Source organism: Capricornis sumatraensis, chromosome 4 (assembly GCF_032405125.1).
Source record: "Capricornis sumatraensis isolate serow.1 chromosome 4, serow.2, whole genome shotgun sequence".
NCBI classification, from domain to species: Eukaryota; Metazoa; Chordata; class Mammalia; order Artiodactyla; family Bovidae; genus Capricornis; species Capricornis sumatraensis.
In genome coordinates this window covers 42,825,579-42,947,474 of record NC_091072.1, presented here as the reverse complement: position 1 = coordinate 42,947,474, position 121,896 = coordinate 42,825,579, and the positions used below count along the sequence as shown (strand labels likewise).

General features: G+C 49.4%; 1 protein-coding gene across 1 annotated transcript; it reads left to right on the top strand.

The window, feature by feature from the left end:
• The first annotated feature begins 690 nt into the window (after nucleotides 1–690).
• MYOM2 (myomesin 2) lies at nucleotides 691–59,395 on the top strand. The gene is made up of 36 exons (XM_068971025.1): nucleotides 691–800; nucleotides 1,773–1,991; nucleotides 4,800–4,962; nucleotides 5,056–5,213; nucleotides 6,460–6,552; nucleotides 12,126–12,214; nucleotides 12,300–12,350; nucleotides 13,054–13,218; nucleotides 15,671–15,832; nucleotides 18,495–18,636; nucleotides 20,797–20,996; nucleotides 21,586–21,639; nucleotides 26,704–26,831; nucleotides 29,003–29,186; nucleotides 29,907–30,081; nucleotides 30,448–30,569; nucleotides 32,222–32,409; nucleotides 33,491–33,617; nucleotides 34,729–34,907; nucleotides 35,670–35,784; nucleotides 36,798–36,954; nucleotides 37,037–37,143; nucleotides 39,909–39,953; nucleotides 40,463–40,599; nucleotides 44,615–44,759; nucleotides 44,887–44,946; nucleotides 49,743–49,810; nucleotides 50,215–50,328; nucleotides 50,632–50,719; nucleotides 51,228–51,266; nucleotides 53,145–53,250; nucleotides 55,998–56,161; nucleotides 56,397–56,433; nucleotides 57,577–57,599; nucleotides 58,659–58,714; nucleotides 59,078–59,395. Exons 1-36 carry the CDS (start codon nucleotides 691–693, stop codon nucleotides 59,393–59,395), a joined length of 4,488 nt encoding a protein of 1,495 aa, XP_068827126.1.
• The last annotated feature ends 62,501 nt before the right edge of the window (nucleotides 59,396–121,896 follow it).

The following is a 121,896-nucleotide window of genomic DNA, read 5'->3' as shown; positions in this document are numbered from 1 at the left end:
CAGGCCCCTTCAGTCAGGAGTGGCTTCAGCTCCTGCACAGATGCTGAATGCGCCGCACGTGGCTGTGGTCTTTACAGAATGAAAGCTCTCTTGTTGGGACCCTACGACCCTGTGTCCTGCCTCGCCTTGCTCCAGGGGTGCCCTCACCTGCCCTCCGGCCACCGGCACCTCCCCACCCAGAGAGGCTCCTCTCAAATGGCGCCTTCTTGGTGGCCGCTGGCTGCCGCGCTCCAGGGCCACGTGCCCCACTCCTGCGACCACCCCACTTCCCCGAGGGTTTTGTGCTTCTCTCTGCTTTGTCTCCTCCTCGCATGGGTTCTAAGTGTCTGTGTACTTCTTTGACCTGTGCTTCAGTTATTTTTATCCTTATCACTCGCATTGCTTTCCATGTTGCCCGAACAAACTAGGTTGTCTGTAGACACTGGGTGAGTTTATTAATTAAGTGGAAAGTGTAGCTCAGTCTTCTGATTTTTTATGGACTCAAACAAGAAAGGCAGTCAGGTGCCAGGGGACCTAATAGGTGTCCAACACTGTTTCCTCTTATAGAATCTTCCTTTTGTTCCCTTCTTTCCTTTTAGGAAGGGTTTAGTTAGCTGGAGTTGACTTTCGTGTAGGAATTGCAGCAGCCTGATCAGTGGAAATGCAGGGCCTCAGCTCTGCCTGTTGCTCTTTCCTGCAGGAGTCGCCAAGATGTCTCTCGTTGCTGTGCCCTTCTACCAAAAGAGACACAAGCACTTTGACCAGTCGTACCGCAACATCCAAACAAGGTACCTTCTGGATGAATACGCGGCGAAAAAGAAGTAAGTCGAAAGTCACTGATGAGGCGGCCGATCTCGAGTATGAGCTGTGTCTGACCTTGGAGGCTTCCTAAAGCCCAGAGATGAACTGGTTTGGGGGTTCAGGGACGGCTGTGATCCCCGATGCTCATGCCCAGGGCAGAGAGGGAACGTGGCTGACCCAGCTGCACAGAAAGGTTTGGGGCTACTGCATGACATCCTGGCAGGTCCCAGCAGGTCCTCTTAGATTGGCTCTGAGCCCCGGGTTTAGCTCATGAGGCAGGGATCTTCCTTCACACGCCTTCCAGAACTAGAATCTAAAAGCTCACCCAGAAGCAAGGACCATGAGAAGGAAATCCATGGAAGGGAATGCCTGTGGGACCGAGGTGTGTAGGGGCGAAGTGATGATTGGATGGAAGCTGATCTCAGAGAGAATATAGCTACGTCAGTGACAAAGGTAGCAGAAGGTAGATTGCTCTCTGTCTGATGGGCTGGTGTCAGGCTGCAGCTTCATCAGTGAGCTCCTGCAGCGATAATTTAGGAGACGGACGCTGCCACTGGCTCTGGCCTCAGCTCTGCGGCCCCTATATTTAGAGCTGCCCGTGGCCCTTGTGGTCGGCTGCCATCCCAGGGACAAACAGAGCCAAACATTCGCTGCCCCTCCCCTCAGCCTTGGGGAGCTTCAGATCTCTTAAGATAGACATCACTGTGGCCTCAGGCCAGAAGGGCCTGGCGGGCACCTGCTGGCCCCAGAGGGCAGGCGGGGGTGGCAGGGAGCTGAGTCTGGGGAGAGGGGGCACCTCTGGGGGTGGGCACAGGCAGATGGGGCCAAGGTCACACACCGGGTTGTGTGTGTTTGCGAGCGCGAGCAGGTAGGTGTGTACACACATGCGTGCCCACAGGCGTGGATGCCTGTACATTCCGAGGAGAGGCTGGGGGTATGGAAAGAGTGACCCTGTTGGTAACTACACGTTTGTGCTTCTCCCGTGCATCAAGGCGCGCTTCTGCCCAGTCGTCTTTGCAGAGATCGGTCACTGGGAAGTCGTCCTCGCAGAGGGAGTCCAGCCAGGCGGTGTTGGGAGAGACCACCCTGGGGGAGACCACACTGGGGAAGACGACCTTGGGGGAGACCCCCCTGGGGAGGACCACCTGCCCGCTGTGCGCCAAGAGGATGAGCAGTGCGCTGGAAGAGGAGGCCCAGGAGAGGAAGCGCAGGTAACCCCCAGTCGCCACCACCACACTCGGCGCCGTGGCCCGGGACCGGGGGCTATGTGGTCGGAGAGCGGCGGCAGAGCTGGGGGGGCTCCTGCTGCAGCAAATGCCACGAGCGGCTGTTTTCGGCCTGTCTTGCTCTGTAACCCCGTCGTCTCCACTGGTCCCTGCAAGGAAGCGACCGAGGTGGCTTTTCTGCACCCTCGGGCAGAGGGGAGCGCTGTGGCCCAGGGGACCCACATCCACTTCCCTGTGACAGAGCTGGGCTGGCCTCAGGCCTCTGTCCCCTCCCTGCTAAACGCACTTCCCCACCCAGGGAACATGACTGCCACACTTGGAAACATAGAGATCTGAAGGTGTGAATTGGAGTTTTCAAATTTCCATCAACAGCCTCTCGGGCTACTAACCAGCTGTGAGGCCTGCGCTCAAGCAGGGGACCTTTCAGAGAGGAGCCAGGATGCCAGCCGGCTGTCCGTGTGGACACGGAGCTGCAGGGAGGGGTCTGTGGACCCTCATGCTTCACATTCCTACTGGCTCAGCTCACGGGGAGAAGTTGCCGGAATGGGGCCGGTGACTGAGAATGCCGGGCTTAAAATTATCCCAGATCACAAGAAGCCGGTGGTCAGCTTACTCGAATCTTCTAAGAACAGAGTGCTTACGCATCTTGAGAATGCTTTGTATCTGCTCTATTTTTCCTCCTCACCTTCTACTTATTTCTAGAAATTTCTCCCTATATCTCTAAAACACTCTAAACCAGAAGGAAAAATGAGATTTAGGTCAACGTGTTTCAGTCTGAAAGTTGCACTATGGCTAAGGAGTCTGTTTAATGAAAATACTGTATAGCTGAAAAGATTAGCCTTTATTTTTGAAAATTTGAATTATCTTTAACTGCCTTATGGGAATGTTGTCCTGTAAATAAATTTTATTGTCAAGTGAAGACTTATTTTGTCAAAGAATTAATTCAAAATGTGTACATTAAGAAATTGGGTTTTTATGTGTTGGATTATTGCAGAAAGAGTTCTACTCTACTCAAAGTTTTGGCACAGCAAGTGACGAGACCAGAGCCTTATCACTTTATTTGAACCATCAGTTATATTAATAACTTGGCGTGATCTTCTCCCATAAGCTCCCATTCCTCAGTTTCCTAAGGTGAAATGGATGAGGAAAGCAAACTGGTATTGATCTGAACAGTTAGGGAGTCGGTTACTGTGACCCATGTGGTTTCAGCAAAAAATGACTTTTGTGACAGTTCTGGCTGTTGGAAGTTTTCCTAAAACATTTGAAGCTGTTCTCTTGCAGTAGCAAATTTGACTCAAGATTTTGATTTTGATTTTGTATTTTGATTCTCAGTGTCTGGTTATAATCTTACTGTGTCCCTGGAGCTCAGGGTGAAAGTCAGTCCGTCTGAGCGGGTGCAGTGTGGACAGGGCACTCCACGGAGCCCGGCACCCAGGCTTTGGGCGCTGCTTTTAGGACCTTCACAGGGTTTTACTCTCACAACCCGTGTGCACATTTCGTGTGCACATCTACCGCATGAAAGATCCTACAAGGTCTTTCCTCCCTTCAAAGTGAGCCTGAGTACAGCTGGAGGTCTTGGTGAGCGGAGCCAGGTTCATGGAAATTTTGTAGCTATTCCCGCTCTGTCCTGGCCACAGAGGGGAGCGGGTGTAGGGGGTTTGAGGAGTTAGATGAATTCCAGTCCTGGTGATGATTTACTACTCTTGCTGGCCTCAAGCGTTTCTGAAAGCACATATTTATTCCTTACGTCCTGTGGCAGACAGGAGTTTAATCTACAGGACAAATCAGTCTTTGGTGAAAGATGAAACTGTGGCTCCATCAGTGTGAGTTAAGCTGTGAGATCTTCATGTGAGATAAAAGCCCGCTTGGCACCAGTGTGCTCTGAAGGGTCTGGGTGTGTCCTCCCGAAAGATACAGCCGATTAGCAGTGTCCCTTTGATGCCTGTCTGTCTGTCCTGGGCAAAGTGGGCCTCCCAGTCTCGCACAGCTGTCCAAGGGGTGTGTCGTTAGGGCAGAAGCTTGGACACTGACATTACTCGGCACAGGAGGGTGGGGTCCTGGCTTCCTGGACAGGGACCAGCAGGGACACTTTGTCAGTGTCCTGAGTGAGGGTGTTAGGGGCGAGGGGCAATTCCAGTTCAATTATAAATCACTAGGGGCTGGTGGTGCCATCAACAAGCCCCATACTCATAGTTTGTACACAGGTCAAGGTGGGACTTCGATCCTTCAGTCTTGTCAGGACAGTCTGGGGCATGCGCAGAGATCCATCACTGCTGTGACTGTCACTTCGTGGGATCCCTGCAGACAAGAAGGCTCCATTTCTGGGAGCCCGCTTAGCAGGCCTCGGCTGTCTCCAGCACAGACCCACAGAGCCACTTGAGCGGGCGAGTCTCTGGGAGTGAAGGGGAGCCGGGCAGCCAGGATCAGGGTGTGCGGAGCTGGCCTGCAGCCTGGACACCCGCTGGGCAGGGATGTTGGGAGTCATCTGTGGGCTCATGGGAGGCAGCCCTCTGCAGAAGTAGTGGGCCCCTCACTTCTCCGCCCCTACAGACCAAGAAGCTGCCGACTGTGTGCTCTGGAATACAGACTATTTCACTCTGAATTTGCTAGTTCAGAAGGCTTTACCTGGGTCTGAAATTCCCTCAGACATGGCAGCCTCGGGTGGAGACGAGTGGATTTTGTGTAACCCCGGGCTCGCAGAACGAGCGTGCGGAGGGGAACAAGCTCTCCTCCGAGAGGCGGGGTCTGGCCCTGCCCGTGGTAAGCGCTCCCCCTTCTTCGCTGCTCGAGCAGGTACCAGTCGATGGTGGCTGCCTACGGGGAGGCCAAGCGGGAGCGCTACCTGAGCGAGCTGGCCCAGCTGGAGGAGGATGTGCACGTGGCCCGCACCCATGCCCGGGACCAGCTGGACAGGCTGGCCCTGCAGCACGCGGGCAGACACGGCCTGCACCACGCGGTAGGCGCGCGCACCGGGGGCGTCCGGGGGCGGTGGGGTGCTCGGGAGCCCGGGGCGCCCCCCAGCGCCCTGACCATGCCGGGCCCCGGACAGGTGGACGACAGGCTGGCCTGGGAGCGGCACTCGTTCGAGGAGCGAATAAGCCGGGCGCCCGAGATCCTGGTGCGGCTGCGCTCGCACACTGTCTGGGAGCGGATGTCAGTCAAGCTGTGCTTCACGGTGCAGGGGTTCCCCACCCCCGTGGTGCAGTGGTGAGTGCGTGCCCTCCGCGGGGGCCCGGCTGCTTCCCTCTGAAGGCTCTGCAGCCTGCTGCTTACCTGGGTGGATGGAGAAGGTCCGCGTGCAGGGAACCCGGCACCCGCTCCAGGGAACACACACCAGATCCACCGGGAAAGGCAGCCGTGAACGCGCCCGGGGGCCTGGGTGAGCGGTGTCATTTCACTGCAGTTGAGCCAACTGATTGTCCAGAGGACTGTTATGTAAAACCCGGGTATTCCCTGGAGGTCCCCTGGTCAGGACTCTGAGCTCTTGCTGTGGCAGCCTGGGGTTCCAGTCCGAGTCGAGGAACTAAAGATCCTGCAAGCAGCACAATGCAGCCGGGAAAATACAATAAAGTAAAATAAAACCAGGTTCCCTGAAATGACCCGCGTTGACACCCACGGTTCTGCTTTTACTCCTGTGAGTGGAGACGCTAAACTCCAAGGCCCTGGAACCACAGGGCAGGATTTCTGGAGCCTTGAGATACTGGCAGATGAAGTCTCTAAGCCCATCGACACTTGGTTTTGATGTACATTGCTAAGCTGACATATCTGTCCATTTCCTTCCCACTTGCTCATGCCGGGTCCCTGGGGCCTGTCTGGCCACAGAAGACGTTTTGCTCGTGTCCTGGGTTGGGTCTCTTGGCAGCAGAGGAGACAAGTGTCACCTGGCACCTCTGGCTTCTTGATAGGCGGGCTAGGCAGACTGGGAGTTGCCTGCCCTTGGTCTTGGGGAGCCGCGATCCTGCGGTCCTGGGGGACCGCTTGTCCAGCCTCCTCCCAGTGAGACCAGAGTGGCTGGGTCTCTCCACGTGAGTCCCGGTGACCCTGTGGCTTCCAGAGGCTGTACCAGGGCCTGACCAACCTAGGCTACATTTTTTCTTGGAATGATGTATCCTGAGTTTCTAGCGAGTTCCAGGGGACCTTGGCCCATGCTCTGTTGCAGGTTGAAGGTTGCCCAGGTCGTCCGAGTCTAGTGAGAGCCTCCTCCTCTTAAACAGTTGAGGGGGGGTGCTGGACCTTTCTTGAAGATGCTCCCCTTGCCCATCCACCTGAGATGTGAGCGGTGACTCAGGCAGAAGCAGGGATATGATGCCTGTATGTGTGTGCACGCATGTGCACGCATGCACATGTGTGTGTGAGTGTGGGGCCAGGCGGGGGCAGGGATGGAAAACAAGCAAGGTTGGGACACGGGCCAAACTTCCACCTGCCTTCACACTCAGGTGCTTCCCTTGTTCAGGTATAAAGACGGCAGCTTGATCTGCCAGGCCGGGGAGCCGGGCAAGTACAGAATTGACAGCAAGTATGGCGTGCACACACTGGAGATCAACAGGTAAGCGCCCAGATGCCTGCCCAGGTGGTCAGGCCCCAAACACGGGAGCAGAGGCCAGCTCACTCCACGTTCCGCATGGCGCTCCTGGAGCTTCTGAGTTAACTATTGGCGGGAGACACAAGTGTCCCTCCGTCTCCCTGGTGGCAGCTGAGGGGTGTGGACCCGAGCTCTGCCCAGGCTTCTGCTTTGGACACAAAGGGATTAGGTGGTTTAGACGGTTTATCGAAGGACGACGGCAGCCAATCCAGGTGTGAGGCCACGGGGAAAGCTGAGATGCCCTCATGCCCGCCCACCAGCCGGGCTGAATCTTCTCCCAGGTTTGGGCCACAATCCCTAAGCTCCACTCTTCAAGGAAACGCGACTTTTTTTTCTCACAACAAATTGGAAACATGTAATAAATACAGGTGGGCTTCCCAGGTGGTGCTGGTGGTAAAGAATCCACCTGCCAGTGCAGGAGACCTAACAGGCTCAGGTTCGGTCCCTGAGTTGGGAAGATCCCCTGGAGGAGCACAGGGCGGCCCGCCCCAGAGCTCTTGCTGGCGAATCTGTGGGCAGAGGAGCCCAGCGGGCTACGGTCCGTGGGGTCGCAAAGTCAGACACGACTGAAGCGACTAAGCATGTGCACATACGCAAAAAACAGAGACGTAAAAGATAATGACGTTCACCCCTGTTTCCAGTGACGCTCACCCTCCATGCATACTTCAATTTTTTTTTTTAACAAAAAGTGAAATTCTGCTGTTCATTTTCTTTCTGCTTTTCTGAATACATAGCTTTACAAAAAGATCATAACATTATGCAGGTTAATGAGGACAGAGGATAACAGGCTGCAGTTAAGGTTAAACTCTGTGTTGAGTCATGACTTTGTTTCTCTGAAGTAAAGCTGAGGCTGCTTAGAACAGCTGGAGGCCCCACTGGCACTGCTGACTGAGAACCTACTGTGTGCCCCACACTGGGAGCTTGGGATAAAGCAACCAGAAGCTGGCTTCCTGACTTGGAGGTCTAGCACACGGAGGTGAGCCGTGCACGTCAGGAAAGGAGAATCAGGTCAGGGTGACCTGGGCACCCAGATCCACACATGCAGCCCGGCCCTGGGGCGGGTGTGAGCTGAAGGGGCACGTCTTTGGGGAGAAGCCATCTAAGGGCCAGGCCTGCAGGTGATGGAAGAGGGACGGGGGCTCCCAGGAGGGGCACTGCCCTGGAGCTGCAGCAGGTGGCGGGCATTTGCAGAGCAGGAGGGCAGAGACGACCGCCCCTACCTGAAGCCATCCTGCTGGGACCGTGGCTGCTGTTGGGCACGGGGGGGAGGGCAGGTCTGACGGGTCCCCGAGAGTCACTGCTGCAAGTGGCAGGAGGGTGGGTGGGCAGTTTGGCCAGAACATAGGGAAGATGGCAGCACGTGGGCAGGTGGACGGGGGTTGAGGAAAGGTTTCGAGAGTGGAGAAGGAGGGTTTGTGATGGAGTGGCCAGGCAGTCCCATGTCCGCTGGGGTGTGGGTGGCTGAGGGATGGTGGAAGCCAGGCATCCATGCTCCTTCGAGTCCTAGAATTTCTGAAAGTGTCCACAGGCAGTGAGCCATATAGTTTATGAACAGGGAGAGGGGCCAACTGCTGTTTAGAAGAGTGCTTTAATTTGAGGTGACTTTTCTCACCTGGGGTGCCCTGGGACTGCTCGGGGTGAGCTTGAGGGAGCAACTGCTTCATTTCAAAGCTGTATTTTAATCATTATTTTGAAAAGAGAAACAAATTCCCTTTCTCAAGTATGTGTATGTTAGTTAATCAGTCGTGTCCGACTGTGTGTGACCCCCTGGACTGTAGCCCACCAGGCTCCTCTGTCCATGGGATTCTCCAGCAAGAATGCTGGAGTGGGTGGCCTTTCCCTCCTCCAGGGGATCTTCCCGACCCAGGGATGACACCTGGGTCTCCTGCATTGCAGGTGGATTCTTTATCATCTGAGCCCCTGGGGAAGCTCTTCTTAAGTATGAAAAGGTCCCACTCAGCCTCATGCGGCAACTTTTCATAGTGATTCGGGAATAAGAGAAGCTTTGAACCAGGGGAGCTAAATCAGTGAGGCCCCAGTATACCTGGGGATCCTCAGATAGACTTGGTGTTGGCGTCCTCTTGCAAGTAGCCAAGGAACTGGGGACAAGGACATTCCCGAGACTAACGTTTTTCGCAGTATTCTTACCCGTGTGGGGACATTCTTAGCAGCTGAAATGAGCATATTCTCCAGAAGAAGGGCCGGGAGGTCCCACACACGACAGCTGCGCTCAGCTGTTCATTCCAAAGTGCTGAGCTGCCACCATCTGATCCGCACCCTGTAGGTGTGGGAGAATGTGCCCGCTCCTCGCGCCCCGCCGGGAGCCAGCCCCGCCTCCTCTTACTCAGTGACATTTGCTCCTATGAATATTTTTTGGCTGCTGCTGCCAGATTCTTGAAGTGCCGAAAAGGAAGCTTCATCCCCTTCGGTACTGTTCGAATTGAAGCTGTAATTGACACGGTTTTACATGCTCATAAGACTTTCTCTTGGGACTCACAGGGTGAGTTCTGTTTCTTCAAAGAATTTTCATGCTGCTGCCGTCTTGGTTAAGGCTCTCAGAACATCACGTATTGTGTTTCAATCTGACCCCAACGCGCCCCACCCCTTGTAGGGCGACTCCAGGGCTGGCCTCTTCTCGCGCTTTATTTTTAGACTTTGATATTCAAATTCTACTTTGAGTGAAAATTTAAATCCCATGTCAACACCGCTTAGAGTTTGAGGACATGGGCCCCGATGACCCAGAAGAAATTCATGTCCTGCTTAAACGCTCATCTGCCCCTCTTTTAAAATAGACAAGGGGCTTCCCTGGTGGTCCCGTGGCTGAGACCCCACACTCCCAGTGCTGCGAGCCTGGGCTCAATCCGTGGTCAGGAAAATAGATTCCAGGTGCCGCAACTAGGAGTTTGAATGCCACAACCAAAGATCCCACGTGCCACAGCTGAGACCTGGCGCAGCCAAGCGAATAAGTAAATATTCAAGTAAAACCAAATGGACCACGTCGGACTTCCTGGTGATCCGGTGGTTAAGACTCTGGCCTTCCACTGCAGGGGGCACGGCTTTGGTCTCTGGCTGCGCAAGTTCCACGTGCCACTTGGAGTGACCCCCCTCAAAAAAAATTAAAATAGATAAGGTTTCTCGCCTGGGGTGGCTTTGGGAACACTTCAGATCGAGGCTTTGGGATGCAAAAGTGCCCCATGGACATTTGAAACAACTGAGATGGAAGGAACCACTCCCCTCTGTGTGCCCTGGGATGTTGTCCAGATAGAAAGGAAGCTTCTCTCCCCGTTCATCACTTGTGTGTGGCTTCTGACAGTCTCGAATTAAGTCTCTGGGCTTCCCCTGGTACGGCCTCGGGAAGGAGAGAGAGACTGGAGGCCCCTGGCTGTGGTCAGCCATGCGGGTCTCCAGGTGACCTGTGAACGAAATTTCCACTGGGGCGTGGTCCGCTCTGAACACTCCGTCCTGCACGCCCTGGCCCTTCACGTGGTGCTGCCGTGTACGAGGCTTCCTGCGGCCCACCCCTGCACCAGAGCCAACAAATACATATGGGCACCCCCGCATGCCCGTGTGCTTATTTATCATCTGTATACATTCCACTGTGTTTCATGGAGGTGAAACGTTTACAGAGACAAGTCTAAGAAGAAAGAGATGAAAGTAACCAGAGTTCCGCCCTGCCCCGTGTGCTCCCTCAGCGGGCCTGCCTGCCCAGGGCCCTCTGCACTGAGTCAGCAGGTCTGGGCACTTGCAGGGGGCGTGGGCTTCTGTCCACATCACATGGTCCGTGGAGCCTCTGTACTGGATAGGTGTGTACGAGTGGGTGCACAGGCCTTCTGCGCACCAGGACCCTGGGTCCCAGGCGCCCTCCCCCTGGCCCGGTCCCTCATGCTAAGCGTCAAGTGCTGGCGGGTTACTTGACCTGTGTTGCCACTAATGCAATGGGGAGCTCTGCCCCGCGTCCTAATTCTGTGAATCAACCGAGGAAGAGCTCAGACTCCGGCAGGAGACGCTGTTGTCCAGGTAGGCTTGGCACCTGGGGCTGGACTGGAACCTCGTGGGGGTGGGCCAGGGTTCCTCTGAGTGTTCTGAAATACGCTTTCCTTTTGTCGGTAAAGAATCTGCCTGCAGTGCAGGAGACCCAGGTTCAATCCCTGGGTCGGGAAGATCCCCTGGAGAAGGAAATGGCAACCCACGCCAGTATCCTGGCTTGGTAAATCTCATGGACAGAGGAGCCTGGTGGGCTGCAGTCCATGGGGGTCGCAAAGAGTCGGGCTCGACTGGCCGACTAACACTTACTTACTGTTGGAGCCACTGTGTACTTTTTGGTCAAAGAAACTATTTTCAGCCCCAGGTGGAATAGAACATGAATAAAGCTAAAGGACTTCTGAGGGACCGGTTTGTCTCTGGGTCACTGCGTGCTTGAAGCGTGTAAACGTGACACTGGAGTAAATGTTCTCCATGCTTCTGTCACTGTGCGTGCGACGCCCATGCTTGGAGAGGCAGCAGAAGGCAGAAAACTGCAGATTTCAGGATTTTGTGTGTGTTTACCTGGCTTCTTAGAGACTCTGCTTTCTCTTCATATTAATAGGGTAACAGGACTCTCTTGCCTGGCACTTGAGACTTTCATGCAAGATAGCTGATGAAAAATGACCAGCAGAGTGTATATGCTAAGTTGCTTCAGTCGTGTCCAACTCCTTGTGACTGCGTGGACTGTAGCTACCAGGTTGCTCTGCCCATGGGATTCTTTAGGCAAGAATGCTGGAGTGGGCTGCCATGCCCTCCTCTAGGGCATCTTCCCGACCCAGAGATCGAACCTGTATCTCTGGTGTCTCCTGCGTTGGCAGGTGGGTTCTTTACCACTGGCGCCACCTGGGAATCCCAACCAGCAGAGTCTGCGTTTAGTTTAAGTGCTCGCCTCCTCTCGACTCTGACGTTTCTGGGGGAAGCTGGTGGGAAGACAGTGCAAATCCAGAAAATAAGCTTCAACGTGTGTGAGATGGACTTGGGGTGAGGAGCCCCTCCCCGATGAACTGGGGTCTGTGGTGCCCAGGTCACTGTCCTTCGCTGAGCACACGTCCCCGTGATTCTTCAGACCCCAAGGCCTCGGGCAGGTTCAGTTCAGGCACCCTGGTTACACCCGCCAGTGGGTGCTTTGGGGTCTACACAGGGGCCCCCTGGTGGGGAGGGAGTGGGGGTGATTCTCCCCGAGGCTGAGGCCCTTGGAGCTGCCCCATAACAAGACAAAACCACAGATGCAGCAGGTAGGGAAACAGAACCAGAGGGAACACAGGCTCCTCCTCGAGGCTGAAACTCGGGGTTTTAGGAAGGGCCGCCACATATTTTTCCCTGCAAAGCCAAGGCACAGTGTGTGTAATGAATACCTCATTCCGAGGACAAGCTGGCATTGTTCTTAAACAAATCGCTCATGGACGAGGGATCCAGGTCACCCGAGCCGCTCTCGAGGAAGGCTGTGCTTGCGTCCGGGGCCGAGCAGGGCGGTCCCAGGGCACTGTCAGGACCGCATCTGGCTCTTCCCCCAGGGCCGACTTTGACGACACCGCGACCTACTCGGCGGTGGCCACGAACGTGCACGGACAGGTGTCCACCAATGCGGCAGTGGTGGTGAGAAGTGAGTGTGCCCTCGGGGTGCGTGGGGGCTGCTCCCGCCTTCTCTCCCCTTTCTCGCCCGCCGTAACAGCCCGGCTGTCTTGCAGGGTTCCGGGGTGACGAGGAGCCGTTCCATTCGGTGGGGCTCCCGATTGGATGTAAGTTGATTATTTTCCTGTTTGTGCAGAAAAATGTGTCCAAATATTTTCTAAGCATCAGATGTTTTCTAAAATCGTGTTCCAAATGGCCCTTTCTCCCGGTTGGGGTCCATGGGCTGACAGTTGCTGCAGGGACCCAGGGCTCAGGATGCTACGACTTGATGGGCTGCACACGTCTTGGGGCTGGTGCAGGATTTAGACCCCTTATTCTTACACGGTGCTCAGAGCACTCACGCCCTGCACACTCTGATTCTCCCTCCTCCTTTGGCACAAATGTCCAGATGTGACTCCACGCTGGTTTTCTGGTTCTTCAGAGGTGGCTGAGTCCATGCAGACATTGTAATGAACATCACACATGGGCTTTCACATCAGACTCTTCCTTCCCCCAGTGCTGGAGGCTGGAGGTCCCAGGTCGAGGTGCCCACTGAGTGGGTGAGGCATGCTGTATCCTCCCTGAGAGGAGACAGAGGGCTCTGGTCTCATCCTCTTCTTAAGAGGGCACGGATCCCGTCCAGGGTCCCACCCTCATGACCTCATCACCCACAGACCCCCAGTATCATCACACAGGAGCTCTCCCACACGAGACCTGGGGGACACAGGCGTTCTGTCCACTGCTGTCTGTTAGAGGCAGAGGGCACAGGGGTGGTGGGGGACCCACTCTGCCTGCTGGCCTGGCCGTGACTGTGCCCGCTGCTCTGTGCAGTGCCCTTGTCGTCCGTGATCCCGTACACGCACTTTGACGTTCAGTTCATTGAGAAATTCGGAGTCACCTTCCGGCGGGAGGGCGAGACCCTGACTCTCAAGTGCACACTGCTGGTGACGCCAGACCTGAAGCGCGTGCAGCCCAGGGCCGAGTGGTACCGAGATGGTGAGTGGTCGTGGGCTCCTCCTGGGCCTTGCGGGTGGACGTGAGCTCTGAACCTGGCACTGACGTGGTGCTGTCTCTGCCGCCGTGACGGGGGCAGAGCAGGCGAGCCTGGGCAGAGCCTGGGCCTGCTATGACCTTGATCTTCCCCAGGATGCGGTTCATGGGCCTGGAAGAGATGAGGCATCAGGGCTGTTCTCGGTCCACAGAGAGGGTCTCCTGTGATTAGGGGGAGAGAGTAAGGGGTCTGTTTCCGTATGTTTTTCCTTGGCTACAGCAGTTGTGAACAGTCACTAGGGCTGACTGTGTGTCTGACTCTTCTGAGGCTGATGACCCATTTCATTTCATCAGGACTTTTGGAGGGACTCTGGTCAACCCCTTATGGGTGGGTAGCTGAGGCAAGGAACTGCTGACCTCCCCTCCCTGCCTCTGGGAGCCGGCAGGACGGGGAGTGGGACCCAGGCAGCCTGGCCCCGGTCTCCAAGGCCCCAGGACCCTGCCCCATGCTGCCGCCAGCACGGGCGGCCCTGTGCAGCTGTGTGTGTGCGTATGCAAGTTTGCATATATGTATGTGCAAGCTTGTGTGTGTGTGTATGTATGTGACTATGTCTGAGCTCCTGTGTATGTGTGTATGTGCAAGCTCACCCATGTGTATGTGTGTGACTATATGTGAGCTCTTACATGTGTGTGAGCTCCCGTGTGTGTATGTCTGTGTGAGTGAGCTCCTGTGTGTGTATGTGTGAGAGCTCCTGTGTGCGTGTGTGTATATGAGCAGAGTGTGTGACTATGTGTGAGCTCTTATGTGTGTGAGTGAGCTCCCGTGTGTGTCTGTGTGTGAGAGAGCTCCTGTGTGCATGTGTGTGTATGAGCAGAGTGTGTAACTATGTGAGAGTTCTTACGTGTGTGAGTGAGCTCCCGTGTGTGTATGTGTGTGAGAGAGCTCCTGTGTGCATGTGTGTGTATGAGCAGACTGCAGGGGGAACCTTCGTCACCTCTGGCGGCTGCTCGTTTCCTATGGATTCGGTCACAGAACCTCCTGCTTTTATTGGCCAGGACCTGACCCAATGCGAAATACCACAAAGGATCCTATGCCATTCCTGTCCATAAGGTAGTTTATAACCTAGCTGGGAAAATACACAAGATGGTAAATCGAGGTGTCTGTGAAATATAAGGAGTATCCCAGAAAAGCCTGTGACAATTTGCCAAATGCCTGGTGCTGTCAAATGTAGCCAGGAAACCAGGCTCGTGGTGATGACGGAGAGCTTGATGGAAAAAAGCTGCTGACAGACGAGGCGGCCCTGGGGGGGCGTGGGCAGAGGACCTGCAGCTGACCTTGAGGCCACTGCAAGGGTGCTTTAGGTTTGAGGGTGTTGACAGCGGTGATCTTGGTTGGAAAAGGACGGTGTGTCTTATCTTCACAGCCCAGGAGGGCGAGGGGAGGGGAGAGACATGCTTTGTGGTGGCAGAGGAGATTAATCTATGCTTTGTAGTTCTGAGTTAGGATTTCAGGTCTCAGGTAAATCCTAAGGTTCTAATTTACCCTTTCTGGAGAGAAGTAACAGGGACGTGAGGAAGGGTCTCCTGATATTTCCAGAGGATGTTGGCCTGGATGCTAGAAAGTGTTCCTGTGCCTAGGTTGTAAGTTCCGGGATCCCCAGGCCACGTGGTGTCACAGTCTTGGCTGATTAGGGCGGAGCAGGCAGGCCTGCCCTGCACTTTCTGGTTGTGGATCGTTAAGGAGTCAGCAGGTGAAAAGTAATAGATAATTTCTCATTATTTTATCCTGGGTCTCCTTGATGCCCAGTGTCGATTATTTTTTAATCATTTACATTTCTTCTCCTGAAATTTGCCTTTTTAGTTCTGTACCCTTTAGGCTGTGGTTTGTTGGCACGTTATTATTACTGTCTAAGGAATACTGTGGGGGCCTCGTGGTACGTTTCCAAGGCTCAGGAGGGCCGTGTGGGACCGTCCTACTTTCCACACGCCGCCAGCCGCGCTCTACTCCACCCTGGGCCGGGCCCCGCGCACCGCTCATCCTGACGTGCGCACTGTCTTCTGCTCGCCCTGTGTGAACATTGTCCTCCCCTCGCCCTGCCGTGCGCACTGTCCCCTCTCACCCTGCCATGAACGCTGTCCTCCCCTCACCCTGCCATGGGCACTGTCCTCCCCTCGCCCTGCCATGGGCACTGTCCTCCCCTCACCCTGCCATGAGCACTGTCCTCCCCTCACCCTGCCATGAGCACTGTCCTCCCCTCGCCCTACCATGCGCGCTGTCCTCCCCTCGCCCTGCCGTGCGTCCTGTCCTCCGCTCGCCCTGTGTGAACGTTGTCCTCCCCTCGCCCTGCCATGCATGCTGTCGTGCGCTGTCCTCCACACGTCCTGGTATGCACACTGTCCTCCGGATGCGCCTGGGCCCTGCGTGTCCCTGAGGCCCGTCTCCTTGCCCGTCTTGCAGACGTGCTGCTGAAGGAGTCCAAGTGGACCAAGATGTTCTTCGGAGAAGGCCAGGCCTCGCTCTCCTTCAGCCACCTCAACAAGGATGACGAGGGGCTCTACACCCTGAGGATCGTGTCCAGGGGGGGAATCACCGACCACAGCGCCTTCCTGTTTGTCCGAGGTGCGCAGGCTCCCGGGGGCGGGGAGCAGCGTGATACTCGGTATGAGTGGCACTGGGGCAGAGGCAGGGCTCGCTGCCTGGGCGCTGATGAGCTGCTGGAATCCAGGGGATGAATCCTGGGGTGAGCACCTGCGGTTCAGGGCCACTCCGGGCCGGGGTCTGGGGGGCGGAGGCCAGTTCCAGGCACCTCCCCACTTCCCCTCTGCCACCCCTGAGGCTCGTGACAGTTGAGGATGTTCGCAGGAGGAACCAGCCTCAGTACAGGGCAGCCGCATCCTGGAGCGTTCACACAGGACACACTGTATTGTCTCGTTTCATCCTCACAGCAGCTTGCAGGAGGGCCTCGCCCACCCAGGTGTGGAAGGCGGGACAGAGCTCAGGACACCGCATGCAGTGGGTGAGGCTGTGTATAAAAGAGCCTTTACCTTTAGACACAAGCGTAATGTGTGCATTTATATATCATGTACACGTGCCTATCCTAGAGGCTTATAGGTATACATTCATGTGTGCATGAAGTATAGGTCATATATACATATTTTACATACATTTACATGTAAAATGGATAAAGGGGTATACAAAATGGATAAAATTGTATATATAATGTGCATTATATGTATACATACATATATATGTACTGTGTATATATGTATACACACACGTATGTTCATATACCATATGTAATCTAAACTTCGTAACAGTTTTGTAAGGAATAGTTTTCCATTTTGTATGGCAGGCAGAGGCCTGGGCCCTTCTCCAGGGAGGGGGCCCTGGGTGTCTAAGCTGGGGAGGGTCCCCCGTGCTGTGTTAGGGGCCTTGCTCCCCTCACTGAGCCCTCACCCTGCATGGCCTCTGGGTGCACAGGGACCTCAGGCACAGAGCCCCACCTGTCCAAGGCACAACTGACCACCCTCACCCAGGACACCCGCACGCTCTATTCTGGGTGGCCAGCGGCCACTCTCCTAACTGGGTCCCCCTGCTCCGTGGCCCTGGAGGCTCAGCCCCCCCCCCCCCCCCATCCTGAGCTCCTGTCTCCTGCACCTTTATGCTCACTCGGGCTCCAGGTTCTGTGTGCCTGGAGTAACCCTCTCCTTACATTATGTTTCCAAACCAGATCAGTTAGATCCACGCATGAAGGAAGGGCTGTACCATCAGAGAATATTTTAGCTTAAAAAAAATGCAAAACAAGTACAGACACCCACCCTCCTCACCCCTCAGGACAGTGAGGCTTGGGTTTCAGACACTTCCAGAGCTTTGCCATTTTTACGAGGATGCCATTAAAATGTCCCTTGCATTCTCTGGGCAGACCTTCCAGCAAGATGCTTCACCTCATCAAGTGTGATACGTACAGTGGAGCTGCGATTTCTAGCTTGTGCAGCAGTGCCAGCAGAAAGAAGAGTGTGCATCCCGCGGGGGCAGGGCTGGGGGGCTGACTGTTCTGATGACTCTCGGAGGAGTTTGAATGTGAGAGAGAATATTTGGCTGAGTGTCAAGAAATCCTTAGATTTCAATATTCTGAGGAGACAGAGCAAGAAACTGTATACACCTGACACTGTTAGGAGGTCCAGTGGCCACAGGTCCCAAGTAAATATGCACGCCGCACCAGGAGATTAAATGCTCAGGATATTAATACTGCTAAACAGCTCTGTTGGCCTTCTGAGCCGCTGTAATTAACATTTGGACACAAACGCAATTGCACTGTGGTCCTAACCGGCCGAGGAAGGGACACAGGAGTACAGACTCAGATGTGGTCACAGCTCGCAGGAAAAAATGTAAATCTTCAGATCTTGTGAGGACTCTGAAACTCACTTAGACTCTGTCTAAGGTCCTGTGTCCCCAGTGTTCAAAATGCCTCCTGATAATAGTAATATTTCATCGGTCAGTTTTTGACGACCTGACATTGTGTGACAACAGGCCATCAGGAGAAGGGGAACTTCAACTTTGGAGTCAGTTATGGTAAATCATAGACTGAATGTGTGATGGAGGACAGAACATTTTGAGTTTAAAAATCACACATACGGGCACCTCTCTGGTTACCAGCGGTCACAGTCAAGTCATCTGGGTGTCAGGGTTAAGCTAGGGAGTGGAGTGAGCGGGGGGACTCTGGGTTTAGGGGCTGTCAGAGCCTCGGCTGCCCCCAGGCCCCGGCCACCTTTCTCTCCCCGTCCCCCCAGAAGCCGACCTTCTGTCCACTGTCCCCTCCCCCCAGACACTGACCCCTGGTCCCTGTCCCCTCCCCCCCGAGACGCTGACCCCTGGTCCCTGTCCCTTCCCCCCAGACACTGACCCCTGGTCCTTGTCCCCTCCTGCCCAGACTCTGACCCCTGGTCCCTGTCCCCTCCCCCCCAGACACTGACCCCTGGTCCCTGTCCCCTCCCCTCCCCCCAGATGCTGACCCCTGGTCACTGTCCCCTCCCCGCCCAGACACTGACCCCTGGTCCCTGTCCCCTCCCCTCCCCACCAGATGCTGACCCCTGGTCACTGTCCCCTCCCCTCCCCCCCGACACTGACCCCTGTTCCCTGTCCTCTCCCCTCCCCCCATAGATGCTGACCCCCTGGTCCCTGTCCCCTCCCCTCCCCCTCCAGACGCTGACCCCTGGTCCCTGTCCCCTCCCCTTCCCCCCCAGATGCTGACCCCTGCTCCTTGTCCTCTTCCCCCCTCCAGACGCTGACCCCCTGGTCACCGGGGCCCCAGGCGCGCCCATGGACGTGCATTGCCATGACGTGAACCGGGACTATGTCATCGTGACCTGGAAGCCCCCCAACACGACCAAGGAGAGCCCTGTTATTGGCTACTTCATCGACCGGTGAGTGTCCTGCTCCTCCGGGGCTGGAACGTGCCTGAGGCGAGTCTCCTCCTGGACAGCGGGCATGGGCATCTTTCTCATCTGAAGCACGTGATGCCCTCTGTGGGTGTAGGTGCTTCACGATGCGGTTGCTTACGGCTCCTGGCTGGGTGGTTGGAAAGCATCACCTCCTTGGCAGGGCCTGGTGAGCCCTTGATTCCTCTGTGTGCTGACGGGGCTCCGTGTGCCTGACCAACACTAATCCCAGCCTGTCCCAGGCTGCTTGCAGCCTCCTCAGGCTCTGCTCAGGTCCAGCTGGGGATGCCGCGGGTCCAGCCAGAGGTCCTTGCTCAGCTCTGTCCCTCCCTCTGGGGCTAGAGCCCCGCATAGTGATGTGTAGATGAGGACGCCAACTCGTTCACACCCAAAGGCCCATCTTCTTGGTTAAATAGTATTTTCTTCTTGTTTCCGAGTAGAACATATTGATGTTCTAATGCACAAAATATTGGGATTTGTCTTTGAGTAATAACGTGATGGTAGGTCATCTCTGATCCAAAAGGAGTTTTACCTTTCTTATTCCTTTACCTGGAACGGACCTCTGATCTTGGGAGGAAGACCAAGGGAAGCTGCGAATTTACTGGAAATGCAATTTATCATCCATTTGCATCAGTGGATGAAATTACAGTCAAAGATCATGAATTCAGAAGTAAGAGAGAAGGGTATAAGCTATTTGGTTATAAGAGGATGGTTCTGGGTAGGAATTTAAGGTTTTGTGTGTATAAAATGCATTAGCATAAGGGGGTTATTTCAGAAAAGAACACGCAGCTCTTTTTTTTTTTTTGCTTAATATTGGTTAAATTCTCTTCCTCATCCAACATGTATGTCTTGGTCCTTATGTATTGGTTCCATCCTTTGACTTGTTTTCTACATGAAAGCAAAATGAATACAGGCATTCCAGGTCTTTTATCCATATAATATACACCCTATAGCAAAAGAGATTTTCACTAGTTAGTCTAGCCATGGGGTTTCGAAGAGTTGGACTCGGCTGAGTGACTTCAGTTTCACTTTTCACTTTCCTGCATTGGAGAAGGCAATGGCACCCCACTCCAGTACTCTTGCCTGGAAAATCCCATGGATGGAGGAGCCTGGTAGGCTGCAGTCCATGGGGTTGCCAAGAGTTGGACATGACTGAGCAACTTCACTTTCACTTTTCACTTTCACACATTGGAGAAGGAAATGGCAACCCACTCCAGTGTTCTTGCCTGGAGAATCCCAGGGATGGGGGAGCCTGGTGGGCTGCCATCTATGGGGTTGCACAGAGTCGGACACGACTGAAGTGACTTAGCAGCAGCAGCAGCATCCAACAAAGCTATGTGTTTATGTAAAACATGCACCATCAGGGCGAAAATTTTATATGCTAGGGTCAGACTAACATTGTTCAGGGTTTAGGTTGAATTAATAACAGAAACCAAAACAAATCGGAGACGCTCTCCTGTTGTAATTGTATATGTGTGTATAATGTATGCTGTTGTTGTTATTCAGTCGCCAAGTCATGTCTGACTCTCTGCGCCCCCATCCAGCACACCAGCCTTCCCTGTCCCTCACTATCTCCCTGCTGCTGCTGCTAAGTCGCTTCAGTTGTGTCCTGTGCGGCCCTATAGATGGCAGCCTATCAGGCTCCCCCATCCCTGGGATTCTCCAGGCAAGAACACTGGAGTGGGTTGCCATTTCCTTCTCCAATGCATGAAAGTGAAAAGTGAAAGGGAAGTCGCTCAGTTGTGTCCGACTCTTCGCGACCCCATGGACTGCAGCCCACCAGGCTCCTCCATCCATGGGATTTTCCAGGCAAGAGTACTGGAGTGGGGTGCCATCGCCTTCTCTGCACTATCTCCCTAAGCTTGCTCAAACTAATGTCCATTGACTCAGTGATGCCATCCAACTGTCTCATCCTCTGTCGTTCCCTTTTCCTCCTGTCCTCAATGTTTCCCAGCATCAAGGTCTTTTCCAGTGAATCGGCTCTTCACATCAGGTGGCCAAAGTACTGGAGCTTCAGCTTCATCATCTGTCCTTCCCATGAATATTCAGGGTTGATTTCTTTTAGGATTGACTGGTTTGATCTCCTTGCATACACATATTAGACTGATGCAGTTGTTACTCTCTGTTCTCTTTTGTAATCTGAAGATGCGAGGTGGGAACTGACAACTGGGTACAGTGCAATGATGCCCCCGTGAAGATCTGTAAATACCCCGTGACTGGACTCTTTGAGGGAAGGTCTTACATATTCCGTGTGCGGGCTGTCAACAGCGCAGGGATCAGCCGGCCTTCCAGAGTCTCCGAGGCTGTGGCTGCCCTCGACCCTGTTGACCTCAGAAGGTTACAAGGTAGGTCCTTTGGAGTTCAAGGTCTGGCAGGTTTGTGTGGCTTATTCTTTCTCTTTCCCCCAACTTGGCTCTGAGCCTTAAGAGAATCCTCAGGGCTGAACATGGCACAACCGTGGCCCATGGGCTCCGGGAAACCTTCGAGGTCACATTAGGAGTGTGGACACCAGACTGACGTTTACACCTTGAAAGGAAGGTTCTTCATTGTCCTAAGGCTCTTCACTGAAATCAGTTAAACTGGTTCAGAATTAGACTTTTCTTTGTCCTCTGCTTCTGTCAGTTCAGTGGATAATGAGAGTTGGAAGGTGCTGAAGCCAAGCCCCTCTCTCTCTGAATTTTAATTTCATGTGGCTCAGATTCCTCAGCAAGATTGTGTCCTTAATGATGCTCCTTAATGACGTTTGAAGTGGTCACTGCATTGTCCTGAGCTGCATGGGGTCTTGAATCCGGTACAGAGAGCTGAGAAACACTGGCTCTCCTTAAGCCCACTTCCAAAACACCAACTCAGACCACCTCAGCCTAGTGCAGATGCTGTCATTGTAATGCAGAGGCTTTCTGGATTTATATTCAGCACCGACCTTTCTCTCTGCAGCCATCCACTTGGAGGGAGAGAAAGACATCATGATCCACCAGGAGGACCTTGAAGGTGAGGCGCTTGGCACCACTTCCTTTTGGCTGTTTTTGGCTGAGGGGTTTAGGGCTGTGATTAGAGAGTGGAGGGTATGCTCTTCACATGTAAAAATAAAGCCTTTGGGCCCAGCTTAAGGTCATTGAATCAGGAAGATGAGCAGGCAGAGGGTAGGGCTGAGAGAGGAGGCCAGCAGAGTCCTGGCTTCATGCGGGTCATTCCAGCGTCTGCAGGGGCCACGGAGCGGCCTGAGCCCTGAGTCCTGGCCAAAGAGGCAGTCCTTTACCCAGGACTACATGCCTGAACAGTATTCTTTTTTTTTTTTTTTTCTTTTAAAGCACAAATTTTATTTCTAGCATTGTAACTAGGAGGGACTAGTTTTCCCATCACACAATGTCCTCATGATTTGAAAGTTTGCATTTCCTTTTGAGTACTGGTTTTTCTGAACACTTCTCCTAGCTATTCCTCCCTGCTGTAGGAAGATCGATTTGCTGAGGAAGAGAATCCTGCATCGTTAACCTGGGATCCAAAGATTTTGACTGGAATTATGATTACCGTCCACAGAGGACAATGAATGAAAGTTTAAACATGAAAACACTAGCTTAATTTGGAGCTTCCATCCAGGGAGGTGTACTTCTGAGCTCTTTTTAAAAACAGCCCAGGTTCTTTCCCTGGAGAGCTGCAGAGTCAGAAAGTCAGAGGTTGATTTTCCTATTTGCTCCTCAATCTGCCCCCCAAACACTGTATCTTCTACCCCATAAAAATTTTCCTTTAGTGTCTCAAAATGAACATGTGTCTCTCAGAGGAACTCCTTGACAAATTTTGGTTAATCCCATGGTAACATTAACATCTCCATTAAAACCTCTTCTTCCAGAAAAATGGAGAAACTGAGAAGGAAGCTCAATAAATAAATAACAAAAGAAAATAACTTAGGAGAGGCTGACAAAATGACCCCCTGTACAACCGAGAGGGATTTCCATGGTGGCTCACTGGTAAAGAATCTGCCTGCCAATGGGGTCGCAGAGTCGGGCCCGACTTAACAATAAAGCACCACCACCAAACAACTGATGAAAACATATGTCTTTGAATGAATGAAAATGACCCTGACGATATTAGAACAGATGTTTCTTAGGACACCAGCCTGTACAAAATATGCGTTTTTGACCTGAGAGAGGAAAAAGAAGCTCTTTTTCTTCTAAAGGTATCAGTGAGGGGAGGACTGATCTTAGTTACCCTGAGTGGACACATGGGAGTTCAAATAAGGTAAAATAACCTAAAATGAAGGGGTGTAAGTTGGCTGGATGGCATCACTGACTCGATGGACGTGAGTCTGAGTGAACTCTGGGAGTTGGTGATTGACAGGGAGGCCTGGCGTGCTGCAATTCATGGGGTCGCAGAGTCAGACACGATTGAGCGACTGAACTGAACTGAACTGAAGTTGTTATATAAAGTGAAAGTGAAAGTCGCTCAGTCGTGTCCAACTCTGTGATTCCATGGACCATACAGTGCATGGGATTCTCCAGGCTAGAATACTAGAGTGGTAGCCTTTCCCTTCTCCAGGGGATCTTCCCAATCCAAGGATCCAACCCAGGTCTCCTGCATTGCAGGCGGTTTCTTTACCAGCTGAGGCACCAGGGAATCCCCATATAAGTTGCTACATAGATGCTGAATATCCAGGATGAAATCTGCACTGTGTAAAGGTTACTGTGAAAATCGGGTGTGTGTGTGGGGGAAGTAATATTTCCTGACACACTTTCAAAAGCAGGACTGCGCCCCTCTGGGCAGAACAGCTACCTCTTGAAACATAGATATGCATGTTCTGGGGTTGAAACAGCCAGTGATTCACTAACCACCAAATGAAGAGATAACCCATTTCCAAAGACTTGCTTTTCCAGCTGATTCCATGGGAGTGTGTCTTACAGACACAGTAGGTCTTCTTTCTAAGTCTTCTAAAGCTACAGAAAACACCTTTTGTGTTTTGACTCCTGTTTCCTCGTAAGAAGGCAGGGTTTCATACCAGCTGGTTATGAAGGGCTGAGGCTCAGACACTCAGAGAATCGTTGGAGTCGGTACATTGATACAGCCTGGAGTTCAGCCTCACGGGCCTCAGTTGTTATGTGAGGCTTTGCATGTGGGCACAGGCAGTGTCCATGGTCTGGAACAAACCAGGTGTGAAACAAAGACACTTACACAGGGATCGGAGAGTTCATTTGCTTGCCTTTCTCATTTTAAACAATGAATACCTCTTCCAATCTATAAAAGTCTTTAGTGAGAGAAAGAAATGCCATGATGTTTTCAAGGAAACCATTTCTGGGTTCAAAATGGGCTATGAGGAACTTCTTCCTTTTCTACCCATATCTCTTTTCTTCATCTAAGCTGAACTTTCTTGGCATTGCTTTAACTAGAAAAGTGCTGGCAAATGCCATTTGTTTTAATGAAAAAAAAAGTTATTTTTCTTGGCTAACAAAGTGCTCTTCTGTTAGTTCAGTGTATTTTTAATGTTTATTGTTTAGCTAATTTTTATCGAATCATTTTAATGTTGGTTACTGTCTTCCTGCAAACATTTAAATTAATATCTATGCTCTTCTCTTAATATCATTTAGCTTTTGCAACCTTTCTTGAGTGGTTCCCTGGAAGAACAGATACTTCATTCTTAGAAAGATGAGAAGAGGCTCTTGCAGAAATAATGAGATTGTTTCCATCCTGCTAATTATACGTCCAGGCATTCACTGCCCTGTCCTGAGCCAGGTCATCTGTAGCCAGCAAGCTGAGCTCATCCTTTGCTCTGAATGCCACAGACTCATTTACAGTCGTTCATTCCTGAATCCTGTCTTCTTGGGTGTTCTAAAACTTCCCAGTAAACTTTATGTTTCACTGACTTAGCTGAGAGTCTCCTGGGCAGGCTGTGGAGGCTGGGGCTTCGCTGGGTCTACAGAACAGAAAGCCAGAGTTGGAGTCAGGAGACCCGGGCTGGGCTGCTGGTGGGCTATGTGATCCCAGGGAGGCGCTGGGTTTTCCCGCGTCCCTTCCTGGGCTGCCTTTGCATGTCGCGTGTCTGCGTTCACCGGTGCTCACGTGGCTCCTCAGAACAGCCCAAGAGCAGGCTGTGATGCTCAGGTGCGGCTGCGGGCTGATGGCTGCCGCCATCACCACTGCGAGCACACCCCCTCTTCTGTTTCGCCTCCATCCGCTTCTCTCTCTCTGAGGTGCCTCTCTGTGGTCGGAGGGTCAGTAACAGACCTCAGCTTCTGTCCATGGTGCCCCCTTGGCTCCTGGGGCCATGTAGAGACCCCTCCTCCTCTGCCGGTCTCAGGGGCTCAGGCTGGTGCCAGGGGTCTGGATGACAAAGTGTGCTGCCCCAATCGGGGATTCCCTGCTGACAGGGAGGGTTCTTCCTTCTTGCCTGGGCTCAGATCAGGTGCTTCTCACTGAACTTTCCTCTGGGCCCTCAGGTCTGACCGTGCGGGAGAGGCCAGTCTGCACTGTCTTCCGTGCTCCCGCTGCGGCGTCATCTGCGTGGCTTCCATCCGTCCTGCGGTTTGTCCCTGTGTTGTCCAGTGCCTCTGAGACGAGCCAGGACTCAGTTTGGAAGAAAGGCTGTGTTGCCGGGTTCAGGGTCTCTCTGGGCGAGGATGCGGCAGGTGGGCCCGGGGGCCCCGCTCTGCCTGCATACTTGGCATCTTCTGGACAAACTCTGGCTCCTTGTCTGAAACCCAGCCCAGTTGCCAGACGCTGCCGGGTAAGACCAGGTTGTGCCTCGGCGTCCTGTAAAATGTGATGAGCTTGGTCTCAGGGCTCTTGATGAAACAAACCCAGGCTTGTGTGTGCTGTCTCTTGTATGCTGTTTCTATGCAGCCGGGCAGCTCCTTGCCGGCAGCAGAGTCTGGAAAGAGCAACTGGATACTGAGCAGGGCTCTGAGATGTCCCCGGGGATGTCTGAACCTTTTTAATCATGTGCTAATCTAATCAGAAGCTCGTAATATTTTGTATCGCAGTGACTGGGACTGTGGGTCTGGAGAGCCTCCACTCCTTACGAGAGGTTCTCATGTCCAGACATAACACCACTGACACCTAACATTTTATTAGAGAGAGACATGTGGCAGAACAGAGGTAGTGGGCTGCTCTGATGCAATGTTCTATTATGGCTGCTTGCTAATGGATATCCCGTGGGACTGTCAAGTATAGAGACCTGGAAGGCAGTGCCTGTGGTGTGGACCAGACCTACCCGGGAAGGTGGGGGGAAACCACATGCTTTGCTAGTTGATGTATAGTCTCAGTGCTTTGAGGGCGTCATGCAAGGAAACCAGCAGAGAGGCCCCCACTCCCTGCTGCAGAGCACGGTTGCTCATACCTTTTCTGCATAGACTCCCCTCCCAGTTAGAGCTGCATGTCTGGTTAAATGCCCTATTTCTTGGGCTTCTCAGGTGGTGCTGGTGGTAAAGAACCTGCCTGCCAATGCAGGAGACAGACACAGGTTCAATTCCTGGGTCGGGAAGATCCCCTGGAGGAGGGCATGGCAACCCACTCCAGTATTCTTGCCTGGAGAATCCCATGGACGGAGGAGCCTGGTGGGCTACAGTCCGTGGGTTCCAAAGAGCTGGACTTGACTGAGCGTCTGAGCACACACGCACGCCCTGTTTCTTCTGGGTGAACCCTCCCCTCCCACGTCCAGTTGAAATTCTGGATGAGCTTTGGATTAGATTCTGTTCTTACACACTGGCTTATACTGGGAACAGAAGTACTTGGATGATCTTCACCCGTTCATTACACTTTGGCTCTGGAGAAACAGTTCTTGCCATTTACTGACTTTCCCAAAATAGAAATGGAGCAAAAGCTGACACTGACACTTGAGTCCTTCAGGGCCTGTGAAGCAGCTGAGGGGCCTGCTCCAGGATGGGCTGGGGGAGCGGGGGTCCTGCTCCTGGATGGGCTGGAGGAGCGGGGGTCCTGCTCCGGGATGGGCTGGGGGAGAGGGGGTCCTGCTCTGGGATGGGCTGGGGGAGAGGGGCGCCTGCTCCAGGATGGGCTGGGGGAGTGGGGATGGGCTTCGGCCAGTGCTCATGGTGTGGACTCCTCCTCCAGGTGAAGTCCAGATCCCAGGACCTCCCACCAACGTGCATGCCTCGGAAACCAGCAGGACATACGTGGTTCTCAGCTGGGACCCCCCCGAGCCCCGGGGCAAGGAGCCGCTGATGTACTTCATTGAGAAGGTATGCACCGGCCGGGTTTCCAGGAGCAGCTAGTCTGTCGGGTCTGCCCAGGTGCTGAGCTGTGGGTTCTCAGGATGGGCGGCTCTTGGATCAGTCATCTCAGAGACTCCACGCGGTTTTCCATTGAGAAGCTGCAGGCAGCGGCTGAGCCAGCAGTGCCTGCACAGTGCTGTGGTGGACGTGGCTTTGGGAATGTGGCGGGCTCGGGCCCTGCGGTCTTCGTGCGGGCCAGTCGGCCCCCCAGGTCCCCGCTGCACATGAGGGCCTTCTGCTGGGGGAGCCTGTAGTGTGCTTCCTGCTGGAACATTCTAGGCCCCAGGTTCTGAGGATTTGGGACATGGGGGACAGTGGCCTCTGCTCTCAATTTGCTTATAAGCTGAGTAACTACTCAGTGGTGGCGCTCGCATTGAGCAATTCACACTTCAGATGGTGGACGATTACACAGAGTTGTTGCTTTTAGGTCTGGACGCACACAAAGAAAGAGTGTGTACACAGTAAATGCACACCCCCACCTAAATCCCAAACACGTGTCTTTACTACACACCACGTGCCCTCCCTCCTGCTTCGCTCGGCCGATCGCACTAAAATGCAGCTTGTGACCCACTCATGCAAATCGCTGACCTGTGACTGGGTCGTGGGCTGTTGAAAAACCCCGTGTAGCCACGTGAATCCTGTAACTGTGGTTTCATGATACTGACTTTATATTACAATATAACATACAATCCAGTACACATAACATACATGTAGAGTCTATAACACGTGAGCAAATGTCTCACCCCATAATGACGTAAAATACCACAAGGTGAAGCGAAGCAGAGCGAATATGAACAGTTTTCAGGCTCCAGCAGATATAACGACCCTCAGCTTTCCCCGCTTATCTGGAAGACTTTCTTGTGTTGCAGAGTCATGGTAACCTCTTTGTTCTGAGTCTAACTTATAGGTCTTGCCTCATGAAAATCCCAGATGAAGGGCTGGCAGAGGAGGAAAGGTGTTTTCTCTCCCCCTCTTCAGGGATATTTCCTTATCTACTTACTCAGAGCTGGAAAGATCAAGTTTCAGCAAACATATTTAAAAATCTTAAAAAATTTTTAGATATATTAAACCGAAATATAGTTTATGTATCATATCATGTTCTTTTTGGAAAGGAAGGCACATCTCCAGAGGGGGAAAAATTACATTAGGCATGCAGTCCTGGTTTTTAAAGTAATTATCAGTGATAAAAATTAAATACACTATAAAAAATTTGGAAAATGCATAGATGTTATATAGGACAAAATGAAAATCACCAACAATTTGATCATGTAAAATAGTCATTATTAACATGGCACATGTTTAGTCCTTTCCTCTGCAGGTATTTGTATCTTGGTATATCGAGCCCGTAGATATGGGCTTCTCAGGTGGCGCTAGTGGTAAAGAATTTGCCCGCCAGTGCAGGAGACACAAGAGACTCGGGTTCAGTCCTTGGGTCAGGAAGATCCCCTGGAGGATGGCATGGCAACCCACTGCAATATTCTTGCCTGGAGAATCCCATGGGCAGAGAAGCCTGGCGGGCTACAGTCCATGGCGTGGCAGAGAGACGTGACTGGAGCAACTTAGCACCTACATGCACACATATTGTAGATACGGTTAGCATGCTGTATTACATTTAACAAAATGATACACTTTCTCTCACCCCAGTGAAGGCCTTTATACAATGACTGAAGTGGCTACATTTAATACATATGTGTCATTTTGAATCATAATGTATCTACGATACTGTGTTATTTAGGGAAGTGTCACTCTGTGACTACTATAGTAGCTGGGAAACTGAAAATTTTAAACTGAGTGTGAGAAGTTATGATGCAATTTTCTGCATCTACTCAGTTAGCTCTGTTTACAGTTCATTTCACCTTTACTAGAACTACAACCTATGTATTGATTCCCTAAAATTTTCCATCATTTATTGGCTTTCACATAAAAATTTTCATTGTTAACATATCCAGCTTTGGGTAATTTCTCAGCCCTTTCTCCAAATTGGCTTCCTTTTCCTAATATTCAGAACAGGGGTGTTGATGGACTCAGAGGAGCTGTTGGCTGTGGTCTCCCGCCCTGTAATCTGGGAGCCAGAGCCGAGCTCCCCCTGGGATGCGGGTTCAGGGACCATGGCTCCCATCGGGCCCTTGTCTTCTCAGTCCATGGTGGGGAGCGGCAGCTGGCAGCGGGTGAATGCCCAGACGGCCGTGAGGTCCCCCAGATACGCTGTCTTCGACCTTGCCGAGGGGAAGCCGTACGTGTTCCGAGTGTTGTCGGCAAACAAGCACGGCCTGAGTGACCCGTCGGAAATCACTGCCCCCATCCAGGCCCAGGACACCATTGGTGAGCAGTCCCTGCACGTGACCCATGTGCCAGATGGGCCCAGGGCAACCTCATGCAGGACAGCGAATGTTGACAAAGACAGTAATGTCACCTGTGGGTTAAAATTCAAGTTGCCTTAAAGTTTCGTTGTACTAGAGTTGATGATCTCTCTGCCTTGTTTTGGTCAACATTTCTCCCAAGTCCCATCTTCTTTTTATGAAGCCAATAAATGGGTTAGAAATATTTTAAAACAACAATACAACCCTACATGCACTAGGGTTCTGGTCTGAGCTGCTTGAGGTTCTGTCTCTGAAGATGTCTAGTATGGATCAGAGGGATGCTGACTTGCACCAGGGGAGAGCTCCAGGGTTGCAACATAGTTTGATTTGAGGCCCCTGCTGAGTCTCTCCAATCTGCTGGAAATGTGTCCTGTTTCTTAAATGGCTAGCTTTACACCCCAGTTAAGACAGCACGTGTGTCACTGGAGGAGCACGCTAGAGGGTCTGGACCAGGGCTGGCGGGGGTGGGAGACTCTGTGATGGGGATTCTTTCTTGGGGAGCCAGGCTGGCATTTCGGGACAGAGCGCGAGGACTGACCGGCACCTCCTGGGCCCCCTTCTCTACTCTGTCCTCGTTGTCCAAACCTCACCGAAGCCCCCAGCCCTGTAGATGAGGGGGCTGCGGGCCTCTGGTGTGGCCCCTGGCCCTGATGCCGCTGGGCCTGTGCGCCTGTCTCTGCAGTGGTGCCCTCAGCGCCTGGCCGTGTCCTCGCGTCCCGGAACACTAGGACCTCGGTGGTCGTGCAGTGGGATCGGCCGAAGCACGAGGAGGACTTGCTGGGCTATTATGTGGACTGCTGCGTGGCCGGCTCCAACGTCTGGGAGCCCTGCAACCACAAGCCCATTGGCTACAACAGGTGCGGCCACCTGGCTCCCCCTGCCCCTGCCCCCGCGTGAGCAGGAGAGGCCCAGCCCAGGACCGGGGCCCTTGGCTCGGGCCGGGGGGACCCTGCAGGCATCCACGCTGCGGGCATCCACTCTGGGCCCCCGTCAGAGTGCAGCTGCCTCCAGCCCTCAATCTGGGGCCCACCAATGGTGACGGGAGGTAATAAGCTACAACTGCAGATGAGATGGATGGATGTTAGGTGCTCGTGAGACACTCCAAAGAGTAAACGTCCTTCCAGTCCCAGTGGCTGTTTCTGTTGTGTTCAAGGCAATTTCTGTGTCTGTTGCAGGATGAAGGGCTGGCCCTGGCCATCACACCCCTGGTTCATGTTTTCCAGGTTCGTGGTGCATGGCCTCACCACCGGCGAGCAGTACATCTTCCGAGTTAAGGCCGTGAATGCTGTCGGCACTAGCGAGAACTCGCAGGAGTCGGACGTCATCAAAGTCCAGGCCGCCCTCAGTAAGTCCTTCTCGGGCGGCTCTGCGCCAGCTCCTGGCTCTCCACTGCGTCTTCATTTCTGCAGGAGTCAACTGTGATGATGCCGTTTGGAGCATTACATGAGGGGAAGCGTGCTGTGAATTGTTGAGCAGAGAACATGCGATTGCATGGAGCCCTCTCATCAGTTGCCTACTTGGCTTGCAAATGCCAGGGTGACAGGGGAAAATGATGACTTGCATTAAAAATAGGAAATCGTGTTAGAGATCACATTGATTTCCAGGCACATGTGCCCACATTAAAATGCATGCTGTGGGGTGTGACTGTTTACTGTCAAAATAAGATGCTAAAATAGAACATCAGTGGCCTTTTCAGCTATTCTTAGTTCAAGGAACTTAGTCATTCCAGAAAATTTCAAATGTTTATGTAACTTTGTGGCTTTGTTCATAAATGGTGATCTTTAGAAATTAGTATATTGATCACACTGAACAATTTGAGTGTTAGCTTGTAGTATTGTGCACTAGGAAACTTGATCTGTGCAGCTCTGCGTTTTATAATTGTTTATAATTATTTCATACAAAGTGGAACACAAGGCTTAAAAGTACCTATGAACATTTTGAAACAAGATCATCTCTTATACACATTTTGAATCAGAGTATTGATATTATTTTTACTTCAGAGAGACATATTTTGCTCTTTATTTCTGTCTCCATCTAAATCTAAAAGCATCTTCAGAAATTATGATCTCCCGTCTAACAGTAAATAATGTTACTGGAATTTCCAAGGAGTCAAATCTGATAATACTTAGGTGGGCAATATCGTGAAACATTAACGCTGCTTTTATTTTATGGTCCTTGTCTTAATCTGTCAGTTTTTCTCAGGAGGGACTTTCAAACATTACCACTTGCCTCTTCAAGTCATTCCTACTAAAGGAAAAAGGAACTAAACTACAAGTCATTCCTACCAAAAGGAAACTAAACTACGTTTTAGTCCCATAATAGGGGCAGCTCATTCCCGGGCAGCTGTGTTTGGGTATCAGTGGGGGGGTGTGCCGTGGGGTCTTCAGAGTCAAGCAGAGGCAGCGACATCCTTGCCAACCTGATGGGAAAAGATGGTCCGTTTCCAAACACGGCAGTCAACGGGAAATGAACTCGTGCTCATGTGAACTAGTCTGAAGCTTCTGTGACCGTGTAGGAAGTTAAGGCTCACTGGTCTAAGGGTACTGGTCATCGCTGGCCATGGGAGGCTTGGCTGTCCTTCACCGGCACAATGAGAAAGCTGCTCTCCCAAGCTTTTCCTTAGAGGAGTGGGGAGAGTCTGTTACTTCACACGTCCAGGCCAGACTGAAATAATTCTTGGCTCTTGTATTATTGAAATATTGGAAGATCTGTGTATGTATTGGAAGGTGTGTTTAGAGATTGCATGAACACGTATGAGAGGCTCTTACTCATATTTCTTAAGCCTCCTGTGTGGACGGTGGGTTCTTTACCACATGTTTCCCTTGGGAAGCCCTTTATAAAACCATTCTCTTTAAAGGAAGCAGCAGAGACGAGGCAGGGAGGCAGGGGGGGAGGAGGGTGCAGGGCCGGGGTGCCGCCTGGTGGGGAGAGGTGGCCGTGGGGGGCTTGGGCTGAGGTGCTGGGATGCGGGTGACTTTCCCGCCGTGTTTCCTGCAGCCGTCCCTTCCCACCCGTATGGGATCACCCTCCTGAACTGTGATGGCCACTCTATGATCCTGGGTTGGAAGGTGCCCAAGTTCAGCGGCGGCTCCCCCATCCTCGGCTACTACATCGACAAGCGGGAGGCTCACCACAAAAACTGGCACGAGGTCAACTCCTCGCCGCTCAAAGAGAGGATTCTGACGGTGCGTGCTCGCGGGCTCAGTCCCTCTTGCCAGGCGAATTCTCCCCGGGCGCGGAGTCCCCCATCTAGTGTCTCAGAGTTCAGTGACGTTAGAGAATTTGACACAGAAGCAAAGATGAATGAAAACAATTCAGTGTGAGACCTGAGGCCCTTAGGAAGCATCTTCTTCTGAGAAGCAAGGAGGAGAGCGAGGCGGTGGGCTGCTTCCCGGGGCTGGTGGGCTGGTAGCGGCGCTGGAGGCAGGAGGCTCCGTCCTCGGGGCAGGAAGGGCGGAGGCAGTGAACATCGCTGCTGGGCCTGTGTGTGCCCGTTTCCCAGGCCTGCGTGTGTCCAGGCCCCTCAGCGAGTCACTTGCTCTGGTGTACATCGTGTCTGGGTGCAGGGAATTGGGGCCACGAGGACTTAGGGCGAGAAAAACCGAGAGTCAAGTCCCAGGCGAACCCTCGGCCACTGCTCTTGCGTCCGGAGCCCCTACTCGTGAACCACCGCTCAAGGTTTCTCGGAGAGAAATAAGCGAGGCGCTTTTTGCCCACCAGGGTACCAGGGCGACACGGCCATGTGCCCCGCCCCGACCCTGCTCTGCCCCTGGCCCCTCGTGGCTCCCGTCTCTGAGTCCTGACTTCCCTACTGGGTACGTCCCTGAGGGAGGGCGTATGGAATGCACAAGGCAACCATGTGAGAGGGAGAGTGGGGATGGCCCCGTGGCAGGTGGGCTGCACTCCCTGACCAGCCCCTCGATCGCCCGAAACTGCTCGCTTCCCCTGATGGACGGTGGGTGGTAACGCAGCTTCGTTTCGCTGAATAATTAGAAGTTGAGTAGAGTGGATTTACACTGCTGTGTACAGCGCAGTGATCCAGTCACACACACACATAGGCGTGTGTCTGCCCCTTTCCCTCGGAGGTTATTACAAGATGCTGAGTAGAGTCCCTGTGGTCGCCGCTCACCTGTTTTACGCACAGGCGTGTGTATGTCAGATGTTGATGCCAGTCTCCTGACTTACTCTTCCCTTTCCCCTTTGGTGACAGTAAGTTTGTCTTCTGTGTCTGTGGGCTCAGTGTTAATGTAGGCATCCTCTGAATAGGTGGAGGGCTTGACTGAAGGCTCGCTCTATGAATTCAAAATTGCCGCTGCCAACATGGCAGGGATTGGGCAGCCATCGGACCCCAGCGAGCTGTTCAAGTGTGAGGCCTGGACGATGCCAGAACCAGGTAAGTTGGCGGGGGGCTGGTCTCCTGGACACACAGGGCTGCCCAGAGGAGGAGCCTTTTGTGGTGCAGCCTCCCCAGCCAGCAGATGCTCAGTCCCCCTCACAGGTTCTGACACCACCGCCCCCATGGGCCAGGGCTGGGCATCAGGTGACCTGCCCTGTGTCCAGGCAGTGGACACATAAGCCAGGCAGTGACAAGGGGGCATGTGAGGTGGGGGGCCATCCATCTCCACTGCAGAATGAGCCCGGCTCCCCTGAGTCAGAGACGCTTCGGCCAGAGGCTGGTCCAGGGTGGACCTGCTCCAGGGTTGGGGGGAGCCCAGCTCCTGTGAGGAGGCGGAAGCCGGGACCGGCCTGGGGCAGCTGGATGCCCCTGGCTGTGCGTTTGTTCCGGAAATCCTCCGAGAGCACCCAGGAGCCCGGGGTCTCTGGTTCTGAAGGGTCTTGTTGTCAAAGATCTGCATTTACTCAGGGCTCTATACGCACAGATGTGTTTTCACAAATTCGCAAGGACTGGGCGTATCCAGAGAAACTGATCCAGCCCATCAGGGCCCGTCAGGGTGTCTAGCCCATCTGCGTCCCTAATGCAGTGGTTAATATGCTCACGTTTTGAACAAAACCAAACAACATAAAACAATAAACCCAAAGTCGAAGCCTAAAATATCAGAAATTCTGAGGCTCAAAATTTTCAATTTTGGGGCCAAATTATATTGTTTTTTCCCTTCTCTTTTGGGCAGGTAGGGAGGGGAGTTGTTTTAGTGATATTAATTTTTGCCCCTTAGAAAAGTCAGTGGAAGAGAAAGCTGTGGAAGTTCCCTGAGGCTGTGGGGGTTTAAAGTGATTAGTCAGGGTGGGGCTGTGGCCCCTCCCGCTTTCACTGCTCAGGGCTCCTCTGGACCTGAGTTGGGGGTGGTCAGCCCCACCCCAGCAGTGCTGTGCAGTGGGAGGGGTCCCCTGGTAGTGGAGCAGGTGCCGGGTCCCCGGGTGAGTGCTGTGATGCTCGGGTGTCCAAGCAGACATGGGCGGGTACCGTCCTGCACGCCTTTCTCTCTGCGAGATGGGCCTTCGGGCCCTGGGCGAGCGTGGGGACTTGGGCGTCCATGCGTTTTCAGGCCCTGCCTACGACCTGACCTTCTGTGAGGTCCGGGACACGTCCCTGGTGCTGCTCTGGAAACCCCCGGTGTATTCGGGCAGCAGCCCCGTCTCTGGCTACTTCGTGGACTATAAAGAAGAGGACTCCGGAGAATGGCTCACTGTCAATGAGGTCACCACGCCGCATCGCTACTTGAAGGTGACGCAGGCCCCTCAGGCCTTGTCTTCTGGGGAGTGGCTTCGTCAGGGTCTAGCTCGAGGCCCCCAGGGGCTGGCACATGTGACCGGGTACCCCTCCTGCTTGCCGGGGGTTCAGGACTGCCTGCCCTCTCCGGACCTGTGCAGCAACTACGTGTGGGGACCGTCTGCACAGGGCCAGCTTCCTCTCCCTGCCGCCGCACGACCACCCCTGATGGTGCTGAGACCTCACGGTCCTGGCTGCCTGGATGCACCTTCCACAGTGATGACTAGAATTACGTCTTTTCACACCGACTCTGTGTTTTATTTACTCGATTCATGTGATTGCTGACGGACGTCTATCAGATAAACACACACACATACACAGTGTGAACACATCTGAAGAGTTTATTCTCCAAATGCTTCTATTTCTAGCTCCTGCAGTAGTCACTGGGGTCAGGCCAGTGGTGACGGGTTAGCAGTGACAGGTCAGGTCAGTGGTGATGAGTCAGTGGTGACAGCTCAGCAGTGACGAGTCAGGTCGGTGGTGCCTGCTCAGCGGTGACGGGTCTGGTTATTGATGAGGGTTGGGTCAGTGGCTCAGACCCGAGACCCCGCCCCTGGATCTCGTCTCCCCTGCTGATCTCCTGACTTCTGCATGGCTGGTTGACCTGGAAGAACATGATATTTATAAAAAGAAAGCATGTTCGTAATAAAAATGTGACGAAGGATGAAGTCATTTTCGTTTATCGGTTTGCGTGTGACCTTTCTTGCATCTCTCAAGGTGTGTGACCTTCACCAAGGAAAGACCTATGTGTTCCGCGTGCGGGCAGTGAACGGCAGTGGGGTGGGGAGGCCCTCGGACACCTCGGAGCCAGTGCTGGTGGAGGCCAGGCCAGGTGAGACTCGCCCACTCAGCTGGCAACAGGCAAGACCTCTGGGTGGGGTGACCTGGGTTGGGGGACAAGCGGGCGTGTGGAGGGTGGGCGGGAGGATGGCGGGACTGTTGTGAAAGGAGGTGGTTGACGCACGTGGTAAAGGATGTCTTCAGAGACACACCACACGCTCCGACACCCCAGGTGGAGAGGGGCATGTGAGGTCATCCCAAGGGGGTGGGGGTCTTCACTGGCAGCGGCAGAACAGCAGGCAAGCCTTGACGACGGTGTCTTAGGTTACGGCTGAGTTTTGATCAGAAATTATAAAGCCTCTGGTAATTGTCTTGGTTACAAGTAGTGAGAGCCTAGTGGAGGGGTCCTTGGTGGGGAAGTGGTTCCGAGGGTGGGAGGTGAGCTCCCAGAACAGGAGACATGCCGGGAGGGGGCCCCTGCCTCCCAGAAAGGGTGGAACTGGGAACTGGAAGCCATGGCATCCCCGGGGGTCTCCCCTCCCTGAGACCAGCGAGGGTGGGTGTTCCACCTCCGGCTCCATAGTCTTGGTGAGGAGGGTGTCTGTGAGCTCCCAGCTCAGCCGGCCTGTCTCCTCCGGCTCTGACCACTAAGGGACAGCTGTGAGCTGCCTGTGTGGGGCCAGGTGTCCAGCCATGTCCAGCACACCCTCCCTAACCCAGAGGAAAAGTGGGGACAGGAGAGCGGGGTGTGGGGAGACCGCTGTGACTGTGCTGCCCGGGCCCAGAGGTGGAAGTGACCAGACCCCAGGGGGAAGGACCGAGTGTCTGGATCTCAGCCCTAAGGGTTTCTTCAGGAGTGCCGGGTGCAGAAGGTGATGACGGGAGAGCAAGCCTGCCCTCCTCTGCCCTCCGTCACTGCCGAGGGTGCACTGGCCGATATCCTGGGCGGATGGTCAGTGGAAACCGCTGATTCGATGTGCCACGCACTCTCTGCCGGGCCACCCCTTCTCCAGAGAGAGCCTGGGGTGGACGCCACATCCCTAAGTGCTCCCGGCTCCTCCGCAGGCACCAAGGAGGTCAGCGCGGGCGTGGACGAGGAGGGCAACATCTACCTGAGCTTCGACTGCCCGGAGGTGACAGACGCCTCCCACTTCACATGGTGCAAGTCCTACGAGGACATCGCGGATGACGACAGGTTCAAGGTCGAGACCGCGGGGGACCAGTAAGTTCCTCCCCAGGCCGGCCGGCATGGCCCGCTAGGAGCACCTTCCAGCACTCATGCCCCGGGCTCTCTCCCCTTCCAGCTCCAAGCTGTACTTCAAGAACCTGGACAAAGAGGACCTGGGCACGTACTCTGTGTCAGTCAGCGACACGGACGGCGTGTCTTCCAGCTTTGTCTTGGATGATGAAGGTAACGCCTGCGGGACACTGGCTTGCCTTTGGGGTCTTCATAACACTTTGAAAGATTGATGCTCACAGAGAAAAGACTTACTTGTTCAGAAAAGGGGTGTGTCTTTGCATGAGGCTATGAGTGGGAATCTTTTTAAATCCAAAAATTATTTTGGGAATTACACAAACTCTTGAGTTTCTACTCTAGCCACTAAGTAAATCACTGGTCCGGGAGTATTTTATTTATTGCTCTCTATATTGCATTTATTGCCTCCCACTTGTATTTTAGAGATGAGTTTTATTTACATTTCATTAGTTTGGCAAGTAGCGACTAGCATACTATAAATAAGTCCATAAAACTAATGAGAGGCATGTAAAGAAGCTTCCTTTCCTCCCAGCACTGACTAATTGGATAATCAGCTAATAGAAGAAAACACACACATATGGATGGATGTATTTGTGTGCATGTGCATGAGATAACATTTAATTGTCATAGTTAAGATCCCTCGCTGTCTTACAAATAGACGGAGGAAAGGAGTGAAGGAAGTCAGCTCATCATGACCCGATGAAGAGCAGCCCTTCTCTTAGGCGGGTCCCAAGGTCTGAGTCCCCAGGCACTGAGCCAGCCTTGGGAGGAAGCTTCCCCCTGCCTGGGTTGATGTTTCTTGTGTCTGTGATCTAGAGGGGACTGCATAACTCTGGGTGGAAGCCTCAGATCTTCGTGTTGGGTCTTTAAAGGCTTCTGAGTGCCTGAGAGTCCTCAGTCAAAAATGCCATAGCTTGCTCATCTAATCCTTTTCTTATCAGTGGGCAGTTTGCTTGCCACAGCCAAGGGGGTGGTCTCAGAAGAGGGATACAGTGGTCAGTGGGGGAGGCTAGGATGGGAGGGGGTGCTAGGATGGTGGTGGGGAGGGGACAGGGTTTGATGATGGCAGGCGTCTGGGGGTCCCATGCAGACATTGGGTAAGTTGAGGGGAGCCCCTGTAATCTGACGGGACCAGCAGGAGAACGGCAGAGGGGTGCACTGTCTCTGCTTCCTGGGGTCCCCAGCAAGCAGGAACAGGCTGGAATCTGCTCACAGGCCTTTTAAGCTGCCCTTTCTGACCCCTATGGGGTGGTCTTCAAACAGCCTTTTATTTGCAAAAGATCCTTATTCTGATAAGTGGTGTACTCCTCTGCTCCATTTGAGAGTTTGAAGACGTTTCACCTAAATTTTAAATCATTACAAAGGACAAATGTTTCTAGTACCTTTTATATTGTGTATGGACATCAAGTACAGTCAGGCAAAACCTTAATGCTGAAGCTTTAGGTCATCTGATGTATGGGAGTTCCTGCTGTGAGACCCGCTGGGACACCTTCAAATCAGCTGTCCAGGTTGAGCTACTTCTGGTTACAAGAAGTCTGCTTCCTTGTTCAAGTCAAATGCTGCGCTGTGCTCAGTCATGTCTGACTCTTTGTGACACCGTGGACTGCAGCCCACTAGGCTCCTCTGTCCATGGGATTCTCCAGGCAAGAATACTGGAGGGGGTTGCCATTTCCTCCTCCAGGGGATCTTCCCCACTCAGGGATCGATCCAACCTGAATCTCCTGTACTGCAGGCAGATTGTTTACCCCTGAGCCACTGCTGCTGCTGCTAAGTCGCTTCAGTCGTGTCCGACTCTGTGCGACCCCAGAGACGGCAGCCCACCAGGCTCCCCCGTCCTTGGGATTCTCCAGGCAAGAACACTGGAGTGGGTTTGCCATTTCCTTCTCCAATGCACGAAAATGACAAGTGCTGAGCCTTTGGGGAAGCCCAAAGGCTGGAGTGGATTTGCATACAGACCTTTGTAACCATGATCTCATTTCTAAATTCTAATTTTAAGTAGGAAGGTGAAATAAATTATTTAGAACCTTTGGTTTTTTGTAACTTATTCTTGAGACTCTTAGGAGCAATGTATTCTGTTTATTTATTTATTTCCTTAGGGTTTTTTTCTTTTTTTTTTTTTTACTTTACAATATCGTATTGGTTTTGCCATACATCCCAGTTTTTTTTAAAAAATTATTATTGTTTAGTTTATTATAATTTTTTTAAACTCATGAAAATACACCACAGTGAAATTCTGGGTAGGTGAGAGAGATATTGAAGCAGGACAGTTTGAAAGCAGAAGGAAAATCACAGACCAGCATGTTCTCGGCGAGCCAGATCGATTTCATGAAAGAGTTCGTATGGAATGAGAGGATGTGGAAGTGCAGCCCTCTGTGTTACCCTGCGCCCGTTGGCCTCTATCCGGTACACAGCTGCCCTTCCAGCCCTGCACTCAGGACCGCCACCCTAACCAGTCCTAAAGCACCCCTTTAGGAAGTGGGTTGTCTCAGTGTGAGGCACCACTGACTTCCTGCGGGGCTTGCCAGGTGGTGCTACTGGTAAAGAACCTGCCTGCCAACGCAGGAGATGTAAGAGATGGGGGTTCAGTCCCTGATTCAGGAGGATCCCTGGAGGAGGGCATGGCAACCCACTCCAGTATTTTCGCCGGGAGAATCCCATGGACGGAGGAGCCCGGTGGGCTGCAGTCCATGGGGTGGCAGAGAGTCGGACATGACTGAAGCAGCTGAGCACATGTGCACTGATTCCCGGAGGGAGTGTTCACACCTCACGTTACCCCGTCTCCTTCTCACTTCAGTTCTCAGTTCTTTCACAGCCTCAAATGAAATCCTGGTGACGTCGAATCTCTGTTTTGTCTAACTTTGCTCTGGCTTAAAACTGAATATACAGGTCAAAACCACTGATGCTGTTTGTCTTAATTTCAGAGCTGGAACGTCTGAAGGCCCTGAGCAATGAGATCAAGAACCCCAGTAAGTGGGCCTGGATCGGAGCAGGGCCGTGTCTGTGACCCTGTGCAGCCCTGGGGGGCCTTGCTTTGTGTGGCAACTCGCATGCTTGTCACCGTGTGGCTCAGAACAAGTAGTGGCTGATACTGTAACCAGCAGTGATTTTCATTGCATACCATGTTTTGGACTTTGGGTTGAGTGTGTCTGCTTGATCCAAGTGAGAATTGCACCAGGTGGGATCTTCAGCTGTGGATTACGCTGAATTCAGATGGAATATGTCTGTGGTCCCTGGGCCCTCAGGGAACGAGACCATGCCTGCTGAGGACCCACGGGTGTGAGGCTTTGATTGCAGTGCCGGGCTAACTAGAGTTGTGTTTCTTAGTTTTGGTTTTCGTAATCAAGTCAATGCTCAGGGGTTTTTTACATTTTCAAAAAATGTAATAGTGAGGATTGACATTTTCCTACAACACGCAACTCTTCTTTCTCACCAGGATTCACGCACTATTGACTTGTGATTTCTTTTCTTCTGCTAGCGATTCCTCTGAAGTCAGAATTAGCTTATGAGATTTTCGACAAGGGCCAGGTCCGCTTCTGGCTCCAGGCTGAGCACTTATCCCCAGACTCCAGCTACCGCTTTATCATCAACGACAGAGAAGTTGCCGACAGCGAGGTTAGTGTGTGTGAGTGTGGCTTTGGAGGCTTCCGGGTGTGAGTGAAAGTCAGTTCCTGAAAGTCAGCATTCTGGGTTTGTTTTCATCCCTTTGGGGCTGTAGAAGGCTGACAAGGTGGGTGAGAGAAGGCTGAGGCTGGCACTGTTCAGAGCTTTGGTCTGGGTTACATGAGAGATGGGGAGGTCTTTAAATTCAAGCCTATTACAATTAAAAAGCAACAATCTACATTTTAGAGACATTAGCTTGGTGTTACGGAACGGTTCTGGTTACACAGGGTGAGCGATATGCTCCACAGGTCCACTTATTTCCTCTTCATAGGGGTTTTGAAGGCGGATATTTTTGCCCTGATGGGAGCAAGGCCTCCCTTACCCTGCCCCAGCCCCCAGAGCTCCTGTGGAAGGTGACACCAGGGAAATTAGTGTCTTGAGCTTGAGCTTTAGGCTGCCTCTGGGCGAATCTGGGCCAAGAAAATGCATAGGATGCTGTGATGCAATACTTTGTCCTTCTGCTGCTTTTATTTGTATAGAATGAAGCTTACGAATGTTAGAAGGTTCCTGGTTTGCTTGTGGAATATTGTGTTCCATATAAGTCCTTCTGTATAACTACTACAGCACAACCAGGAACGTAGTTAAAAGCTGACCACTTGACTGGAGCCCTTCCTTACTGTTCAGTGGTGCCCTGGGGGTCTCCTGAGTCCCAGCGTCCTTACCTCCTCTGTCCTCCTTGTGCTTGATACCCACTGCTTTGTATCTATTTAGCAATCACGCTGAGCCTCACTCAGGTGCCTCAACCATTTGCTGCACGAGTATGAACAGGACTGGCTGGGAGGCAGGGTCGCTCACTCTCCTGAGCTGGGCTCCTTATCCCTGGTCTGACGCCTATGTCTGACAGGTTTTAGTAAACTTGGTTAGATGGATGTCCCTCAGGGAGAGGTCATGTGTAGACAAAGATCCTGTGAGTTTCTTTCCCAGTCCATCTTCCCCTTGAGAATAATGATGTCCGTGAAGGACTGTGCAAGCTGGGGGTTAGCTAGTAAGCAGAAAGCACGCAGCTTCCTCTTGGCTGCAGAAGAGCCCACAGTATGGACACTGCATAGAAGAGTGTCGTGATCGAGGAGACTGGAGACATTTTTTATGAGCAGAGATCATGTAGGCGTACAATGGAATTTAGTGTAATTGTGCTTTATCTGTAGAGTATATTTTGATTAACATTTCCTACCTGCTGTGGGTAGCTGGCTTTAAGAACGACATCTTCGCTACACAGCTCATCTTTTGCAATAGGGCTGTACTATTTCACTGCCTTAATTAGCAATCCACAGGTGACTTTTCCGTGTGGAGATTGATGCTGTTTTGTGAAAGTCACATAGAAACCTGTATTTATGGCCCCCATAAAACCATTGAACTTCATCTCACTGCATAACGGCAGTTGCCAGAAGGCTAATTTTTTCTCAAACCTGCCCAGACCCTGTGGTGAAGAAGCTAAGAGAACGTAGAAGGCTCTGGGTTGCTGAGGATCTGGTTGGTGAGAGAGGTTCCTTTTCACCTCTCAGGCCCAATTAGAGCAGGTTCCTGCAGGCTGCTCCTCACAGATGCTTGAAGGGAGTGAAAGTCTGACAGAATCAGAGCGGCTCCTTGAAATTTGCTCCTGGTTTGCAAAAGCAAATACTCAGAACTACAAAGACACTCACGGGCCCCACAAGGTACTCTGTTCGGCCCTCAGCCCGCTGCCTCTTCCTTGTCCAGCCCCCGAGAACCACCTGAGTCTCCGGGAAGGAGACAGGTCCCATGTGATCAGCACCATTTCCCAAAATGACCTCCCTCAAAAGTAATCTGAGCTCATGTGTCTCATTCATGTGTCTCTTACTTTATACACACCAGTTTCCCATCGAGAAAAATACCTAAGCCATCCTGTACAAGAACACAGTGTATGCTTCACCTGTTAGAAATGGTATTGGAATTTCCAACTGTCAAGGTGATTTTTTTATGTTTACTGGAAGTTAAGGCCCATGGGCATGGGCTGGCTTGATTCAGTTAAAGCCCGAAAGTCATCTTTGGTCAAAGAGAACCTGAGGCGTCACGTTAACCCCTGGGACCTCAGACACTCATTCTCTTTTCTCTGTGGTTGGCAGCTTATATTCTGCAAATTGCATTTGAGTTACCTCTGTAGCCTAGAAAAATGACATATAACCTTGCCCTCCTGGAGGTTATCCCAGAGTGGAAGAAACACAGCTTGAGTCAGAGGATGATACAGAAAAAGTACAGAGCGTGTTAAAACAGTTAGGTGTGAGCTAAGTCATTTAAGAGAGAAAGAAAGTAAAGTTGCTCAATTGTGTCCAACTCTTTGCGACCCTACGGACTGTAGCCTACCAGGCTCCTCCGTCCATGGGATTTTCTAGGTAAGAGCATGGAGTGGGTCACCATTCCCTTCTCCAGTGGATCTTCCTGATGCAGGGATTGGACACTCAAGTTTTCTGCATTGGCAGGTGGGTTCTTTACCATGAGCGCCACTTACAGTGAGTGCTGATGCTGTTAGAGCCTGGAGAATATAAAGGAGATTCCAAGAGTAGTGGGTTCCTGGGTTCTCCTCAGGAGGAATAGTTTGGGGAACAGGCATGCCCTGCAGCCTGCCCGAGGGAGAGTGGCAAGATGTGGACTGGAAACGAGGTGGGATGGGCTGACTGAGCGGAGTGGCCATGGACGGGGCATCTTGGAAATGCACTTGGATAAAACGGAAGGAGGGAGAAGGCAGAGGGCCTCCTCCAACACCAAGGAGGGTATTTGGAGCCAACCCTTGATGCTGAGGGGGCTGAGCTTAGGGAAGCTGAACAAAGGCACTCTTTCACTAACATTTATCTCGGCACTCTTGGGATGCTGGCATTTGGAACCCACAATATGAATGTCAGCTGAGAGAGGAACCTGAGCACCCTGAAAATAGATGCGCAGAATCTGTCAGGCTGTGTTTGATCTTACACAGTTTCTAGTCACCTACAGATAGAAGTATGTCCTGGTAGTATCATCAAGGTGAGGGTCATGGGAGGAGGGTATGTCTAACAAACGGAGTAGCCTCCCCTGGTCCTGAGCAGTGACCCTGCTCACCTCACTCCAGGCTGCGCTCACCTGGGACAGGTCAGGTCCAGGCAGGGAAGCCTTTGCTTAAGTCCCAGCTGCCTGCCTCTGGAGGGGGCAGGAACGCCTGCAGGAAGCATTACCGGTAGAGGTGGCTGTGCGTTTGTTCACTCTGGGCGTGGAGCAGGGTGAGGTCCAGGCTGAGGGATGCCCCGGGGAGCCCATCCTGGCTCCTTGGCCCCCGTTCCCTGCCTGGCGGCTGTGCTGGAGACGGTCGTCAATGTGCTTGTGCCCCTCCTGCCTCTGACGTGCTCGATGGCGACCTCTGACCCAGGGTGGAATAACACATGGCCCATTAGCAACCACATGGGATCGGAGCACCTGCAGCTCATCACAGGCAATGAGGGTGGAGTCTGCAGGAGACTGAGCCCTGGGTGGGCTGTGCCAGGACGGGTCTCCCCAAGTCTGCCCAGATGGGGTTGCAGAGCCTGGAGACCCTCAGCCCTGGTGCCAGCGTGCTGATGGGGCATAGGCGACCATTGGGGATGGGCCCCGAGCCCCCGAGACTGAAGCCCTCGTGGTGTGGAGGCGCTTGTGTTGCCGTCTCTGGTTCTGTGGTCACACGAGTCCCAGTGCATCCCGCTCTGCTCCCCATGTGCTGAGTTATCTCATGGCGGGTACACGTTCCCAGGGAGTGTGCAGAGTTTCTGCTGGATTTCTGTGTAGGTTGCTCCCCACGTAGACCCAGGCGTCATTACCAAAAGTCCCTTATTTGATCTTTACTTCACCAAGAGGTTCAGTGGGTGGAATTTCACTTTCTGGTTTTTTGGGCAGCATACTCCCTTAAGATACAATAGTTGAGTGACTGTCAGATCCCAGAGGGGAAGCTTCAGGAAGGCATTTTCCCTTTTGGGAAGGTGGGATTCTCACCTCCCCTGTGTGCTCCCAGACACACAGAATCAAGTGTGACAAGTCCACTGGCGTCATCGAGATGGTGATGGATCGTTTCACCATCGATAACGAAGGCACCTACACTGTGCAGATTCAAGACGGAAAAGCCAAAAGCCAGTCTTCTCTGGTTCTTATTGGAGATGGTACGCTATGTGGAAGGTCCTTGTATGTTCATAAAAGAAAATTCAAAACAAATTTTTCTGATTTGAGAGAAGCACGTTTATGTCATTTCTGGTTTTTTTTTTTTTTTTCCTTAAATATTGGATTTAGCATTCAAGGCTGTCCTGGAAGAGGCTGAATTTCAAAGAAAGGAGTTCCTCAGGAAACAAGGTAGGTGGTTGGCTGGCTCCCCCACCACTGGCATGGATGAAGGTGTAAGATTTGAGTATTTGTTTGGAGCAGATCCTGTCAGGCCAGATGGCTAACTGCAATTTTAAAATGAAGTCAGATCTCTTCTATTCTGTAGAAGTTTGGACCCTTTCTGTTCCTTTATTTCATCTGTGCTTTTTTCTTGCTTCTCCTTGAAAAGCCCTGGAATTTGTTGTTTAGTGTTCATGTTTCCCTGCAGTGACAAGGAAAGGGTGCCCCCATTACAGGTCCATACAAGTCCAGTGATTGAAACAAAAAGAGGAAAGAATGGAGGGAGGCAGTGAGGTGGGGGCTTTATTAGGAGAGATGGAGAGAGGGCCACAGACCCAACTCCAATTCCCAGGAACTTATTATTTTACTTAAAATTGTGTGAACTTGAACTTTTAGATGTCATTGTTTAGTTACAAATCATATGTTTTAAATACATTGTTTTTAAAATGCATATTATCAATAACTAGATATAAAGGAAAATAGGCAGGGGTTTATTTGAAAAACATTTATTTATTTTAAAAAAATTTTTATTGGAGTTGATTTACAAGGAATTTCTATTGTTTTTTTAAAAGTTAGAATACAGATTTTAAAATATAAAAACATTATTTTTATTGTTTTTATGTTATTTTTATTTTTAATAGACAAAAATATTTATTTTACACATTTCTACCATATGATTCTTTAACATTGTAGAATGTATTTATATGGAAGAAATTAAAAAATACTTTCTAAATCTGCTTTGTATTTTTTTAAAATAAATTTATTTATTTTAATTGGAGGTTAATTACTTTACAATATTGTATTGGTTTTGCCACACATCAACATGAATCTGCCACAGGTATACACGTGTTCCCCATCCTGAACCCCTCCTTCCTCCCTCCCTGTACCATCCCTCTGGGTCGTCTCAGTGCACCAGCCCCAAGCATCCAGTATATGCATCAAACCTGGACTGGCGATTCGTTTCATATATGATATTATACATGTTTCAATGCCATTCTCCCAAATCATCCCACCCTCGCCCTCTCCCACAGAGTCCAAAAGACTGTTCTACACATCTGTGTCTCTTTTGTTGTCTGGCATGCAAGGTTATTGTTACCATTTTTCTAAATTTCATATATATGTGTTAGTATACTGTATTGGTGTTTTTTTCTGGCTTACTTCACTCTGTATAATCGGCTCCAGTTTCATCCACCTCATTAGAACTGATTCAAATGTATTCCTTTTAATGGCTGAGTAATGCTCCATTGTGTATATGTACCACAGCTTTCTTATCCATTCATCTGCTGATGGACATCTAGGTTGCTTCCATGTCTTGGCTATTATAAACAGTGCTGCAATGAACATTAGGGTACACGTGTCTCTTTCAATTCTGGTTTCCTTGGTGTGTATGCCCAGCAGTGGGATTGCTGGGTCATACGGCAGTTCTGTTTCCAGTTTTTTAAGGCATCTCCACACTGTTCTCCATAGTGGCTGTACTAGTTTGCATTCCCACCAACAGTGTAAGAAGGTTCCCTTTTCTCCACACCCTCTCCAGCATTTATTGCTTGTAGACTTTTGGATCGCAGCCATTCTGACATGTGTGAAATGGTACCTCATTGTGGTTTTGGTTTGCATTTCTCTGATAATGAGTGATGTTGAGCATCTTTTCATGTGTTTGTTAGCCATCTGTATGTCTTCTTTGGAGAAATGTCTATTTAGTTCTTTGGCCCATTTTTTGATTGGGTCATTTATTTTTCTGGAATTGAGCTGCTTAAGTTGCTTGTATATTTTTGAGATTAGTTGTTTGTCAGTTGCTTCATTTGCTATTATTTTCTCCCATTCAGAAGGCTGTCTTTTCACCTTGCTTATAGTTTCCTTTGTTGTACAGAAGCTTTTAAGTTTAATTAGATCCCATTTGTTTATTTTTGCTTTTATTTCCAATATTCTGGGAGGTGGGTCATAGAGGATCCTGCTGTGATATATGTCAGAGAGTGTTTTGCCTATGTTCTCCTCTAGGAGTTTTATAGTTTCTGGTCTTATGTTTAGATCGTTAACCCATTTTGAGTTTATTTTTGTGTAGGGTATTAGAAAGTATTCTAGTTTCATTCTTTTACAAGTGGTTGACCAGTTTTTCCAGCACCACTTATTAAAGAGATTGTCTTTAATCCATTGTATATTCTTGCCTTCTTCATTGAAGATAAGGTGTCCATAGGTGTATGGATTTATCTCTGAGCTTTCTATTTTGTTCCATTGATCTATATTTCTGTCTTTGTGCCAGTACCATACTGTCTTGTGGCTTTGTAGTAGAGCCTGAAGTCAGGCAAGTTGATTCCTCCAGTTCCATTCTTCTTTCTCAAGGTTGCTTTGGCTATTCAAGGTTTTTTGTATTTCCATACAAATTGTGAAATTATTTGTTCTAGCTCTGTGAAAAATACTGCTGGTAGCTTGATAAGGATTACATTAAATCTGTAGATTGCTTTGGGTAGTATACTCATTTTCACTACATTGATTCTTCCAATCCATGAACATGGTATATTTCTCCATCTATTAGTGTCCTCTTTGATTTCTTTCACCAGTGTTTTATAGTTTTCTATATATAGGTCTTTAGTTTCTTTAGGTAGATATATTCCTAAGTATTCTATTCTTTCATTGCAATGGTGAATGGAATTGTTTCCTTAATTTCTCTTTCTATTTTCTCATTATTAGTGTATAGGAATGCAAGGGATTTCTGTGTGTTGATTTTATATCCTGCAACTTCACTATATTCATTGAATAGTTCTCGTACTTTTCTGGTGGAGTCTTTAGGGTTTTCTATGTAGAGGATCATGTCATCTGCAAACAGTGAGAGTTTTACTTCTTCTTTTCCAATTTGGATTCCTTTTATTTCTTTTTCTGCTCTGATTGCTGTGGCCAAAACTTCCAAAACTATGTTGAATAGTAGTGGTGAAAGTGGGCACCCTTGTCTTGTTCCTGACTTTAGGGGAAATGCTTTCAATTTTTCACCATTGAGGATAATGTTTGCTGTGGGTTTGTCATATATAGCTTTTATTATGTTGAGGTATGTTCCTTCTATTCCTGCTTTCTGGAGAGTACTTTTTATTATTATTATTATAAATGTATGTTGAATTTTGTCAAAGGCTTTCTCTGCATCTATTGAGATAATCATATGGTTTTTATTTTTCAATTTGTTAATGTGGTGAATTACATTGATTGATTTGCGGATATTGAAGAATCCTTGCATCCCTGGGATAAAGCCCACTTGGTCATGGTGTATGATCTTTTTAATGTGTTGTTGGATTCTGATTGCTAGAATTTTGTTGAGGATTTTTACATCTATGTTCATCAGTGATATTGGCCTTTAGTTTTCTTTTTTTATAGCATCTTTGTCAGGTTTTGGTATTAGGGTGATGGTGGCCTCATAGAATGAATTTGGAAGTTTATCTTCCTCTGCAATTTTCTGGAAGAGTTTGAGTAGGATAGGTGTTAGCTCTTCTCTAAATTTTTGGTAGAATTCAGCTGTGAAGCCGTATTGACCTGGGCTTTTGTTTGCTGGAAGATTTCTGATTACAGTTTCAATCTCCATGCTTGTGATGGGTCTGTTAAGATTTTCTGTTTCTTCCTGGTTCTGTTTTGGGAAATTGTACTTTTCTAAGAATTTGTCCATTTCTTCCACGTTGTCCATTTTATTGGCATATAATTGCTGATTGTAGTCTCTTATGATCCTTTGTATTTCTGTGTTGTCTGTTGTGATCTCTCCATTTTCATTTCTAATTTTATTGATTTGATTTTTCTCTCTTTGTTTCTTGATGAGTCTGGCTAGTGGTTTGTCAATTTTATTTATCCTTTCAAAGAACCAGCTTTTAGCTGTTGATTTTTGCTATGGTCTCTTTTGTTTCTTTTGCATTTATTTCTGCCCTAATTTTTAAGATTTCATTCCTTCTACTAACCCTGGGGTTCTTCATTTCTTCCTTTTCTAGGTACTTTAGGTATAAAGTTAGGTTATTTATTTGACTTTTTTCTTGAGGTATGCCTGTATTGCTGTGAACTTTCCCCTTAGCACTGCTTTTACAGTGTCCCACAGGTTTTGGGTTGTTGTGTTTTCATTTTCATTCATTTCTATGCATATTTTGATTTCTTCTGTGATTTGTTGGTTATTCAGCAGCATGTTGTTCAGCCTTCATATGTTGGAATTTTTAATAGTTTTTCTCCTGTAATTGAGATCTAATCTTACTGCATTGTGGTCAGAAAAGATGCTTGGAGTGATTGCTTTGTATTTTTGTGTTGAATGTGTTATTAGCATATGACTTTTACATTTATATTAAGCAAAATGGTATTTTCTACAGATATATAAATTCACCTTTGATTTCAGATGCTATGTAAATAAAATGTCACATGTTGATATGATTGCTAGGTCAAACTGCTTTTTCTTCATCATACTTAGATTAGTTCTCCTATTTCAAGGTTTTTATAGGCTATGCTGGTGGATGTTCAGTCAGACATGTGCCTTGAGAAAAAATATAGTATGTCATTATTCTTCTTTCTAAAGGGCAGTAGCTGTCAGATGTCAGTAAGCAGGAGAGACTGGGCAGCATCGTCCTGTTGGAAATAGAGATTTTTGTACCAGGATTGCACATGCTGAGGTCAAAGCCCTGAAGATTAGTTTTATTAAGTTATCTTGGTTTCAGACTGAACAACTACTTTCTTCTGCCCTGAATGCATTTATATGTACGTGTCTGTGTATACATTTTTCTCCTTTTTAAAAACTTTTTCCCCCTTCTGCCCCTCAGGCCCACATTTTGCTGAGTATCTGCACTGGGATGTTACAGAAGAGTGTGAGGTGCGGCTGGTGTGTAAGGTGAGAGATCGGTTCCACCCAGAAGCAGTGACCATCAGGGAGATAGTCAGATCACACTTGCATTGTTTTATATTATTTATAAATTTAAAATGCACTGTTCACAACTTGTCTTTATTATTGAAATCTTCTATGAACCAAAAGAAACTTAAACCATCTAATTTCTTGGATTAGAAGAAAGAGGAGTCATTCATTCTTCCTGTCAGGACTTAATTATTTCAGAAGCTGGAATTTAGAAATGTATTTACCATTGATAGAACAGATAGCTTTCCTGTGAGCTTCTGTCTGACACTGTCTATAATAAAAGTTTATTTACTTTTTTTAGGTCTGTGGTTTGAAATCAGAAAAGACTTTTTTCTCATGAGCTCCAGCAATTCACATACTCAACATAAGACCCTGTCTTGTAGGTTGCAAACACCAAGAAGGAAACGGTTTTCAAGTGGCTAAAGGATGATGTTCTGTATGAAACGGAGAAGATGCCTGACCTGGAGAAGGGTGTCTGTGAGCTGCTCATACCAAAGGTGTGTGTGTGTGTGTGTGTGTGTGCACATGTATGGGTGCTCTGTCATTTCAATCATGTGTGATTCTTTGTGACCTTCTGGTTCCTCTGTCCATGGGATTCTCCAGGCAGGAATACTGGAGTGGGCTAAAGAAAACAGAGAGAAACAAGGAAGAAGAGTCTTTCAGATCTCTTGCGAATTCTGCCTTATCTCCCAATTTGCATGCTGAATTTCCATGGTTTGCAAAGGACATGTATTAGTTTGTATTAGGTTTTATATCGTGACATCAGTTTTACATACATATGGGATGTGTTTCATTTGCAGTTGTCGAAGAAGGATCACGGTGAATACAAGGCGACCTTGAAAGATGACAGGGGTCAGGATGTGTCTACCCTTGAGATAGCTGGCAAAGGTATATGAGAGCCTTCTCCCTGCTCCCAGGGAAGTCTACCTGGCCAGCAGGATGGGTGTGAGATGCGGGCAAGGCCTCCTGTGCTCTTGGGCATATTGTGTCTTTGGTGGCAGCACAGTAGAGGGCAGGCTTCTACTCCCGCTATCTTCAGAGGTGTTTGAGTGAGTTGAGAAGGATGTTACTCTGGGCTTCTCTGAAACGCCCTCTTCATCCACCAACAGGAGCCAAATCCTGTCCCATGATGAATGTGCTAAAATGATTGAACCCAGGATGAGGTGGTTCAATTAAATGCAAGGTCAGATGAATGTTGAGCAAAATGTCCTTGCTCCAGGTTTAAAAAATGGAGAAATTAGGATTTATCGCCACATGAGCCTTTCGTGGATACACATTGCCATTTTAATGTTTCATTTTCAACTGAACATCCTGCTTTCCAATATCAGTGTAATTAAACATGAAAGCGCTGCTGATAAATGAGGCCTGTAACTGTGCATTTCCTCCTTCCTTTCAGTGTACGAGGATATGATTTTGGCGATGAGTAGAGTCTGTGGTAAGTAAATGCCTTTTAATTTTCAAATCATTTTGGGGCTAGACTCTATTTCCCGAGAAGGGCATTTTCCGCAGCTGATGGAACCACAGCACATCTGTGAACAGGCCCAGATTCAGTGGCAGGACAGCGGCTTGTGGATGACAGAGGCATACAGAAGGGGCTTTCCTGCGGGGTCAGGCTAACGGCCCACAGAACAAGAGTCTGTTCTTAGTGTCCCCAGGGCTGAAGGCGATGTGTGGCTGCAAAGCAAATCTGTTGTGATAGAGTTAGGGTCCCTCGACCTCCTTACCCTTGTGATAAGGAATCTGGAGGGGTGACTTTCAAGTTCTCATTCAGAGGTAAAATTCTGTAACTGTGGATACAAACAAACCTGTTATAAGAATCGATGCCAAAGTGATAGCTCTCTGTGTGGAGGACACTGTGTGTGTGAACACACACCTGAGAACATGCGGTTGACACTTCTCTAAGTTTCCACCTGACTTCTGAGGCGGGAAGGCAGAACCGGAGCCTCAGGCTCCTCAGTGAAGTCTCAGCATCTCATTACTGCCCACAAGGTGTGTTAAGGGACCCTGCATACTTCCACAGCATCTTGGGAGAGACCACAGTATTGAGACGAGAACTCTGGTCCCGGGGGACTTGTGTGACCTGCTGTCACCAGCAGAGTCCTGGGGAGCATCAGAGTCATCTCATGTCCCTAGTTCAGGAGCCCAGGCTTCCTTCTCATGTCCTTCAGCATTCGCTCCTCTCACGAGACATGTACTCTAGGATGCGACCCATCCAATTCTTTCACATTGGTAATCCTCCAATTTCACAAAAATGTCTGAGGTGTATGTTCTCTAAAGGGGGCCAAACTTATAGTGTATCCCTTGATTTTTAATACTTACAGAACTCTAAAATGTCTAATCAAATACGAATCAATTGTGAAACAGAAACCCCAACGGCAGAACTTACTTTTCAGTGTGGCGACTGCAAAGATTAAATATGTATCTGGTTAAATTTTGTCTGATAAGACATAGATGCTCCTTAAAGCTTCAAAGTCAAGGCTTAGTCAGGACGCAGTTGAGATAAAGTGGAGAATAAGCAACCGACTTCCTCGGCTTGTTGCCCCGGTCAGCGTCAGCCCTGGAAGCCAGGCTCTTGTTGTCCGATTACCTGGGACTTGCATCCCGCCGTCCTTTCTCCCCGTGGTGCGCGCAGTTACTTATCTGTAGGTTCCGGCTGAAGTGAGACCCGGCTGGTGGTGTGGGACAGAGTGTAACCCCGTGCAGGCTCAATGAGGGGCACAGGGACATACCGGCACCTGGATCTGAGCTGAGATATTTCCCAGGGCCGCTCTCCTGACCGGCTGTCCCAGCAGAGACAGGACTCCAGAGGCCATGGGGCGGGGCATTCAGGTAGCCAGCTCTGAGCTCAGAGCCCCGTGGAGGGACTCCCAGTGGGGCACTGTTGATGCATTTCCACAAAACGTGTAGGTGACGGAATGCCCAGGGGTTCTTCCCTTCAGGGGGAAGGAAGAGGGAGGGGAGGGGTGTGAGAAGCTGGGTGTGGTCTTGCCCACCGGGCAGGCCCGTTGGCATGGGGCCCTGTTTGCACTGGAGGCTTGCCTGTGGTCTAGTTGTAAGTGGACGCTGTAGTAGTGGCTGCATGGACGTGGTCAGGGACATGAGGAGCCCCTCGGGAACATTTTCTTGGGGCCATTTGAGTCCCTTCATGCCTCTGTTGAAGAGATTTTCAGGTACTTTTGGGGTGGATGTTAGAACACACCTGGGTGAGGATGTTTTTATGGGGATGTGGCCGGGCTTCCTAGTCCAGGGCCGGCCTGCTCTCAACCAGCACAGACCGCTTTCCTCAGGTCTGCGTCTGCTCTGTCTTCTGCAGGAGCCTCTGCGTCTCCACTGAAGATTCTCTGCACCCCAGAAGGAATAAGGCTTCAGTGCTTCATGAAATACTTCACTGAGGAAATGAAGGTGAACTGGTACCACAAGTAAGTGTCCACGTTCCGTGGGCTGCGGCCCTGTGTGTCCACAGGGTGGTTTCCGGGGCCCATCACTGGGACACGGGGCTCCTGGCCAAGTCCTCTTGAGACTTTGCAGTTTTGAGAAGTGATGACAGCCGTGGGCTCAGGGTGGGGCCATCTCCGAAATGGGGGGAGAGGGACAAAGAGAGAGAAGTGCTGAAGGGGCCGGAGATCAAGTTCTCTGCTGTCTCGGTTTAGACAAGGGTGGCTTTGCCAGTGACAGACGTTTTGTCAGAATCTGGCAGAGCTAATGGAAAAAGAATATTCAGAAACCACACTCCAGATTTCCAGTCTGTTGCTTTCCCATTAGATCAATTAAAAAGAAAGGACCAAACACACTTAATAGTACTTAAGAGAAGAAAGCAAGTGAACTCGAGCCCTGCACAAAGAGGCTTCTCTGTTTTCACATCTGCTGCGGTTGCCCGTCCAGGTGGCCATGCTCACAATAGACCCTCACGACACTCACGGCAGTGGAGCAGGGCCTGCCCCCAACCCCGTGGGGGTCTGCCCTTCTGACCCTCCTCCCCAGGCTTATCTCCAGCACACTCGTCAAAGCTTCAAGTCTGTCAGGAACAGGACCAAGTTCAGGGTTACCGTCCCCCGAGCCTGGCCTCTGTCGGGCAGTAAGTGGGGACTGTGGTTAGTCTGTCTCTAACCTGAGGACACGGGCAACCTTTCCAGACCATGTTTTCAGTGACGTCCACAAACCCAGACCTTCTGTTCCTCAGCCGACAGGACCCCAGCGTGTTCACATGGGCCTTACAGAACCTCGGCTATATGTCACTGTTTGACGATCAAGTTCTTATTAGACAATAATTGGAAACACAGAGAGCAACAAGCATTTGTTGAAATACAGCCTGCCATTGGAAGCTACAGCGCCCACTTGACAGAGTCAGGGTGCCCGAGGGAAACTCGTCCTGGGGACCTGGGTATTCTGCGCCAGTGGGTGATGAGAAATCAATAGAGAATGATGAGGATTTGGTGAAACTTGCGCGTCAGCAAGGCCGATTGTTCTGTGAGGAAAATCCTGAGTAAGACATCAAGGGCCACTTAGAGGAAGGCGGAAACCTGCTCCTGAGGACTTAGAAACCCACAAAGTGGAGTTAGCAGAAACGTCCTCTGGTAGGGGATATTTTTCTCTTGCTGGAAGGTGAAATGACTGTGATGCGGGAGGGCTAGACCTCAAAGTGTGAAGTACTGGCTGCTGAAGGCATGGAAGCAGCAGGGCTGCTGAAGACTCCAGCAGCCTCTTTACAGAAGGAAACAGTTAACACTGTTTTAATCCCAGAGTGTGGACTTTAACTCAACTTTGGAGCTTTGCTCAGAGGCCCCTGAAGTCTCAGTGAAGCCTGGGGCTCCTGGGGGAGGGGAGGTTTGTGACGACCCTGCTGCCAGCCCACCCCTGCAGGGACCAGCCTCCTGGTTGCTTTCACACAAATGGGCAGCCACGTGTAGGCTTTCGTTCATCTGCCTCTTTCTCCCTTTGATGTAAGCTGTTTTAAGATTACTTGGGAATAAAGGGATTCAGTCAGGTTTTGTGATCAACTAATAAAACCAAGGAGGCGGTTTTATCCAATTTAGCCCATTTAAGTCCCCAAGCAGTAAGGAGCAGACAGTCCTTTGAGCCAAGGTCGCGGTCAGTGGGGTGATGGTTACAGTGAGCTCTGCTGCAGCTGTGGTGCTCCAGCAGGATTGGTTTGCCTTCTTCTAAGCTGACAGGTTCCTGGAACTGCTGTGGCAGGTGTGGGCTGAGCGTGGGGCTGCTGGCCAGGGAAGGTTCTGGAGGCAAGGGTTCATCTGGGAATGGAGCCAGGCCGGGGGTGGTGGAGGGGTGGGTCTGCTGCAGACGGGGGGCTTCCTGTGTGTCTAGAGGACAGAATGTGTTCCTGGTCCAAGAAGTCAGCAGGGCTGTGACCATGGGGTAGGGGCAGAGGTCAAGTCTGGGCTTGGAATTGGAGACTGGAACTGGTCTCAGGGTCACGCTGGGCTGGGGACATGCTGGCCCAGGGGCTGGGGGTTCCTGCAGGAGACCCGGTGGGCGGCAGGGCTCCAGACATGTGCAGGCAGGCTGCGTGTGGTCTGGTGTTTGGTGGACGCCCCCTCCTTCAATGCCATGTTCAGCCTTCGTCATGGCTGAGTCGATGCTGGGTGTAGTTCTCCCTTCGTGATCAGGTTGTTTTACGCGGCATGATGTCCTTGAGGCCCATCCGTGCGGTAGTGGGTGTCAGAATTTCCTCCCATTCCATCGTGTGGCTGGGCCACCGTTTGCTTATCCATCGTCTGTCCGTGGACACTTGTTTCCACCTTTGGCTACTGAGCCGTGCCTTGTGAACCTTTGCTCCAGTCCCTGCTGCCCATCCCTCTGGTTACATATCCACTGGATCATACAGTGGATCACACGGCGATTCTGTTTTTAATTTTTAAGTAGAAAAATAAGTCATGGCCTAGAGGATTTGATAGTCTATGTGTGGCCAGCAAGCAGATGGTAAACTGCAATGTTTCTCTATGAAATAAGTATCAGATTTAATTTCGGAAGGTTTTCAGAGCTCAGCTGCTCATGTGGTTCGTAAATGTACAATATCCAGAGACGTCTATGATGACATCGACTCTACAGCTTGGAGGAGGCTCCCTCCAAAAGACGCCCAACATGCCCCAGAGGTGTCTCACATGCAGTGTAAGACTGTAAATCGAATGTGTCCTGTGACTTTTCAAAGGGACGCTAAGATTGGGTCGAGCGAGCACATGAGGATCGGCGGCAGTGAGGAGATGGCCTGGCTGCAGATCTGTGAGCCCACGGAGAAGGACAAGGGGAAGTACACCTTTGAGATTCTCGACGGCAAGAAGAACCACCAGCGCTCGCTTGACCTGTCTGGTCAGGGTAAGATCATAGTTCTCTGGCCCCTGGTAGTTTTGTACTAGGTGATCAGGGTAAGCTGGATGCTGAAAAGGAAACCACCAATTTTACGATTTTCATTCAGAGAGGAATACTCCTCAATCAGTGCTTTATTCATTCGGCTATTTGTCAGTGTTCACTAAGCAAACTCAGGAGCAGAGAGAGTGAGTGAGTCAAAGCACATTCAAATGCTCACTAACGTGCGAAATACTCCTTGCAGCTTTTGATGAAGCGTTTGCCGAGTTCCAGCAGCTCAAGTAAGATTTGCATGCTTTTCTATTATTCTGGGGTCCAGGGGACCAGGTGTCATTTTGGTTGACGTGAAGCTCTAGGAAGTGGGGTAAATTGGCAATTTAAGCCATTCCACATCCAGAAGAAGGCATCCTTATAAACTATAAATGCATCTAACAATTAATTTTTTAGAGTTATAATGACCCTGGGTTACTTTAAATGAACTTAAATACTAAATTTCTGAAATAGGCATAATTATAGCCACACATCATACAGAGCAATTTTTAAAATGTTGGATGTTTAGTTTCCTTTTAGAGACTTCATATTTTTAGGGCAGTTTTAGGTTCACAGCAAATTGAGAGGAAGGGACAGAAAATACCTGCCCCCTTGCTGATGCGGGGCCTCCTCACTCAGCACCCACACTGCACCGTCCACAAGTTACAGCTGGTGAGCCTGTGTGGACAGGTCACCGTCACCCCGAGTCTGTGGGTCATGTTAGGGCTTATTCTTGGTGTTGGACAGTCTCTGGGTTGGGACACATGTATAATGACAGGTATGACAGGTATACTCACAAGAATTTCCCTACCCCTGTGCTTGTTGAGGGTCCCTTCTACTGGGAATCCTACGGTCTGCAGCCTCCTCAGACTGGCTTCTTTCACTCGGTCATAAGCACCTAATATTCTTCCATGTATTTTCATGGCTTGAGAGCTCATTTCTTTTTAGCAGATTAATATTCCATTGCTCAGAGCAACTTTTTAAAGAATGACTTGGGATTTCTAATCTGTGTCTCAATTTTAGAGCATCTTTAAAACTGAGAACAGTCTTTGTCCCACACTAAGTTATTCAGTAAATATTTGTTGATGGATGTATGCATAACTGAGGTAAATCAGAAATCAATATTTTAAAAAAATACCTAAAAATCTCCAATGCAATCTGGTGAAAAAAGAAATCTCTTCACCCTGCGAGTGTGGATGGCAGGCCTTTCTGTGGGTTTCAGCAGCTGGAAGGCAGGGCGGTGGGAGGCATCAGAACTCTGTTTGACCCTGTGACCTGGATTATTCTTGGAGAAGCTCTGTCTCTAGCAGACCTCTCGAATGAGTGATGCTTTAGTTGACAGCATTTGCTCATGACTCTTTTATTCTCTCTCCTCTGCCCTCTTTAATTTTTAGGGCTGCTGCTTTTGCAGAGAAAAGTGAGTACATGCTTGATTATAAGCACAGTACACTCTTGGGGGGTAGAGGGTCCGTATTTTAGAGCATTCACGGTGTGCACAGAGTGAGCACAGCAGACCCGCCTTGCCTGACAAAGCTCCAGGACTGCCCACGCCCCCTCTTGCCCCCAGCCGCCCACCCCCACTCCCTGCAGCCCGATGCCAGCCCCCTTCCTCCTTGCCCTCCTTCCTGCCCACCCCCCACCACCCGTTCTGTGTCCTTTTATTCACTGCTCACTCAGGAGTGGCCACCTGAGGAGATGCAGGACAGGCTTCCAGTCCTGGAGGCAGGGGTGTGCCAGGCATGTGGGGGTCGGGGTCAGGGGCAGAGGGCAGGACAGAGGGGGATGGAGGCCATGGCCTGTCCTGGGGTTTGCAGGGAAAGGCAGGCAGGGAGGGGTGAACATGAGACTGGCCTGTTCTAGTGATTTCTTTGGGCTTGGGCAACAGGTGTGTTCTGAGCTGTCAGGCACCCAGTCAGGGTGATCCAGGCAGAGGCGTGTCCTCTCCAGGGGCAGGGCAGGTGGCGGAGGCCGGCCTGGCTTGGGGTTGGCACAGGTTGTAGGCGACTCCTGGTGGGCCCATGGTGGGTGGGGGGTATCTGCCTGCCAGGTGGGATTTCAGATGTCAGAACATCACAGGAGGCAGAAAATTATACTCTCTCTCTCTCTCTCATATATATACACAAAACATTGCCCTTGCAAAATCTTCTCTCCAGAAGCCAGGCCCCTCCAGCTCCCAAAAGAATTCAGGAGGACACGGTTTGCCTGGTGCTGTGGCCAGGGTGAACTTCATCCTCAAAGCCCTGCTCAGTCTGAATTTCTAGAGTGTTTCACAACCCCCCTTTTCTGCCCACTGCCCTGCCAGCCCCTCCCAACATGGAATCACACCCCTCCATGCAGACCTCGGCCAGGGGGCCCCCAGCCATTAGCCTTGTCAGGCAGCACCCCACACCTGAGCCCCTCCTGGCCCCTGGGTGCCCTGACCCCCAGGAACATCCCCGCGGATGGTGTTCTCAGCCAAGTTGCTTTCCTGTTGCAGATCGTGGCAAGGTGATCGGTGGCCTGCCTGACGTGGTGACCATCATGGAGGGGAAGGTGAGGGCGGGGGGTGCCCGGGAGGGCGGGGGGTCCTCACACAGGCCCAGGGTGTGGAGCCAGTGTGGGGGGTCCCTGCGTCCTGCCTGACCTGGGCTGTGTCTGCAGACCTTGTCTCCTCAAGGGACAGATGGTTGATTCTTCTGAATACACAGGGCACCCCTCCCACCATGGGACACCTTCCGTGCTGTGTCTGAGGCTCCTGCTGTCTCCAGTGGTGCCTCCATATACAAAGAGCATGTTGACCAAATAAATGATGAGTGGGGCAGATCAATGCCTGGGTGGGGCCGCAGGTCCAGCCACACAGAGGCCACCTGACTCTTCTTTCTTCATCTCCTCCTCTCTGCCTGCTCTTCCCCCAAGACCTTGAACCTGACCTGCACAGTGTTTGGGAACCCTGACCCAGAGGTAGTGTGGTTCAAGAACGACAAGGACATCGAGCTGAGTGACCACTTCTCAGTGAAGGTGGAGCAGGCCAAGTATGTCAGCATGACCATCAAGGGCGTGACCTCCGAGGACTCAGGCAAGTACAGCATGCACGTGAAGAACAAGTACGGCGGTGAGAAGATCGACGTGACGGTCAGCGTGTACAAGCACGGGGAGGAGATCCCCGACGTGGTGCTGCCCCAGCAGGCCAAGCCCAAGCTGCTCCCCGCGGCTGCCCCCTCACCCGCCCACTGAGGGGCCAGGGGTCCGTGCCATCACTGCGGGTGGCGTCCCGCGTGGCCTGACAGCCCCTCGCATGTTGTGGTTTTATCTTGGTGTTCTGTTGTTATAGTTTTGGTCCTTCTGAGCAGAAGAGCGAGTGTTTCCCGTACAACTGTGTCTGCAGGCACTGGACAGGGTGGGCTAGGGGTGAGCTGATCCCTCGCTGGGGTGTTCGGTCCATGATGCCTGCAGGCCTGGGGGCTCTGAGATACTGGGGCGGTCAGCATATGTGCCTCTTGCTCTCTGGTTTCTCTCGCTTCAGACAATAAAACTTCAAAAGGCAACTTTTGGTGTCTCTTCTGTACCAAGCGGTTCCCAGCTCGTCAGCCTGCTTGTGTCCCCGATCTGGTCTGGTTAATTGCAGGACCTGGGGCAGCTTCACAGCAGGAGCCCTGAGGAGCCGGGTGTCCAGGGCAGAGGGGGGTGGTCCAGACTCCCGCGTGGGTCCTGTTCCTGCAACTTCCTGCGGGCAGGACAGCCCGGCCAGTGAGAGGCCTCTGGTTTCCTAGGATTCCACCTGAATCCTTTCCTGAAAACCCCTGCTGCTTTCCCCAGTCAATAAACACGGAGTGAAGCCCATTCCTGTGCTGACCCCACCTGCGTATCCATTCTCAAAACAGGAGGAGCCCTGGCGGGGTGTTTATGTCCGCGGCAGGCAGACTGTGAACGATGGCTGTACCGTCACTCAGGCTTGAGCGTGACTCTTCTGCCTCCTTCCGAGGGAGACAAATGTGCTGCTGTCCGGAAAACATGTGGTTTTTTTCCCATGAAAGGTTTTTCACCCAGGAGAGTGGTGAGAATCCACATGTGAATGTTAATGACATAGAAAATTAAAAGCCATAAAGATTGAGAAATTAAACTTCATAAAAGTGCATTCACGGTAATGATGGCATGAAACAAATGAGGAGACACACATTTGTGACCCGTCTGAAAGCGTCTCATTAGTGGGGGGGGGGTGGGTATTTATGAAAGTGTCTTTTAAAAAACTGATTCAAACAATTGTTTAAGTAAATAAAGGTAGGTTTGTGTGTCTGTCGATGGGGAAAGCATCTGTAACTGGGGAGCCAGGGCTTTGCTTCTGCATCACAGGGAGTCATTTCCCATATCTGGGGTCCTGGGCTGGTGCCTCACAGGGCTGGGTTCTGTGAACACGGTGTCCAGCAGGCGTAAGAGCTGCGTTAGGGCCGTGACTGTGACGTGACCAAGAAGGGGAGCTGGACCACCTCTCCATCCTCACGGGAGGCAGGAGGCCACAGAGGTCAGCCCAGCAGGCTCTCCTGTTCTTCTCCAGGGCCAGCTTCTCAGCAGCACCGGGTCTCGCAGCTTCCAAGGGCTTTCCTGGCCTCAGAGCAAGCCTGCCCCCAGATCCGGTTCAGCCACATCCCTGTGACCCCCTCTCCACTGGGAAGGTTCCCACAGTTCCGGCTCAGAGTGAAGGGATGAGATACGCGAGCTCTTAGACATGTCCACTCTCAGCCTCAAGGGTACACGCTCCAGGATAAGTTAATGAAAGTGCAGAAAGCCGTGCCAACCAGTGCCTGCGCTGGGGCTCACCACCTCTAGATGGCACTCGGAGAGAGGGTACCGAACCACTGCACACCCGTCGGCATGGCCAGACCAGACCCGTCTTTCTGATGCAAACATGTTGCTCAGTGAATGGAAGATTATTGAGGGCGTTATGGTCGCCCCAGGGGCAAGGACAGGTCTGGCAAATTACTGTTTCCAGGAAATAGCAGGTCATTTTGAAGGCGATAATATAGCCTCTTAATCTTCATGTGATACACATTACAAGGAATAAAACATACCTTGTGAAAGGTTACGAGGCTCTTCTTACACCAGTGAAGCCATAAAAAGATATGATCTATCTATGCATTAAGTTTGGGGTATGGCTTTTAAATATTCCGTGTTTCAAAGAAGCATGTCAAACGCAGCAGGCTCCCTCATTTTTCAAAGCAGTAAATTATAGCTTTGGAACTTTTCCCATTAAAGCCACTGGTGCTGCAGGGCTGCGGGGCAGGAGTGGGACTGGAGGACACGGAGGAGCTTCGGGGTCTTCAGGCAGCCGTGCGCACCCAGCTGCCCTTGTCTGTCCTTGAGCATTTCTCAGTGGTTGTTCTGCCTCTTGATTTTTTAAAGGACTTTCTTACAATGGATGTTTGGGAGAGGAAGCTGCTGGTCAGCATGAACAGCCCCTATCGTCTTCAGTTTTATAGTGAATGACGTGGTTCTTTGGGAGGGGGCATCTTTTTTTTTATTGCAGTTGTCCCCTTGGATGTACAGTTAAAGAAATGGAACAAAAGTGTACATATAACCATCTCTTTTTTTGGCTTAAAGTAGTTGAAAATCCATTTAAACATCATTTACGCATAGGATTATACTGGCATTTTACCACAGCTTATGATGGTATTTTTAAACAAAGGGGGCACACAAATGAGATACATTTAAGGGGGGTGTAAAAATGACGGGAAGATGCAGTGCCCACTTGGGGCAGCTCCTGGACGCGAAGCACACATCGCAGCCGCTCTCCTCTGTCCTGTTCATCACTAAGCCTCGACTCAGCCTCGCCCACCAGCCACACTCGCTGACAGGCTTTTGTTTCATTCAAGATGACTGCTTCTCCGGTAACCAGACGTTGCTTCTTTAACTGCTTTTAATGCATTGCCCTAGAAAAGCACAGGGTGGGGAACACAGCTGAGGGGGCACAGGCATTAGCCCCAGCTCTCTCAGAACCAGCCGCCCAGGACCCCTGCATCTGCGTATGCCCAGTGCCGATCTACAGGGACAACGACAAGCCTCCATCTGCGTGTGCCCCATGCCCTCACTCTACAGGGACCCTGGCAAGCCTCCATCCGCATGTGCCCAGTGCCCCCACTCTACAGGGACCCCAACAAGCCTCCATCCGCATGTGCCCAGTGCCTCACTCTACAGGGACCCCGACAAACCTCCATCTGTGTGTGACCAGGGCCCTCACTCTATAGGGACCCCGACAAGCCTCCATTCACGTGTGCCCCATGCCCCCACTCTACAGGGACCCCAACAAGCCTCCATCCGCATGTGCCCAGTGCCTCACTCTACAGGGACCCCGACAAGCCTCCATCTACGTGAGCCCCGTGCCCTCACTCTATAGGGACCCCGACAAGCCTCCATTCACGTGTGCCCCATGCCCCCACTCTACAGGGACCATCTACGTGTGCCCAGGGCCCACGATCTACAGGGACCCCGACATGCCTCCATCCATGTGTGCCCTGTGCCCTCACTCTACAGGGACCTCGACAAACCTCCGTCCACATGTGCCCCGTGCCCTTACTCTACAGGGACCCTGACAAGCCTCCATCCGCGTGTGCCCAGTGTCCTCACTGTACAGGGACCCCGACAAGCCTCCATCTGCGTGTGCTGAGCGCCCTCACTCTACAGGGGGACCCCAACAAGCCTCCATCCAAGGGTACCCAGTGCCCTCACTCTACAGGGACCCCGCAAGCTTCCATCCATGTGTGCCCAGTGCCCTCACTGTACAGGGTCCCCAACAAGACTCCATCTGCCTGTGCCCAGTGCCCTCACTCTACAGGGATCCAACAAGCCTCCATCCACGTGTGTCCCGTGCCCTCACTGTACAGGCGACCCCGACAAGCCCCCATCCACGTGTACCCAGTGCCCTTACTCTACAGGAGTCCCCGACAAGCCTTCATCCACGTGTGCCCTATGACCTTGCTCTACAGGGATCCTGACAAGCCTCCATCCGTGTCTGCCCCATGCCCTCACTCTACAGGGACCCCGACAAGCCTCCATCCGTGTGTACCCACTTCCCTCGCTCTTCAAGGACCCCGATAAGGCTCCATCTGCATGTGCCCAGTATCCTCACTCTTCAGGGACCCCGACAAGCCTCCATCCAAGGGTATCCAGTGCCCTTACTCTACAGGGGACCCCGACAAGCCTCCATCTGTGTCTGCCCCATGCCCTCATTCTACAGGGACCCTGACAAGCCTCCAGCCACGTGTGCCCCATGCCCTCTCTGTAGAGGGGACCCCAAAAAGCCTCCATCCGTGTGTGCCCACTGCCCTCACTCTACAGGGGCACCCCCTGTTCTCTATCTGAGTGCCATCCAGGTGCCCTAGGAATGCCCTGAGTGGCCAGCTCCTTGGCAGCCTCAGGCCCCGCCGTGGTAGCATCAGCTTCTGTCTCCTTCGTGAGATGTTCTGAAAGGCTCAGGTCTTTCAGTAGTTCCAAGGTTTCCTCCTTGGATCAGAGGTTTAGGGTATCGGCGTTTGTGCCTGTGGTTCTGATGGGTATCCAGTTGGAGCTCTCCACTGCTGCCCGCTGGGGCACTGGGGCCAGAACATGTGGGGGCCTGACTCCGGTGGGTCTGGGGACTCTGGGGAGCGGTCCCGCCCAGGAGGTCCACGCTTCGGGCTGTCTCCTCAGGTCCTAACTAAACCACCAAGAGCATTTAAAGAAAGAGGTCAGCGCCTGGGGATGGATGGCGGCCAGGAGCCCAAAGGGTGAGAAACAGGGGAGCAGGGTCCCTGCCCTCGTCCGCAGCACCTGGAGGGTCAGCAGACGCTTATTAACCGCTGGAGCGTCAGGACCCTGGGGGCAGCAGGGTGAGAGGGACCCAGCGCTGGGTGAGGAAGGGGCATGGCGTCTGGAGGGCCAGTCCCCACGGGTGGGCACTGCAGCAGGGCCGGTCCCCGTGGGCACACTCCAGGAGGACCATGCTCGCTGCTCTGGGCGGCCTGGAGCGCGCAGATGGCTGCGCCCCGTCGGGACTCCAGTCAAGGCCGCCGTCTGGTCTGGTGCTTTTCTAGATGCCTCAGCTCTTTCCTGCAAGGTACGAACATGCACAGGCACAGCAGTCCATGTGTTCTCTCCTAAAGACCAACAGAAGGAAAAAAATGACGCTCAGCTAGTTCCCCGGCTATGCCACTGCCACCCGCCTCCACCTCACAGAAAGGACCCGTCCCGCCTGCACCCCGGGTCTCGCACACTCCTTGCCGCCCCTCTTCAGGACCCGGGGCCCTGCCGCTTAGTGGTCACTGCCTGTGCTTCCTGTTCACCACACATGTGCATCGAGCAAGAAAGTGGGGAGCTTTGTACTCTTTCCAGTACGAGTTCACCTCCTTGGCAGGAAGTTTCTGTGTTTGGTGTAACAGCCGGCTGTCCTGTGAGGCCTGGGAGCCCGGCCAGCCCACGAGCCCAGCTACATCTCCCCCAGCTCCATCTCCCATGCGCCGGCTCAGTCTCCCCCAGCTCCGTCTCCCCCAGCTCCGTCTCCCACCTGCCCAGCTCCGTCTCCCCCAGTTCCGTCTCCCCCAGCTCTGTCTCCCACGTGCCCAGCTCCGTCTCCCACACTCCCAGCTCCGTCTCCCCCAGCTCCATCTCCCCCAGCTCCGTCTCCCACACTTCCAGCTCCGTCTCCCCCAGCTCCGTCTCCCCCAGCTCTGTCTCCCACACTCCCAGCTCCGTCTCCCCCAGCTCCGTCTCCCACACTCCCAGCTCTGTCTCCCCCAGCTCTGTCTCCCACGTGCCCAGCTCCGTCTCCCCCAGCTCCATCTCCCACGTACCCAGCTCCGTCTCCCCCAGCTCTGTCTCCCACACTCCCAGCTCCGTCTCCCCCAGCTCCGTCTCCCCCAGCTCTGTCTCCCACGTGACCAGCTCCATCTCTCCCAGCTCCTTGGCTCCTGCCGCCGGGGCCTCACGTCCATTGAGAAACCGCAGTAAGAGCACGTCTGCGTATTTGTAGGAGGAATTTTTTCTACATTATCCTTGTCTGCTGTGTTTCTCAAATGGGCAGCCTCAGGGAGTATTTGTATAAAGCTGGCATGCAAAGACGTGTTTTAATTAAGTCCAAGCCTTAAAGGATGAGGCAGGGGATGTGGGCCCCACCCACACAGACTCTCATGTGGGATGCCGCATTTGTGGCCGTCCAGTCAATCTTAGTTATGTTCTGGGCACAAACACGGTTTCTTGTACTGCTGTCTGCGACGAGTGTTCTGTCTGGGACACAACTTGCAGGTGAGTGGTGGTTTCTGCAGGGAGATGCTGTCTTAATTTATCAAGCATCATGCTCTTTACCTAAATGATTTCATCTGTTACTTAGCCTCCGTCTTGTTGATAAATTGATTGAGAAGTTGATTTATCAACTTCTCTGTTGATAAATACCATCCTTGAAAGGCTCTTCTCTTCCCTGAAGCTCTGATGGATTCCAGAGGAAGAATAATATCATTCTGTAAGGGGCAAATAAGGGGCCACCCAGGTGGCTCAGTGGTAAAGAATCTGCCTGTATTGCAGGGGACATACGTTCCATCCCTGGTTCAGGAAGATCCCCAGGAAGAGAAAATGACAACCCACTCCAGTATTTTGCCTGGGAAATCCCAGAGACAGAGGAGCCTGGTGGGCTACAGTCCATGGGGTCACAAAAGAGCTGGACACAGGAAGGGCAGATATCATGGAGCAACCTGAATATCCCACATATGTAATCCCAGGTAGCTCAGTGGTGAAGAATCTGCCTGGTAAAGCAGGAGACATGAGATGTGGGTTCGATCCCTGGGCTGGGAAGATCCTTTGGAGAAGGAAACGGCAACCCACTCCAGTACTGTAGCCTGGAGAATGCCGTGAACAGAGGAACCTGGTGAGCTACAGTCCATGTGATCACAGAGTTGGACACGACTTAGTGACCGAACATGCACACTACACTCCCTTTTCATGTCCTTTTGTGCCCTTATTTTAGTTCAGGCTCTTAATCCCTCCGTCCAAGACTCTCCCTGGCTTCCTCCCTGGGTCTGTGTCCTCCCACTCCCCTTACCTGGCTACCACCTGAAGTCCAATTCACCCTCTGAAAGCAAAGTGCTGACAAAGAGAAAGCTTCTGTTTTACTACTCGGCCATAAAAAGAATGAAATTTTGCCATTTGCAACAAAATGGATGAACTTGGAGTGTATTGCGCTATGTGAAATAAGGCAGAGAAAGACAGATACTGTATGATCTCACTTATACGTGGAATTTAAAATACACAACAAACTAGGAAACTCACAGGTGTAGAGAACAGCCTAGCGGTCATCAGTGGGGAGAGGGCCGGGGCAGGGGTTAGAAGGTGGAGTCTGTTAGGTATAAAATAAGCTACAGGGATACACTGCACAACACAGAATATACTCGGTGTTTTGTAATAACTATAGATGGAGTATGGGCTTGCCAGGTGGCTCAGTGGTAAAGAATCTGCCTGCCATTGCAAGAGACTTGGGTTCAATCCCTGGGTTGGAGATCACTGGAGAAGGAAATGGCAACCCAATCCAGTGTTCTTGCCTGGAGAATCCCATGGACAGAGGAGCCTGGTGGGCTACAGTCCATGAGGCTGCAAAGAGCAACTTACACACACACACACACACACAATGAAGTATAACCTTTAAAAATTGTGAATCACTATGGTATACACACATAATTTATATAATATTTTACATCAACTATTCGTCATTAAAGAAATGCAATGATACAAAAAAGAAGAAAGCTTCTGTCTGAAAACCTTTAGGTGACTCCTTGTTGCTGGAAGATCCCCAGCCTGACTTTCATTGATAAAATCCGTCATTTAGACTGGTTTCCGGGAAGATGATTTTTCCACAGACCAGTGTTGGGAGGGATGGTCTGGGGATGATTCAAGCGGATTATCTCTATTGACCACTTCATTCCTGCCCTCAACGCAAACTCACAGGTCCCTGGAAAGCGTCCTTAAGTTTTGTTCAGCGTTTCCTCCGGAGGCTTAGGCGGCAGACCGCTCTGCTGTGCAGCTGCTCTGCCCCACATGTTTCTGCTACAGACACTCACACCGACATGCGCTCCCTGGACAGGTCTCCAGGCACACAAGCCACAGCCCGGCAGGTCCTCACTGGGCTGGGAGGGACAGGTGGGTCCCTGGTCCCCTGAGCCTGATTCTCCAGGGCCTTAACTCAGGCTGTGTTTACCTGCAGCCAAAGTTTCCTCTCGACTAAAAAGACACAGTCATGTATACAACACAAGACAATGAAAGAAGCCAAGGAGGTGGAGCCTACAGACAGCGGCCCTTCCTAGGGAAGGGGTGCAGGTGTGATCGGCTCTGGGCTTCCCCGGTGGCTCAGCGGTGAGGACCCTGCCTGCAGAGTAGGAGCCACAGGGGACACAGGTTTGATCCCTAGCTGGGTCAGGAAGATCCCCTGGAGGAGGAAATGGCAACCCACTCCAGGCTTCTTGCCTGGAGAATCCCATGGACAGTGGAGCCTGGTAGGCTCCAGTCCATGGGGTCGCAAAGAGTCAGACATGACTGAAGCAATTTAGCATGCAAGCACGCACACACGATCAGCTCTGGCCTGGATCCCGCTTCTTAGCTACACGAGGGTCAGTGACACGTCCCCTGGCCGTGGGTTCCTGACTGTAAACCGGCTCTCGTGGGCATGGCGGCAGCTGGGAGAACTTCCTTGCTGACCCGAGGGGTTTCTGAGGCTTCCTCGAGGGACCAGCCTGCCCTGTAGCCTCCACCCGGTGCCAACAGGCTCCCTGTTCCCTGACCTCTCCTCTCAGACATGGACTGTGTGGCTCTGCTGCATAAATTTGGCTTCTTGAAGTTCTTTGTTCCTGACTTTAAGGGACTTTTAGCATCTTCACCCCCCTCCCCCTTCACCTGGCAGACCGCCTTCAGATTGTGTGTAACAACACCGGGAAACAACACGAGGAACAATCAGCCTCATCAGCTAGCAGTGGGTACCTTCACATCATTTCTCGCATGCTTAGGGTCTTCTTTCTGAGATGCTGGATTTTCCCTAAGTAATGAGAGGTTTGTCAGGTATGGGTGGATGGAACACCCGAGAGGTGGGAAGGGTCAGTGGAAAAGGACAAATTCTGGCATGGGCTGAATATTCAGGAAATGCTATTACTGTATTTATTTACTTTTTCACATGAAGCAGTGTAATATCATTTTAAGTTTGTAAACATTTAGAGAGGTGGTTTTTGGACCCGGTGCCGTTTCCTCTTCCCCAGGCTTCTCCATGGCTCAGGTGGTAAAGCATCAGCCTGCAACGCGGCAGACCTGGGTTCGACCCCTGGGTCCGGAAGATCCCCTTGAGAAGGAAATGGCAACCCACTCCAGTATTCTTGCCTGGAAAATTCCATGGATGGAGGAGCCTGGTAGGTTACAGTCCAATGGGGTTGCAAAGAGTCGCACATGACTGAGCAACTTCACTTGCACTTGCAGTTTCCTCTTGAAAAGTAAGAAGTTGACAGGCAAACGAAGTGATCTTAGATAAAACCAGAAACTTAAAATCAGCTACAACACTTCTCCCATCATTAAAAGTACACTTGAAAATGATGGCTTTACAGTAGGGCCTTGTTTATCCATTATATATATATATTTTTAACTTTACAATATTGTATTGTTTTCAATATCTTGTGATAAACCATAATGGAAAAGAATATGAAAAACAATGTATATGTATGTATCACTGAGTCACTTTGCTGTACAGTAGAAATTAACACAATATTGTCAATCAACTATCCTTCAATAAAATAAATTAAAAAAAAATGAAATGTTGGCTTGAGTGTAACATTGCTCTAGGAAGAATAACACAAGTGGAAGGGAGTTAATAAATTTTTACACAACCTGCATCCAACTATGGGAAGTGGTCTTATTTCTGAAGGGGGCAAGTTGCTTCCACGTGGTGAGGGTTTGGCTTTTCCCAGGCATAATGAAGCCGGAACCGGGCCACTTGCTGTCCGAGTTGGCACCACGCCTCCTGCACAAACATGGCAGTGCCCCACGCAGAGGCTCCCCCAGCAACAAGTCCTCCTGGCTTCACCCCAGATTGGAGGGCTCATGGCTCCATCTCGGATGAGTCCTGGAGCGTCTCCTGGGTCGCACCTTTGGCAGGATGGCTGGAGATGGCCCTGCAGTGGGGCTGTAAGAGGTGGGTACCTTAGTTGTTCTGACTGGTGTGAGCAGCTGTTTCTCTCCTGTTGGAGTTGACCATTTCTAGAGCCTTCTGAAGCACGGAGGTCAGCCTTCATCCTTTCTCTGTCTGGATGGCTGGTGGAGGGAGCGTCTTCCCAGTTTTCTGATTTCTGCTCTCATCCGCTGTTAACTCTTTCAAGTGCCAGGTGTTGACAGTTCAGCAGCAATCACTTCCTTGGTTTGTTTTCATTACAATATGTGCCGATAATGAAAATGACCAAAGCTGTCCCCAACCGTCGCCTCGTCAAGGTGCAGGTATTGAAGTAAAGTGCCTCTGGTTCTCTCTGGCTTCCTCCCTCCGTTTGTGAAATCGAGGCAGCAACTCTTTGCAGGGTTGTTATGAGGCTGAAGACAGCTTGCCCTGTTGACAGAGTGGACACGGGCCTGTGTGATGTCGAAATCGACGGCTTCTCCCGTCTGTCTTTGGTTCGCAGAGACATCACCCTTGGGGATTTTCAAACTTCGTCATCTTCAGACTTAACTAATGTGTGATTTCACTTCCTCTCCCTGAGTTCTGCTATTCTCATTTCCAAGAAATCGAGACTTAGCAGTGAGCTGACATTTTCTTAATCCAGTTTTCCAAGTCAGACACGGGAAAGGATGGTGCAGACATCCGTGGTTTTGAGAGGGAGTGTGAGTTTTGTCTTTTTGAAAATGTTAGCCATTGTCACCCATGCTGTCATTGCCTATTGCAGAATGAGGAGGGGAGAAACTTTATTTATAGAGCATCCACCATCCTGGGCTGTGAAGGATAATGAAGAGACTTCTGTCTGTGGGACAATTCGTGCCAACTTTCTGCCAGCGATGGAGAGGGTGAAGGTGTTGGCTGACAATTTTAGCAGGAACTTATGCAACGTGGTTTGGACTATCCGCACACGCCAGGAGTCTTGCTCACCCCTGATGGAATGCAGCTGTCAGCGCCCCTGCCCCACAAGTGTGCCCTTGGGTGGCTTTTATGAACTCGACAGGCTATAAATACCCTGTCCGCAGACACCTTCGCCAGCATGTCAGGACACAGCCTCACAACTTGAGGAAATTAATCCTTGAAAAGTCAAATGCCTGATTTTCCTGTGTTGGCTTTTGCAACCCAGTATAATTCCTGTTCCTTAAAGTACTGTGTTGACAGATTGTTTAGCTGGTGTAAAACATTTTCTTTACAATAATATTTAGTACTATTAATATTATTAAAATAATATTTAAAATTAAATTTTATCCATGAAGCTTGTGTCAAAGTAGGGGAAAGAGGAGAAATCAGGAGAAAATAAGTGAGAATTGTGTGTTTATGTGTATATGTGTGTGTGTGTATGTGTATATATATTTTGTGTGTCTGTACCATTTTTAGCTTTAATGTTTTGTTTTGTGTGGATCAAAAATTTTCTCTAGATTTTATTATTTTTTTATTATTTAAAAATAAAAGTATCCACCTTATACATAAACACATCTATTTCTAAATACTTAATACATTTAATTAAAAGTCTCATGGACTCTAATTTATCATAAATCTTACCTACTAAGCAAACAAAAATAAAATCACTTAATAAAAACAGTTAATGATCATGCTGTTAATATTCTGCTATAAATTTACTGGAAAATACGTATCTTTAAACTCTTGTGGAGAGTGAGTTAAATATCAGTGTTGGTCTCTCTTTGCTCTGTCTTCAGTCTTAGATAATCTATTTCTTCAGTTCAGTTCAGTCACTCAGTCGTGTCCGACTCTTTGCGACCCCATGAATCGCAGCACGCCAGGCCTCCCTGTCTATCACCAACTCCCGGAGTTTATTCAGACTCATGTCCATCGAGTCAGTGATGCCATCCAGCCATCTCATCCTCTGTCATCCCCTTCTCCTCCTGCCCCCAATCCCTCCCAGCATCAGAGTCTTTTCCAATGAGTCAACTCTTCGCATGAGGTGGCCAAAGTACTGGAGTTTCAGCTTTAGCATCATTCCTTCCAAAGAAATCCCAGGGCTGATCTCCTTCAGAATGGACTGGTTGGATCTCCTGGCAGTCCCAGGGACTCTCAAGAGTCTTCTCCAACACCACAGTTCAAAAGCATCAATTCTTCGGCACTCAGCCTTCTTCACAGTCCAACTCTCACATCCATACATGACTACTGGAAAAACCATAGCCTTGACTAGACGGACCTTAGTCAGCAAAGTAATGTCTCTGCTTTTGAATATGCTATCTAGGTTGGTCATAACTTTTCTCATGGCTGCAGTCATCATCTGCAGTGATTTTGGAGCCCCCCAAAATAAAGTCAGCCACTGTTTCCACTGTTTCCCCATCTATTTCCCATGAAGTGATGGGACTGGATGCCATGATCTTTGTTTTCTGAATGTTGAGCTTTAAGCCAACTTTTTCACTCTCCTCTTTCACTTTCATCAAGAGGCTTTTGAGTTCCTCTTCACTTTCTGCCATAAGGGTGGTGTCATCTGCATATCTGAGGTTATTGATATTTCTCCCGGCAATCTTGATTCCAGCTTGTGTTTCTTCCAGTCCAGCGTTTCTCATGATGTACTCTGCATATAAGTTAAATAAGCAGGGTGACAATATACAGCCTTGACGTACTCCTTTTCCTATTTGGAACCAGTCTGTTGTTCCATGTCCAGTTCTAACTGTTGCTTCCTGACCTGCATACAGATTTCTCAAGAGGCAGGTCAGGTGGTCTGGTATTCCCATCTCTGTCAGAATTTTCCACAGTTGATTGTGATCCACACAGTCAAAGGCTTTGGCATAGTCAATAAAGCAGAAAGAGATGTTTTTCTGGAACTCTCTTGCTTTTTCCATGATCCAATGGATGTTGGCAATTTGATCTCTGGTTCCTCTGCCTTTTCTAAAACCAGCTTGACCATCAGGAAGTTCACACTTCACGTGTTGCTGAAGCCTGGTTTGGAGAATTTTGAGCATGACTTTACTAGCATGTGAGATGAGGGCAATTGTGTGGTAGTTTGAGCATTCTTTGGCATTGCCTTTCTTTGGGATTGGAATGAAAACTGACCTTTTCCAGTCCTGTGGCCACTGCTGAATTTTCCAAATTTGCTGGCATATTGAGTGCAGCACTTTCACAGCATCATCTTTCAGGATTTGAAATAGCTCCACTGGAATTCCATCACCTTCACTAGCTTTGTTTGTAGTGATGCTTTCTGAGGCCCACTTGACTTCACATTCCAGGATGTCTGGCTCTAGATTAGTGATCACATCATTGTGATTATCTGGGTCATGAAGATCTTTTCTGTACAGTTCTTCTGTGTATTCTTGCCACTTCTTCTTAATATCTTCTGCTTCTGTTAGGTCCAGACCATTTCTGTGCTTTATCGAGCCCATCTTTGCATGAAATGTTCCCTTGGTATCTCTAATTTTCTTGAAGAGATCTCTAGTCTTTCCCATTCTGTTGTTTTCCTCTATTTCTTTGCATTGATCACTGAAGAAGGCTTTCTTATCTCTTCTTGCTCTTCTTTGGAACTCTGCATTCAGATGCTTATATCTTTTCTTTTCTCCTTTGCTTTTCACTTCTCTTCTTTTCACAGCTATTTGTAAGGCCTCCCCAGACAGCTATTTTGCTTTTTTGCATTTCTTTTCCATGGGGATGGTCTTGATCCCTGTCTCCTGTACAATGTCAGGAACCTCTTTCCATAGTTCATCAGGCACTCTATCTATCAGATCTAGGCCCTTAAATCTATTTCTTACTTCCACTGTATAATCATAAAGGATTTGATTTAGGTCATACTTGAATGGTCTAGCAGTTTTCCCTATTTTTTTCAATTTACGTCTGAATTTGGTAATAAGGAGTTCATGATGTGAGCCATAGTCAGCTCCTGGTCTAGTTTTTGTTGACTGTATAGAGCTTCTCCATCTTTGGCTGCAAAGAATATAATCAATCTGATTTCGGTGTTGACCATCTGGTGATGTCCATGTGTAGAGTCTTCTCTTGTGTTGTTGGAAGAGGGTGTTTGCTATGACCAGGGCATTTTCTTGGCAAAACTCTATTAGTCTTTGCCCTGCTTCATTCCGCATTCCAAGGCCAAATTTACCTGTTACTCCAGGTGTTTCTTGACTTCCTACTTTTGCATTCCAGTCCCCTATAATAAAAAGGACATCTTTTTTGGGTGTTAGTTCTAAAAGGTCTTGTAGGTCTTCATAGAACCATTCAACTTCAGCTTCTTCAGCGTTACTGGTTGGGGCATAGACTTGGATTACTGTGATATTGAATGGTTTGCCTTGGAGACGAACAGAGATCATTCTGTTGTTTTTGAGATCTATTTGTTACTATCTTTCAAATATACAGTGTTTATGTAATAAAGGTGTCTTTTAGGCACCTTAGAATAGATGACAAATTAGGTTTTCAACAAGTTGGAGAGGATGTGGGAAAAAGGCCTCCCCTGTGCACTATCGATGGGGATGTACACTGCTTCAGCCTTCATGCATTTTATATGTAGAATTTAAAGATTCATTACATGTCGACCCTGTATTTGCTTTATATTTATGGACTCATTTATATTTCTAATATTCTATTTGTGTAGCATTTATTTTATAGAGTATACATGTTTCTAATGCTCTGCATTTTAAACTATTTAAAGTAACAAGTGCTCATTGTAAAGAAAAAATACTGGAAAGTGGTAAAAGGAAAATAAATCCTTGCTCATCTTTATTCCAGTTTTCTCTTGTGGTCAAACCAGGTCATCAGTGCCAAAAATCTGATTCCTGTTCTTCTGCATAGATTTAGGGGACTAATAACATCTTGAATTATCCTATCATCTATTTGTGTATGTACCTATCTATCAACTATATAGATATCTATCACCTCTGTGATATCTATCACCTTGATCTGCCCTGTTTATCTATCTTCTATCTGTTCATCCATGCATCTGGTCCATCCATCCCATTCCTCATTTCAGAACTGTTTAGAGATAATTTACAAAAGAGTGTCCTTACAAATAACACAAAGTGATGGACAGTTAGGTCAGCGAGAAAATAAGAAGGAAATACTAAGATTAAACAGAAATGCACAGAAATGCCTGTGGTGGTGAGAACCTGCATGGTGATTAAATTTGGCAAAAACTCATCTCTGAGCTCAGCAGCATCTGAAGACAACAGGGAAACTTGAGCAAGACTCAAGAAATACCGAAGCAATTTTGTGGGTGCCGAGCCCTTTGATGTTTGGGGAAAGGTAACAGAAGGGAAAATAGCTTTCATCTTAAAAGGTTTAATGTAAATTTAATTCAGTTTAAAAAAGCACACAATAAAACCACCAATCAACCTATGTGCCCAGCACACTAGTTTAATATCTCATTGCCAATATAGCCTGTAAATATGAAGAGAAGCGGTATTGTTGAAACGTGAAAAATGGTTTTGAGAGGTAATTCATGGTTGTTTCTGTAGATAACAGACATGACGCTGCTCAGATCTGGCTGGAATTACGGCCCACGGATCACGGATATGATTTGTGTGGCTGTAACCTGCCCCCCTATGAATCTTGCAGCGTGGTGTTTCCTGAAGACTCTCGCAGCTCCAGGCGCAGACAGTGAGCATAAATCTCAGAGGAGTAGCTACTCTTAAGCAGGCTGAGTGTGATGGAGGAGAAGCCGATGCATATTCATGACAGAAAGGAATAAATAAGAGGGGATGGTAAACATACGGGCAAGAGCTGAGAGAGCAGCAACTGTGCAGTGCAGGCAGCTATTAATAACTGTGCATAGAGGTGCTTCTCAGTTAAGTCCCTCACTCAGTCGTGTCCGACTCTTTGTGACCCTGTGGACTGTAGCCCCCCAGGCTCCTCCATCCATGGGATTCTCCAGGCAAGACTACTGGAGTGGGTTGCCATTTCCTTCTCCAGGGTATCTTCCCTACCCAGGGATTGAACCCAGGTCTCCCACATTGCAGGCAGACGCTTTAACCTCTGAGCCACCAGGGAAGCCTTAAATAGCACTCTATTTTAAACTTAGTAATTATCTATGTTTTCTCTGCTTTGTTTGCTTGTTTGTACTCTGAAAAATAGGTTAAATAATTCCTGAAGGATGGACTAGGTGGTGAATCATAACTAACCCTGATGACATTAAACCAGAGATACACAGTGTTTTTGGAAATATATGCATGTAGATGGATTTTGTTCCTTTGTAAATGTTTAAGAAAATCTTGTGTGTGTAACAAAGTACTATATACAGTGTGTGGTAAATATATTTTCCTTTTAACACTGTTTCTTTAAACAGCCCTGTCTTTCCCCCGCCAAATGTCTGTCACCCACATGTGTAGGAAGGCAATTTCATACTGATAGATTTACGTTACATGTGCTGTTTACTTTCATGCGTGTTTTGCTTGCCTTTTCTCTCTACTTCTAACCCCTAAATCCACTGGCGTTCATGGGGCAAGGATGGGGTTTGTCTGTAATGTCTAAATGCTTTCCTTAGCAGGCAGGTAGGGGTTTATCCTGTAAGTCAGACGTCACAGAGGCAGCCCCAAAGGTCCCGGGGGACACTGGGCCCTGGGTGGTGGGGTCTGGGGTGTGTGCCATGAGAACAGCAGGATTAAAGCTCAAGCCCCTCTGATGTCTACAAACCCGGGCTGGGCTGCTGGACCACGGCGCTCCCAGAAGTGAGGCTGGTGGGATGCTTACTAAACCATTACCTGGTTAAATAATGAGACATCAGCTAAAGTTTAGAGAGAGGTTCTGTCTTCTCTATACAGAGTCTTTCTGGGGCTTTAGACCTTATCAGTGAAGGTTTCCAAAAGGCACTGCATGGCCTGGAGAAAGGGAAACCCAGGAGTGGTGTGTGACAGCCAAGGTCATGGCAAGGTTTCAGAGGTTTCCCAGTCCCCCACGGGAGGGTGGCTCTTTGGAAAACCCAGTACAGAGCCCAGTCCAACCCGGCCCAGTGGCATCCCAGGCCCTGAAGTCCTCAGCACCTGCCAGCGGATAAATGAAAGTGCCTTGCACTTGACTCCAGCTCTCAGATCTGTGCTGAGAGCTTGGAAAACCGTTACCATTCTGGCTCACGCTGGTTTATTATCACCTGCCAGGCTGCGCGTCTTTGTATTATTTTAGATCCAGAATATATTAAGCCTGGTCTTCACTTCACAGTTAATAAAAGCACCACTGAATCATGGCCATGCACAGACGGTGGGCTGGGGTACTACCCCCACTTCCTCCCTGTCATGACTCTGGGCCTTCCCCGGCTTCCACAGGCCTCCGGGGTCTTCTGGTTCCAGGTAATGCTTGTTTGGAGGCTCCGAGGCCAAACCCACCGGAGCCACTCCCTCTAAGATGGTTCGTGGAGCCGGGAAGGGGGTTTGTGGTGACCTTGGGGTTACTGACTGGTGTGAAATGTGTTGTTCCACATGGCTGGGAATGGCTTAGCACAGATGTCGTAAACCAGTAAAGCAGCAGTGTAAACACAACTAAGGAAACCTAAGGAAAATACCAACATCAACATCAATAATACAGCACTATTCAATACTGTTTTCAGAAATAAAATTTACAAACAGAACATAGGTTTTTCCTGACAATGAGGCTCATATTTCCTCCCGTGAGGTGGGATGTGCAGACGGTCAGAGATGTGAGCTTCTCCTCCATTGGGTTGAGCACCTGCCTGAGCGTCCACCTGGTCCCAGGCGCCCTGCCTCCTCACTGCATTAATGGAACTTCTTGCAGGATGAACGTCCACTGGCAATTTCAGCAGGTGTGACCTCAATTTCCGAGCAGTCATGTCTGTTTCGGAGGTGAGCCCCGTGGCCAATTCCGCACAACAGTTCTGATGCATGGGGTGGCCGTCCAGCTCTGGAGTTCTGGCTTCTTGGAAATGTGGAAATCACTTTGTCAATCAGGCTGCCTTTATCCTTCACAAAATGGGACCACGACACCATTACATTTCCCCGGGGAGGCAGGAGGATAATCCTGCACCTTGCCCTGCCGGCCTGCAAATGCAGGAGCATCTATATTCCACTCCCATGAGGATATTTTGAGGGGAGGAAGGCTGGCCAGACTCTGCACTAAACCGTGAGACACCCAGTGTGAGCGTCTTGCTCTCAGCATCGTCCAGAGCCCCTCTTCTCGTTATATCAGATGTGCAATATCACTGTGAACAGACTAGCCTCTTCCCAGATTTAAACTGGAACAATCTGAGAGGTAACGATGGCTAATTATGAATTCCAGCCCCAGAGAAAGACTTTGACGCGGCTCTGAGGGGCAGGAGGACCTTCAGGTGGTGATGAAGTCAGCTGTCTTAGCTGGTTTTGCCAAACTGCCCCTTGGAGTCAGGAAGGAAGTACGAGCTAACAGGTTATTTGCTTAGTGATATGGAATGATTCTTTCCAAGTCTTCTTTTGAGGCATAATAAAACCCGGGGAAGTTGTTTAACTTTCTGCTTGAGACCTGGCACAGCCCGGGCAAATAAAACGCCCCGGGGGCTGCGCTCGGTCGTGTCTGTGGAGGGTTCCTTTCTGCCTGCCTGACCTGCGCGGGTTGGGGTGGGGCAACCCAGGGAATCCCAGCCCCCACATGCCTAGCTTCTCAACTGTGCAGAGTCAGACTCACGCTCCCCTCTTGTTTACAGTCCCCGAAGCACATACCCAGAGGTTCTGACGACTTTAACACCCTTGTTGCTGTTCAGTCGCTCAGTTGTGTCTGACTCTTTGTGACCCCATGGACTATAGCCCACCAGGCTTCTCTGTCCATGCGATTCTCCAGGCAGGAAGAGTGGAGTGGGTTGCCATTTCCTCCTCCAGGGGATCTTCCCAACCCAGGGATCAAAACTGGGTCTCCGGTTTCTACTGCATTGGCAGGTGGTTTCCTAAACACTAGCACCTCCTGGGACCCTCAGAGCACAGAACTGCCACCGATAACTTTCCTTTTGCGATTTCTGGCTGCTGAGATGGCGTTCCTGGGATTTGCTTGGCTCCGGGCTGACTCTCCCTACAGGGAGCAGATCTATCCTGCGTCGAGCAAGGAGAGAGCAGAGAAAATCATGACCTGGGAACAGAGAGACCACATTGCAGCCCAGGCTAAACCTGTGGTTCTTAACCTGTAATGATATGAAATCAACCAGGACATGTAATTAATCTGTTTTCCAGGACGGCTTGTAAGCATCTTAAAGACTGATGCACAACTTACTACAGAGACTAGAGCTGTGGCAGTGACATGCAGCAATGAGTCATCTGCAGGAGAGACAGGGGCCTGAGCACTTCCTACTCTGCAGCCGTGACCTCACAGCCGTTCACCCTCCTGAATCATCTGCTCTGCGGCCGTGACCTCACAGCCGTTCACGCTCCTGAACCGTCTGCTCTGTGTTTCATCCATATGCCCTCTTCTACCCCACTGTTTATTGACACTTTCATACAGCGGTTGGGAAGCTGTTTCAGAAGAAACTGAAATTAAAATAGATATATATTGGGAAGAGCTGACAGCTTGGAGTTTGATAGTCTATAAAAACATGAAAATTTCTCTCTTTTTATTAGCCCCCGGGGCACACGTTATCGATGGAGCTGACACACGCAAGCTGATACATTACAGAGCGTTTCATCAGTAACATCTCTCTTGCTTAGCTTAAGCTCAGCATTAAGGGGACAAAATCGAGTGGTGAAGATATCTACTCCCCTACCGCGAGGGACAAAAGAGGCTGTCAATCCAGTGATGATGGGCTCCTTGACAGGGTGTCTGAGCAGCTCTCCTCAGGGAAACTCCCAGGGTCGCTGTGTCAGAGACTCTGAGGGCGGACGGGCTTCGGGAGTGGCCAGTCCCCCACCTCCCGGCTTCGTGGTCCCAGCTGAGGGCCAGGGCCCTGGATGCTGGCTTGGTGACGCTGTTGCCTACTTTTTTTATTTTTTTAAAGATGCAGATTTTATTCTTGGCTGGTGTCCTGAATCTGTGAGGATCTCTGATTCCTAGGTCATCATGAGTTAGACTTCAGATTCTAGAGAGGCAGAAAGCTGTTTAGACATTTGAAATAAAAATATCAGATAAGAGCAATGGAGTATCTTTAAAATTCCACTGGACGTGAGCACACTGGACTCTCCAATGTGAAAGAGATCTCCTAGTGAGTATATTTAAAATGGGTCACTTTCTCCAATTTTAGCAATGTGTAAAGAGAGGGTGTTTTTTTAAGCCAATATTATGCCATTTTGAGAATGACATAAAAGGGTGTTGACATGTCTCTGCATGCTGAGGTTCCATCTAACTTGCCATGTGTGTGAATTCCAGCCTCTTCGCCTAATGGAGCTAAGGATTTCAGGTGAGACCTTTGTGCATCTGGGATGTCTCTGACCTGTGGAATAAGATGGGGCCCAGTCCCACAGAGCTTGCCCTTCAGGGGCAGGACTCACACAGAACGGGGCTCTGGCTAAATCCTCTTGGATTAAGGGCAGTGAAGAAGGAGGCTCTGCAAACATCCTGTCTTTCTCCTTGCAGTGACTCCAGGTAAGGTTTCCACGCACATAAAGCACTTTGTTGATTTTGAAATCACTCTTGCAGCCCAGGTTTTCTAAACTTTACCAATCAATAAGAAGGCACTTAGGTAATTTGAGGTAAAAATCAGTAAATTGATCAATTATGGAAACGAGACTTCCCCGGAGTGGTCTGTGAGTAGACAGTTCAAGACTTGGAAGCACTGTGCTGGCCCTCTGCTGAGCTGCACATCATTCAGGCAGCTCAGGCTGCATTTCAGAAGTTTTCTAAGCAAATCTATTCTGACACTTTTATTCCATGAGAGATTAATGAGCACATTGATCAATTATGGGAGTGAAGACATCCTCAGTGTGTTTCATAGATAAAAACTTTAAGCAACAGAAAGCATTAATCTGCAGGGTTTTTTTTTTTTTTTTTTTAAGTTCTGACACAATTGGATGTTGTAATTAAGACAGAGCAAAATCCCGCAGACATAGACACGTCGCTTAAAAGGACTTGATCTTTTTCAGTTAGTCTTTTCAAATGGAGTTTTAAAAAGTCAGAAGTTAAAAACTGTGCGTTTCTCATTAGAGCCTATTCAAAGGATTAAAAAACACTTACAGAGAGAATAAGCATCAAAAGGAGGATGACATTTCCGAGGCAGAGCTTCTTTCAGCAGCTTTCTCGTCCTCGTATCAGATACCAGGCGGCGCTCTTGATCTGCACTTTTATGTGCTCTGCTTTGAAAGCAAAATGGGTTATAAATTGACTCACCAAGTTCGGGGGAAGCCACTGGCTTTCAAGGGGGAGCTCAGAATGGTGAACTGGGGTGATGGGGCCCCCTGTCCCGCCTCTAGGGGCCATGTGGTAGAGTGGACTTCCATGCCTCCCAAACTTGAGTTTTTGTTTTCTTCGTGTGTGTGTTTTAATAAAGCCACAGTGTTGGATTCAACAAGGCTTGGTGGTGTTATTGGTTCCCTGGTCCCTTGACTCTCCTGTTGCTGACATTTGCAGAAGGTGGTGCCCGGACCATCCCGGGGACCAGCTGGGTGGCTCCTCTCCTCTCTGGCTGTGGCCGGTGCTGAGAACAGGGCAGGCCTCGGCTCATCTTTCCCAGTCCTCACGGATGCCCTGAAGCCAGGACAGGGCTCGGTGCCTGGAGGGCACTGGGAGACTTGCTGAATGAATGATGCCTGGGCTGAGTGCCTCCATCAGCTGGGGCTGCTCTCTCAGAACCACACGCGGCGGCTTATGAACTGTGTCGGTCTCTCAGTCCCCGCTCACTGATGGCCCGCCGTCACTGCGGCCTCATGTGGCAGAGGGGGCAAGGGAGCTTCTGGGGCCTCTTCTCATGAAAGCACTGATCCCACTCATGGGGTCTCCACCCTCATGCCCTCACCCCCTCCCAAAGCCCCACCCTCCCACCTTAACCCCATCGCCCTTGGTGTTAGAATTCAGCATAAGTTCTCGGGGGACACAGATTGCCAGGCCACAGCACCGAGATTATTAGCATTCCCTGTGGTCTGTGGCACAGCCTTACTTATCTGGCCTTCTTGGCTGTGCTCACACTGAAAGGGGGCTTGGTGTTTTTAGTAGGGTCACGGCAAGACTGAGAGGAAGGCACAAAAATTCCCACATACCCCCTCCCCGCCTTGCACAGACTTACCTCCATCAGCATCTGCACCAGATGCATTAGTGCCTGTGTGACAGTGGGCAGACCTGCAGGCGTCACCGCCCGAGTCCACGGTGCACGCGAGGGTCCCTCCTGGTGCGGACTGTCTTGTGGGTTTGCACAAACAGGGGGGCTCGGGCGGGGTCTGTCAGGGGCTGTGAGGGGATTTTTCTCCATGTGGCAGCTTGTGATCAAAAGAAGCCACCACATCAGCCTGGGCAGCCCCATCACTCTCCCCCTAAATGCCCACATACGTGCTCTTCTATCTAGTTTCTTCATATGGCTCATAAACTCATGACTGTGTAAGTTGCTGGGGGTTGTGGTTTGGCTGACACCTGCCCTTTCTTCCATCCCCCTTTTCTTCCCTTTTCTGCTCTGACCCCTTGACTTGGGATTGGCTGGTGATGGCACCGTCTCTGCTCCAGGAGGCCTGGCTGGCCTGTCACGTCCACGCTGATGAACTGGAGACATGTCCATGGGAAGGATGGCCTCGGGCGCTTCTTCTGGATGGTGTGGCTGAGGGGAAGAGGATGGAAGGCCTCCTTCTGGGTCGGGGATGGTGGGTGCACATCCAGGGACACTGGGATTCTCACGGGCACCTTTGCTGAGGGGGAGCCTGACCCCTGAGGAAGTAACAATTCAAGGTCACTGGGCTGCTTGTCTCTGGCACTGAGAACGCACTACAGGTTCCCAGGCTCTTTAATGGTCCTGCATCAAAGCTGTTCAGGGTTTTCTCAGGCACATGCCAACTCTGAGGCCACAGGCACAGACCATCCTCATCCACCAGGCTCTCTGTCTTCATGTGGCTCCTAGGAGGTGAGGAGAACGGGAGCTTTTTCTTAGTAAATGTTACCAAGTAGGTTGGAAACACGTCTCATACTTGATCTATGCTTTCAGTGCTTCTTTAGTTGTGTGTAAATGCACTCTGCTTTCTCCTGGGGTCTCCCTGAGACCAGGAAAACTGCCCACTTTTAATCCTCTGATAACTGAGAGTCTCCCCATAATGAACTAACAAGTATCTTCATCAGCGCCTTTCTTTCCACTCTTGGTTCACTAGGAATCAAGCAACGTGACTTTTCGGAGGAGGAGGCCGTTTCTGGGCATCTGCACAGAGGCAGGCGGGAGTTGAGTTCTCATTTCCCTGTAGACCTGTGCCCATGCGGGTGGCTCTGAACTGTCTGTGTTAAAGGGAGCAGAGATGACTTGAGAAGATGAAATCCCCAGTGCTCAGAAGCCCTCCCTCCCCCCGCCACACCATCTATTTCTGCCTTTCGTCCCTTCCTCCTTCCAACGCGTGTGAATGAGCATCCAGATCACAAGCAAGAGGAAGACTCAAGATGCTGGGAGGACCCCCATGCGGAGCACCCCCCTGGGGGAACTGCCATCACAGGGACACACACAAGCTGGGTTCCAACCTGTCAGAGAGATGCAACCACAAGGGCTGGCGTTGAGTTTTGGGATAAACAGAAATCTGCTTATTTTCATTCTTCCTGCCAGAAAGTCTCCCTCCTTCCACGGCAAATATATCATATAAAACCGGTCACATCTCAGTTCCTCTGTGTCAGATGACTAACTCCCCGTTTTGCCTGGCTGTGGGTATTTTCCTGTCTCTTCCTAGGCCCAGGATTCCATAATATTTTAGTATATTTTTCCTTTTGAAATTTGAACATGAAATAAAAAGTTTGTATTTTTGCTCTTGGCCTTTTGCTGTCTCATCTGTATGAGCACTGGGTAACTTTGCATGCCCCTGTATCTTGTTTCAAGCTGCAGGAGGATTTACGTCCGCAGCGAAGCCTCACACTTGGAAGCAGTAGTGCGCCCGAACACTGCTGGACTGTCCTGCCGTTGATCGGTCCTCTGAGGTCCTGTGTCCACACAGGGCAGTCTGAGCGGCTCTGCTCCTCGTGGCCTTGCTCTTTCCCAGGGTCTGCGAGCCCAAGGACTCAGCTCCCCTTGCACCCCTCCCATCTTTATCTCCCCTTTGGCTTCCTGACACCTTCTCTTACCCTTTTGGATTCTGATAGACACATTCTTTAAGGTTGAGCAAAAGATTCAAAGGCAGGGAGGCTGTGGGCAAGGGGTGGGAGGTGGGTGAGCGGGGAGCAGGCCACGGGGCCCAGGAGGCCCTAGTTCAGGCCTCTTCCCTGTGGACGGCGGGGGCCACAGTCAGGCTCGGGTGTCAGCTGCCCTGGAGACAGGAGGAAGGCACCACCCGACTCAAGGTTTCGGGATGCTCCAGGAGAAGACCCAGAGTCACCTTCATATCCGAATGTCGTTGTCCACATTGCGGTGATGGGCAATTAGGGAAGCAGCCTCCTGAGCCCCCTTAAGAGCTGATGACACGGGGTCCAGCACTGCTGTCAGCGCTGGGCAGAGGCTCTCCTCCAGGAGCGTGGCACCCCTGCCTAGTCCCCCAAGCAGCCTTGGGCCCCCCCCCGGGACACTCCAGGTCGCCCTTCTGCCCATCACCCCCTCCCTCAGGGGTGCACTGCGTTTTAAACGTCATCATTAAAAGTCCAGACACTGAGTTCCTTTCCTGTCCCCTCCGTGTCCCTGCACGTTCAGGAGGGACGAGTCCTGAGTGGGTGGTTTCTGTGCTTGTAGCTCAGGTGGCATCTTGGTGGTTGTCAGCTGCCCTGTAGGTGGTAGGAGATTTGCTTTCTTTGTTATTTTTGATCCATGTGTATCATCCTCTCCGAGCTGAAGTTATTTACCCAGACAGCGCGGGGGAAGAGCTGGGAGGAAGGGAGATTAAAACAAGCAGGATGTCCCTGCATTAGAAACGGTGCTGAGCAGACGCAGCTCATGAGACAGAGCGCGGGTGAGCGCGGATGTCTGGGAGGGGGATGGTCAGTGGAACTGGGCTGGGATGGGGCGACGAAGGTGCGTCTGCAAACGACTGTGCTTTCTTTTTTAAAAAACTTATTAGCAGGCAATGAGGATGAAAGGATGAATGAGACGTTTGCCCTCATCTTTGTAGAAAGAATCTTTATTTGCAGGCAGACCTGAAAACCATGCTATGCCCTTGGGGGCTGTGGCAGGAGTTGCGGGGTATTCTTACGACCGTGAACTTGGTGGCCGTGGAGCTGGGCAGCAGAAGGCCTGAGACTCAAGCAACGTGGGGGACCTGCACATCACGGAGAAGTGCCTCCAGCCCAGCCCTCTCCCATCGCTACAACCTTACTTTGGGGACGAGGAACTAACACCACGTGTAATGATATGCTCGGTGCCCAGAGCATTCTTCAGTAACTGACTAACATCTCTTTTGCTTCCTCTAGCAAAGCTGTTTGTGTCTGCTCATCAGCGGTTTGAGCAGCTGTGGTGCTGGGTTGAGGTCAGAGCAGGGCTGGGGCAGGACCCTGACTCCCGTCTTTGTTCACACTTCCCTCCCATGTGCACAAGATAACTGAGACTCTTTCTCTCTTTTTGGCCCTGAAGTCTCATGGCTAAGCCCTAAGAAGGCAAAGCTCATATGTCTATCCATTACAGGATTCCTCATGTATGACCCATGGAAGGTGCTCAGTGTGGTTTTGAATGAGTTGATTAGTAATTTATCCCAATCAATAGAAACTGAACCCAGATATATATATATATCTTGCACATGCAAGCTAAGTTGCTCAGTTGTGTCTGACTCTTTGTGACCCCATGGACTTGCGGCCCACCAGGTCCCTCTGTACATGGGAATTCTCCAGCAAGAATACTGGACTGAGTTGCCATGCTCTCCTCGAGGGTATCTTCCTGACCCAGGGATTGAACCTATGTCTCCTGTGGCTCCTGCATTGCAGGTGGGTTTTCTCCCACTGAGCCACCCAGGAAGCGCTTATCCTGTCCGAGTCATGGTAAAGCAATAAAGTGTAGTGATTCAGAGTCTGGGCTGCAGAATTTGACAAACTGAGAGTTTAATTAGTTCACTTCTGGGTCAGTGGCACATTCACTCTGTCCTGGGACAAGTTATTGAGTCCCAGATCCTACTTTCTAAAATGGACATAATAGCTGCCCGTTGCTTATGCAGGCTTGTTATTCAGTCTCTAAGTTGTGTTAGACTCTTTGCGACCTCATGGACTGGAGCACACAAGGCTCCTCTGTCCCCCACAATCTCCTGGAGTTTGCTCAAACTCACGTCCACTGAGGCGGTGACGCCATCCAACCAGCTCCTCCTCAGCTGCCCTCTTCCCCCTTTGCCTTCAGGCCTATGCACGTACTGTCACATACTACGCCTGTCACATACGCATTTTATATTTCTTAGCACGCTGATCTCCCTTCTGACCAACTAGTGCTTGAGTCCCATGAAGGCGGGGCCACACTTGTTCAGGTTGCTATTTTCTGACCAGCACTTAAAGCAGAGTCAGGACCTCAGCATCTGTCTGTCAGACTCAGGGCCCCACAGAGTTGTAGCGAGGTGGTAACAGAGAGCCAGGTGTGTCCTAAGCCCGGATTTGATGAGGGCTGGTACCATCCCCTCTGCCGTATCACTAACAGGGGCTGGTCAGCCAAGAGAGGAGTCAGAGAGGTTTTATACATTTTCCTACACAGAGGAAGTTCACGTAGGTTACATGCATAGGAGGTTTGAGTTAATATATGGATGGGATTTGTTTATAATTAACATATTAATTGCTTTTATGCAAATCACAACTTTAAAATGAGATTGTTCAAAAACAGTTTGTCCCCTTAAATGCAAGTTTAATCACTGTTCCTGCATCTTTGTTTATGCTAGGCAATCTCCTTTTCTGAATTAACAATCAACAGATATTGAGAGGAAGAGTCTACAAATAGCCTTAATTCCTCTACTTTACCAGGTTCTGATCCCAGTTTGAGCAGAATTCTAATTAGAAAAAGAATTCAGTTTATTTATTATTTTGGCCATGCCAGGGGTCGAACCCAGGACCACTGCAGTGAAAGTGCTGAGTGCTAACCGCTGGACTGCTAGGGAACATCCCAAGAAATTCAGCTTTTTACCTTAAGCTATTTCCCAAAGGACAGGGACCTCCTAGATTATATCCCTATTTCTACTGCAGTTCTTAGCAGGGAGCCACGTGGCAGTTGGGCTGCTTAGACTGTATGGTGAGCATGTAGTTCCTAGAATTCAAGAACTGATTTCCGACGGGAGAAGGCGGCTCCCACAGTGTCCCTCAGAGGTAGGCCGCTGTAACGTTACATTTTAGTGGGACGTTTCCTTTCCCTCAGATGGTGAAGCATCGCCTGTCAAAACTTACCTGTCATATGTGGCGTTTAATTCCTTGAGTTTTAAGAGCAAGTTACTAACTTTTACATTCTGGAATCTGAAAAAACCTTCCATGCAGGGAACAACAGAAAGAGAGGCACTGTATTAATTATTTGGCTGCTTAAGAATGACTCAATTATATAACAATTATATAACAACTTGCTGTGTGATTTATAAGGTGTGTTTCCTGTGTTTATTAAAAAGGGAGTTACTCCAGCAATTATGTAATGAAACAAACCTGTTTATACTTGAGCTGAACATCTTTGAGAGTTTATTGTTTTTATGCATTTTCTTTAATTCTTCCTTTCTTAATCGGTCTAACCTGAAGTGTTTTCTAGACTTCACATTAACTGGTGATGACTCTGAATCATTTGGCTGATAAAGTGAGCAATTTCTTTAATATACTGAGGACGTCCAAGAGACAATAGAGATTTTATTTATTTTTAATTAAAAATTATTCTACATCCCAAAGTTTCTTCCTGCACTAATCACTTCTTTTGCAGTCCTCAAATCTGGCTGATGAAAACGCTCCGAGGAGGATGCCTCCTAGTTCTCTAGGACAGCCAGGACACAGATGCACTTCCCGCCTCCAGTGCGACTGCGCCGAAGCGGTAGGTTTCTGCGGCTGGAGAGGACCCGGCAGCCCCCGCGGAGCCCTCGCCCTGGGGAGGGTCCCGCACTGACCGCCTCCCCTTCGCGGGTGGTGCTCTCCTTGAGCGCTCTGGGCCTGGGGGTCTGGCCTCCCCTCTCGGGGATGGGGATGCTCCAGACACAGGCAGCTCGCTGCGCGGGGCGGGCGGTCCTGCGTCTCCACCGCCCTCCCGGCCTCCCATCCGGGCCTTAGTCCTCCGTCTGCCCGGCGGCTGCCCCTGGTCACCGGGACGGTGGGACCGCGAAGAGCAGGTGCTGCTGGCCTCGGCGGTGAACGAGCTCCGGGGGCGTTCCGGGGGAACTGGCTGGGCTTCCTGCCCTCACTTTCCTCCGCTGTCAAGTTCAGTTCAGTTCAGTCGCTCAGTCGTGTCCGACTCTTTGCGAGTCCCTGTTTAATCAGCGAGTCCAGCCCCTGCTGCAGGGAGGTTATAAAGCGGTGGCCTGGCTCAGCCCTGGAGGCGGCGTAGGAAGCGTGGTCTGAGACCCCAGCCTCCTCTCCGGAGCCGGGAGGACCCGGTTCGTCTCCCCAGCGCTCCTGGCAACACTGGAGCTGAACCAAGTGACCTGTGCGGAGGAGAGAAGCGGCTGGGACCTGAGCTGAAGCCTCCGCCTTGGGCGTCTTGGGGGCCGATGCGCAGGCCTCTGCCTTCCTGTGCGACAGGACGGGGTGCGTGGGGTGCTCAGACACGGTCCCCTCCGCAGGATGCGCCTCAAAGGCTCTAGGAATGAAAACGTGGGCTCTGACTACTGCACTTCGAACTCTATGGACTTCTGGAAGCAAAGCTGAAAAATGCTTTCAGAGGTGGTTTCAGAGCTTGTAGCTTGAGATTTCCTCTGCATATAGGATGCGGTGACACTTCTCATTTGTGACATACTGGTACTTACTGTCTTTTTGTAGAAAAGACGTTAGACTGACCCGCACGGTGATGCCGGCCTTTAGCTTGTGACTTGGGGTGGGGAACTTCAGCTTTCTGGCCCTGAGTCACCCCATCCCCAGAGCCGTATCCTGATATATTGCCGGAACTTCATGAATCCCTGTTTCTGCAGTGTCGTTGCTTCCAGCCCTTTATGAGACTTTTTTTTTTTAGGTTCTTGTATATTTTTTTAAATAATTATTTTTGGAAGGATGATTGCTTTACAGAATTCTGTTGTTTTCTGTCAAACCTCAACATGAATCAGCCATAGGAAGACATATATCCCTCCTTCTGAACCTCCCTCCCTTCTCCCTCCCCAGCCCATCCCTCTAGGTTGATACAGAGCCCCTGTTTGATTTTAATGAGAACTGAATGCACACGTGTCTATATTGTAAGAGGGGCTAGATATGCATCAGTTATCACTGCCTTTTCTTTGGTCATCATTGTGGGAAAACACGAAGCCCCATCAGCTTAGAGCTTAGGTCTTGGGAGCTGACGCTCAGGCCTGAGTTGGTGTTAGGTTTGGCTGCAGCTGTGGGAGGGGCGGGGGTTTACAAACAGCCCTGCAGGCAGCGACCTGGAAGAGACCCGAAGCATGGCGGCGGGCGATCCCAGTGGTCCCTGTGGGAAAGGAACACGCACAGCAAACTTAGGGGAACATGGACTTTAATTAAAGGTGGAGGCACAGTGAGGCTCTGGACACCAGGGTGGCTCCCGACGGTCCCAGGGCCCACAGTCCTGGACGATCACATCACAGCCCGTCACAGCCCAGCACGACCACACAGCAGTCACCGCCCGCTAGGATGTGCTCAGGAACTAAAGTGTGCGACGGTTGGAAGAGAAAGGGGAGACTCAGCCCAGCGAAGGGGAGCAGACAGCAGGGGTGCACCTCGGGGGCCATCTGTGCCCTGGTCCATCCCCAAGGCCCAGGGAGCCCTGGGAGGCGGGCAGGCCCTGCCCCGTCCCAGCCACAGTTTTCTTGTCTCTGCACCTCTCACCTGGCCCTGCTACCGCATCTTCTCCACCCACCACCCTGACGGCGGAGAAGCAGGGCCTGACTGGAGGCCTCCTGGGTGCTCCTGGGGCCAGGAGTCCCTAACCCGTGGTGGAGGCTCCTCCGGCTGCGGTGCTGGTGGGCTGGCACCACTGGGCCAGCGCTTTTCTAGACGTGGAAATCGTCCAAGTTTGTCCTGATGGACACACCGGAGTAGTGTCTCACCCGTGGCTTGTCACGTGATGGGTGAGATTCACCATCTCCCTAGTGCCACTGTCCTGGTGCCCAAGGAGAAGCCAGCTTCCCTGACCCGTGCCGGCCAAGCTGCCCTCCGACCCAGCTTCTTGGAGCTTGGTCTGTGCCCAGCCTGCCTGTGGCTCCATTCTGGGCGTGGTCAGCTTTGAGACCTGGCTTCTGTTCCTGAGGGGGCTTTGTGGTCCCGTAACTGCTCTGCACAAACGCTTTTCTTCTTTGGCATCTGCCCTGGACCTGGCGAAGCCCCAAGCATCATCTCTCGGGGCTGTGCCCTCGCCAGGTCACAGTCAAGAGTGAGGACTCGTGACTTTTTTCTGGTGTAGCTACTGTGATCAAAGTATTTTTCTTCTCTAGACTGAAGGTCCGGGGTGGTGAGCGAATGTTTCTGTTTCTGTTGACAGCTATGTCTTTGTATCCACCCTGACCAGGAACCTGCCTGATACCTAATAGATGCTCGGTAAGTAAGATGCCATGTACCCTGAGGGGGGCAGTGTGAGAGGGGTGGGGGCTGCTCTCTGATCCCCGAGGCCCCGCACAGAACAGGGTGGACAGGGGCGCACTGCAGAGTCCTGGCCTGCACCCTGGAGATGACGTAAAAGCTGCACCGTGAGGTCAGATCTGATCACGGCCCTTCGTCACCCACAGGGTGTCACACTTGGCAGGAGGCAGATGTGAACACCGAAGTGAGGTTAGAATGTACTTTATAAAAAACACAACAAATAGGCTTTGGGATATCCCTTTGCATAATTAACTCATTATACTCATGCACTGAGTAAATGTCCGTGTGACCATACTCTAAATTAGAAAATTATTTATTCCCATTTCTGTCTATAAACATATGAAAAGGCAACTAAATCACTGTGATTACTTTTGTGTTACGTTCTAGGAATCTTGTTTTACTCCAACTTTTAAAAGGAATCTGTGCTATCAGAAAATGAAGCTCCACGTGACTGGTGAAGGCCCAGGCCTGACAGCCAGAATCTCGGTCTCACTCTCACACGGGCTGGACTCTCTGGAACAGCTTCCACCTGCCCAGGGCTGTGGCAGCGATGCACAAGTGCGGGGAGTACTGTGCGCTGCCTCCGCACGTTTACGTAGAGACGTGAGAGGTCGTGACCACCTTCTCTGTGGGAGCGAAGGCTTGCTGTCACACAGTGGGCAGTGTCAGCTTTCTGTGGGTTCAGTAGCGGAGCTGCCGGAGCCTTCAGGTGGCTGTGCTGAAGCTCCCTATGCCTGCTGGTAGGACATGCAGGTGGGAGACACGTCCCACGGTCTGGATGGTGTGTCAGAGCTTGTGTGTGTGCATGTGAGTGAGTGTGTGTCTGTGCGTATGTGTATATGAGTGTACATGTGTGTGTATGAGTGTGCATGTGTGAGTGTGTACATATGAGCATGTGTCTATATATGGTTATGTGTGTGTGTGTGTGCACACACGTGTGTTTTGAGAGGTGTGCCTGCTGGGCGAGCGTGATTTCTGCATCACAGATTGAATGAGACAACACAGTCTGATCCCAGCCGTTAGATAAAAGCCACATCACAGATTCATTATTTCACTTTTAAATTATATTCTTTAGCAGCTTGAAGGGGTTCACCAGGGTCTGAATATCAAAAGATTTTGGCAAATTGAGAATGGATTCACTTTCCTTAACTGACTCTGAATGAGGATACAAAGCTCTCTTTTAAAAAAGCTCTCCTTCTTTCCACTACATTATGGGAACAGCAAGGCTCAGACATGACAGAGGCAGCCTTCGTAAATAGGTAGTTTAAGTGAGAAAGTGATAAATTAGTGTCAGATTTTATTTCTTGAACCTATGGAGTTGTCATCTGTGACTTGTATTTTAATTATTATTGCATCTAAGGTTACATGGGCAGACATTTAAAATGTTGCTAAGTCACTTCAGTTGTGTCCAACTCTGTGTGACCCCATAGACGGCAGCCCACCAGGCTCCCCCGTCCCTGGGATTCTCCAGGCAAATGTTAGCTCTTTAATAAATAGGTGTGTGTGTGTGACCATCTGCCATCTTTCCAACAGCAAGTGTTACAGTTTCCTATTCAATACTATTTGCTTGGACAAGAATTTACTCCTTGTCATCGGAGTCACTTTTCACATTTCTATAGATTTTTAAATGAAAACCAATTTTACCTAGTTTTACAGTGTATCTGTAGTAAAGTTTATCACAAGCCCATTTGTGTTCACTACATTCTACAAAACTATTTGAAACTTTTAGATGTATGTGCAGACGGCAGGAAGGCCCTGGCCCAGTCTAAGTGGACTTCGCACAATCGTGGTAAAGAAAAAAGCTTTTCTCCAACTGTGCTTCACTGTGAGGATGCTGTCTGCTTGCTCTTCTCCCAAATCATATTTAACACTACTTTAGTAACTCGTGTGTCAGCCACTTACTGCATTAGCTTATTTAGTTCCCAAGCTAAGGACTTCCTGTAAGAGGTGCTGCTGAAAGCATCTTACTTTATAGATGCTGAAGCTGAACCAAAACCAGATTATTTTGCCCAAGAAAAAGAACCAGTCAGTGGCACAGCCAGGATCAGAAGTCTGGCTTCAGGGTTAAACTTTTAACCTATTAAACTGGTTTACCATGGCTACTGAACATCCCTCCCTGTGCTATCCAGTAGGACCTGTTCATTCATTCTGTATGTAACAGTTTGCACCTGCTAATTCTAAACTCCCAAACCATCCTTCCCCCCACTTCCCACCTTGGCAATCCAAGTGTGTTTTCTATGTCTGTGAGTCTCTTTCTGTTCTGTAAATAAATTCAGTTGTGTCGTATTTTAGACTCCACATATAAGTGATATAGTATGGTGTTTGTGTCTGACTTATTTCATTCAGTGTGATAATCTCTAGGTCCATCCATGTTGCTGCAAATGGCATTATTTCATTCCTTTTTACCCCTGAGGAATACTCCACTGCATACGGGTACCCCGTCTCCTTTGCCTATCCCTCTGCTGATGGGCACCGAGGTTGCTTCCGCGTCTTGGCTGTTGTGAATAGTGCTGTGGTGAGCGCAGGGGTGCGTGTAGCTGCAGGAACCGGGAGGTTTCTCTGTTAATACATTCCTGCTGTGGCCTGTATGTCTCTCCACACTCCATGACGTTCAGCTGTCCCCGCTACGGCGCCCTCCCCACCAGATCCAGCAGCCTGTTTACGTAGCCACAAGAGTGCAGACCGTGGGGTGTTCGAGACTGGAGGCTGCCTCGGTGCTCCGGGGGTCAGCCCCCACCTCACTGCGGACATCGTGCCAGCAGCGACTCGGCCGAAGGGGAGCTCGCAGACCGGGACCAGCAGTGGGGCTCGGGGATGAGCTGCTCTGCCAGCTGCTGCCCCCTGGATGAGACTATGAGCCAGGCTTCCGGATTCCCAGCCCGAGAGGGGCGAGTGCTGTTCCTCCCGATGCCTGCGTCTCAGGCGGGTCTGAGACTCCATTGTGGACACTGTCTACTTCTTCCAAGGATGCGGAGATGCTTCTCAGGAGTAGCAGCTGCTTTTAAGAGCTGGGTCCTTGATGTTCACGCTTGTCATTGCGGGATGTGGGCACCTTAAACCACGTGTGACCTCTTGCGATCAATGACTGACTTTAAAGTAAACTTTGGGTTAATAAGCACAACTTCTTAAACTGATTGTTATGTTTATTACTGATTTCCAGTACTTTTTACATTCTGTATATATGTCTTTTTAAAGCTATATGTTTTGGGATTATTTTTTCTAGGCTTACTGTCTTATTTTTTTCCAAATGGATTTTTTGATGAACAGACATTATTAAGTCATGTCTGACTCCTTGTGACCCCATTGACTGTAGCCCACCAGGCTCCTCTGTCCATGGGATTTTCCAGACAAGAAGACTGGAGTGGGTGGCCATTTCCTTCTCCAGGGGATCTTCTCGACCCTGGGATCGAACCCTAGTCTTCTGTATTGGCAGGTGGGTTCCTCACTGACTGAGCTACTAGGGAAGCCCAAGATATGTGTGTTGGGATTCTTATTTCTAGGCTTACTGTCTTATTTTTTTCTAAATTCATTTTTTGATTAACAGAAGTGCAGTTCAGTGAAGTGAAGTGCATTTTATCATTTGTAATGATTAGCACCTGTTAACACATCCTGCCTGGTGATCGCAGACGCATGCAGGGCCCCCGCTGAGGGCAGCACAGCCTGGCCGGTGGGACCCCTGTGAGTCCTGGATGCCCTCCGTGTGGGGAGGATTGTTATGCAGCTGTGATGGCTCCTGCAGCGAGCGAGAAGGAAGCGGGTGTTCTCTCGAGCAGGGCACATGCTGATGAACCAGGTGCAGTATTAACTCCTCAAGCAAATGCTGATGAATAACAGGTCCTCCCCTGACCGTGGGGCTTGACCATGAGGGTGGGGCCAGGCCCAGGCCCGGCAGGGCAGACACTGGTGGGGTCTGGGTGTGCCCAGCTGCTCTCCTCCGTGTCACGGGCCTCAGCTGAGCTGCGTGCGCTCCTGACCACGGCGGGCGCAGGTCACCGAAGGGCTGCTGCTTTGCGTCAGCAGGACGTGGAGCAGGTGTGGTTGACCCAGCTCCCTAACCCCTGCCCATGTGCTTCACCCCAACACCATACAGGTGCCCGTCGGTGTCCCTTGGGTCCTGGACAGTCCAGTGTGACCTCCTGTGAACACCCAGCCCTCGGGGCCCGTCCACGCAGCAGGCCCCTGTCCGCCTCCCCTGCAGTGGCGAGGCTTCCAGGGGTGGGGTGAGGGGGGGCCGCTCTGCACACTTCCGGGACTCCTGAGGGAATCAGGCCAGTCCCTCCCTTGCAGTCTGGGTGTGAAAGTGTTCTTAAGAAGCAGGAGCTGCCTGGTCACTGCGGAGTCTACAGACGTCCCCTTAAATGAGACGACAGGGACTCCGGGGACTGAAGGGGGCTATGGATATAGCGCCCCCCGCCCCGCCAGCCTCCAGAGCCACTGAGGCGCCTGGCTTTCCTGCAATGCTCATTTATCAATCTTGATAGAATTTAACTTCATAAAACAAAGTAAAAGTGATCAAAGTCAATATGGGAACGTGAAGGACAGCTGGTCTCCAGGATCTTGATGCCTGGAAATCAGGTTAAGTGACGTGAGAATCCAATTAAGGGGGTTCTCAGCTCCAGCACCCTGTCCCTCTCCCCACCACCAGCCCAAGCGGGAGAACTGAGGCCTGTTTATTTTTCTGAGAGGATTCAATCATTCAGGTAATTTCATAAATTCCTTCTGAGCAGGGAGATGGGCGGACAGACTGATGTATCTTTGCATTTAAACCCAGGTCTCTGGGAAAATGCAACGTACTGCCAAGCTGAGGGCCACACTGAGGGAGGGCCACCCTCTCAGGAGAGGCTGCTGGGAGGCAGGTGCCCATGAGCACCGATCATGGGCGCCCGTGAACTTCCTCTGGGAGCGACCTTCTCCTCGGCTTCAATACAATGCAGCCCAGGGGAACTTTACAGCCTCGGGACATTTTCATTAATATGAGTCCTGGCATGGCCATCTTCGACAAAACTGTATGCGTGATTGGATAGTTACTGTATTTTTCTTCCCTAATAAGTGTGGTTACTCGAGTGAAACACAATCAGGCAAAATATAAAATAAGTGATGAAACAAGCTTGCAGTTTTGCCTGTGAACATTCAGCTCCCCTCTATGACTTGTGATTTTCTGGGAAAGTCCTCATGTTTACTTACTCTCTTTATGTGTTTAAAAGGTCAGATATTCATGAAATAGTTAAATAATTTTAACAACAACAACAAAAATAGCACGTCAGAAGATCTGAAGCAGGCGTTAACTACATTTTTTTCTTTTTAACTAGAAGAAGAGCAACAGTGTGTTTAGCACACACACCAAGACACAAGGTTGAAAAACAGACGGTGACACACATGTTCGATAGACGCACAGAACCCGAGTGTAAGACAGTTTCCCCTGCACTGCTGTGATGTTGGGGTCACCGTGTTTTTTTCAGTCAGTGGACCCTATTGGCCCCTGCTATGTTTGGGGACCACTCACTCACTGTTAGCTATGGGGGACCCTGACCCCACTGTTTTCTCTGGGGCTTCGCAGGTTTGTTTCTGTCATGGGACTGAACATGCGACCCCCTGGCCTCTGGGCTGGCGAGGCTTTATTTGGAACACAGGTGCACCAGTGCGCACTCGGGGAGTCACAGCTCGGAAGCTGAGTCTGGAACGCGGGAGAGCCTGATGATTAGAGAGAAGTGCCGCTGTTTTAGACTGGCGCCTCACGTCCACGTGGAAGCTGCTTTTCTGCAGTTCCCACCCCTCGGTCTTGTTCTGCTTCTGGAAAAACAAACAATACCATAACTGCCCTTCTGTGTAAGAGCCCTTTGAATTATTCAAATTCAGGAGACTGGGCAGACAAACAGCCACTGGAACTGACTCCACTGGACAGTGGGCAGGCTGGACATCCAGCCCTGGCTCAGCCGGGGTCTTGAGTAGTTAGTGAGGCCCTGGGTTTCTGATCCAAACCTGCAAATCAAGGCCCACAGCTGTGCTGCAGCGCGGGGCCCAGAAAACCTAAACAATGGCACAGCTCCGGGCACACAGAATACACAGTTAGTGGATGGTGGCTGCTGGTTACTCTGACATTATTTTTAGGCTAAAAAAAATGCTACAGTCTTGATATATGGCCACAAGGGGGTCATAGTTCATGGGAGAAACAAGCATATAAATATCCAAAAAACAAATGCATAGATGCCTAAATACAACAGGACCAGTGCTGTGAGAAGAGTTGGAGAAATTAAGATGCGAACGTATTGACCAGTGACAGTCAGTCCATCTCCCCCGCCCCGCCACCCCCGCACCCCAGGCAGACCTACATGAGATGCCATCTACTGAACTGATCCAGGAGACGGGGCCTTGCTTCTTGTCGCCTAAGAATCAGGAATGCGGTAGGAGGTGGTGACGGGACAGGACAGGGTGAGGCCAGGCCGCGGTGCCATCTCTGCACCATGCCCCCCCCAGGTGGCTGAGGGGCCCTGTCCTCTGCTGCTTGGGCGCTGCAGCCGACCCCATGGCCCAGAGCCCACCAGGCTCCTCTGTCCACGGGACTCTCCAGGAAAGAATATTGGAGTGGGTTGCCATTTCCTCCTCAAGCTATTTAATAGAAAGAGAAGATCTTCTGGAGAAGGGAATGACAACCCACTCCAGTACTGTTGCCTGGAGAATCCCATGGACGGAGGAGTCTATGGGGTTGCGGAGTCTGACACGACTGACAGGCTAAACCAAACACCCCACAGAGTGAGGATGGGAACAGAGCCTTGACAACAAGCACGCAACACCTGATCCAGCCACCAGGTGACGCTCTTGCCCTGTGTTTCGCAGCGGAGCGTTCCTGCTGCAGGCCAGGACTTCCTCTGCAGAATTCAAAGGGCATCTGTCCACGGTGTTCTGCTTGAATCAGGCGGTGTGTTTTTACCCCTGCAAGTCTGGCCAGGGAGGATCAGAGGGAGAAACTTGTTTTGTCGGGTTAGCAGCTGATGGACTTCAACTTTGAACACCCAGGTGTCCAGATGAGTGTATTCTGAAGTACTTGGGTGTTTAGGAAGGGGAAGCATAGGGTAGTTTTGTTTTCTGCATATAATGGAATAAAGTATTTCTCCCCTTTATTTCTTTAAATGGATCTTTGGAAAAGAGCTCTTTCTTTGATGAAATTTAAGCAAAAATAAGGATTTCAGGGTATCGGGCATTAATGGATGCTGAAGAGGGAGCTCCCTGCTCATCCCAGAGGAGCCGTCTCGGAAGCAGTGCTCTGTGTCATCAGCCTTCAGAGCCTGGGGGAACCGGTGAGGCTTTATTCTGGTGCCGTTCATTCTTCAAACACTCTAAACACAGAGTCCTTCCCGTTTGAGCGAAGGAAGGAGGGCCGTCAGCTCAGTGCTTCCGGGAGGGGAGGAGAGGTCTCCCAGGATGTCAGCAGGGGAAATGGGATGGGGGCGGTTAACTGGACCCAAACTGTCATCCACCGTCGTCCTTCATCATCACTGCTATGAACAAGCTTCTCTAAGTTGCTTGGCTAATTAAACAATGCAACGCAGGCAGGGACGTTGTCCGGAAGGAGCAGTCTTTCCGCCTTGGTTTCGCGATCACCGGGTCCAGACATGCCCTTTGGACCCGGATGCGGCCGCGGCTGGCCCTGTCCCCTCCAGGAGCCGGCCCTGTTCTCTGGGCCCCGGTGTGCGCCTTCCTGCCCAGGGACGGGGCAGGAGGTGGTCGCGTGTATCCTCCTCGTCTCCCTCCTCGGGGACCGAGGCCGCGGGCTCCCACCAGGCACGCGGCGGGAGTAGCAGAGCAGCCTGGCGGTGAGCACCCGGCCCTCAGGGAGAGCGCCCGGCTTCTCCCCCGGCCGTGAGTACCCGCGGTCTTCCGGGTGGAGGAAGGCGAGGATGCCGGCTGCTCTCCAGGTGGGGGGCTTCCCTGGGCCAGGTGGGCTGGCCACGGCGTCTGGAGAGCTGGGCGCTCTGACACGGGGTCCTAACACGGGGTCCCGGGGTGCCGGCAGGCCCGCGCGTCGGGGCCGGTCAGCGGGGGGGAAACAACAGCGGAGTCCCCGGCAGCTCGCAGCGCGGGCGGGCGGGCCTGGGTTGGCGGCCGGGGTCCAAGGACAACCGGCTGCAGTCAGCGCGGCCCCTACGTGCACGGTCCCCCAGGCTGCCGGCTTCCCCCGGCTCCGTCACAGCTCCGCCCGAAGGCGGAGGCACGCCATCACGGCATCTGCACCTGTCCCACCAGCCCCGGGCGGCTGTATGGTCTCCACGCGATTTCATCATCTGTCACCGTAACTCACCGGTGCCTCAGCTCATTGTGTTTGGGAGGTGGACCAGTACTGCACTGCACCTTCTGAAGAGACGTCTTTGCCCAACTCTGAAAGCAGGAGGCAGTGTTGGACCAAGACGATTACTTTTTCTAACAATGTCTGTTTTGACTGGAAACCTTGCTGCCTAGTTCCCTGTCAAGCAGAATAAAAGTAAACTAGCCCCCCCCCCCACCCCCGCCCCCGGTGGTGCTATAGGGTTGTAGGGAATCTTCATAAAACATGCCAGTTATGCATTTTTGACTCAACATTCACATATTCTCCCCCACACCAAAACTCAAGGCCATGCTTAAAGGGAATAAAAAAAAAAGGTCCCATAAAGAATGACAGCTTATGTGGCTTATTTAAGAAAGAGGCTCTGATAAACCCCTAGCTCTCCCAAACTTCCAACTTTTTAACTCTAAATCCGCCAGACTCCAAATACCTACAGGTAGGTCTCTAAATTTTAATTGTTCACTCCTGTGGGTAGGGTTACAGGAGCGCATGTTTAAAACTATGGTGAAAAACACACATTCAGTTTACCAACGTGACCATTTTTAAGTGCACAAATCAGTCGTGTTAATCAAGTACGTTCCTATTGTTGGGAAACAGATTTCCACATCTTTCCCATCTCACAAGAGTGACACTTTATTCCCACTAAACACAGCTGCTCTTCCATCTCTCCCTAGCCCTGGCATGCGGCATCCTTTAAGAAATGGACTCCTCCAGGGTTAACCTCTCAGAAGGGGGAACCTGAAGGGTTGGCTTTCTGGGGACTGGCTTATTTCTCTGAGCAATGTCCCCGAGGCTCATACATGTTGCATCATGTCACATGAGCTCCCTTTTTCTTAAGGCTTCACGATATTCTTTGATGTGGAGGACCGTGTGTCTGTCTGTGGACTTGTGTTGCGTCCACCTCCGGCTGTGTGAGCACCGTGAATCTGGGGTGCAGGTGTCTCCTCCAGGGCCTGCTCCGAATCCCTTTGGATAAATATCCAGAAATGAAACTGCTGGGTCACATGGTAATTCTGTTTTTTGAGGAATCTCCATACTCTGGTACACAATGGTTTCACTCTTTTACATTCGAACCAGGTTATACCAGCCCATTTTTGACAAGTGATATAAATTGTTATACTTAGTTCCACTGCACAAGCTTGTTATTGATTGGAATGGTAAGTATTTCTGAAGGATCAATTTGCAAGGGCAGAAGAAATTTGTCATTTACATATATAGACATGGTGCTCTAGGAAAAGGTTGTTTGATCTTATAAATTTTTTTTTGATAGTAAATGAAATTCCAGAGGCCTGAGACCAGAGCAAATTAGAAAATTGAATAGAATTCTCAATCATTTCTAATAAGTTTAGGGTAGGCAGAGCATTGCATAGTTTAAATTGAAGATCTGTGAGAACTCTGGAGTCCTGATGACGTGGATGGTTCAGAAGGGCTGTGAAAAGACAGATATGTTCCTCTTGGGAAGTGAGGTGCAGGTGGGTTACTTAGAAACCAAACCATCATCATGGGCTAAGCTGGCAGGGTCCCCGAGTCAGGTCAGGCATGTCCTGGTGAGCAGATCCAAGTGGACACGTGGGCAGGAGGGCCCATGGGGGCCTTAAAGACAGGGGCCTCGGCCAAAGAAAGGACACAGCCCTGATGCCAGGGAGAAACTCCCTGTCCACAGCTTTGTTCAGAACTGGACACCAGTGTTGACGTTTTATGTGAAGTATTCTTAAATAGTTTAGCTCGAGAACTGTGTCACATGCAGAGCAATCTGAAGAAATAAAGTCCTGAACTCATCACCTGAAAGCATAAGTCCAGTATTTAAAGAAATGGCAAAGAGAACTGTATCAACCTTTCCAGTAATCAATCATGAAATATTAGGTCTAAAACAGGTTTGTTTTCCCTTTTCCCCAAAGCCTAGTATGTTGGCTAAAGAAGATGTTTTTATTAGCACCTGTTTGGATTCTGTGTTGATAAGAAAGGGCCCAAGTGACTCCTTTGAGCAGTGGATGTCAATAACTTTTTATTTATCAGTGGATTCATTTAATTCCTGGGTATGTCAGTTCTCATATATTTTTATAAGCTGATCCCCATATTATCATAAATTCTAAGTCAATACTCCTAATACCCAGAAGAGTATTTAAAACTTATCTCCACAAATCATCCTGATGTGACCAGGACATTATTGGAGTTGAGAAGGAGACACACAATCCATATTCACCCAGCAGAAAAGCTGATGACTATGGTGTCTGGATAAGCACCAACTTACAGAACTGAGTTTACAGGTGATTGAGTTCAGTCCATTCAAGAGTTTTGCCTATTGTGCCTGAAGCTTTATTTTTTCAGAGACTAAAATATGCTTCCACCAAGCCAGCATTCATTTATTTTTGAAAATACCAGAATTCTCATTGACGCCAAACCAGACATCAAGGAGACCTCCTCAGACCCTGTGTCCTTGTGGTCCAGTCATTGAAGGTCAAGCCTTTTGCTTTCAGCTTAAAGACACTCAAGCCTTCAAGCTCATTTTCATGAAACACCCTGCAGTGGACCGTGTGGTGAGTGGGGGAGAGCAGGTGGGGAGAGACCATCACTCAGCGTCCTAATGTCTGAGGGCAGGGCGGCTGCCAGGTCAGAAGTGCCTGTCCCTCCAGTGCCTGGCCACGAGGTTGCCCCTGCTCCAGGCCTGACTGCTGAGGCTGCTTTGTGTTTTGGATCTGGCTCTGCAGATGTTTCCACTTGGGTAGAACTTTGGATTCACCAAGATGTCTGATGAAGCGTCCCTGCCCCCAGGCATGGTTCTCCAGTGCTCTGAGATGTCCCTTCCCACAGGTGCCTTTAATGACCCGCCTCACACAGCACCTGGCCTTCCTCAGGGGCTCAGTGGTGAAGAATCCGCCTGCCAATGCAGGAGATGAGGTTTGATCCCTGGGTTGACAAGAGCTCCTGGAGGAGGAGATGGCAACCCACTCCAGTGTTCTTGCCTGGAGAATCCCAGGGACAGAGGAGCCTGTGGGGCTATGGTCCACAGGTTCCCAGAGAGTTGGACATGACTGAATGACTACATACAAGCACAGCAACTCATGCCACATGACAGGTTCCATCTCCAGTTCAGTGCGGCTGCTCAGTCACGTCTGATTCTCTGCGACCCCATGGACTGCAGCACACCCGGCCTCCCTGTCCATCACCAACTCCTGGAGCTTACTCAAACTCATGTCCATCGAGTCGGTGATGCCATCCAACCATCTCATCCTCTGTCGTCCCCTTCTTCTCCTGCCTTCAATCTTTCCCAGCATCAGGGTCTTTTCCAATGAGTCAGCTCTTTCCATCAGGTGGCCAAAGTTTTGGTGTTTCAGCTTCAGCATCAGTCCTTCCAATGAATATTCAGGACTGATTTCCTTTAGGATGGACTGGTTGGATCTCCTTGCAGTCCAAGGGACTCTCAAGAGTCTTCTCCAACACCACAGTTCAAAAGCATCAATTCTCTGGTGCTCAGCTTTTTTTATAGTCCAACTCTCACATCCATACATGACCACTGGAAAAACCATAGCCTTGACTAGACGGACCTTTGTTGGCAAAGTAATGTCTCTGCTTTTAAATATGCTGTCTAGCTTGGCCATAACTTTTCTTCCAATGAGCAAGTGTCTTTTAATTTCATGGCTGCAGTCACCATCTGCAGTGATTTTGGAGTCCAATAAAATAAAGTCTGTCACTGTTTCCCCATCTATTTGCTGTGAATAGATGCCATTATCTTAGTTTTCTGAATGTTGAGTTTTAAGTCAACGTTTTCACTCTCCTCTTTCACTTTCACCAAGAGGCTCTTTAGTTCTTTGCTTTCTGTCATAATGGTGGTGTCATCTGCATATCTGAGGTTATTGATATTTCTCCCGGCAATCTTGATTCCAGCTTGTGCTTCATCCAGTCCAGCATTTCTCATGATGGACTCTGCATATAAGTTAAATAAGCAGGGTGACAGTATACAGCCTTGACATACTCCTTTCCTGATTTGGAACCAGTCTGTTGTTTCATGTCCAGTTCTAACTGTTGCTTCCTGACCTGCATACTGATTTCTCAGGAGGCAGGTCAGGTGGTCTGGTATTCCCATTTCTTTCAGAATTTTGCACAGTTTGTTGTGATCCACACAGTCAAAGGCTTTGGCATAGTCAATAAAGCAGAAGTAGAAGTTTTCTGGAACTCTTGCTATTTCGATGATTCAGCGAATGTTGGCAGTTTGGTCTCTGGTTCTTCTGCCTTTTCTAATCCTGCCTGAACATATGGACGTTCTCAGTTCACATACAGGAGGCTCCATCTTGGGATCTGTTATTGCTGTTTCTGCCCCAAACTCCTCCGCTGAAGTCAAAGTTCCAGGAAAACAAAAGATAATGGAGCTCCATCAGGAAGTCAGACCACGGCGCTACCTGGATATTGTGTTCTGTGTTTTATGAAGTTTTCTCTTATCAGCACCCGCATCAGATGATGTTTATTAAGCCTGTGCTGGGCCCAGTGCCACGTGGGATAATGTTTCCCCACAGTTTCTCACTGTGCTGGCTTTTTAAACGGTTCTGACCAATTCTGTTGTGAAGTCAATTTCTCTCTTGATATTTTAATTTTATGGTTATTTTTTATTAGAATCACCAGACAGTTCAGTTTGTGATTTCAGTGAAGGTGGTTCAAGAGCGTCATGGCCTGGGTGTCAGGGTCAGTGCTGTGGGGACAGACACACCCAGGTTTCTGGTCGGCAGCCACACCACAGCCTGGGACGTGCAGCTGCACACTGGCCTTCACAGTCCAGGACGCTTTCTGTGCAGTTTTCAGAATGTGAATAAGCACTCTAGGTGTGTATGGCACTGAAACAGATGTTAATTTCCCCAAAGATGAGCTGTTATCCTTGGTATTAGTTAGCTGCCCTTGCTGGCTTCCTTCTTGGCTCAGCTGGTAAAGAATCCGCCTGCAATGGGGGAGACCTGGGTTCGATCCCTGGGTTGCGAAGATCCCCTGGAGAAGGGAATGGCTACCCACTCCAGTATTCTGGCCTGGAGATCTCCATGGACTGTATAGTCCATGGGGTTGCAAAGAGTCAGACACGACTGAGTGACCCTCACTTCTTAGAGCTGCCCTTTCTAATTCATCTGCTTTATTTTTTCCTGAAATTTCCCCAACTAGTGTGTAAAAACTTCTAATAAAGATAAAATGTTACTTGTAAATGATGACAATAGCTGGGTGAGTGCAGGATCTTAGCAGCATCTGCCTGCCCCCAATTTCTGCTCTGTGAGGAGAACCGTCGAATGTGAACACATATTAACCATTTCAGCCCACTGAGCACATCCTGATGAGCCTACATAGTAATGTGGACCTTGAGGTATCTGCCATTAGCCAGGGAATAGGTACAATGTGCAGATACATAGGTGTGATTTCTTTCATGGTTACGAGCTGCCTGATGCCCTGTTGGCTTCATGCATGCCACGTGAGCCATCCCTTCAGAGGTTTAGGGAAGCTGGGAAATTCAACAGAGAATCTGGACCCAGATCAGAGTCCCTAGGATTCCCCACTCATGGCCCCCCCCATAAGCTGTCAGAGGCAGTGGGTTCTTGGCTGGCATTTCACAGACCCCAGGCATGTCTTTACAGCACAGCTGTCAGATTCCATCTACAGGCAGTTAATTTTTGAATGAATCAAGGGTCCTCAGGCTCATAGTGGTGTCAGCCTGGCTGAAAGGTAAGGACTCCATCCTGGGGCAGAGCAGTGGCACTTTCCTTGGGGAAAGAAAAAGGGGCCTAAGATGCCAACAGACAGCCCCGGAATATGGCTCATTCAGACTGCAAAGAACCTGGACTCCTAGGTGCAGAAGAGGGGAACTGAGGGGAAATAGCTCTCTTTACACAACTCAGCTCTGAAGGACGGGGAAGGCAGGGTGGGATGACTGTGTGTGCAGCTGAAGCCCGTCAAGAGAGCTGCCAAATCTCACGATGCACAGAAGCGTGTCTTGGTTTCACAGAAGACATTGAAAACCAGGGCTCTAATTGAAGCTGTGAGCTTCATGTTGGGGTGATGAGGAGACGGGCGGGGGAGCAGCCACTGAACCGAGGGCAGGGAAGAGAGGCAGTGTCAACATGGTCAGGGCACAGGGTCCCCTAGGTCTCAGCTGCATCCTGGTGATGGAGCGTTCCTTTCCTCTGGAAGAGTGCATGGCCTCCCTTGGGCTTCTTTCTGCTCCCAGGAAGAAAAGGGCTCACGATAGCTTTTAAGTTAAAGAGGCATATTTTGGGGGTGCTTTAGGCCAGCTTCTTTCCAGGCGGAGGTGCTCCTGTGCTCACACGCAGCATTTAGCAGTTTCCACATCACAGGATTTCCACAATTACAGGCTTGCTCCTCTGCCTCCTCTCCCTCCCTCCCCCCTCTCACTGCCTCTGTCTTTCCCTTCCTCTGGCTCTCTGCCCTCTGAATCTGTCTCTTCTCTCTGCTTCTCTCTGCTCTTCTGACCTTTTGTCTCTCTGCCTCTGCCTCTCCCCTTCCCCCAGGACAGGGAAGTCACACAGGGCCAGCATCTTCTAAGGCCCCACTTGTGGAAACACACTCACCAAAGGAGAGTGAGTCCACCCGCCTGTCTGCTGTGTACCTCTCACAGGATGGAGACTGGGCTTGAGCACCAATCACCTTGAAATGCAAGCCCACATTCTCAGCCCGGTGCCACGGGTAGACCAAGCACTCACAGGTACACAGGCTCCTGCACGGCTGGGCTCCTAGGTGGGGTGGAGCGGCTCTGTGGAGCATGGATGCCTGGCTTTAAGGCTTTAATATGGATGGAGAACTAGAGCAAGGAGGACACAAAGAGGCCTTCCCAGCAGCAGAAACGGCAAAGCGGCCAATCAGCCAGTCTTGGGAGACTTGGCAGCAACGTGGATTCAGGACCACGGACAGCTCCCGGGCGACGGCTCCCAGGACCCAGGTCGCCTTGTTCCCTGTTCACCTGCTGTCAACAGCCCTACATCTCTCGGTCCAAGGAGACTCACCAGGAGCTGCACAGAGACGCTGGAGATTATCAACATCTACTCGAAACTTCCTTCCTGCAGTCACTGCAGGTGGGAAGACAACAGAGGAGGGCTCCCCAGGAGAGAAAGAAGGGTTCTTTCATCCAGCATTTTACGTGTTGACAAATACTTCATCACTTCGTATGGTGCAGAGATCTCAAAAGTTTGTGACAGCAAAGGAGAAGGCCAGTCTTGCCTTCATTTATCAGATCCAATGAATGTACCTTTGGTTCTTGAACTTTAAAATCTGAAAACACTGGGGTCAGACTGCGAGCCCCTTGACAAGTCAGCATGAGAACAGCAGTAGCTGAGGCTGAACAGGCCGACCTGGTTAAAGCAACTGTCGGAGCCGGTTCATCGGTGACGAATGCAGTTACAGGAGTCTCATTAACACAATACCAGCAATAAACCCAAGGAACTGAGAGGAGGCCAGCGCCAAAGGCAGGAAGGAATGGAAATAATTTCTGCCTGAAGCAGCAGGTGCCCAGACAAGGGGGCCCCAACACCCACCCTCCTGACTACTCATCAGGTTACTTCCCTGGTAATGGCAGCCTTTTATCACCCAGACAGGTGACAGTGACAGTCGCTCAGTCACGTCTGACTCTTTGCAGCCCCAGGGACCACAGCCCACCAGGCTCCTCTGTCCATGGAATTCTCCAGCAAGAGTACTGGAGTCAGTAGCCTTTCCCTTCTCCAGGGGATCTTCCCAACCCAGGGATTGAACCTTGGTCTCCCCCATCATAAACAGATTCTTTACCATATGAACAACCAGGGAAGCCCCTTTATCACGCAGATGTAAACTTTATTATTATTAAATAATTATTTTTTGTCATCATATAAAATATATATACAGATAGAATGTAAAAGCCAAGTTTGCTGATATTAAACGGAACTATACTATAGATACTAATTCTGTGATTTTTAACCAGACAAAGAAACGAGAGAAGGCATCATAGGCCTGTTATAAGCCCTCTGCTGCTGTTCACAGAGTGGACGTGCAGAGACAGGGAGGCGACCCCACTGGGGGGAGCAGGCAGGTCAGTACCACCTAGCTGTCCCTCCCCCACAGTCCCTGATGTCATGAGGGGTGTCACTGGCTTCCCCATCCCCCTGGTGTGGGTTAGGTGCCCCTCTTAGATACTCGTGAGACACAGGGAATTGTACTGACCTGTTTATTTGTATGAAAACACCTCCTTTGCCATTAACTTCTAAGTTCATCAGAGTAAGGACTGACCATAACTGTCCAACCACCTGTCTTCAGGAATGATCCTAAAGCATCAGTCTTAATACTAATGCTCATCCAGGGTCACAACACCAGAGGTTGTGACTCAGGCTGCAGTGAGCACTAGGATCTGTTTCTTTATTTTAATCTCTAAAGAGAAATCTGATAACAGGTGGGGTTTGGAAGGTGCCATCTTCTACACTCACTGCATCACAAGAATGGGCATTTTTTGAAACAGGTCTGGGCCAATCATGTGGAAATTCAGATTCCAGTGGCTGGACATGGAGCCTACCCACCAGATGCTGTTGTTGGCTTTCCTGAGGTTGACGGTGCCCATGGCAGGCAGAAGGGACCCCAGAACTTCTGTGATTGAGGGCACAACAATGTGGCACAGGCTTTAGTAACGTCAAGAAGACATTTCTATTTTCAAGCTAAGAAAGTTAGTTGTCATTAGCCTTAAAGAAAGGTAATTTCCTGCAGAGTTTAGTTTTAAAGCTAGGCACACACGTTCCACAGGGACATGCATTGCTTTATGTGTTTGCGGTAAGTGATGGCCAGTTCTGTGACTTTTGTCCAAAAAAATGAGGATTTGAAGATTGAGCTACAAGCTATGCTATCAAGAGAGTAACTATTGAGGCTGGTTTTGAATTATAACTGAGCCAAAAAGCATTTCAAAGCAATCCGTTCTTTTTCTTCCCTTTCTCACTTAAAAAACTTGGCTGTATTTTTTCACATTTGGTAAAAGGAATGCTCAGAATCTTCGGCTGGGTATGCCAAGTTGTAGCCCAGAGCACAGTTTCAGAGCTGATTCATGGGTCCCAGAAGGCTACCTGGGAGAGATCTCTGTGGTTGCAATGTCCTATTTTTTCCCCTGAATTACTTTGTATCTGATACGGACTGGGATTTTGCATACAGATTGGGCACTGCTTTGAAACCTCTGCTACAATGTATATTTCATGATCAGTCTCCTCAAACTCCAAAACCTCTCCAGAAAAAAATCCTGTACCTTTGTGGTTTGCTTACTAAAATCTACATGGACCAATGAAAGGAGTTGTCCCCTAACTTAACAAGAAATACTTAAAAAAAAAAAACTTGGAAGAGTTGAAAATGCCATGAACAACAAAAACAAACTACTAAAAGGGGAAAATATTTAATTGTTAAGTATGGATTTTGAGGAAAAAAGACTTATGATTGTAATTTAAAAAATCCCCCCTTTGTGGAAGGCATGTGGACCAACATACTCTCTTCCCATGGGTGATGTACTGTGAGAAAACACAGATAAAGTGAGATTAGATCCCAGTAGAATGATGCATTTGCTCTAACTCCTGGCAGGGAAACCAGACACTGGTGATGGAATGGGGCTGAGGACCAAGGCATAAGGTCAGGAAGGGAGGAAACTGTAGTTTGAGATGTGAGAGCTTCCTGCTTACATGCGGATTCCCTATTTTCTTGGTGGATGACTCACCATTGCCTGGGAAATCTGAGGACATTTTATCTGAGTAGACCGCCCCAGCACTGTTTCTTGCCCATCTAAGAGCATTCAGGATATGAGGATGGGAAAACCCACAAATGCAAATGAAATCATCTCTGATCTTTCTGGTCGACCCTTTTGGGCTTCCCTGCTGAATGCATGGCCTCATCTGTGGTCCAGTTTCTCCATCCAGAACCAAAGAGATGGCGATGCCCCCCTGCCTTACTCTTCTGTATTAACTTGCCCAGCAGTGCCTGGGTCCTTGGGGGGTTCACGTCCCTCCACTGGCAGTCTGGCTTTGATCATCCCTGACCTCTGCTCCACCCCTAGTTTCAAAAGCTCTGTCCTGCTCACAACTCTGCAAACCTTAAGCAATGTTCTTTCCTGTAACCAGAATGATACTTCTAGATTTTATATCTCATGATAACCCTTCTGTGCTTAAAACCCTCTGGTGACCCCACAGCCACCAGGATAGATCTCGTCTGCATGGGAACAACGCCTTGCAGGAGCCTCCCCCATTCCTCTGTCAATGCCCTCCCTCCCCACTCCATGATCTGCTGCAGCCACGTTTCACTTGAGATTTCTTAAGTTTACTTTGCTCTCCTTGATGGCAAGAGCTTGAAACATTCCATGTTTCAAATAGGATTTGCCTTTCTTGACCTCTGGGCAATGCCTACTCAATCTTCAGAATTCAGCTTAAAAACAGCACTTCCTCCAGGAAGCCCTCCTTACTGGAATGTGTCCTCTCCACAGCACATGCCTCCACCAGCATGACTGGTGTGGTTCACACACGTGCTTCTGTCTCATCCAGATCATACGTTCTGGACTTGAGACATGTGTGTGTTCATCCTGCTCCCTCAGTGTGCTTGGGGCTGGTCCAGCAAGGTCATGGAAGGTCAGCCCTCATGCATGTCTGCACCGGCCATCACAGCACCCTGTCCACACCGCCCAGGGTGAGGCCAGGTGCTTCTCCCATAGGATCCTGAGAGTGGTCGCCTGAGAATACATTTAACTGCTCCTGACACAGCTCTGTTACTGTCTCCTCACACTCACCAGCCTTGGGCTCACTCTGGGTATCTTCTCCTTTCCCTCTGGGAATCCCACAGATGTGGTGGGCTTGACTAGAAATCCTTCTGGGATGTGCATGATTTCATGTTTCCAGGTTCATTTCTACAGTGATTACTTGGTCTTTGGACATGATTCAGACAGCAGCTCTCTCAAAAGCCCCAGCTTATTCACAGCAATGCTTTCACAATAGCTGGAACATGGACGCAACCCGAGTGCCCATCAACAGAAGAAAATTCTGATATTCACCAGTGCTCTTCCTTTTCAGGGCTGAATAACATTCCACTATATGCACATGCTACATCCACTTACCCAGTAATCATGTTTTTAATATAAGGATATATGTATATTATAAGCCCGTGACATAAAATTGACTTGAAGTCCAAAACAGAGAATAGAGGTTAGGCATATCACATCATCCTAAAAACATCCCACTGGAAATCCAGAATAATCTCAGACTTGCATTCTAATGCTGACAATAGTCTTGACATATATAAAGTTTAAAATGACAGTAAATGCATCTGTCATCTGTTGATGGGCCCTCAAGGTTCTAGAGCCCAGGGTCCTGGAGTCTCAGAAGGTCAATACTAAGTGTTCCTTTCCTCACCCATCCCCCAGAGCTTAACTTCTCTTTGGAGGTTTTTATTCTGACTTTTGTGATGTATCACCTTATTTCTATTAAATAAACCCAAGAATCTCTGTTGTCAGTTTATTCAGTATGATGTTCATCATGAATTTAAGATGTTGAATTCAAGGTGTATTTTTAAAAATTTATGTATTTTAATTGGAGGATAATTACTTTACAACATTGTGATGGTTTCTGCCACACGTCAGTATGAATTGGCCACAGGTATACATGTGTTCCCTCCATCCTGAGCCTCCCTCCCACCTTCCTCCCCACCTGGTCATATTTTAAACATTTATTATATTAATGAAAACCATCTAGAACTATCTTTTGCATTTTTCCTAGATGTGAAACTCTTCCTATCCTTAATGTTTATATTTTTATTTGGCTTCTCAAATTCCTCAGTTTTCTTTCAAGATTATTTGATCTTTATTTCCTAGAAGAGCATACTTAACTGAGATTCAAGGTCAGATTTTTCAGAACACAAACAGTATGTTTTATAGAAATGTTCTACTAGTGACTCCTTATTTGTGATCTTGTTATGTAGGTACACTTTTTATACACACTGTTTTCTTGGTTTTCCTCAACATCTCTGCATCACTTTTAGTCAAGAAATGTCATTTTCCATGAAATGGGAAGAAGTTCACAGCCAAGAGGATTTAAGATATACTCAAGTTACCTTCTTGAAAATTGGTAGAATCAGCAAAGCTGCTAAAACTCATTGGTTTTGAGGCCTCAACTTTCTTGGCTGCCTGACTTGGACACCGTGGGGAGCTCCAGCCTGTGTCAGCAGTAGGGATGACAGCTGCTTCACTTCCCTAACATCTTCCTAGGCTTTCAGCAGGTTATCCTGGTCTCAGAAACCTTTCTGTTTGTTGTCATACTGGGTTTTTCATGATTACATCATTGAAATAATTAGCCTTGTTTCTTTCCTTTTGCAATCTTAATGTTCCTACTGTTCCACTGAAGTCCTTGAAGGCACATTATCTTACTGGTCTCATCTGTGTATAGTGATGATAAATGGATGTGTTGGGTGAATTAATGAACATGAGTTTAGATACCAACATAGGACTTGGAATTTTCATTTTTTTAAAACAGCAATCTAAATAATAAATATAATGCCACTTTAAAATTAGAATGCAACAGTAGCTTAATTGTAAATTTCATCTTCAGTCATATACAGACTTCATGTCCAACACGTTTTATAAATGTACACTGTTTATGCACCTGAAGTGGCCTAGTGACAGCTCTTTCCACATCACCTCACAATGATTTGATAGACTGTTTCATTCCTGTAAGAAGTCCAGGCACACAGAGAGCTGACACAGAGCTCTTGTCCAGAAAGAGAGAGAAGTGTAAAAGCGTAGGAGAGACACATGAACAAGTAATTATATTAACAGCTACTTGAACATCAAAAGCAATCTGAAAATGTCCACTGTGATGAAAAGGAAATGGCATGAAATTAAAAAGAATACAGCAGAAAGCTACATATTTTATTTGAAGTCACGGAGTCTCCCTGGAGGTTCACAAGGCATGGAGCACACAGGAGTACTGTGTGGAGCTTGTGAACATCTGTGGGCAATGACCTTCATAACATTCAATTGGAAACAGCCACCCACATAACAACTGACGCAGAAGGGTCCTCCTGAATACATTCCTTATCTGGAGCAATATCTCCGAAGATCTACTTCTTATAAAACTTCAGTTTAAAACTGCATGTGACTATGCTCAGTTCAGTTCAGTCGCTCAGTTGTGTCCGACCCTTTGCGACCCCATGGACTGCAGCACGCCAGGCCTCCCTGTCCATCACCAACTCCCAAAGTTTACTCAAACTCATGTCCATCGAGTCGGTGATGCCATCCAGCCATCTGATCCTCTGTCGTTCCCTTGTCCTCCCGCCTTCAATCTTTTCCAGCATCAAGGTCTTTTCAAATGAGTCAGCTCTTTACATCAGGTGGGCAAAGAATTGGAGTTTCAGCCTTACCATCAATCCTTCCAATGAATATTCAGAACTGATTTCCGTTAGGATTGACTGGTTTGATTTCCTTTCAGACCAAGGGACTCTCAAGAGTTTTTCTCCATCACCACAGTTCAAAAGGATCAATTCTTTGGTGCTCAACTCTTACATCCATACATGACTATTGGAAAAACCATAGCTTGACTAGACAGACCTTTGTTGGCAAAGCAATGTCTTTGCTTTTTAATATGCTGTCTAGGTTGGTCACTACACTATTTTATACTAAATTGTGATAATCCACAAAGAAATACTACAATATTTACATTGACTCAAAATACTACATTGTTTCACTTCTAGGCTTTCTAAAAATATGAAGAAAAAATTAATCTCTGTGTTTACTTTTTTACAAAACAGCAAAAAAAGTAAAATTTCAGAGTATCTTTATTTTCATGCTAATATAAAAGAATGATTTTGTGAATGACTCCCACACCTATTATTTTTATCCAGTTTCACTGGAAAAGACCCTGATGCTGGGAAAGATTGAGGGCAAGAGGAGAAAGAGGCAACAGAGGATGAGAGGGTTGGATGTTGTCACTGAATGGACACGAGTTTGACCAAACTCTGGAAATAGGGGAGGACAGGGAAACCTCGCATGCTGCAGCCCGCGGGGCCACAGAGTTGGACATGACTTAGTGACTGGACAAATTGAAATTATAATCATGTGAAGACGTGCATCATCAATTGCTCGAAAAACAACAAAAACATGGAGAAAAAAGTGCCTTTAGAATGTGGTGGCTTGTTTCATAATCTTAATCTTCATCTTTTAAATTTTCCGGAGTGCTCTTATTTCAAAGCTCCACTAGGTGATGCTATGAGAATACTGATGGGCAGAGCAAATTCCTCCATAACAAATGGGAAACTTTTATTTCTGGGGGTAATTTTTGACATTTTATTAATTTTTAAAAACTTGATATTTAAGGTAGCTCAGTCACTATGCAGCTCAAGGTACTTTAACTTCTAGGCTCATGGTCCAAAGCCCAAGAATCATGGAAACCCTGGATGGGGCGTGGTTGGCCTTGAAGGCCCCACAAGATGGGGCTCTGATCTGGATAGCACATTAAACCTTCCCATGTTGGGCCCCTTACAACACAAGCCAGCATCACAATGTGTGATATGAGTATATACAGTCCCTGCCAACTTTACCTCAACAAGGCTGGGAAAATTTAAAAATTTTCCCTCTGTTTTACCTTGTTATCCTTTGGAATACTGGTAAAACATGGTTAGTAGAGTCTATTATGTGTGATTCTAGGTGTATAAAAATATGTTATTGTGCATAAAAATGTTCAGTTCAGTTCAGTTCAGTCGCTCAGTTGTGTCTGACTCTTTGCAACCCCATGAATCGCAGCACACCAGGCCTCCCTGTCTATCACCAACTCCCGGAGTTCACTCAGACTCATGTCCATCAAGTCAGTGATGCCATCCAGCCATCTCATCCTCTGTCATCCCCTTCTCCTCCTACCCCCAATCCCTCCCAGCATCAGAGTCTTTTCCAATGAGTCAACTCTTCGCATGAAGTGGCCAAAGTACTGGAGTTTCAGCTTTAGCATCATTCCTTCCAAAGAAATCCCAGGGCTGATCTCTTTCAGAATGGACTGGTTGGATCTCCTTGCAGTCCAAGGGACTCTCAAGAGTCTTCTCCAACACCACAGTTCAAAAGCATCAATTCTTCAGTACTCAGCCTTCTTCACAGTCCAACTCTCACATCCATACATGACTACTGGAAAAACCATAGTCTTGACTAGACGGACCTTAGTCGGCAAAGTACTGTCTCTGCTTTTGAATATACTATCTAGGTTGGTCATAACTTTTCTTTCAAGGAATAAGTGTCTTTTAATTTCATGGCTGCAGTCACCATCTGCAATGATTTTGGAGCCAAAAAAATAAAGTCTGACACTGTTTCCACTGTTTCCCCATCAATTTCCCATGAAGTGATGGGACCAGATGCCATGATCTTCATTTTCTGAATGTTGAGCTGTAAGCCAACTTTTTCACTCTCCTCTTTCACTTTCATCAAGAGGCTTTTTAGCTCCTCTTCACTTTCTGCCATAAGGGTGGTGTCATCTGCATATCTGAGGTTATTGATATTTCTCCCGGCAATCTTGATTCCAGCTTGTGTTGCTTCCAGTCCAGTGTTTCTCATGACGTACTCTGCATATAAGTTAAATAAGCAGGGTGACAATATACAGCCTTGACATACTCCTTTTCCTATTTGGAACCAGTCTGTTGTTCCATGTCCAGTTCTAACTGTTGCTTCCTGACCTGCATACAGATTTTTCAAGAGGCAGGTTAGGTGGTCTGGTATTCTCATCTCTTCCAGAATTTTCCACAGTTTAAAGATGTAAATTTATAAAAATCGCCAAACTGGAGATAGGAACTTGGCTTTCAGATCATTATAAGCATTGCCTATAAAAACTTCAAGGGACTGAAATGTATTTTTAATACTGGTTTCCATTCTTTGCTTGTAATGACTTCGATTAAACCTCTTTGGCACATATTTAAATAATCTGTTTTTTGGTTAAATATAAGTTTTATAATAGGAAACTTACTGAAACAGTTTATTATAGTGCTTTGGTCTGGAAAAAAATCATAAAAGGAATACAGTTGAAAAGCCTGTAGTGAATGTAAGTACTAAGCAAAATCTCACAACACCTACAAAACAGTCCCTTGACAGCCCAGGGACTGTGTTCACTGTAGCTGGATGCACTTGGGGAGCCCCAGCCTCCTGGGCAATGGAACCACAAGGATGGGTGGAAAGGCATGGAGGCCTTGTGTGTTTGTTCCTTTCAGGGCTTGTGCAGTGTCAGCTAGGGGAACCTCAAATCTCAGTGGACACACACTGAGGCCATATGAACAAGTCAGGATGGGTTAAATCAACAACCACCCACTCAGATCCTGAGCTGCTTTGGGGGCTCTGTGTAACTTTCTTCACCAGTGTAGGAGCGGGTCCCAGGGCCCCTCTGGGGGGTTGTCATCACACACTTGTCAGCTGTAGGCACCGCACTGTCAGCTCTGCAGCCATCTGAGCTCCTCGTTCTCCTCGTGGCCCTGGGGCTGGGTCACTGGATCCTGCTCATGCAGGGAGAATCACGTGCAGCTGTAACAGATGTTCACTTTTCCACAGATCTGTTCACTCATCAATCCACAATGTAAACGTTTCTGACATATGGAGTGCATATGGATGTCCTGGAAGCTCATAGAATTTTTATTCTGGTTTGTGTAGCCATGAACAGAGCACAAAAACGCAGAAATGGCAGTCAACTGCAGGCACGCTGACTCCGAGTCGGTGCCTCTGTGAGATTCTCATGTACATCACTGCTTGAGAAGCCCCGTCCTGAGCAGGACATGGCGCCTGCAGACCGCTGGTGCAAAGAAAGGGCAGTGTGTCCCTCTCGAAATGGCTGCTCACTACGTTTACCTCTAACTGAAGATGAAAAACCAAGGGGCCATTGAAGGCAGCTGTCACAGGGAGAAGTCATATCATTTATAACTGATCAGAAAAACAAGGACCGTCATCACTAACCATGTCGAGTCTGACTCAGGTTTGCCTGGGACCCACTGGCTCCTGGTTGCTGAAGGTGACTGGCCTTTGTCCATTTGCTGCCCCACAACTGAATCACAATCCAGACAGAGCTCGAAAAACTTCATAAACAACATGAACTATTAATGTAAATTTGAAATCTCAGGTGATAAATAACAATTTATTTTAACAGACTGAACTAGAAATATCAAGTCCATAGGCATTCCCTTCAAATGTATGGCAAAGCGGTGCTTCCCGTTTTAGCACCAATAGCAATAATCCTTTTCCCACCATGAAACAACAAACCTATAAAACACAACTGAAAAAGCAATCCAGTAAAATGTGCAAGTGAAGATACATAAATTTTTAAGAATCAAATATATGATTTCAAAGGAACTAAATCCTATTCGTTCCTAAGTATGGTTAAGTAAGGAGTTTTTTATGTGTTTCACTGATAGGCAATATAAAGGCAAGTCAGAATCTAATTCCCTCACACTGGACAAGGAACCATAAAATAAGCTGCTCCATATTAAGGACATAATTCTCTCCTCTGTGCGGATGATGTCAATCAACATTTTGGATGTGAATTCCCAAAGAGGCTTACCATCTCATTGTTGGCCCTTCCCATCTCACTCCAGGATCTTTGAAGTTGGTAGATGATTTCTCTATGTATTTGGGGGGAATTTGGCAAGAAAAGAAAGAAGGCTACACTTACGGATCTAAGATAGGAACAAATTATGTGATTTGACCACGCAGAAGGTGAGCTTCAGAGCCTCTGCTAGAAGCTGGGTTGTCTGCAGGGATTCAAAGCAGGGACACTGTCACAGAACAAGATCCTGTCCTGCCCTGTCCTCTCGTTACCTAGCTGTGTGTTTGTCCTTCTGTTTTCCTTTCTTTCTGTCTCTGAGGGAAAGGATCACATAATAATAAGTTTATCTACTTGGCATGGAGACACAAGAATCAAATTAAAATAAGAACTCTACTTGCTACACAATGACTTAGAGCACGTTTCATGTAGCAAGTGCTGGATTTGAAGATGTTGAGACTTCATATGACTTCAGTGTCCATGTGGTCATGACAAATAATATTCTGCATCTTCCAAAGGAAGGGAACCCCCCACCCCCCAAAACTCCCCTCATGTGTGAGCAGCACAAAACTTTCTAGAGGTGTGATGGTGAGTTTTATGCATCAGTTTGGCAACAGAATGAGTTCTGTCCATCAGATCGTTTCTTCTTGGCAATGCCCTCATCAACTGCAAAGCTGTGAAATTATTAACTCCTCCGATGGTAAAGATGCTTTTCTCAGCTGCTAATCTCATTTCTCCTTGAGCTTCATTAAGCCTTAAGCATCTGAGGATTTTGACCCATGAGCTCCAGAATGCCACCCTAAAGACCTTGGGAAGCTGTATACTGGCCTTACCTGGAAGTGCAGTCTGAAAATCAGAAAATCAACCTGACTACTGACCTTGGACTGACTACAGACCATCTACTTGGTAAGAATTTTCCTTTGTTTTACCTTGTGTTACCTACAGTATGTCATTATTTATATAAATTACTGAAAAAAGATTTGGTAGAAAAAAGTGACATATTGCCATTAATAACTGAACATCTTAAGAATAGAAAAAGTAGAAAGTAAAGGATGGCATTATGCATGCACGTGTGTGTTGTGCGCTTACCACCCAAAATTTGATATCATGCCCTTTCTCAATCTAAATTTGACATTTCAGGACATGCCAACTGAATTACACAGTTAGTCATTTTTGTTCGAAAAATGCAAAAAAAAAAAAAGTAATGATGACAACAGCAACTAGACAGTGAGAAGAGCAGACAACGCAGTTTCTATGTTCCCAAAAAGAATAGAAATGGATGGAGGGGTGTCAGCAGGTCCTGTTGAACCCAGACTCCCAGTCACGCAGCTGGGTGGCCCCGGGCTGTCCATCCCCGCACAAGTGGTTGCAAGTGACTGAAAGAGAAGCGAGACCCCGAGCTCCTAACCGCGCCTCACGCCGCCTGGTGGTGCCTCCCCCGATGTTTCATTTCACGTGCGGCACACACAAGAAACGGTGGTCTAACAAAACGAAAACAGACTCTCCAGACCAGGCCAGTGGCAGGAGGCAGGGGTCAAGAGACGGGAGCCAGGCGGTTGGCTGAATGTCTGTAACCTCGTGGTGGGAACCACCCTCAAGCAGCCCTTCCACCAGCAAATCTGTAGGAAGAGGTATTGAAAGATTCCGTGAGAAGGTAGGCGGAGCTAGAGAAGAAAGACTACAGTTCTGACATGGAGACTCCCTAACCAGAGTTCAGTTTACCTGAAGAGTGAGGTGCCCCAGCTAAAGACTTACCTGGCCCCACAAAGCTCCTAATGACATTGTTAAAGTCTCATTCTTTTTAAAAAATTTATTTTAATTGGAGGTTAATTACTTTACAGTATTGTGGTGGTTTTTTCCATACATTGACATGAATCAGCCATGGGTGTACATGTGTCCCCATCCCTAACTCCCCTCCCCCCTCCCTCCCCATCTCATCTCTCAGGGTCATCCCAGTGCACGGCCCTGAGCACCCTGTCTCATGCATCAAACCTGGACTGGTGATCTCTTTAACATATGATAATATACATGTTTCAATGCCATTCTCTCAAATCATCCCACCCTCACCTTCTCCCACAGAGTCCAAAAGTCTATTCTTTACATCTGTGTCCCTTTTGCTGTCTTGCATATAGGGTTGTCATTACCATCTTTCTAAATTCCATATATATGCATTAGTATACTATATTGGTGTTTTTCTTTCTGACTTACTTCACTCTGTATAATAGGCTCCAGTTTCATCCACTTCCTTAGAACTGATTCAAATGCATTCTTTTTAATAGCAGAGTAATATTTCATTGTGTATATGTAACAGCTTTCTTATCCATTCATCTGCCGATGGACATCTAGGTTGCTTCCATGTCCCAGGTATTGTAAACAGTGCTGAGATGAACATTGGGGTACACGTGTCTCTTTCAATTCTGGTTTTTTTTTGTGTGTGCCCAGCAGTGGGATTGCTGGGTCATATGGCAGTTCAACATTCAGAAAACAAAGATCATGGCATCCGGTCCTATCACTTCATGGGAAATAGATGGGGAAACAGTGGAAACAGTGTCAGACTTTATTTTTTTGGCCTCCAAAATCACTGCAGATGGTGACTGCAGCCATGAAATTAAAAGATGCTTACTCCTTGGAAGAAAAGTTATGACCAACCTAGATAGCATATTCAAAAGCAGAGACAGTACTTTGCCGACTAAGGTCCGTCTAGTCAAGGCTATGGTTTTTCCAGTGGTCATGTATGGATGTGAGAGTTGGACTGTGAAGAAGGCTGAGCGCCAAAGAATTGATACTTTTGAACTGTGTGTGGTGTTGGAGAAGACTCTTGAGAGTCCCTTGGACTGCAAGGAGATCCAACCAGTCCATTCTGAAAGAGATCAGCCCTGGGATTTCTTTGGAAGGAATGATGCTAAAGCTGAAACTCCAGTACTTTTGCCACCTCATGTGAAGAGTTGACTCATTGGAAAAGACTCTGATGCTGGGAGGGATTGGGGGCAGGAGAAGGGGATGACAAAGGATGAGATGGCTGGATGGCATCATGGACTCGATGGACATGAGTCTGAGTGAACTCTGAGAGATGGTGATGGACAGGGAGGCCTGGCGTGCTGCGATTCATGGGGTTGCAAAGAGTCGGACACAACTGAGCGACTGAACTGAACTGAACTGATGGCAGTTCTATTTGCAGTTTTTTCAGGGATCTCCACACTGTTCTCCATAGTGGCTGTACTAGTTTTCATTCCCACCAACAGTGTAAGAGGGTTCCCTGTTCTCCACTCCCTCTCCAACATTTATTGTTTGTAGACTTTTTGATAGCAGCCATTCTGACCTGTGTGAGATGGTACCTCATTGTGGTTTTGATTTGCATTTCTCTGATAATGAGTGATGCTGAGTACCTTTTCATGTGTTTGTTAGATATCTGTATATCTTCTTTGGAGGAAGTATCATTCTTTTTAAAAATTTATTTATTATTAATTGAAGGATAATCAATATTGTGTTGGTTTCTGCCATACATTGACATGAATCAGCCATAGGTATACATATGTCCCCTCCCTCTTAAATCTCCCTGCCACCTTGCACCCCCTCCCACCCCTCTAAGTCATCACAGAGTGCTAAGCTGAGCCCCCTGTGTCATACAGCAAGTTCCCACTGGCCGCCTATTTCACATATGGTAACATATACATTTCAATGCCACTCTCTCAAGTCGTCACACCCTCTCTTTCCCCATGTTCACAAGTCTGTCCTCTACATCTGCATCTCCATTTCTGCCCTCGAAATAGGCTCATGAGCACCGTATTTCTAGATTCCATTTATACATGAATATATGATATGAAGTTTCATTCTTAAGCATAAACCAAGCACTGAGGGTAACCGGACACCTATGACACAAAAAAGGACGCTGAGTAACAGAAATACAGAACAACTAAAACCAGAACTCCAAGGAAATACGGCGACACCGAGAACTAGAGCTAACATCGTCAGAGGAAGGGGGGAGGTGCTGCACCTACAAGACAGGCGCCAACAGCAAGTAGGTGAGCAGCTGGGGACCATGAGGACCCAGGAGACAACTGCAGGGCGGCCCCAACGGAAGCGTCACCAGGGAGGCAATGGTGAAGAGTAAAGAAAAAGAAGATATGGGGTATGTTTGAAGGCTATGGGAGTTGTGAGCAAAACAGAGTAGGGGTGAAATAAGATTAAAAACATATATTCATACTGGAGAGGAAAACATGTGCAGGAAAGTGTCATGAGTGTTCATTCCAAGCTTATGAGAGGCAAGGATTTGTCAAGTGCACAAAAAAGGAAACCTTCCTTTACGTGGCAAACCCTGGCTTACTGTTTCCTACCACTTTCTAGCCACAGGCTATCTGCTGCAGCAAATGCCAGTCCGGCTCAGAACAGCTGTTTCTCATGATAGCAGACACTGGCCTTGCAAAACAGAGGTCTCTGGTAGCTTGCAGGTGGAAATCAGGAAAAGTAACTAAAACACTGAGTGTATTCATGTGCAGATGTATTCATACGCTGAGCTTGAATTTCATTTCAAAGATTAGCTTATATATTAGAGGATTTCTTCCCCTAAAACTCAAGCTGTGTTATGCTTTTGGGTTTCAAAACTGATGATACTGATTGTGCATTCTGAATTTGGTTGCCAATTCTATGGATGATTGATATGGCCCTTTTGAAAGCATCTTAGCTCTGCAGCCCTAAGCAAAGTAGTCATTTGGTTGGAATAGGCAATTATGAAGTCACATGGGAAGGGCACATTCTAAAAGACAAGTTTAAATGATGATGTTCTGTGACTACTTTTTCGGGCATCTGATTTTATAATGGTCGAATGCCTCAAAAATAATCTTTCCATTTCTTTGTCTCATTTGCTGCTCTCTTCGATAAATCTGTGACGCCCTCCTAATGCTATTGTAAAATAAAATTATAAGATGCTTTAAAGTAACTGAATTTTCCCAAACTTTTTTAATGAGCTAATAAAATAAGAACAACGGGTCCAGATATTCCTAATGTTTCTATGGGAAAGGTTACATCCTTCTCATTCAAGGTTAATGATAAGGCTGTGGGTCATTTAATAAGTGCTAAATTGGCCTGTGATGTTTTAAATCGTCCATAAATAATGACTAGACAAATGAAATGTAAGCCAAAAATTATTTATGATCAACCTTGGTGATCAATCTTGCAAACGTTTGTATAAATGACTCATCATATTATTCAAAGTCAGGGAAAGATTTAATCACTTACACGATGACAGCATAAAATGACTAAAAGAAGTTAGAATTAAGTGTGAGGGAGAGAGAAACTGGATAAAGTTTGAACACATACTTCATTCACCAATAAATATAGTGATTGGTAAATATGATATGATTCCCATAGAATCATTTGCAAAAAACATTTATATACGTTATCTTTTGAAAAAATTTTGTGTTACTATAAGATAGGCAGTAAAGATTGTATCCATTTTTTTCAGGTGGGCATCTCACACTCAGAAAGCTTATATATGCCGGTAAATAATGAAATTGCAATTCAACTCTTGGAAAAGATTCTGATGCTGGGAGGGATTGGGGGCAGGAGGAGAAGGGGATGACAGAGGATGAGATGGCTGGATGGCATCACTGACTCAATGGATGTGAGTCTGAGTGAACTCCGGGAGTTGGTGATGGACAGGGAGCCTTGGCGTGCTGCAATTCATGGGGTCACAGAGAGTCGGACACGACTGAGCGACTGAACTGAACTGAACTGAATTCAACTCTAGACCTCATGCCTCCAAAACCAGTTGGTCCAGTGTTACGTTCTGTGGTCTCTCACCTCACACAGACACATGGCCTGAATATTCATGCATAGTTAGTAGGAATTTTTTTCCATGTACAGTATTTTATGATTCCATTTATGCAAAATACCCAGTATAGGCAAATTTATAGAAACAAGCTAGATTAGAGGCTAGAGGGAGGGAAAAATGGGTAAGACTGCTGAATGGTGATTGAATTTCCTTTTTTTGTGTGGTTGTTTTGTTTCTTTTTAAATTTTTTAAAAAATTTATTTAATTTTCAATTAAAGGATAATTGCTTTACAGAGTTCTGTTGTTTTCTGTCAAACCTCAGCATGAATCAGCCATAGG

Excerpts from the sequence above, each read along its gene's own strand:
- MYOM2 (XM_068971025.1), top strand. The coding sequence starts at position 691 with ATGTCTCTCGTTGCTGTGCCCTTCTACCAAAAGAGACACAAGCACTTT. Across the intron at positions 32,410-33,490 it reads TCAAAGAGAGGATTCTGACG|GTGGAGGGCTTGACTGAAGG; the intron begins GTGCGTGCTCGC and ends TCCTCTGAATAG. Across the intron at positions 49,811-50,214 it reads AGGTGCGGCTGGTGTGTAAG|GTTGCAAACACCAAGAAGGA; the intron begins GTGAGAGATCGG and ends CCTGTCTTGTAG.